This window comes from Podarcis melisellensis, assembly GCF_964234715.1.
Source record: "Podarcis melisellensis genome assembly, chromosome: Z".
Classification (NCBI taxonomy): Eukaryota; Metazoa; Chordata; class Lepidosauria; order Squamata; family Lacertidae; genus Podarcis; species Podarcis melisellensis.
Genome location: NC_138547.1, coordinates 19238618 through 19382796, shown reverse-complemented (window position 1 = coordinate 19382796; position 144179 = coordinate 19238618). Strand labels below are relative to the sequence as shown.

The following is a 144179-nucleotide window of genomic DNA, read 5'->3' as shown; positions in this document are numbered from 1 at the left end:
ATAGATGATAGATAGATAGATGATAGATAGATAGATAGATTGATAGATGATAGATGATAGATAGATAGATAGATAGATAGATATAGATAGATAGATAGATAGATAGATAGATAGATAGATAGATAGATAGATAGATGATAGATAGATAGATGATAGATGATAGATAGATAGATAGATGATAGATAGATAGATAGATAGATAGATAGATAGATAGATAGATAGATAGATAGATAGATAGATAGATATAGATAGATGATAGATAGATAGGAGAGAGAGAGAGAGAGAGAGAGAGAGAGAGAGAGAGAGAGATGATAGATATAGATTCAATACATTCTCTCCAAAGTAACATTCAACTTTTCTACTTTATATAAACCAGTATTTTCTTCAGTCCTCAACACCAGATATCACAAGCTCACTTTCTTTTTCATATGATTTCCAATCATTAATAGATATCAGCAATGATCTTCTATAATTAAACAAGTCAGCTTCAACATATCAACCAAGTCCAGTAATTTCAGCAACCATTCCTCAATAGTAAGTATTGATAAATATTTTCATATTTCTGCATATAAAAGTCTCATTATTGTAATCATATATTGAAATAATCTTCTTTAATACTTTTCTAAAAATATATCCATTAGTCCTAAAAGGACTAAGTTCTGGCTTCAATTGAATGTTAACCTTTAAAATATTCTGTATCCATATGTTTGTATCCAATATTTCTTTTTTACATGTCCACCACACATGATAAAATGTCCCTCCAAATTTTTCACACTTCCAAGGAACGCTTAGAAACATTTATACATTCTAAATAATTCTGCAGGAGTTAAATACCAGTGATGCATCATTTATAATAAGACCATAGCACAGCATAAGTATTAACCCTTTAGTACAATATGATCCCACTGTTATACAGTAGTACCTCGGGTTAAGTACTTAATTCGTTCTGGAGGTCCGTTCTTAACCTGAAACTGTTCCTAACCCGAAGCACCACTTTAGCTAATGGGGCCTCCCGCTGCTGCCGTGCTGCCGGAGCACGATTTCTGTTCTCATCCTGAAGCAAAGTTCTTAACCTGAAGCACTATTTCTGGGTGTGTGGAGTCTGTAACCTGAAGCATATGTAACGTGAAGCGTATGTAACCTGAGGTACCACTGTATCTGTATGTTAAAACCAAACCAAACTCCTCATTAAAACATGCATTCTTCAACTTGTTCTTCTTGCATTTCAGATTTCAACAAATGTTTGTTCATTTTCACTATTATTGTTATTACATATCATCATCATTGCCGTTATATCCCACCTTTAATGTCAAGAACTCAAGATGGCATATACAGCTTTCTCTCTCACTCAGTTTTTTCCTTCACAACACGCCTGCAAGAGAGGTCAGCTTTGAGATGGCACCACCAGATATGACTGCAGGGAGCTGGACTAGATGGCCCTTGGAGTCCCTTCCAGCTCTACAATTCTATGGTTTATTATATTTTGTCAGTATTGAAGTTGTTTCTTTATTCCCCTGTCACCTTTATTATAAGAAGGAAATGCAATCATAAGAAAAAACGAAAGGAAAAAACCCGAGGAGGCAGAATTGGAGGAGTTTCTCTGACTGACACAGAACATCTGTCTGTTGGGGCCTTGCAATTGCCTCTCTGCAGTGACCCTTTTGGAATTCTGCTCATCCTGGACTCGGGACTCAAGATGCTTGGAAAGCTGGGCTCAGGGGACCCCCTTGCTGCTGTGGGATGCCACTCACCTCCCCACACCTGCTTGCGTTCCAGAGAGCTGCTTTGGGTGACGGAGCGGCTCCTTTCATCCCAGAGACCAGGCCAGCCTCACAGCTTTGCATGCGAGAGACCCAAGGTCAACCCCGCAGGGGCATGGCCACCTGGTTCCCATTAGAAGGCCCCCTTTCACCAGGAGGGGGTGACGTCGCACACCTCGCTGCCCAACCCCATTCCCATTAGCGCTGCGGAAAGGAAAAATATTCAACATAGCTCAGTGACCTTTTTCCGGCAGACTATTTTCCAGATGAGAAAGCCAGCTGTTTAGGAATGCAGAACACATGGGGTTGGTCAACTACAGATCCCACAATCCCTAGTTCCCACCCCTCCTTGATACCTTTTCCTCCATTTCAGGCCTACAAAATACTCTCCAGGAGCCCAATACCCCTCTGCCTCTCCCAATCAAGCAGGAGGTGCCCTTTGAGATGCCCTGAGCAGTGGCAGAGGAAGGGGGATGCGGTCCGCCCCGAGTGTCATCACTGGGGGGGGGTGACAAATTGAGTTTAAAAAAAAATGGGCTTACAAAACTTTTTAGGAGTGATGTGGTGGCTTAGGCGCCTGCAGGTTCCGCACTGCCTGAAATAGCAATGTGGGACTTACGTCTGCCTACTGCCTCTCCCTCAGCTGCCCTACAGCTGAGGGGAAGGCATCGGAGAGGCTCCAAGCGTCAGAGAAACTCGCCTGCCCCCATGGGTGTGGATCGGCCCGCTCCCAGCTGCAGGACACCCCCCCCCCGCACCAGGCACCCAAGCGGCTAGCTAGCCCGCTGGCCCTGTGTTTACACTGCAGTACAGTGGACGCTCAGGTTGCGAACGTGATCCGTGCGGGATGCACGTTCGCAACCCGCAGCGTCCGCAACCTGCAGCAGTGTGTCTGCACACATGCAAGTTGCGATTCGGCGCTACTGCGCATGCACGACCGCCGAAACCCAGAAGTAACCCGTTCCGGTACTTCCGGGTTTCGGCGGTCCGCAACCCAAAAAAACGCAACCTGAAGCGTCTGTAACCTGAGGTATGACTGTATTTTGCTTCACTCATTGAGTCATAGAATAGTAGAGTTGGAAGGGCCCCCCCAAGGGTCATTTAGTCCAATTCCTTACAATGCAGGAATCTGAGCTAAAAAAAAAGCCCCGAGTGGTAGCCATGCAACTTCTGCTTAAAAAGCACTAAGGAAGGAGAGTCCACTGCCTTCCAGTGGAGTGTGTTCCACTGCCAAACAGTTCTTACTCACAGAAGGTTTGTTCAACATCTTTATAAACAACTTAGGAATCGAGGAGATGCTCATCAAATTTGCAGACAACACCAATTTAGGAGGGGTAGCTAATACCGCAAATGACAGAATGATAATTCAAGATTACTTTAACAGATTGAAGAACTGGCCCAGAGCTAACAAAATGAATAACTAGCTGCACAAATATGACATGCAGGGAGATGGGGGACACCTGGCATGCCAGTAGTAAATGTGAAAAGGATTGAAAGGGTCTTTGTAGTCCCAGTGGCAAAGCTGTATGCTCCAGTACCGGGGGTGGAGAGCGTGGCTGGTGCGCGTCCTGGGGAGCATGGCGCGCACCCCATGGGTGTGGCACTGCCTGCAGGGGCGGGGCACCTGGCGCAGTGGGGAGGTGCATGGCGCGTGTCCGGGGGGCGCAATGGTACCCCCCTTCCCGATGGTGCACTCCCCTCGCCCATCTTCCTCTGCCAGTGCATAGACCCCCTAGCTTAGTAGACTGCTTTAGTACATCACAAGCTTCACATGAGTCAACAGTGCGATGCAGCAGCAAAAAACCCTAATGCTATTCTAGGATTCATCAACAGAAGTCTAGTCTAGGGAAGTAATGGTACTGCTTTATTAGGGCATGTCAAATTTTTCAAATTTAAATTCCAAAAATTAGGGGTGGTTGACAGGTTGGAAAATGACTTGAGAATTCAAAATAAAGTATATCTTGGCTAAATTAATATAATTTGGTTTTGCTTGGTAAATAACTACATAAAAAATATTTACTTTTTTCTGTGTACTGATCAAATGTATGGGCTTGGGTATCAGATCACAGAAGCTATAAGGACAGGAAAACTTCCCATGGATCTGGCCCTTCTTGAAATTGGTCCAGGGAGTCATTCAAGGTACTGTAGTTAACAATAGCAAGGAGGTATATTGGATGTGGGTTTCAAAACATGGCCTTGGAGGCAAACTCTCCATAACTTAAGACTGAATGAGGAAAATATCATTTGTGTGTACTACCCCTGCTGGTTCAACATCAAAGTAAAACGCTCTTGGGTGGAAGGTCCACGCCACATCTTGTTTCACCTGCAGCGAGGCTGCAAAAGAAGGTTATAGTGGATGCTCAGCATGGTATGCAGTCAGGAAGACTTGAGGGGGGGATATGACGTCACTCTGGGAGAATGGTTATTTTTTATCAGAATTTGATATGAATATTCAGTAAAGGTTTTTCAAAAAAAGCATTTCTACCTCCTCCTGCACGCTGTAACACACCTGGTGGTTCCATTGTCCCCTTCACTTAGCATTCTCTCTCTCTCTCCTTTGATTTCCTTCAGCACCACATTTCCAGCCTGAGGATCCCAACTTATTGTCCCTGCTTCCCCTCATGAGTCAGAGCAAAATCCCACTCAGGGCCCAAGCCCAGGCTTGGCCAAACTTGGCCCGCCAGCTGTTTTGGGACTACAACTCCCATCATCCCTAGCTAACAGGGCCAGTGGTCAGGGATGATGGGAATTGTAGTCCAAAAAAAGCTGGTGAGCCAAGTTTGGCCATGCCTGGCCCAAAGAATGAACAGCTACTCTGGACAGTCCAATCATGCTCAGAACAAGGATTCAGGAGGGGGGGGTCTTACTTATATAATGTTAGAAGTATAGAGTTGGAAGGGACCCCAAGTGTCATCTAGTCCAACCACCTGCAATGCAGATTCATTGAATCCTGTCAGAGATTATTTAGCTGTGATCCCCCCCCCCATCTTGGGGGGTTCCTTCTAACTCTACAATTCTATGTTTGTGTGGCATTTTCACTGATATTTGCATTTGTAGGCGCACTTTCCTCCAAGACAACCATTTATTATTATTTTTGCACTCTTATTCTGGTTCAGTCCTGCAGGCATTCAAGGTTATCCCCATTTTCTGGCTGAGCTCCAGTTTGGAATTCTATCTGCTCAAATCCCTTGCAATTCCCCCCCCCCCACCCGACATGGGTGTCTCCTTCACTTCCTGCCTCTGTCTCCCTGCCTGCGGTGGCTGTGTATGCTTTGGAGGACAAATTATTTTCCAAGTGAGGATCAGGCAAGCTGGGCATTTGCACAGTCCCCGCCAACATCTCCAACATGCACACATTTTTCTTTTTGGAGAGGGAAGGATCGCACAGATCCAGAGCCCGTGTGGCTTTTCTGCATGAAATGCAATATTATCTTTGCAATGAGATTAAGCAAGTGTTGCCCTGGGCCACCTCAAAGGAATATCTGCAGCCACTGCCTCCCATTACTCCTTCTGTGACTTGGGGGCTTGCTTTGCTGTGTTGCACAATTAAGATTTCATTTCCCCCAAAATATTATTATGATTATTATCTTTATAGCTGACATTTTCCCCAGACTAGGACTCAAGGCAGCTTACAGATAAAAATACAAAAAAGAGAATCAATAAAAGAGAACTAAACCCTAAAAGGGTTAAAACAATATTTTTTTAAAAAAAATCTATTAAAAATACAGATAATAAAAAAAATCACAGCACATGCACTTTCTTTAACAGAGGTCATTTCCTATAAGTTTGTTGGAGCAGGAAGGTCTTCACCTGCCGGTGGAAAGACATGAAGGAGGGAGCCAGCTTGGCTTCTCTAGGGAGGAAGTCCCTAAGCTGTCTGAGAGAAGCCACCACCAAGAAGGCCCTGCACCCGCATCAAGCATGCCTGTGAGGGTGGTGTGACTGAGAGAAGGGCCTCCCCTGAAGATCTCAGAGCCCAGCAGGTTCGTATGAGGCAATATGGTCTTGAAGGGGGAGGACCTCAAGGCAGCTTACAAAAATGATAAAGCAATAGAATTATCAATAGGATGTTTTAACAACAATTTAATACTTTTGGGACAAGAGACGAAAACAGATTAGAACTTACATCAACTTTCTAAACATCTGGGTAGGCTTGGCTAAACAATAATGCTTTTAGAAGGCACTGAAAAGACTACAGCAACAACACCTTTCTGACGTCAAAAGGCAGGGAGTTCCAAAGTGCGGGTACTGCTGCACTGAAAGATTGAGTTCTTGTGAATGCAGAATGGGGATTATGTGGCACCTCTAACAATACCAGTTCCACCAATCACTGCACTCAAGTGGACACATATGGGGTAAGGTGATCTCGTAGGTACACTGGTCCCAAGTTGTTAAGGGCTTTATAGGCTAATAGTGATGTCCCCTTGAGGGACGCGGGTGGCACTGTGGATTAAATCAAAGAGCCTAGGACTTGCCGATCAGAAGGTCGGCGGTTCGAATCCCCACGACGGGGTGAGCTCCCATTGCTTGGTCCCTGCTCCTGCCAACCTAGCAGTTTGAAAGCATGTCAAAGTGCAAGTAGATAAATAGGCTAATAGTGATGTCCCCTTGAGGGACGCGGGTGGCACTGTGGGTTAAATCAATGAGCCTAGGACTTGCCGATCAGAAAGTCGGCGGTTCGAATCCCCACGACAGGGTGAGCTCCCATTGCTTGGTCCCTGCTCCTGCCAACCTAGCAGTTTGAAAGCATGTCAAAGTGCAAGTAGATAAATAGGTACCACTCCGGCGGGGAGGTAAATGGTGTTTCCGTGCGCTGCCCTGGTTCACCAGAAGCGGCTTAGTTATGCTGGCCACATGACCCGGAAGCTGTACGCCGGCTCCCTCGGCCAATAAAGGGAGATGAGCGCTGCAACCCCAGAGTCGTCCGCGACTGGACCTAATGGTCGGGGGTCCCTTTACCTTTAATGTCCCCTTGAACCTGCTTCAGTAGCAAATGGGCAACCAGTGCAGATCTCTGAGCATAGGGGTTATACACCGACAAGGCCTCACTCCTGTAAGCAATCATGATGCAGCATTCTGCATTGACTTCAGCTTTTAGACCCAGCGCAAGGGGAGCCCCACATAAAGTGTGTTGCAGGAATCCAGCCTTGAAGTCACCAACACATACGAAGCATATATATCTAGAAAATGTGGAAACCAGCAGAGCAGGGAAACCAGCAAGAACTTCCTAAGATTTTGGGCCATTTGCCTTTTCCTGAGGCTAAATGCATGCACTCCAACTGTTATTTTTACTGATTTATTGACAACCCAGTGGAGAGAAGGGGTCCCCTCGGATAGTAGCTGTTATGAACCTACAGGACGTTTCCTTAGCGGACTAAAACACTCCAAAGGAAAGTCAGTTCCACCCCACCCCCACCCCCGTCCCAGCTACCTGACTGAAGAAAAACACATTTTCCAGAGCACTTGATCAATGCCACATTGCTTAGAATTAATTTTCCTTCATTGCGTAGAGGCATTTACTAGCGATAATCCCAGCTGAGCCCACTAGGATTGCCTTGATATGATATGATTAATAATAAATAATGTAAATCAGTTAGGTTCATAAAGCTGGGCAGGAATAAGTTCCTGCATTGCCACGTGATTCTTTCAAACCATCAGCCATTGGCTTGACTCAGGAGATGCTTCCATAACCTCCAAAATTTCTCCGATGAAAATAGGGATGTCCTATTCAATTATTATATATAAAACATAAAAACCTTCCCTATACAGGGCTGCCTTCAGATGGCTCAGGGGTCAGATACCTCCATACCCTCCAAAATTTCTTCCTGAAAATGGGATCAAATCAGAAACTGGAACGGCTTTTGTAAATCCAGGACTGTCCCTGGAAAATAGGGACATTTAAAGGGTCTGTGCTTCTGATTTTCTTCGCTTGCTGGGTCAGGCAAAAGGCACACCTAGTCCAGCATTCTTTTCTCACAGTGGCCAATCAGATGCCCCAAAGGGAAACACACAAGCAGAATTTGAACACAGGAACACCTCACTCCTTCTGCAGTGAAGGCCTGGCACCAGCTTTCAATCCAGTAGAGCAGTCTGGCTGGCGAATGGAGCTCCAGGCAGCAAAGGCCTCATATAAGATTTCCCTGAATGCACCATTGCACATTTATTTGTCTTTTAAAAAATATAATAGGAGGTTAAACAGTTTCCATACCAGCTTCCAAAAAAGGTTTGCGCTAGCCTCAATGGAGTGTCGCACTGGAGCAGCTCATCCAGAAACTAAAGAGCCCATAAATCTCCTGTTACATCGGCACACATGCAGCAGAGTCCCAATCTCAGCACTTCGAGTAAAAGCCTCTTGTAAATCTCTGCATGCGTGGAAACTGCGGAGGGGAGGAGGGGACCCCCCGAAACAGCACCAGCCAAAAAGAATCACTTTCTCCCATCTAAATAGATCATGGGATCTTGGAAAAGAGGCACGTCATATACCTCACACTTGCCACCAATTTCAGCAGTTATTTCATAGTGGTGTGATACTTGTAACCCATCTAGGAAGTGGAGCACACAGTCATAGAATGGTAGAATTGGGCATCATTTAGCCCACCTGCTGCAATGCAGAAATTTCAGCTCAGAAATCCCTGACAGATGGACATCCACCTCAGTTTTTAAAACTCCAATGAATCATAGAATTGTTGAGTTGGAAGGGACCACCAAGTTTCATCCAGTCAATGCATTTCTCCCTGAAGAAGGGAGAAAACAGAGCCAGCAATTTTACTGGGTCCAGAGAGCCTGTTGGTGCATTTGGGACAGAGGAAGAGAAGGGTGCCCAAATGGGTGTTTGTTATCTTTTCCCCCACAGGAAAACAAATGGACCAGGGGATGCAAAATTCTCAGCCCCTCTCCCATCTGTTTCCCCATCCCAGTGGTTACCATGCAAAACTAATCAGTAAGGCCTGTGTGTGATTTTGGAATTTTGATTAGAGAAATCTCCCTTACAATAATAATCACTCCAAGGCCTGGCTAAATAACAGAGGCTCCAGGTCTGTTGCCTTGATGAAGTACCATGAAGTACCCACTCGCCTCTTCATCAATCATCTGCCTTTGTCCCTATTGTGGTTCTCCTCTTCTCCCTCTCCTCTTCTTCCTCTTCCTCTCCTCCTCCATCTCTTCCTCTTCTTCCTCCTCCAGCTTCTCCTTCTCCTCCTCTTCTTCCTTCTCATTCCCAGCCTAGTGCCTCATCCTGCAATGATGTTTCTCCCGCTCCCCCTCTCGTGTTCCTTCTGTTTTCTTTCCCACTCTCCAAAGCTCTGGTGGAATCTCATAGAGCACAGCCATGGTAGCTAATAGCCATCAATAACCCTTTCCTCCTCCATGAATTTGTCCAATCCTCTTTTAAAGTCATGCACCTTGGTGGCCTTCACTGCCTCCTGTGGAAGTCAGTTCCATAGTTTAATTCTGTGCTGTGTTAAGGAATGCTTTCTTTTATCGATCCAGAATCTACCAATATTCATCTTCATTGGATATCTATGAGTTATAGTGTTATGAGGGAGGGAGAAAGCTATCCCTATTCCCTTTCCCAACACCATGCCTGATTTTATAAACTTTGATTGCCATCGGCCTTACTTACTTTTTCTGTAATCTAAAAAGTTCCAAACATTGCAACCTTTCTTCATAGGGGAGTTGCTCCATCCTGTCAATCATTTGAGACAACTACCTGGACCCACTGGGAGGACAGCAGATCTATCTGCTGCTGCCTCTGCCATCCCCTCCTTCTCCACCACTGCCTCCTCTCATCCAAATGCAGATTTTCACTCCCCACTCATCTCTAACTAGCAGAGGGGGCACCATTGTGTCATTCTCCTGAGGAACCAAAATGTCTTGGGCTCACCTTGGTTTCATCCTTTTCTGAACCTTCTACAATTTCTTTTTGGAGGCGAGGTGACCAAAACTGTATACAATACTCGAAATGCGGTTGCACTATAGTTTTGTAGAACAGTATTACAAAACTGGCTGTTTTATTTCCAAATTTGTTCCTAATAATCCCCACCAAGAAGTTGGCTCCTGCACACAGGTTCGTCAGGGTGTAGGATTAGAGCCACGTCTTCTCTCCAAAAATGTGCTCTATTTTATATGTGAGGGTTTGCTTTCCAGGATGGATAAAAGAAAGTCCTTCGTGTGAGGCAGAATTAAATTATGGAACTGGCTCCCACAGGAGGCAGTGATGGTCGGTCACTAAGGGGGTTTAAAAGAGGAGGAGACATATTCCTGGAGAAGGCTGCCGATGGCTACTAGCCATGATGGCTCTGCTCTGCTTCCACAGTCAGAGGCAGCAATGCTTCTGAATACTGGTTGCTGGAAACCATAGGTTCAGATCCTGTGATCAGATCCTGCTTGTGGGTTTCCCACAGAGAACTGGATGGCCACTGTGAGAAGAGGATGCTGAACTGCATGGGCCATTGGCCTGATCCAGAATACTCTTCTTACGTTCAGTCTGAAGGGGCATCAGGCTAGGAATGCATATTCTGCTTAGCCCCCCTCCCCAGCTGTTTTTTGGTTTTTTGTTTTGTTTTTGGAGAGAGAAATCTCCCTCTGGAGCACCAAGTCTTCTTCAGGAAGACTCCCTCTGGAGAACCAAACAGGAAGCAGCCTAGGTCAATCTGGACATCACACACATGTTGCAGTGGCCATGTGCTTCTTGGCAGCCAGCTGACCATGTCTGATTGCTGGGTGGTGAACGGCATGTGACTGACTAGAGGAAAAGGGCTATATCTCTTGAGCAGGGAGGGGATCACATGTTTGCTGTTCAGTGACAGCATTGTCAAGAATCTCGATCATATGACCACCGATATTCAAAACAGGTTCTGAAGACCTTGCCACAATTCACGCCAAAGCAAAGAGGTAGTACAAGAGGGCTGTGAGAGAGATGGAAGCACATCAGCTGCTGGCCACATGGAAGCGCAACTAGTGATGTGAGGTGAGAATATTCTCCTGAGAATCTTCTCGAGAATGAGAATATTTTCGAGAACATTCTCTGCTAGAAAATTCTCCGGAGAATGTTCTCCACAAACTGTAAATGCTAATGTAAGAACCAGTTTTACAACCCACATTTAAAAAATCTAGTAAATAATAAGTCAAGCTGTGATATTGCCGGCATAAGTAATGAATAATGATTTTTTTTTATCCAGTTACATTACTGGGCATTGTGTCATTCACCATTGGCAGTTCTGAAATGTGAGCTACAGAAAACATTTTTTTTTTTTAGTTTTAAAAATGCTACTCATTTAATTTGATGAACATTTGAATTCGTATGTATTTCAACTATGTGTAATAGCCTTTTTTCTATTTTGGTATGACCTTATTCTTAGCAATTCTATACCCTTGGCCATATAGTGTGATTTAAAGGACTAGAAGATCACTTTGAAAATGTGATGCCTTTGAGCCCCCTTACAAAGCAAGAAGAGAAACAGCTGAAAGAGGCAGTTAAGAAAAGAAAAGAAATGGCATTGCAGCCAATTCACTTTGCTGCAAATATCCTTGATCCCAAGTATAATGGCATTCATTTATCACAAGATGAACAAATTCAAGGTACTGAGTTCATTGATCTCAAAATATCAGCAAGTGCACCAAACGGTGCCCAAGATATTTTGGCAGAGCTGGCAGCACACCTTGCTAAGGGAGATTGTTTTTAGCAGGTCATATGTATTGAAGTGGGGACGCGGGTGGTACTGTGGGTTAAACCACAGAGCCTAGGACTTGCCGATCAGAAGGTCGGCGGGTCGAATCCCCACGACGGGGTGCGCTCCCGTTGCTCAGTCCCTTCTTCTGCCAACCTAGCAGTTCAAAAGCACGTCAAAGTGCAAGTAGATAAATAAGTACTGCTCCGGCGGGAAGGTAAACGGCGTTTCTGTGTGCTGCTCTGGCTCTTCAGAAGCGGCTTAGTCATGCTGGCCACATGACCCGGAAGCTGTACGCTGGCTCCCTCGGCCAATAAAGTGAGATGAGCGCCACAACCCCAGAGTGTCAGTCACGACTGGACCTAATGGTCAGGGGTCCCTTTACCTTTACCTTTATGTATTGAAGTCGGTTGCAAAAGTGGATGCAGTGACTTGATGGAAGGGAACATGCTTTGGTTCAAATCTTAGCGGAGTGGCTGTGGACATTTTAAATATGCTACCAACGACAGTTGCAACAGAACATAGCTTCAGTACTTACGGACTTATTCCTTCAGCAAAAAGGAATAGGCTTACTGTAGACAGAGCAGGAAGGCTTACATATGTAGCTCATAACTTAAAACCCCTAGAAGAGAAGAAAACGCAGCTTCTAACAAGCTCATTGAATTTTACACAACCATCAAGTTCGTTCTATGATCTCGCAGATGATCAGTGTGGAACTGAAAGCTCTGTTAACAGTGGAGATGAAGATGGTGACTTAACCTCTTAAGATGTTTGAGGAGTCAATATAAATTTATAAACATTTGAGACTTGTTACTTAAAGCCTACTTTTTAAAAGAATTTATTTCTTGTGACAATTTAATTTAAATTGTTATAATTTAAATATGTTGTGTGTTGCCTTACTTGTCTAAGCAGATAGTAATTTGCATTTCTGATGTTATGTAACTTGTCATTACTGATTATTTGTGCTTTATTTTCTGGAAATAATAGCATTTATTTTAAACTTTATATTGATTTTATTAGTGTTGCACTGAAAATACTGTACCATGTAGATATGCTTATTAAAGAACGTACTCATGTAGCAGACCTGAGGTTTTTTATATATATTCCTTCAAAAGCACGTCAAAGTGCAAGTAGATAAATAGGTACCACTCCAGTGGGAAGCTAAACGGCATTTCCGTGCGCTGCTCTGGTTTGCCAGAAGTGGCTTAGTCATGCTGGCCACATGACCCGGAAGCTGTACGCCGGCTCCTCAGCCAATAAAGTGAGATGAGTGCCACAACCCCAGAGTCATCCGCAACTGGACCTATTGGTCAGGGGTCCCTTTACCTTTACTTTAAAAGCTACATTTCATACACACAGAACATAATTAGAAATCAAAGTCGATGGTAAATATATGGTTAAAGGCAGGCTTAGTGATTAACGTGAGTCATTCACGTTGAATTTTCAGTTTTCAGTTTGGTGCAAAAAGAATCAAAGAATGTGAATTCACTGCATTGCCCCATTGAATAAAAGTATCTGTACAGTTTTTGGTTGCCATCTGAACAAGTTTACCCTTGAATAAACATGTATATTAACTAATTATATCATCTTCAATGCATTAAAATTATATCATTTTCAATACATTAAAATGAATATTCTCCCATTTTAAATGAAAATTCTCTAATATTCTCATTAATCGAGAAGATTACATCACTAAGTGCAGCTATGGAACTCACTCCTATAGGGGGAAGCAGTGGCGACCAACTCAGATGGCTTTAAAAGTAAAAGGTAAAGGGACCCCTGACCATTAGGTCCCGTCATGACCGACTCTGGGGTTGTGGCGCTCATCTCGCTTTATTGGCCAAGGTAGCCGGCGTACAGCTTCCGGGTCATGTGGCCAGCATGAGTAAGCCGCATCTGGCGAACCAGAGCAGCGCACGGAAACGCCGTTTAGCTTCCCACTGGAGTAGCACCTATTTATCTACTTGCACTTTGACGTGCTTTCGAACTGCTAGGTTGGCAGGAGCAGGGACGGAGCAACGGGAGGTCATACCGTCGCGGAGATTCGAACGGCCAACTTTCTGATCGGCAAGTCCTAGGCTCTGTGGTTTAACCCACAGCACCACCCACGTCCCTTTCAGCTTTAAAAGAGGATTGGACAAATTCATGGAGGGCAAGACTACTGATGCCTAGCAGCCATGATGGCTATTCTCTGCCTCCATGGTCACTGACTGTAAGGCTTCTGAATGCTAGTTGGTGGAAACCACAGGAGGGGAGAGTGTTGTTGTATGTACTCGGATCCTGCTTTGGGGGTTCTCTTTGGAGCATCTGGCTGGCCGCTGAGAGGAGGAGGATGCATTAGACGGACCATTAGCCTGATCCAGCAGATCTGGCCTTCCGTTATCAGTCCTTATTTTTAAAACCACAATGAAGATGACAGCAACAACTTCAGGACTAATTCCCTAGTGCTTTTAAGATGGGACTCTTAAAGGAAAGCGATACACTTCTCTATCTAATGTGGCATGGCCTTATTCCCACAAAGGCACGAGGCAACCCTGCATGAGGAGAGCAAACAAGACACACACACACATTTTATATCTGATGGCAGCAGAAAAATATGTATTAGTTTTTCAGATGTTGAAAGGGAATTGCATCCAGATGGGTCCAGGGTCAGATGTGGTGACACCGGCTTCCTATTCCATGGTGAGCAAATGCAGAGGGATCCCTGGGCTTTTTCTTTCTTGCTTGCTTTAAAAGGAAAAAAAAAGCATTCACAGTTTGGGGTTTTCTTTTTATGAGCTGTTTGTTTCAACCATCTCTTTGCTCATGACATTGGCGCTGTTGCCCCCTTTCTTGACCCCCTCCCCCCAAAATGCATACACACTCCACCCCTGTGGCCAATTTAGCTTTAGGGAAACCTTTCCTTTACTTCTTAAACCTCCAAATCTGATGCAGAAGACACATGAGATGATTTACTCTTTTCTTAAGCCTTCCTTGGGTTCTCCTAGCCTCAATGGCCATGCGTTCTCCTGTTATGTTCTTATGTAGTCTTGCCATCACACCCTGAAAGAAGACTCATGACACAACTTTGGATGAAGCTTATATTTATCAAAATATCACAGGGATCTGCAAAAAAAAAACAAAAAAAACCCGATGACCTGATTAACCAAAATATCATGATAGTGACATAACAGAAGTTTAGAAAGTGATGCACGGCACAGAGAAAGTTGACTGAGACAATTTTCCCCCTTTTTTATAACACTGGAACTGGTGGATATCCAGTTTGAAGCTGAATGCTAGAAGATTTGGGACTGAACAAAGAAATCCTTATTCATGCAGTGCATAGTTAAACTGCGGAACTCCCTTTCCTAGGAGGCAGTGATGGTCACCAAGCTGGATGGCTTTGCAAGAAGATTGGACAAATTCATAAGGGAGGCTATTGATAGCTACCAGCCACAATGGCTGTGCTCTTCTGCTTCCACGATCAGAGGAAACAAAGCTTCTGAATCGCAGTTCCTGGAAACAACAGGAGGGGAGACATGCTTTTATGTTCAGGTCCTGCTTATGGGTTTCCCATTTGGACATCTGGTTGGCCATTGTGGGAAGAGGATGCTGGTTTAGATAGGTCCTTGGCCTGGTCCAGTAGGCTCTTCTTATGTTCTTAGTCTGGGTAGGGCAGCTTACTAATTTGGAAGGGTGAAATCTGTCCATATTGGGCATGTTTGCAGGCATTGCCTGTGGTATCAGAGGAAAGGATTAGAAGCAATCTTCCCTCCTGGGCCTGAACATCTTGGGTATCTGGTAATAACAAGTGAGATCTAAATGGAACCCAAGCCAGGAATCTGGTGGCTGCATTTTCGACCAGTTGAAGCACCCAACCAGCTGGAGCCAAGGAAAGGATTATCAGTTCTTGATCCAAAATGATTCTGTATCCAATCAAAAGAGGTTGTCCCAAAGGGTTTGGGATTAGGCCTTCCTCTAATTCATCCCTGCAAATTAATATTGTATCTCAAGGACAAGCAGCTTACTGAAAATAATCAAAATTTGAGCTGCTGCTTCATTTTCTTTCTTTCTTGTTTTCATTCCCCCTTCTAGTTTTTCTTTTGCGCCAAACTCTGCCAGGCCTCCTTAAGCCTCTCTACAACCATGAAGGCTAGCCACCTGCTTTGTAAGTAGCAGATACCAAGATTTCACATTTGCTCAGCACTCCAGATTGTGGAAACCACAAGACACCATAACTAGTGACTTGAGTGAATGGAAACAAGGAAATAGAAGCCATTGCTTGGATTCTATACTTTTTACAGGCAGTGAACATTTTGTGCACATCCAATTGACACGTGACCACCAACATGCATGGTGATTTTGGCCCCGGAAGGGGGCAGAACAGGGCAGGGGCAGAATGGGCTTAAGCACAACCGCTGACACACACAATGGCCCTGCATATGTTGCTGAACTCTATCCTGCAACCCTGATGCCAGATACTCAAGACAATTCACTCTATCTGTGTTAACCAGAAGAGGCAAAATTGTGATTTACAAAAGAAACACAATTTGAAATGGCAAAATAAAAGGGGGTTGTGGTTGTTGCCTTCTTCCCTTTGCTGATTCTCTGCCACAATGGCTATGCTCTGCCTCCACAGCTGTGGTTCATCTAGTCCAGGGGGTAGGACTAGATGACACCATGGGATCCCTTCCAGCTCTACAATTTGATGGTTCTCTGAATGCTCCCTGTCTGGGGTGAGAGATACAGAAAGGAAAATGATATCACAGGTGTGAAAGGCCTCTTTCTTTTACGCAATCAGTTAATTGATTTAATTTCCTATTGAATGATACCCTAAAACCATCTTTTTTTTACCCAGAGACAAAAGCAGCTTTCACACCTGGGAAAACCTTGAACCTTCTGAGCATGGCCCCAGAACTGGGAAAGGCCCAAGGATAATTGTTCACCGGCTGCCAAACATCAAGAGGTTAGCCTTTTCCAAACAGCAATTTTGCAATTAAACATCCACCAATAATGTCTCTTCCATTATTCCTAGGAAGCGTGAGACTCTACAAGGCAGGAGTGCTGAGGTCTCTTTCGATGCTGCAGTTGCAAAAAGGAGGGTTTGGCAATGGTAAAATCACAGTTCTTAAGTCTCTTAGCCAGTCTCCCAGTAATTTTCTTTCTGGAGCATCTCAGCTTTATTAACTTTTATTTTATTTTCAAGTATGCAGATGAATGCAGAGATCAGCTTGCAAGCACACATCTGGGCAACAATGCAGAAATCCCAGAAGCCCGACTAAGAAAGTCAGGATTAGGGTCTTCATTAAATTATAGAATCTTACCATTGGAAGGTACCGCCTGGGGTCATCTGGCCTGACCCCTCTGTAATGCAGGAATCGAAGCTAAAGAATCCCTGTCATACGACTGTCCAAACTCTACTTAAAAACCTCATGTCAAAGAATAATGGAATTATACAATTGGAAGTACCCCCAAGGATCATCTAGTCCGATCCCCTGCAAGGTAGGAATTATAGAGAAAGAATCCCTGACAGATGGACATCCAACATCTGTTTTAAAACCTCCACTGAATCCTAGAATTTCAGAATTGTAGGGTTGGAAGGGAACCCGAGGGTCATCTAGTCCAACCCCCTGCAATGCACTGCTTTCTTTGACTTAGTACCTTCCAAGTACTGGCCACGCCAGTTGGGACTGATGAGTACTTCATGATAGACTGGCAGGTACTTTTGGCTGGCACCTGGTTAATAGCCCGATTCATATTTTATATTTCTGACAACTTGGCTGATTGGCCAGGCTAAAACAAATACAAGAGACTCTTCCCTGTGCAGGGGTAGGACTAGATTACCCTTGGGGGTCCCTTCCCACCCTAAAATTCTATGATCCTTTAAAAATGCTTTCAGATCCATTTACCTTTGGCTGGCAGCCTGGACAAGAGGCTGTCTACTCCTCTTCCCATAACCATGTGTTTATTTAATAAGGCTTAGAATATTAATTTAGCCAAAATGAAGGATAACTACCAGTAGTCTGAATGCAGAGGCTGGAAGAAATATGCCCAAGTTAGAGTTACCAAACTCTTACCCTGCTTGCAATCCATTTTCAAATTCTGGGGCCAGATGAGCAAGTTCAACAGTTGCAGATCTCAGACAGAGATGGCTGTGGAAGGTGCAGTGCACAGAATGATTTCTGCCACTCCCCAGAAGAAGAAAACACATGTGGTGGGGGTAAGTGACTCCCCACTGAGGGGCACAGAGGCAGCAGTGTGCGGAGGTAACAGGATGTCCCAGAAGGTGTGCTGTCTTCCAGGTGGAAAGATTCGTGATGTGACAGAAAAGTTGGCAAGACTTATAAAGCTCACTGACCGAAACTCCTTCCTTCTGATTCATTTCAGTATACAAGATACTGCCAGACACAGCCTTCAACATATAGCCTGGGACAGTGGGACTCTGGGTGGGAAGCTGAAGTGTCTTGGGGCACAGGTGGTTTTTTTCATCACTCCTTCCTATTGAAGGCCATGGCCCAAGAAGAGAGGGGAAATCATTGGAAATAAACCACTGGCTGTGCATGTGGTGCCACCAAGAAGGGTTGGGCCTCTTGGACCATGGTCTCTGCTTCCTGGAGGAAGGAATTGAGATGGGTTGCATCTTACAGTAGATGGCAAGAATGTGTTTGCTAAGAGTCTCGCAAACCTGATCAGAAGAGCTTTAAACTAAATCCTGAGGGGGAGGGATATAACACTACAGAAGACAATAGAACATGTAGTATTGGAGATAATAGCTTCAATGATGCACAGGAAAATGAGATGGTGCTCCAGAAACCTACTGAAGAGCAGAGAACAACAAGAAGGAAGCAGCTGGAGGGAATGATTTGTGGTTTCAGTTGTTTCTATACTAATGCACAGAGTGTGGCAAATAAGCAAGATGAATTGCTCTTAATATAGCATGGCAAATATGACCTAAGAAGGCGTTGTTGAAACTTGGTGGACTGGATTCATGACATGGAATGTAAGAATTGAGGAATATAACCTGGAGGCCAAACAGGAAGGGGGGAGAAGGAGGATAATATGTAAAGGATGTGTGCACTTGTAAAGAGATCCACGACTTAGAATCATAGAATCAAACAACATTTAGTCCAACTTCTGCAATACAGGAGTCCCATGGAAGGCAGATTAAGAGAATAATAATAATAATAATAATAATAATAATAATAATAATAATAATAATAATTTTTTATTTATACCCCGCCCTCCCCAGCTAAGGCCAGGCTCAGAACGGCTTACAAGGAATAATAAAAACAAATTGAATGATTACAACTTAAAAACAAAATTAAAATACAACATTAAAATATTACAACATTAAAATAAAATGTAGCCTCAATGCAGGAGGAGAAGGAAAGAAAAAAAGAAAGAGAGGGAGGGAATCAAATTGGCTCCAAGCCAAAGGCCAGGCGGAACAACTCTGTCTTACAGGCCCTGCGGAAAGAAATCAGATCCTGCAGGGCCCTGGTCTCATGAAGCAGAGCGTTCCACCAGGCCGGAGCCAAAGTTGAAAAGGCCCTGGCTCTGGTTGAAGCCAATCTAACTTCCTTAGGGCCCGGGACCACTAGGGTGTTGCTATTTATGGACCTTGAGGCTCTCCATGGAGCATACCGGGAGAGGCGGTCTCATAGGTACGAGGGTCCTAGGCCGTGAAGGGCTTTAAAGGTCAAAAGCAGCACCTTAAATCTGACCCTGTACTCTACTGGGAGCCAGTGCCATTTGAAAAGCACTGGGTGAATATGCTCCTGTAGCAGAGACCCCGTGAGGAGCCTCACTGCAGCATTCTGCACCCGCTGGAGTTTCTGGGACAGCTTCAAGGGCAGCCCCGCGTAGAGCGAATTACAGTAGTCAAGCCTGGAGATGACCATCACATGGATCACTGTGGCCAGGTCGGGGCGGGAAAGGTAAGGGACCAACTGCTTGATGCGGCGAAGGTGGAAAAATGTCGCCTTGGCTGTTGCTGTAACTTGCACCTCCATGGAAAGGGAGGCATCAAGGATTACACCCAAACTCTTAACGGAAGACAATGGCACTAATTCGGCCCCCGCAAGAGAAGGGAGTTGGTCCTTCATCCCCATGCCATCCCGACACAGCCAGAGGACCTCTGTCTTCGAAGGATTTAGTTTCAATCGGCTCCCACGAAACTATCCAGCCACAGCTTCCAAGCATCTGGTCAGTGTGTCCGGGGCTGAGTCAGTGTGGCCATCCATCAGCAGATAGAGCATACTGGTGAAAGCCCAGCCCAAAGCTCTGGATAATCTGGGCAAGGGGGCGCATAAAAATGTTAAAAAGCATCGGGGAGAGAATTGCACCCTGCAGCACCCCACACACCAAGGAATGGCGCAACAACATTTCCCTCCCTAGTGCCACCCTCTGTCCCCGACCAGAGATAAAAGAGCACAGCCAGTTACGGGCTATGCCCTGTATCCCCACGCCTGTGAGGCAGTGGTCCAGAAGATCATGATTGACCATGTCAAAGGCGCTGACAAATCTAAAAGGATCAGCAGTCCTGACCCGCCTCGATCCAGTTGCTATGGAGATCATCTGTTAGGGCAACCAGAGCCATCTCGGTCCCAAAACCAGGACGGAAACCGGACTGAAATGGATCTAAAGCCGATGTTTCCTCCAGAAACCTACCAAGCTGTTCAGCAACCACTCTCTCATTTACCTTACCCAGGTATGGAAGATTTGAAACTGGGCAGTAATTGGATAGGTCTAAGGGATCTAATGAAGTTTTCTTTAAGAGTGGACACACTACTGCTTCCTTCAGTTCCCCTGGGTATGTCCCCGTGTCAAGGGACAAATTGATAATTTCAACCAGGGGGGTCCGCGCAACATCTGGACACTCCCTAATCAGCCAAGATGGGCACGGATCAAGGAGGTGGTGGGCCTACCAACTTGGAGGAATCTATCCACATCAGCAGGGAGTATCCGATCAAAATGGTCCAACACTGGACCTGAAGTCAGTCGAGGGGCCTCCAGTTCAGTAACTGTATCTAAATTGGCAGGGAGGTCACGGCGGAGCAACAGGACTTTCTCCGCAAAAAAAGCTTGTGAATGCCTCACAGCTGTGGGTCAAATTTGTGCTTAAATTTGGTTGTCCTCCTAGGACGTTATTGACCTACCGTAATTATTCTAAAATGTTGTGCCGGGCGAGAGCTAGCGGATGCAATGGAAGCTGCAAAGTAAGATTTCTTAGCAGCTTTCAAAGCCATCTCATAAGCTTTCATAAGCTTCATATAAGATGTTCTTGAGGCTCCGTCACGAGTCCGTCGCCATACTCGCTCTAGCCATCTGAGATCCTGCTTCATTTTCCGGAGCTCCTCAGTAAACCAGGAAGGAAGGAAGGAAGGAAGAGAGGGAGGATGAACCAAACAAGTGCCTACTTAATCAGTCCAGTGGCCCATCTCGTCCAGCATCCTGTTCCCACAGTCACCAACCAGGCTCTGAAATTCCTTCCTTCCTTCCTTCCTTCCTTCCTTCCTTCCTTCCTTCCTTCCTTCCTTCCTTCCTTCCTTCCTTCCTTCCTCTCATCTTGGACAACTCTCTCCTCTATGCATTTGTCTAATCCACTATTAAAGCCATCTAAACTGGAAAAGGAGGAGGAGGAAGAAACAGGAGGAGGTGATGGAGCTTCTCAACTCCCTCCAGCTGCAACACCAAATCTCACAGGGGTGAGGCTGCCCCATAGACAGACCCATAAAAAGGCAATTAGAGAAATTGGACAGATTTATATGCACCCCCACTCCACCCGGTCGCTCCAAGGTCACTAACCTGTTGGTTTTATTTGCCTTTAAATGCTCTGAGCAATCAGTGGTTGGTATGAATAATGAATACAGAGGATTGCTCAGAAATGGGGTTGGGGTGGATTGTAACATTTTGTTGAGAGGAGGGTCCTGATGGATCAGGCCAACGGCCAATCTCATCCAGCAGCCTATTCTCACAGGGCCTTCCATGTTTCTTTCTATCTCATCCTTCCCTTTCCATTCTTTCACTGCACTTTTGCCTCCTCCTTTTCCCTGCTTCCCACTCTTCTCTTCTAGCTCTCACTTTCTCCAAGTTTTTCTAGCCACCCATTTTAGCTGTGACTTCTGCATTGCAGGGGGTTGAGTTAGATCGCCCCTGGGGTTACCTTCCAGTTTTAAAAATTGTATGATTCATTTGAGGTTTCTAAGCAGAGCTTGGATGGCCACCTGCCAAGGATTCTTTAGCTGTGATTCCTGCCTTGCAGGGGGCTGGGCTAGATGACTCTTGGGGCTCCCTTCCAACTTGACAATTCTGTGATTCTATGAGAGTCAGCTGGCCTCTGTCAGGGCATGGCTGGGCCACCTCCGTAGCTGTGCAGCTCCATGAAGCACAATGAGAGTTTCAAAATGCAGACTCCCCCTAATGGAATCAGCACCGCAGAAACAGCTAATGTGAGGATAATGCATTCCCAGCATTCCTGTGGCTACACAGATTCTTTCCATCCTTTCATCCTCCTGCATTGTCTTCTCTTGGCAGTCATCTGGGAAACAAGTAAATTCTGGGCGTAATTAGACTTAATAATCCAGTGGTTTTCTTTCTGCCCATCATTCACTGGTGAGGGGAGATACATAGATGATAGATAGATGGTAGGTAGGTAGGTACGTAGATGATGATAGATCAATCGATCAGTAGATAGATGATAGATGATAGATGATAGATGATAGATAGATAGATGATAGATAGATAGATAGATAGATAGATAGATAGATAGATAGATAGATAGATAGATAGATATAGATAGATATAGGTAGATGATAGATAGATTAGATAGATATAGATAGATCATGTATTTGTGGGGGTGGGGAGGAGAAGGAAATATTGTTTTCTCCCATCTTTTGCTGAGCCCAGCCCAGCCCATTAGATTTCAATTTGCTTTTCATGGTTGCTAGCCGTAATGTACATTTTCTGCCTCCACAGTCAGGAGGCAGCAATGCTTCTGAATACCAGTTGCTGGAAACTTCAGGAATTGATAGTTGCTCTTATGCTTGAATCCTATTTGTAGGTTCCACATAATGTCCATCTGGTCAGCCACTGTAAGAACAGGATGCCGTACTCTGCAGGCAAATGAGCCCTCCTGTGGTTTCCGGCAACTGGTGTTCAGAATCATGATGCCTCCAGCTGTAGTTATCGACAACCCTTTCCATGAATATGTCTAATCTTCTTTTAAAGCCATCCAAATCCATGGCCAGCACTGTCTCCTGTGGGAGTAAGTTCCACAGGTTAACTGTGCACTGCACATTTACTCCTCCAGCAATACACCTAAAAATCTTCTTAAAAACCTTCAGTGAAGGAGTCTACCACCTTCTGAGCTAGTCTGCTACACTGCTGAACATCTCAGAAAATCCTCTGGAGCAGCAGAAATCAGCCCCTCAGATATTTTAAGGTGGGTATTTCCCACACACACTCTCAGTCTTCTCTTCTGCAGGCTAAGTACAAATGAGATAATTTATACACAAAGTACTCTATCTTCCATTTGACAGCCCTTTAGATATCTGAAGACAGCCATCATATGTCCTCTCTAATATTTCGTTGCATCTTATATTTGTTGCATCTGATTATTCCTGCCTAAAGGGACCAATTGGAACCAATGTAAAGTTCTGCATTTAGGCAGGAATAATCAGCTGAACAATGATAAGGCAGAGGACACCTGGCTTGCCAATTGTACTTGTGAAAAAGATCTAGTGGTCTTAGTGGACCACAAGCTTAACAGGAGTCAACAGGGTGATGCAGCAGCAAAAAAAGGTAAGGCTATCCTAGCTGCATCGATGGAAGTCTAGTGTTTAAATCAAGAGAAGTCATAGTCTGGCTCTATTCTGCTTTGGTCAGAGGCCACCTGGAATACTCTGTCCAGTTCTGGGTGCCACAATTTAAGAAGAGTATTAGCAACCTGGAACCTGTGCAGTGGAGGACGACCAGGATGATCAAGGGTCCAGAAACCAAGCCTTATGGGGAACCTCAGAGGCATGATTCTTACATTGAAAGGGATTGGACTAGATGACCCTTGGGATCCCTTCCAACTTGACAGTTGTGTGATTATATCATTCAATGTAGTGCCAGTTGCTCAGGGAATCTGTTCTCCAGAAGCCTTCACTCAACGCTTTTGGCAAGTCTTTGTCCCATTACATTTGAAACATTAAAGAACATTGCTGTTTGGAATTGAGTTTGGCAGGCAAGCTCCTCTGGGAGGGATCAGATTGATTTCCTAAGTGAAATGAATTTTGGGGAGGGGATTCAGTCTTGTTCAACACACTAATTGCCTGGTAATGTGATTAAATAATCAGTACTTAGGATGATGCTAAGAGCTTGTTTTGGGTGTTGCCTCTGGTGGCCCTTAATATGTGGGGGGGCATCTGTGGGCAGCACAGGGATGGATAAGAGCTGTTCAAAAGTGGAATAGATTCCCTTGGAAAGTGGTGGACTCTCCTTCATCCCTACATATTAAATCTCTGCTTCTTAAATTCAGTTATGATCCCTGCATTGCAGGGGGTTCAACTAGATGACCCTCAAGGGTCTCTTCCAACTCAACAATTCTATTATTCCATACCCATTGGGAACCAAAGCTGGATTCACCCCAACACAATTGCATCAGGTCAAGAGAGAGAGAGAGAGAGAGAGAGAGAGAGAGAGAGAGAGAGAGAGAGAGAGAGAGAGAGAGACAGTGACCCCAATAAGATGCACAGTGCAGGAATTATTAGAGCAGGAAATTGCAAGTGATTTAGAAATAATATTCGGGGCAGGGTTTGTTGTGGAACCTTCAACTTAATAATTCAGAACTCTGCAGCATTGGAAAGTGAAGTGACACAGGTGAGGAGACAGCACTTTGGGGTTCACTGCCTTGAGCTTTCAAGCCCTTCTCATCCTTCCTGGAATGATTTCCAGCACAGCAGAACTTTGGGTGGACTTAAGAACATAAAATGTGAACACAAGAGCCTAACCCAAGCCTGTTGCATCAGACCCATGGCCCATCTAGTCCGGCCTCCTGTTCTCACAGGGGGCAAACAAACAAAGACCACTCTGCCCTCCTGTGATTCCTAACGATTGGTATTCAGAAGAATTTCTGCTTCTGATCATAGAGACGATCATTGCCATTATGGCTAGTAGCCCTCAGTAGCCCTCTCCTCCATGAAGCTTCACAGAGGCATCTCTGTCTTGTCTGCACCTGGGCAGTCCTCTGGTGACAAACATTGCCAGCCACGCTTAAGGCTCCATGGGATTCCCTTCTGCTGATTCCCTCTCCCCAAAAAGCCCAGCTGGTAGTCAAGGGTACAGTGTGTCTCACACTGGAGATTCTATATGGCTGTTGCAGCTGGTCATTGTTAAGAAACGTTCCCCCCTTCTCCTTTTCCATAACATTATTTTGTCAGGCAGGAGTAATACAGGTTCACCACAGGTTCAAAGGGAACTAAACAGGAGCCAGCAGCCATTTTCGCGCCAGGGCCCCTACTCCTGGTTTAGGACGTCTGGGCTGCTTCCTGCTTATTTATCTATCTGTTTCTTTATAGAATTATTTGCATACCACTGTATCATGACAATATATATCACAGAGAGGCAGAGCAACAGAAAGTCACAAAACCATACAGTAAAATCATAAAAAATTAAAAAGAAATTAAAAGAAATAGGATTAACAACAAACATATGCAGGCCATTGTGGGAGGGTGTCTTCTTAATTGCCTGCACAGGCCTCATGGAATAGCAAACCTTTCAGCAGACATTTAGAAGAAGACACTCACAAATAGTTGAACTAGGTGGACCCCGTCCGACTCTTCAGTTCTATGAATCACTGGAGGTTTTCAGCTGGAGGTTGTTTGGCTGCCTGTCAGGGATTCTTGAGCTGCAATTTCAGCGGTTGGATCTTGGAGAACCCTTCCGACTCTACTATTGCTTGGTGGCTGGCCTCTTCCAACAGGAGCACAGAAAAGACAATATGCAACAGTCACACAGAGAGACAGACATTCAGGAGTTGCCCCCACCTCACCCCGTCAAGGTTTCCAACCTGGGCCACACCCTGGCAGAGATAAAGTACTGTGAAAGAAATTTCGCCTGTAGGCCAAAGCCTCAGCATACCATCATCAGCCTGATCCAGCAAAAGAGGAGTGTCCAAACCAAGAAGGGGAATTTCTTGGTGGAAAAACCCAGCAGAGTTTGCTGGAGGGCAACCTGTCCCATTTCTGTCAAATTCCATATAAGGTATGAGGATACACCATGCAAGGCAGACTTCCAAGGCTTATATTGCTCTACAGCCATAGAATTGTAGGGTTGGAAGGGATGCTGAGGATCATGTAGACCAAACCCTGAAATGCAGCGATCACAGGAAAAAAACTTGGTAACTACAGTGGTACCTCGGGTTAAGTACTTAATTCATTCCAGAGGTCCGTTCTTAACCTGAAACTGTTCTTAACCTGAAACACCACTTTAGCTAATAGGGCCTCCTGCTGCTGATTTCTGTTCTCATCCTGCTGCTGATTTCTGTTCTGCCGCCGGAGCCTGATTTCTGTTCTCATCCTGAAGCAAAGTTCTTAACCTGAAGCACTATTTCTGGGTTAGCGGAGTCTATAACCTGAAGCGTATGTAACCTGAAGCGTATGTAACCCGAGGTACCACTGTATGTGACCATTTAGCATCCTGGTCTCCCTCCTCTGCACAAGTTCAACTTAATCAACTTGCCAATATCTGCTCCTCTCTCCCAATTAACCTCCATCTCCAGGGTTTGCCCTGTGACAGCACCTGGGGCCACCTCCAGGTCTCCAGTTTCAGCCCTGAAATCTCAGGATCTGGGATGTTCCTGCCCTGGCAATGTTGGCTCTGAATAAATGTTGGAATTGGCTCTGTTGAATTTTGGCACATTTCTCTCCCCCTCCAGCCCCCTACATGGGTGTTGTGTGATTCTTGCAGTGAGCAGCATTTTGTGAACAGAGCTGATCTATTTCCATCCGATGAGCTCATTGCTGGGCTGGAATTTGCCCCCAGGGGATGTTCTACTCACACGCTGATGTCACTGAGCCAAATCCCCCCCAAAAAACAACTCAAGAGGGTCTTCCCTCCCTGGAGCTGTCAGTAAATATCTGTCAAACAGAAGCAACACTGGACGTTTGCAGCGAGGAGGGAACTCTGGAACCCGAGACACTGTTTTCAATCAAAGCCTGCTTCAAAGACTCACCACAACCTCCCTGGATAAAATAAGAACCCAGCTGCCTGCAACAGTTTTAAATCCATCACTGAGAGATTAAATTCTAAAGGGATTTGAGCTTTTCAATATACACAGCCCAGCCTTAAGTACCTCTTCAGTTTCTGCATTTAGGAAGTGGGGAGGGTGGGAGTGGGATGGAGAGAAGGCTCAGAAAAGGCCTGACAAACTCTTCATATGATCTCAACCTTATTCTGGTGATAGTCATATAACTTGCAGAGTCATATAATTGCAGAGCTGGAACGGACTCCAATTGCAGCTAAAGAATCCTTGGCAGATGGCCATCCAACCTCTGCTTAGAAACCTCCAAGGAAGGAGTGTCCACCACCTTCTGAGGGAGTCTGTTCTGTGGGATAGTGCAGTCAAATATAACTAGCAAGCATAAGACTAGTTAATACATGAAGGGGTTAAGATCATAGAATTGTGCTCCTAGACTCTGCTAGGTCACACAACTCACCTGGAAGAAATTTATGTTTCCTCATTTGTTCATTCTCCTTTCACCAAGCAAACTGACCATGCCTAAGATTGCTCCCTACAAGTTAAGACTGCTTGTGTGGAACTAGTTCACTATCTTTGGTGTCTCAAGATTTCTGCCTGTGTTTACTTGCGCTGCATGGATAAATGCATGAACCTGACTTTTGAAACTTTGCAAGTAAAGAATTTTTAAACTTACTAAGGTGTGTGGTAGAAATGAGGAAGCTCTGGTAGTGACTCAGAGTGGGATATTTAAAAGGTTTAACAGCCTATATTCCCATGCTACACAGCTGCTCGCTTTTGTGACTTTAAAACTCTGATGCGAGCTCTCTCTGGCTGGAGACTTTGAATCTAGGGATCCAGTCTTTTATAAATCCCCCCATGCAGGTGATTTATATATTTCCTCCCATAAGTTCCACTGTCAAGCAGCTCATGCTGTCAGGAAGTTCTTCCTAATTTTTAGTTGGAATCTACTTTCATGTAACTTTAATCCATTGGTTCAGGTCCTCCCTTTTGGAGCAGCAGAAAACAATCTCACTCCATGTTTCCTGTGTCAGCCCTTCACCTATTTGAAGATGGCTCTCATGTCACCTCTCAGTCTCCTCTTCTCCAAGCTAAACATCCCCAACTCCCTCAACCATTCTCACAAAGCTTTGTTTATTCAGACCCTTTATCTTCTCTGGGATCCTCATGACATGTCAACCTTAGGTTTTTAGATGCTTTTGAAAGGCACAAAAAATGAAGACTCCTAAAGGCAAAACTTTGTATGTGTGTGAGTGTGGGGGTGTGCAATTGCTTTAGAGGCAGGCAGGGTAGGTCATCTTCCTCTTCCTCTTCCAACTCTCTACCTGAATCCTTTTCTCCATCCATTCCTTCACCAGGTGGATTTTGAGGGGCCCCTTCCCAAGTGCCAAAATGCAAACCTGTCAACCACGGGGGGGGGGGGGGCTTTCCCCACCAACAAAGCTGCCAGTGAGGGTCACTGACCTTGGCCCTGTCTTTCAGTTGCCATTCCAGAGGAGAAACAAGGTCACTGTTTCTTCACAGCAAAGTAAGGCAAAGAGAAGCGCAGGGGGAATTTTATTTATTCATATATTTTTTAAAAAATAATAATAATTTTATGTGAGTTATGTGATCCTTTTACATGTTTTTGTTAATGCATTGTAGTATTTTATGTATTGCGACCAGCTGTTCTTTTTATTGATTATAGTTCAGTAATGATTTTCTGTAGTTGTTGAGAGTGAACGTCTGCTTAATTATTATTTGCTGATATTCTGAGAATTAAATTTATCATATGACTCTGAGGCATAATAAATAAATAAATCTTATTTAAACAAGCCTGCCCAGATGTTCAGAAAGTCTGCATGAGTTTTAATTTGTTTTAGTCTATTCTATTGTGGTGTTGAATATCTGTATGTTTCAAATTGTGGTTGTAATTCTTTTTAGTGATTTTATTGTTTTATCTTTTTTGTAATCCGCTTTCAGTTTTTTTGTCTACAACCACAAAGTGTATAAATTTCATGAACTAAATTATTGAATATTACTGGTACTTTATTTGTTACAAGTTTATTTTAAATTTATATTTTTATTTTGGGTTCTTTTGCATTGGATCGGATTGTTATGGGGTGTGTGGTCATATAGAATAATAGATCCGTAGAGTTGGAAGGGACCGTGAGGGTCATCTAGTCCAGCCCTTGCAATGCAGGATTCTTGCTTAACGTGGAGCTCAAACCCACGACTCTACAATTAAGGGTCTCATGTTTTATGGCATGGGTAGGCATTGGATCCGGCCCAATGGCCTTCTCAATCCAGCTCGCGAATGGTCTGGGAATCAGTGTGTTTTTACATGAGTAGAATGTGTGCTTTTATTTAAAATGCATCTCTGGGTTATTTGCGAGGCATAGCAATTCATTCATTCCTGCCCCCCAAAAATAGTCAGGCCCCCCACAAGGGCCGAGGGACAATGGACCAGCCCCCTGCTGAAAAAGCTTGCTGATCCCTGATCTATGGACTGAGCTATCTTCGTTGCGTCTTTTGTTGTTTCTTCAGCTCATAAGCTGCATTGTGCATAGTGATGTATAAAGGTAGTAGACAAACTTAAAGTGATTAAAATAATAATGATGATGATGATGATGATGATGATGAAGGCTGGCTTCTGGAAAGTTGCTGAGTGAAGCGTAGAATGCAAAATTCATGCAGCAGCAGGCACATGACAAAGACCAGGAAAGGGAGCTTTCTTTCACCTTCCTTCCTGACCCATTCCTGCTCCTGGATGACCCAGAGAGACCACCCGCTCTTCAGGAGTGGAGTTGCCAGTCACACCTGCCAGCTTTTGAAAATCTGAAACAGCAAAATCAAAGCATGCAAAAAATAAAGTCAGTTGAAGCTGTCCATGCTCTGAAGAGGGATCTGCAGGCAAATGTTTTCAAGCACATTAATTTTGGTTCCTTCATTGCAGGGGCTTGGGCTACATGACTCTTGTGATCTTTTCCAACTCTACAATTCTATTATTCAGTGGAAGTTTTTAAACAGAGGTCTTATGGCCTCTGGTGACCAGGGGCTGATGGGACCAGGGCTGGTGGGAGTTGTAGTCTAATACATCTGGAGAGCACCAGATTGGGGGATACTTTCTAGCTCCACCTTCAAGCTCAGACTGGAGCATTCTGAGCTGTGGAATCCACCTCCTTCTGGAATCCAGCAAGGTGGGTTTTTGAGGGGTCGTTCACACCTCATTAAGGAGGTGTGAAGTGTTGGGATTAATCCTCAATTACCCCTGAACACATGTGTTCACACTTCCATGGAGACCCTGGGGTTTTGGAGTAGGCTGCGGTAAGCCACAAGAGGAAAAAAGACCTTCAAAGCAGGAGCAGACCGTAGTGCATGCTTCCTCAACCTCGGCCCTCCAGTTGTTTTTGGCCTACAACTCCCATGATCCCTAGCTAGCAGGACCAGTGGTCAGGGATGATGGGAATTGTAGTCTCAAAACAAGTGATTGCCAAAGAAGAAGAAGACTCTGTCCAGCTCTGGGTACCACAATTTAGGAATGATATTGACCAGCTGAAACATGTGCAGGTGACCAAGATGATCCAGGTTCTGGAAACCAAGCTGGATGAGAAATGGTTGAGGGAGTTGGGTATGTTTAGCCTGGAGAAGAGGAGACTGAGAGATAACAAGAAAGCCATCTTCAAATATTTGAAGGGCTGTCCCAGGGAAGGTGGAGCCAGAGGGGAGGACCCAAACCAATGGATCTGAATGAGAGAGAAAAGAGATTCTGACTAAGCATTAGGAATAGCTTCCTAAAGGCAAGAGTTCTTCAGCAGTGGAACAGACCCTTTGAAGGTGGCAGATTCTCCTTCATTGGAGACTTTTAAGCAGAGGTTGGATGACCTACCATCAGGGATTCTTGAGCTGTGATTCCAGCATTGCATGGGGTTGGGCTACATGATGCGTAGGCTTCCAACTCTATCATTCTGAGGCCTGCAGCCTGGTTCTGAACTGGTGAATCACCAGGCAGATCACAGAGGACTTATGATCCAAGTTAAGAGCTTGGGCTCTGTGCTGAAGGGAGATAATTGTAGAGTTGGAAGGGACTCTAGGCGTCATCTAGTCCAACCTGCTACAATGCAGCAATCTCAACTAAAGGCCACCTCCTTTATTGGGAAACTCAGGCGGTGGGTCCTGCTAGCCCTGCAATAGCAAATGTCTTCTTGACAAACAGGAGTGAAGAGGAGGGCTGTCAACCAAGCTGGCTCTGGGCAGATGCAGCCACCTTCCTCTTCTGCTCCAGGAGGCAATTCTGATCTTCCAATCTCCGCTGGCAGCTGCTCACCTTTTCTCTGGTTCCTGTGAGTGATTTCAGCCACACACAAAGAAAAAAGGTCAGGCATATATTTTTAGCTATGCTGCCTCCGAGGCTGAGAGATGAAAATCTTGCCCGCTCATCTCATCAGTTGCATGTTGCTGAACCTTGCGAGTTTCAGAGCGGAATTTGCTTGTGTGGACCAGCCACCCAACAGATGCCAGGAATGCTGGCAGGAGGCAGGGATGGCCACCAACTTGGATGGCTTTAAAAGAGGATTGGACAAATTTAAACTTGCTCAGCGCGTCCGTTTGGCACAGCTCATAAGGACTTCCATGTGTCAGGAGACCGCCTGGGCCTCTCCCAGCGCCCCTAATCCAAGCCTTTTTGCAAGTCGGAGCGGTCTGAATGAAATCTCATACAATGCCAGGGGGTTATGTTTACAGGCAGTGATTGAAGAGCCAGCCTGGATCCTGCGAGGCTGCACACAATGGCCTCTTTGTCCCACTCGAGCCAATGGACCTTGGAACAAGCATTCAGAAGAGAGTGTGAGCCTTTGTGCGAGCTGCTGAGGGGGGAAGCTTCTCTCCCAGCCCCCAGGATAGAATCATAGCATCGTAGAAATAGAAGGTACCACAAGGTTCATCTAGTCCAACCCTCTGCAAAGCAGGAATCACAGCAAACGAATCCCTAACAGATGGCCATCCAACCTCTGTTTAAAACCTCCACATTCCTTGATCATAGAATCATAGAATTGTAGTATTGCAAGGGATTCCAAAGATCATCCAGTGCAACCCACTGCAGTGCAGGAATTACAACTAAAGCATCTATGACAGATGACCATCTGACTTCTCCTTAAAACCCTCCAAGAAAGCAGAGCCCAGGGCATGCCCGATGCCTCTGCAGCCAGTAAAAGCTTTCCCCATTGTGTCTCCCCCGGTGGGCATGGAGACGGTTGCCCAAAGACAAGGGCTAAATCATAGAATTGTAGTGTCAGAAGGGACCCCCAAGGGCCATCTATTCCAGTCCGCTGCATTGCAAGAATCACAGCTAAAGAATCCCTGACAGATGGCTAGCCAAGCTCAGCAGGGAGTAGGGAAACCCAGTGCTGCTTGTGGTATCATGTGCACTCTGAGCCACAATTGTGTTTGGCGAAAAATGGCAGCACAGAGGATGCCTCACAATTGTCAGGGTCTTCTGTGCAGTGCAATCCCCAGTAGGAGATACAAAGGCTGTATTGCCATCTTTCATGGATTGTTTAGTTGTGATTTCTCATTGCAGAAGGTTGGATTAGATGACCCTTGGGGTCCTTTCCCAACACTACAGTTCTCTGGTTCTATAATTCCAAGCCCCATATTTGGAATGCAGCAATCGAAAGCTAGAACTGGCTCAACAAAAAGAGATAAAGCAGAAATGGGAGGCAGAATAGAATTACATCATCTGTCCCCGTCCCCACCCTGGGAGGCTGTGGTGCAAAAAGACACTTCAAAAAGTCCAACACCCTCCTACCTGAGAGCCAGTGTGGTGTAATGGTTAGAGCATCTGTCTTGGACCTGAGAAGGACCAGTGTTCAAATTCCCACTCAGCCATTAAGTCCCTGCTTCTCAGCCTAGCCTATGCCACAGAGTTTTTTATTAGAGATTAAATGAAGAGGTGGGGAGCCATGTAAACCACCATGAGCTCTTGGAGAAAAGGCTGGGATATAAATTAAATAAATAAAATGTATTAATTGCTTAGTGAAGGAATGGTGACATTTAGAATTAAAAGACTATTGTAATTCGAAGGATAAGGCTTAATGTTTGAATGGCACAGATATTTTTGGCATGATAAAAAGGTAAAGGGACCCCTGACCGTTAGGTCCACTCTGGGGTTGCTGCGCTCATCTCACTTTACTGGCCGAGGGAGCCAGCGTACAGCTTCCAGGTCATGTAGCCAGCATGACTAAGCTGCTTCTAGTGAACCAGAGCAGTGCACGGAAACACCGTTTACTTTCCCGCCGGAGCGGTACCTATTTATCTACTTGCACTTTGATGTGCTTTCGAATTGCTAGGTTGGCAGGAGCTGGGACAGAGCAACGGGAGCTCACCCCGTTGCAGAGATTCGAACCATCAACCTTCTGATCGGCAAGCCCTAGGCTCTGTGGTTTAACCCACAGCGCCACCCATGTCCTTATGATAAAGTCAATGTAAATTATGTAAATGTGGATGTTAAGAACCACTTTATTAAATGTGTTAAATTAATAATCTGGAATAGATATAAACTTAGGTGATGCACCAAGACACCAATATAGCTTTCACTGCAAGAAGCTTTCTGTAGAAAAGAGCTGATGGGTAAAGAGAAATGGTTAACTTATCAAGAGTTATTAGAGTGGAACCAAGGATATTGCAAAATTAAAACAAGGGAACAATTAACAGTGGGACGTTATAACTTCCAATGGTTTTTTCAGTTACAATTAGCAGAGAGATTTAAGTTGGATAAAGAGACTTGGGGTATGGAACAAAGTAAGATGGATTTTGTGATACAATTGTGTAATAATGATGAACATGTTAAATTAAAAATGTATAAACTGTTGCTGTAAATAGAAATGGAAAAGGAACAAGTTAAATAATGCATGATTAAATGGACAAAAAATGTTAATAATACATAGATGAAATGGTGGGAAAACATGTGGACAAAGGGGTTAAAATACACACTACGTTATGATTTAAAAGAGAATTTTTATAAAATGATGTACCTTTGGTATCTAACTCCCGATAAGTTATTTAAAATGCATAAAAATGTTCCAAATGTTTGTTGGAAGTGTCAAGTACACAAAGGGGCATTTTATCATGCTTGGTGGATGTGTACAAAGCTAAAAAATATTGGCTACAAATACATACATTGATACAAATGATTTTGAAGGTAAGTGTTCAACTGAAATCAGAACTGTTCCTGCTGGGACTACTGGATATAGAACTAGAAAAAGAGTATAGAAGATTATTTCAATAGATGATCACAAGGGTGAGATTGTTCTATACATAAAGTCAGAAGGACTTATTGTTGTGTAGTTTAAATGATGGATATTTATATTTTAGTAGTTTGTGCGACTTGGTTTCTATACCTTGTGAATGAGACTATTTTGGCACTGAATGAAATATAAATAGATTAATCATGTGATAATCAAAAGACATTTCCAGAAACAAATGACAGATATGAGCTGCAATTCCTGCCTTGCCAGAGGTTTCTCCTAGATTACACATTCGGCCCCTTCCAAGTCTATGATTCTATTATTCATTGGAGGTTTTTATACCAAACTTGGATGGCCATCTGTCAGGGATTGTTTAGCCACAATTCCTGCATTACAGATATTTGGTCTAGATGACACTTTGGAGTCCCTTTCAATCCTACAATTCTAGGACTTTAAGGAAGCAGCTAGTTATGAGGGGCATAAAATACCTTGATATCTACTTGGAGACAAGCACTCTTAAAATGTGTCATCGCCAATGATCTCCCAATAACCTCAAACCTGCCCTGAACCCAGACTGAAATAGGTAAAGAAACTCCATTTCCTCCAAGCAGATCTGTAGCTGAAGTCACTACCCTAATCAAACACTTACCCCCACCCTTCAAATGGGGTATTTGTGACGAGACAGTTGTTTTCAATTACCTGAAGGTTTAGAGAGGACTTCTTTAAAAACAAAAAGCCATCTGGATCAGGCCAATGGCCAATGACCGACCAGATGCCACAATGGGAAACTAGCCAGCCGAATTCTAGCACAATAGCTCCTGTGGTTTCCAGCAACTGGTATTCAGTAAGTTATTGCTACCTCCAACCATGGAGGCAGAACATGGCCACTGTGGCTAGCAGCCATTAACAACCTTCTCTCAACAGCCATCTCCTCCATGAATTTCATAGAACTATAATGTTGGAAGGGACCTCAAGGTTCATCTAGTCCAACCCATTTGTGCAATCCTCTTTTAAAGCCATCCAAGTCAGTGGCCATCACTGCCTCCTGTTGGAGAGAGTTCCACGGTTGAACTAAGAAGGACTTTCTTTTACCTGCCCTGAATCTTCCAACATTCAGCTTTCTTGGATGTCCCCAAGTTCTAGTATTATGAGAGAGGAACGGATAAATTTCTCCATTGGCTTTCTCCATGCCATTTATCATTTTATAAACTTCTATCATGTTGTCTCTTACTCACCTTTTCTCTGAACTAAAAAGTCCCAAATGCTGCATCATTTTGATTGCCCTTTTCCAACTCTACAATATGAATATGTTTGTGGAGCCAAATTATAAATTAAATTTCAATCTATTTTTGTTGTATCTGCTGGGATCTCTTAAGGAGCTTTTAGACAGAAGCTTTTGGCTTTCTGTTGTAATCTTCTTGCAATAAGATAAGGCCAGAGAATGGAGCTGAGTCTTCAGGAGGAGTTCTTAAATGACCAGGGAAAACTCTTGACCTCACTGCTTTTCCAAGCACCCACCCACCACAACAGAAGGGTCCAACCAAGGAGACCTTTTCTGTTTCTAGGTCCTGGGATTCCTTTTTCTCCCCTTGTATTTTATAGAATTGTAGAGTTGGTCCCCTAGGGTCAACTTGCCCAACTCCTTGCAACACAGGAACCACAGCTGAAGAGCTCAAAAGCCTCTAACAAATGAGAGTCCACCACTTCATTGTCAGGAATTATTTAGAAGTGATTCCTGTGTTACAGAAGCTTGGAGTACATTATCCTTGGGGTCCCTTTCAACTCTGCAACTCCATGATTCCCTTATTCTAAGACTAGAGTGATGGGCTCTGCTCACCATATTCCAGTCATAATCTGCTTAAAGTGCTGCCTTACTTCACAAGGTTTCACTACTGGGAAAAGTTGAGCCCAAACCCATCTTCATTATTAGTTATCTTATTTTATCCCGTCTTTCCTAAAATCTCATCCTTTGATGCTTTACTGTGGAGTTTAAAAAGTTATATGTGATTAGTTGCATAGGCATAGCCAGGATTTTTGTTAGGGGAGGGCAGGACTTGGTTAGGGGGGCCAGAACAAAAGTGATGGATCAGTTAGTTTTTTTCTATTGTTTTACTTTATCTAGTGAGGGCAACTGCCCTTCTGCTCCCCCCTTGGCTATGCCTATGATTAGTTGTGATTCCAGTTGGTTGGACAAAATGACCTGTGGGGCTATCTTCAATTCTACAATTCTTGCACACATCAGAAGCCGAATGCTGGAAGGTTTGGGACAAATAAAAGAAATTACACAGTGCATGGTTCAACTGCGGAACTTGCTGCCACAGGAGGCTGTGATAGCCACCAACTTGGACAGCTATAAAAGAGGACTGGACAAATTCATGGAGGAGGAGAGGGCTATTGATGACTACTAACCACAATGGTTATACTTTGCCTTGCACAGTTGGAGACAACAATGCTTTGGCATGTGAGTTGCTGGAGACCACAGGAAAGGGGACTGCTCTTGTGCTCAAATCCTACTTGATGGTTTCCTATAATAGGCATCTGGTTGGCCACTGTGGGAACAGGATGTTTGGCCTGATCCAGCATGGCTCTTCTTAAGTTCTTATGTTCTGGGTCCTTATCTTGATTCAAAATTACACCTAAACACAGACCTTCCAAGTGTTCCTATTTTCCAGGGATGTCCCCGATTTAGAGAAGCCGTCCCAGTTTCTGATTTGATCCCAGAATGTCCCACTTTTCCTTAGGATGTCCCTATTTTCAATGTTGGAGGGTATGGAGTTATGTGACCCCCCAAGCCATCTGAAGGCAATCCTCCATAGGGAAGATTTTTTTAAAGTTTAATGTTTCATTATGTTTCTATATATATTGGAATAGGTCCCTATTTTCATCAGAGAAATGTTGTAAGGTATGTAAACAGCATCAAAATTTTCTGTCCCCAGCTTGGGAACTCTTAGAATTTGGCAACAATATCTCAAAAGACAGCCAATTTGACAGAGAACAGACAGATGGAAAGGCAGACAAACCACTTTCCAAAATATGGAAATAAATCTCAGGATGCAGCAGTTGTGCCACTTGTTTTGGACCTCCTATGGGGTTCCCTTGTGGGTGCTGACTTGAGCACAGCAGAAAACCCTGTTCCGCAGGCCATTTTTGGGTCCCCCAAGGCTACTCTGCTTCTAACCTTTCTGCAAAGCAGCATTTCACCTCTGCCATGCTCCATTACTCTCAGCTTCTTGCTCAAGCCCTGCAAATGCATGCGTTGATCACAGAGCAATTGGGAAGGGCGCCTGGCTCGCCCAAGCTGCTACAAGCCAAAACTTGCTGTGTTCTAGTGTGTATCTCTCCCTGCTTGTCCTATTTGCCGCATCACTAATTCTCAAGTGAAAGAGCTCTGTGGCATCGTTGCCCAATGCTATTGGCAGCCTTCAAAACCAACAATAGACTCTGTGTGGAGGTTTGGAGGCAGCTGACAGATTAAAGGGACATAGCACTGTGATGTAAGAACATAAGATGAGCCTGCTGGATCATAGAATCCCAAAATTTTAGGGTTGGAAGGATCTTGAGGGTCATCTAGTCCAAACCTCTGCAATAGAAAGCATTGCAAGCAGTAAATGCATTAAAATTATCGGGCCAATAGCCTATTGAGCCAAACAGCATGTTCTCACAATGGCCAACCAGATGCCCCAAAGTAGGGTGGCATGGGCATAGTCAAGAAGTGGCAGGGAGGCAGCTGCCCACGCAAATTAAGTAAATAAATAAAAATACTTACCTAGCTGAGTACCTAGCTGGCTACACCCATGTAGGGTGGTCCAACTGTTTAAACCAAGTGGGCCGCAAGAGTACTTTGACACAGAATCCATGAGCTGTACACTGCCTTGTCATGCGGGGTGGGGAGCAAGGGCAGAATTTGATTCCCCACCCCCATCCTCACTCTGCCTTCCCAAAGTTGGCTAAGTGAGGTGATGGGCTTTGGGAAGAAGGTGTGAGGCTCTGGCAGGGTCCCAAAACCTCCTCCATCCTCCCTGAAGCTGGGAAATTGCTAACTAGGTTTTACCAGCCTTTGGGAAGGCAGTGTGAGGGCTGTGGATGGGGGGGTGGGGGGGCGTTGCCAAGAACCACTGACAAAGGCCTTGAGGCCATGCAATGGGCCACCCTGCTGTAACGGACAGTAGAGCCAGGCTAGATAATCTGTGGTAAATTGTAGAAATTAGTGTAATTGATGTACTGTGAGGTGGGTGCACTATATTTAATTGGGGGTAGCTGACTGAGTGGATCTGCCACAATATTAATTGGCAGTGAAAAGAGGTGGGTCCACTACACCTGCCCCAGAGGGAAACCTTCTAGCAGTATTCAATGGCATCTCAAGTGCAGTACCATTTTACAATCCCATGGTGGGGCAGGGGCTTTTAACTTATTCTTTATGTACTGCTAAACCAGTTTTGAGTCATATATATATATATATATATATATATATATATATATATATATATGCAGGTTTTGGTGTCCTCGGGTGTCTTCCCGTGTAAAAGTTGGGGTGTCTAGGCGACGTTTCGACGAGGTCTCACTCGTCATCTTCAGGCTGGTGCTTTCGGCTTCTTGTTACTGGAACAGAGCAGGATCTCAGTGTTTGAGTTCCTATAAATACTGTTGAGGGGGTGTGGTGTATAGCCTCCAATGTTCTGGGCAGAGAGGAAGTTCCCAGGCTAGTGTGCCTTTTCTTCTTTTGTTCCTTAATTACTTGAGGGATATCTTGAGTGATTTCTTGAGTGATATCCTGAGTACCACTTAGGTGGGTCATTAGGTGTGGATTAGTTGCTAAAGTCTTTGTGTCTTGACCTCTTGAACTTTGTGAAGAGTTTTTCTGAGAAGATGGCTGTACTGCACTTAGTTGTGCTCTGGCTTGGCTTCGTGTATAGGGGCGAGCTGTGGTTTTGTGGCCTGTGTCAGCCAGATCTGTGTAGGGATTGCAGGGGGGTGCAGCATCCGGAGGTGCCACCATGGTTTGGCTACTGGATGGTGTCTGTAATTTATCTGTGGAGAGGGTCTGGGTTTGGGTCTGGTGTGGTTGATTGGTGATGGCGTTCTGTGTGCCTCTGGATCTGGTGTCAGTTTTTGTGGGGAGGGCTAATTTCCAGATGTCTGGCAAGCGGGATGTGTCGTCACGCTTGTTCATGTTGTGAGGGTGTTTCTCTATCTCGATGGCTTCCATGATTATTCTCTTGTGGTGATGTTCCATGTTAAAGAGCAATTTGGAATCTGCAAAATTAATTTCGTGTCCTGTTTCTTTCATGTGTTGGAAAAGAGAGGAAGTTTTTTCTTCTTTTTTGACGGCATTCTTGTGTTCTGCGATACGTGCATTTATTCGTCTGTTTGTTTGTCCAATGTACGTGGCTGGGCAGATTTTGCAGGGTATTTCATAGACCCCTTGGTTTTCCAACTGGATTTTATCCTTGGGGTTTCTGAGGATACACGAAGCCAAGCCAGAGCACAACTAAGTGCAGTACAGCCATCTTCTCAGAAAAACTCTTCACAAAGTTCAAGAGGTCAAGACACAAAGACTTTAGCAACTAATCCACACCTAATGACCCACCTAAGTGGTACTCAGGATATCACTCAAGAAATCACTCAAGATATCCCTCAAGTAATTAAGGAACAAAAGAAGAAAAGGCACACTAGCCTGGGAACTTCCTCTCTGCCCAGAACATTGGAGGCTATACACCACACCCCCTCAACAGTATTTATAGGAACTCAAACACTGAGATCCTGCTCTGTTCCAGTAACAAGAAGCCGAAAGCACCAGCCTGAAGATGACGAGTGAGACCTCGTCGAAACGTCGCCTAGACACCCCAACTTTTACACGGGAAGACACCCGAGGACACCAAAACCTGCATTCCTGTACCCGTGAAAATCTACGAAAGCAAATATATATATATATATATATATATATATATATATATATGGTTCACTGCTGTAGCATCATAATGCTATCCTATTTTTTAAAAAAGAAACTTTCCTAATCATTGCAATTAACTACATTGCAAAAATGGCAATGACCCAAGATATATTTAAAATATATTAATTACCATTACCGTGTAATGGTACAACTGTGTAATAGCACTGTTATATAAAAATTAACAACATGTTAATTTTCTATTATTATTCCTCTCATTAAAAATATGTAGCTGGGAAAGCATTTTAGCAATGATTAAAATACTGATTTTTTTTTAAAAAAAACCAAAGGTCTTAAAATAGCACTGATCTCAAGCATTTGGGTGAACATAAGATCATAAGGAGAGAGCCAGCTAGCTGGATCAGGTTAGTGGCCCATGGAGTCCAGCATCCTGTTCGCACAGTGGCCAGCCAGATACCGCTTATGGGAAACCCACAAGCAAGACCTAAAGAGCTCTCTCCCCTTGTGTGTCTTCCAGCAAATGGTATTCGGAAGCAATCCTCTTTTAAAGCCATCTGAGTTGGTGGACATCACTGCCTCCTGTGGGCATGAGTTCCACAGTTTAACTTTCTTTTATCGATTCCAAATCTTCCCTTGTTCACCTTTACTGGATGTCCATGAGTTGTAGTGTTAGGAGAGAGGAAGAAAGGCTTTTCTTCTCCATGTCATGCATAATGTTACGGATCTAAGGTAATAGAACTTAAACCACAGGTTAAACCAGGAAATCACCTGGGAGAAGGGCCATCCAGGTGTAATTACCGGACAATGGCCAGTCATTGACCCTCCGTCTGAGCTCTGAGCAGAGTTGGAAGGGGGAGATTTCAGGAGGCATGATGTCACACAGGAAAAAATGTGTCCATTTGAAAAACAGAAGTCTGGATAAGGGGAGCAAGCTGTCAGATGGGGAGCAATTACTTGGAGCAAGGGTTATTGGGAAGAAGACAGGAAGTGGGCGGAAGTGATGACTGAAGAATTGATGCTTTTGAATTATGGTGCTGGAGGAGACTCTTGAGAGTCCCATGGACTGCAAGAAGATCAAACCTATCCATTCTTAAGGAAATCAGCCCTGAGTGCTCACTGGAAGGACAGATCCTGAAGCTGAGGCTCCACCTCATGAGAAGAGAAGACTCCCTGGAAAAGACCCTGATGTTGGGAAAGATGGAGGGCACAAGGAGAAGGGGACGACAGAGGACAAGATGGTTGGACAGTGTTCTCGAAGCTACCAGCATAAGTGAGTTTGCCCAAACTGTGGGAGGCAGTAGAAGACAGGAGTGCCTGGCGTGCTCTGGTCCATGGAGTCATGAAGAGTCGGACACGACTAAATGACTAAACAACAACAACATGAAGGCCAGAACCATCATGGCAGGCTGGGAATGAGGCATGAAGAAGGCATGCAGGATTCTTCGGACTCCACTGCTGTGGGGAACAAGCCCCTCTAGAGATACAATGCTCTGAACTCTCTCCAAAGTAGACCCAGGTGTAAATATGCATGCAAGTTACAACAATAACAAACCATATTTCTTAAAGATACTAATCTCTGCTGAGCCTTGATTTCCCAATGGAAACACAACCCTTGGTGAGCTCTGGAACCCCCTTGGAATATTGCTACTGCTCAGCAGATATTAGGAGTGGTGCACGAAACTCTGCAGCAATAATTTTATATGCTTCTACCATGTTGCCTCTAACTCACCTTTTCCCTAAGCTAAAAAGTCCCAAACACTGCAACCGTTCTTCATAGGGGAGTCGCTCCATCCCCTTTGCTTGCATATGCCCAGTGCAGAATCAGCTAGCATATGCCTGGAAAGTTGCCAGCTTCCCCATCACCCGAGCAGGGCTTGCTCCTTGGAGCGGAGTCGCGCTCTGACACATGGCTCCCAGCTGCCACGGCTGGATGCCACGTGGGCTTGGAGAGCTTGTGCATGAAACAGAGCCAGCCAGGGATGAGCCAAGCCTGGGAGCAACACAAAGAGCTGGCTTGTTTACTTCCGTTCGGTGTTTAACAAGCAGGATCTGGTGCAGCGCCTTGTTTACAAAGGATCTTGGCTCTCAGGTGGCGGCAGAGGCGTCTGACGCTTTCTTGCATTTCCTCGCAGCTGCTGTCATGGAAGCCTAGGGTTGGAAGGGACCCCTGGCCCTGGGGGGGTCATCTAGTCCAACCCCCTGCAATGCAGGGCACAGCTAAAAGATTCCTGACAGATGGCCATCCAAACTCCATTGGAAAGCTCTAATGAATCATAGAATTGTGGAGCTGGAAGGGATCCCAAAGGACATCTAGTCCAACCTCCTGCAATGTAGGAATCGCAGTTAAAGAATATCTGACAGATGGCAATCCAATCTCTTTTTCTTTGGGGTGGGAAGCTCACCCTTTACAACCACACCTCTTCTGCTTGTAGAAGCAGAGCAGATGGTTTGTTTCCCCAACTTATTAAGGGCTAATTATCCCTTTGTTGGTTTTAGGGGAGGATACCAGTGATATTTGTGAATCAAAGCTCACCCCCCCCCCTTTTCACCCCACCTGAGATCCATTTCCCCTTGACCCTCAAGCTGGATGACACACTTCCAGGGGGAAATTTGCTCACAGAGGAAGACAGTGCGGGCTTTGTTTGGACTGCCTTTTTGAACAGAGGATCACTTTTCTCATCAAAAGGTCCAAGTCCGCTACCAAATATCCAAGTTAAGCAAAGGCCACCCAGCCTGGAGGATCATTTGAATCCAAGGGAGGAGGAGATCAAGCTCCATCTCAGTCCAGCCTCCACACACTCTATGCCTTCTAAGATTTAGGACAGATAAAAGGAATGACTTCTTCAACACAGCGCATAATTAAACTGTGGAACTCACTCCCACAGGAGGCAGTGATGGTCACCAACGTGGATGGCTTTAAAAAAGGGCTGGACAAATTCATGGAGGAGCAGAGAGCAATCAATGGTTACTAGCCATGATGTCTATGCTCTGCCTTAAAGGCCAGAGGCAGCAATGCTTCTGAATACCACTTGCTGGAAGCCACAGGATAGGAGAGCTGCTCTGTTTTGCAGGTGCTGCTTGAGGGTTTCCCATCTGGTTGGCCTCTGAGAGAAGAGAATGAGGGACCAGGTGGGCTTTTGGTCTGATCCAACAGGGCTCTTCTGATGCTCCTGTGGAACCTCCAGGTTCAGATACACTCTATCTAGAATAATCAAATCATAGAATTGTAGAGTTGGAAGGTACTCCAAGGGTCATCTAGTCCAACTCTGTGCAATTCAGGAATCACAACGAAAGCATTCATGACAGATAGTCATCAAGCCTCTGTTCAAAAACCTCCAATGAAGGGAGTCCGTTCCACTGTCAAACAGCTCTTAGCACCAGAAAGTTCTTCCTGATGTTAGTTGGAATCTCCTTTCTTGTAACTTGAAGCCATTGGTTCGGGTACTACCCTCCAGAGCAGGAGAAAACAAGCTTGCTCCCTCTTCCATGTGACAGCCCTTCAGGTATTTGAAGATGACTCTCATGTTACGTCTTAGTTTCCAGGCTAAACATGCCCAACTCCTTCCACTGTTCCTCCTAAGGCTTGGTTTCCAGACCTTTAATCATCTTGGTTGCCCTCCTCTGCACACGTTCTAGCATGTCAATTTCCTTCTTAATTTGTGGTGCCCAGAACTGGACCCAGTATTCCAGGTGTGATCTCACCAAGGCAGAATAGAGTGTTACTATTACTTCCCTTGATCTGGATGCTAACTTCTGTTGATGCAGCTTAGAATAGCATTAGCCTTTTTCATGCTGCAACACACTGTTGACTCATGTTCAGCTTATGGTCTGCTAAGACCCCTAGATCCTTTTCATATGTACTATTGGCAAGCCAGGTGTCCCCCATCTTTTGTGTGTGTGTGTGTGCAGCTGGTTATTCCTGCCTAAGTGCAGAACCTGACTTTTGTCCCTATTGAAATTTATTTTTTAAGCAGACGTTTGGTGGCCATTTGTCATGGATGCTTCAGTTGACATTCCAGCATTGCAAGGAGTTGAACTAGATGACCCTCAGGGTCTTACCAACTCTACAATTCTATGATCTTATGGTTTGCTTGGAGGGACCTCTTGCCTGAGGTTCAGTTCACAGGGTGACACTCCAAGAATCAGAACCTGGTCTTAGCTGTGATTCCTGCACTGAAGAGGGCTGGACTAGAGGACACTTGAGGGTCCGTCCAACTCTACCATTCTATTATTCTTTACTGGACCTTGGGGCAGGGTCCATCTGCAATCTCCTTCCCCACAGTGAAGCACTCATGGGCCTTCAAGAGGTTCTTTGGACTAGCGTCTGAAATACTTTCTCTACTCAGGAGGACACCTGCAAAACCTGACCCCAGTAGGAGACCCCTCCACAATCCTGTTTCCTTTGGAATCAACCAACGTCTCTCTTCTTTGCTGGCTCCAGAACATCGCAGAGACCTGGGAGTCCTAACGACAGTCAATTCTGCAGCAAGAACATGGCACTCAGCTCACTGCTGGGGGAAGTGGATGGGGCAATTACACCAGCCTGCAAGAATTGGGGGTGGAGGTGAAATTCTAGATGCCTGCACTACATCCCACCAGAGTCTGAACAGAGCTGAGTTCCACAGCGGAGCAGAGAAACACAGTCCAAATAACTTCCAGCAGGATCAAATGGGTGAGTGGTGAGGTGCATTAGCCCTTTTGCCCAATTCATCAAGATGGGACAATCTGAACTTAATTAAGTGGAGGATAATCCTGCACCAGGAGCCCCCTAGTGCAGCAATGTAATAGGCAAGAGAGGTCATATCCACACCAGACATTCAGGCACTTGAAGAGTCACAGTTTCCCTTCCAGAAACCCCTGAGAACTGTAAGAACATAAGAAGAGCCTGCTGGACTGAGCCAATGGTCTACCTAGTCTAGCATTTTGTCCTCACAGTGGCAAACCAGGTGCCTCTTGTGGGAAACTAGCAAGCAGGATTTGAGCACAACAGCGGCTCTCCCCTCCAGCAGTTTCCAGCAGCACCTGAGCGAACTACAGTTCCCAGGATTCATCTGGGGGTGGGGGTGACCAAAGTGATTGGGAGCGACTCCCCTATGAGGAAAAGTTGCAGCACTTACTTTAGAGAAAAGGCAACTAGAAGTGACACAATAGAAGTTTATTGAATTACACATGACTCAGAGAAAGTGGATAGAGGTAAGTGTTTCTCCCTCTCTCCTAACACAACCAATGAAGCGGAATGTGGGAAGATTAAAAACAATTAAAAGGACTTCTTGGTGAAGCTGTGGAACACGCTTCCACAGAAGGCAAAGATGACCATCTACCTGAATGGCTTTATAAGAGGATGAGAGAAATTCATGGAGGTGGAGAGGGCTATTGAAGGCCAAGGTGGCTATGCTCTGTCTCCATAGCTGGAGGCAGCAATCCTTATGCTTACCAGTTGCTGGAAACCACAGGGGGGGAGAATGGCTCTTGGATCCTGCTATGAGTTTCCCATTGAGGCATCTGGCCATTGTGAGAACAGGATGTTGGACTAGATCAGGGGTCTGCAACCTTTAAGACAAAAAGAGCCACTTGGACCCGTTTTTGAAGAAGAAAAAACTGGGAGCCGCAAAACTCGTCATTATAAAAATAACTTTTTTGTCATTTTTTTATTATTTCTTTGTTTGACCCCTCAGAATTACTCCTCCTCATAGAAATAAACGGTAAATTAACAAGTTACCTTTTTGTGTGTGTGTTCTTCACTCCCCTTCAAAACAGTGACCAGTGTACATGCCCCCTTTCAATGTAGCAGGCGGGCGGGAAGATGACGTCGGGAAGGTGCGTGACTAACGCACGCACTGCCCCCATGCGACGTCACAGCCAGTACAGCGCCCGCCACAGTGGGGAGTGTCGGGGCGCACAATGCGCCTCCTCCCCTTGCTAGTATCCACCCCGGAGCCGCGGCAAAGGTGTAAAAGAGCCACATGCGGCTCCGGAGCCGCGGGTTGCAGACCCCTGGACTAGATGGTCCATTGGCATGATCAAGCAGGCCATTCTTACGTTCTTATGACTGGCCTGGAGGGCCTTACTTACTTATTTATTTTCACTTATAGCCCAGCTTTTTTTCTGCAAAGAACTCAAGGCAGTGCACATACGGTAGGTTCTCCCCCTTCTCATCCAGTCCCTGCAACAACCCTGCAAGGGTAGCTTAGACTGAGAGGCAGGGACTGTAACCTAGCGTCACCCAGTCAACTTCATTGAGTGTGGATTTGAAACCTGGTCTCCCAGCCTCACAAGAACCCTATGAGGTAGGTCAGGCCAAAAGACAGCGACTAGCCCTCAACATCACACCCAGTGAGCTCCACAGCAGAATGGGGGTCTCTGCCCTGCTCTCTCACAGGTCCTAGTCCTGACACTCTATGCACTATGCCACACTGGCTTCTCCCAGGTTCTTCCACACATGAACATCCCAGTGCAGCTTTGCAGGGTTGGCGGTCAGGTCAGGTCTTGCATGTTGCAAATGCACTTTACACCCCAGCCCTTACATTATGCTGGAGGAGAAAGGAGACTGGCCATCCTCATCCTTACTGCAACATCTGGCTCGGGGAAATTTATCAGCAGGGAATTGCATCATTTTAATCTTTAAAGCATCTCCCTCCTCCCCTGCTAAAACCTTTTCCCCCCTGCAGAATTGCTCAAGGAAAGGAGGCAGGTTTTTTGGGGGTGGGTGGAATTACTCCCCTCCCCAAATGCAGAGGCGGTAAAGGATCTCTTTACTGGCAAGCAATGGGGGGCTGGGAAGGGGCTCCCCAAATGCCATTGAGTGCTGAGACAGAAGAGGGGGGGCCTGAACATTCATGTCAACGAGAGATTAGTGGGGGGAGCATTTTAGGTCTCTTGCCAGCGGCCAGGTTGCCATGGTGACCTGCTCAACCTTTCAACATCAAAGGTTTGCCTGTCAGTTTCCTGCCATTGAAGTGGGAGATGGGAGTCCCCCCTTTTTCCTCTTCTGCAAGCCCTCCTGTGGGGCAGGAGCGGTGTGTGGTGAAGAGCAAAGGAACCCCTCCTCCTTGAGCAGAAGGCAGACTGGCCTGGCACGAAGCCAGCCTCTACCCCCACCTTGAAACTGGCGGCCACTGACTTCTGGAAGCCCACAAAGGACCCTCACCTGCCAAGCTGGGGTGTTTGGGGGTGGGGGAATGGAAGAAAAAGAGCTAGCCCTGGGAATTGGGGGCAGGCTTTGTCCCTGTGACAGATGTCAGGATTTCCACTCAACTCAGCTTTCCACACCAACACAGGCCACCCCCCCACCCCAAGGAACCATTTTTTTTTGCTCCTTTCAACCCTTTCTCTCCTCTTCTTCCTCCTGCTAAAGACTCAGGTTCATCTCGTGGGAATTGAGGGGGGAATGATGCTACTTGCCAGAAGAGAAGTAATGGGGCCCCACTTGGACGCTTGCAGCCAGCAAGAGAGAACAGCTGATCTGTCCTTAGAAGCACAGATTCCACTATTGGTTTCCCTGATTGCAGGGTGGGGGGTGGCATGTCTGCACGAGGGAATGGCCACATTTTACACATAAGAGACATTCCAGCATTGCAGGGGGTTGGACTAGATGCCTCTCAGGGTACCTTCCCTTCTATCATTCCATGACATACAGATATAAGAAGAGGTTGATGGGCACATGTAGCCCAGCATTCTGTCCTCACACTGGTCAAATGCCCCAGAGCACCTAGGAAGCTAGGTAGGCTACCTCTTTGCCTGGAGCATCATAAGAGCCCTGCTGGGTCAGGCCAATGTGCCATCTAGTCCAGAATCCTGTTCTCACAGTGGACAACCATATGCCCATGGTGGGAAACTTGCAGGCAGGATTCAAGCATAAGAGCCCTCTTCCCTCTTGCGTTTCCAGCAACTGGGATTCAGAAAATTGCTGCCTTCAACAGTGAAGGCAGAAAATGGTCATCATGCCTAAAGGTAAAGGTAAAGGGGACCTTTGACCATTAGGTCCAGTCGTGACTGACTCTGAGGTTGCAACACTCATCTCGCTTTATTGGTCAAGGGAGCCAGCGTACAGCTTCCGGGTCATGTGGCCAGCATGACTAAGCCGCTTCTGGTGAACCAGAGCAGCACACAGAAACACCGTTTACCTTCCCACCGGAGCGGTACCTATTTATCTACTTGCACTTTGATGTGCTTTCTAACTGCTAGGTTGGCAGGAGCAGGGACCAAGCAATGGGAGCTCACCCCGTCACGGGGATTCAAAACGCCAATCTTCTGATCGGCAAGTCCTAGGCTCTGTGGTTTAACCCACAGCGCCACCCGTGTCCCGGCCATCATGCCTAGCAGTTGCAAATAACCCCTTTCCCCCTCTAATGTGTCTTTCTCCCTGGTCACCATTTTGTATCTCTGCACTCATTGTGGGGTGAAAATGGGAGCAGCACTCATTGTGGGGGCTCGTTGTGGGGTGAAAATGGGAGCAGCCACAAAAATGAAATAATGAAATATTTTTGCAAAAATATATATATTCTATGTGGGCCTTTTCCTCTTTTTCTTTTCCTGGAGGAAGGAGGGAAAGAAACATCTCTAAAATTCTAGAGAGTTTTCCAGAGGAAAGGACTTTCATGGAAGGACTTTGCCTGGCTGGTGCACAGTGGACATTATTGAATCATGGAATTGTAGACTTGGAAGGGACCCCTGGGGTCATCTGAAAAAATGCTCCGCAATGCGGGAATCACAGCTAAAGCAATCATGACAGATGGCCACCTGACCTCTGCTTAAAAGCCTCAAACAAAGGAGAGTCCACCACTTTCCAAGGGAGTCTGTTCCACCATTAAACAGCTCTTCCTCGCAGGAAGTTCTTCCTTTCTTGTCATTTGAACCCATTGGTTTGGCCCTCCCATCTGGAGCAGCAGAAAGCAAGATTCTCCCATGTGACTCAGGTATATGAAGATGGCTCTCATGTTACCTCCAAACTCCCACAGCCGTCCCTCATAAGGCTTGGTTTTCAGACCGTCATCTTGAATCACCCTCCAGCTGATCAGCTGGGGCACCCATAACTGGACACAGTACTCCAGGTGGGATCTGACAAAGGCAGAATAGTATGGCACTAATGCTTCCCTTGATTTGGGCACAATACTTCTCTTGATGTGGTCTAGAATTGCATTGACTTTTTTTTGCTACTGCTGCTGCATCATACTGTTAACTCATGTGAAGCTTGTAGTCTAACTAAGACCCCAGGATCCTTTTTGTATCTGCTGTTGACAAGCCAGGTGTCCTCCATCTCACATTCCTGCAGCTGGTTCTCCCTGCTTAAGTGGAGAACCTGACATTTGTCCCTGTCGAAAGCAGCCTTGGCAGACCTAAGGAATATGTGAAGGCAAGTATGATTTTTGTCTAGTTATATTGATATTTTTGCAACCCCATTTTTCTTTCTTTTCAGCTCATTTCCTTTTATGAAGTAGAGGAGACACTAGATATTAATATTATCTATACTGCATCTGCTGTCCATCAATATGTGCTTCACCATTTCTCCCGCATTGTGTTTGTTTTATCGTTTTCTAAACTATGTGCAAAATTGATAAGAGAGTATTTTTTTTAAGAAGTTTTGTTAGTTTTGGCCCAGTTCTCCAATCTGTTAAGGTCATCTTGAATCCCAAATCTGTTTTCTGAGGCATTACGTAGTTACCCCTCTCAGTTTGGTGTCACCTGCAAATTGGTTGAGCATCCCCTCAATTCCTTCACCCTAGTAATTTATAAAGATGTTGAACAACAATGGGCCCAGGACAGAACCTTGTGGCACCCCTCTTGTCCCTTTCACCCCCAGGACGATGAGGAAAACCATTAGTTTGGGTTCAGTCAGCCAACCAGGTATAAACCCACCTAACAGTTACCTCATCTGGCCCACGTTTCTGACACACAGCAGGAACCTGCTTTACACGAAACGAATGTGGCATCGTATATTCCCTCAAATCCTTTCCACCAAGATTGCATGTGACAGAAAACTCAGCCTTTCTTCACATCTTGCGTGGTGACTGCCATATTAATTTTGCATGCAAGAGCAAGCAGAGGCATGGGGGCTCTTCTCTGGATTGGTGTCACCAGAGACAGAGATGGATCTGGAGTGGAAGCGCAGCGTATGCTGAAGGAGGAGCAGAGGGCTGTTTACATTGCACAAACATCCCACTATGAGACAAAGAACGGTCTGTAAAATTGCACATCTAAAAATATGGGTTTTTTAAAATATATTATTAGAATCATAAAATTAAAGAGCTGAAAGGGACCTGAAGGCTTATCTAGTGCAACCCCCTGAAATGCAGGAGTGTTACATGTAGTCACATCATTTTTTCTCAAGCCATAAGGGAGCAGCAAATCGAAAAATTCATAACATAAGAAGTTCCCTGCTCAATTAGGTCAATGGCCAATCTAGTCTGGAGTCATGTTTTCACAGTGGCCAACCAGATGTCTCTGGGAAACCCACAAAGAAGACCTGAGCACAAAAGCCCTGTCCCCTCTTGCAGTTTCCAGCAACTGAGATTAAGCATTGGTGCCTCCAACTATAAAGGCAGAGCATAGCCATCATGGCTAGTTGCCCTCAATAGTCCTCTTCTCCATACATTTGTCTAATCTTTTTTGGAAGCCATCCATGTTTGTGGCCCTCACTGCCTCCTGCAGAAGGAAGTTCCATAGTTATCGATGCACTGGGTGAATGACTTTATCTGTCCTGAATCTTCCAGCATTCAGGTTCCTGGGATGTCCATGAATTCCAGCACTAGGAGAAAGGAAGTAAAGCTTTCCCTATTCCCCTTCTCCAGGCTATGTGTATTTTTAGGATTTTTTATGATCCCCCTATTCGACATCTTTTTCTAACCTAAAAAAGTCCCAAACACTGCAGCCTCTCTTCACAGGGCAGTTGCTTCACCCTCTGTATCATTTTGGTTGCCCTTTTCTGAACCTTTCCCCCCCCCCAACTCTGCATCATCCTCTAGATGCTGAGGCAACCCAAACTGTACTGAGTTTTCTAAATGTGGCTACACCATAGATTTCTATAATGGGGAGTCACTTTGCCCCCTTGATCATTTTAGCAGGCTTTTCCTATCACCACTGCACCTTGCTTTATCGTCTTTCTGCTCAAAGACGCATGGAGAGGCACAATTAAAATACGAGAGACAAATGATCCTTTAGGGATCTTAAAGTGAATGCAAAGGACCACAAGAAACTCACAAAGTGCCCTATGGATGTTAATTGTTGCTGTTCCCAAACCCCACTAATGCAGAGTACTGCCAGTTAGGCTACAAATTATTTCCCAGGCCCAATTCAAAGTTCTGGTTTTGACCCTTAAAGCCTAATGCAGCTCAGGACCCCAATATCTTGAGGGCCATCTCTCCGTCTTCTCTGGCCTCTCTAAATCTGCAGGGGTGGCAGCTGATGTGTCTTGCCTTGGTAATGGACTGGATGAGAGCCAACAAACTGAAGCTCAATCCAGATAATACAAAGGCACTGTTAGGGGGTGGTTTCCTAGAATGGATGGGTGGGAGGTTGCCTCCTCTTGGTGGGGTTACACTTCCTCTGAAGGAGTGGGTACATAGTTTGGGGATACTTCTGGATCCACTGCTGTCGCTTGAAGCTCAGGGTGGCCTCAGTGGTGCAGAGTGCCTTCCGTCAGCTTCAGCTGGTGGCCTATATGAATAGGAAGAGGCTAACTGTCTGGTAACCTCTACTACAACATGTTATACATGGAGCTGCCTCTGAATATAGTTCAAAAACTTCAGCGGGTGCAGAATTTGGCGGCCAGGTTGCTCACTATACAATGCCAATTCTGGCCTGACTGCACTGGCTGCCAATCAGTTTCCAGGACCAATTCCAAGTGCTGATTTTGACCTTAAATGGCTCAGGACCGCAATACACCAAGAACTGCATCTCCCCATATGAGACCCAGACTCTGTGATCATCATCTTGAGGCCCTTCTTCATGTGCCTCTTCTGCAAGACCTGGAGGAAGGCAACATGAGAAGGGGCTTTTTTGCAGTGGCTCCCTGACTGTGGAATGCTCTCTGGGGAAGCTCACCTGGCACCTCCATTACTTATCTTTAGGTTACAGACAAAAACATTCCTTTTTCATGATGCCTTTGTGTGTATGGGATGCTTTAATATTAAGCCCCCCCCCCTTAAAAATGTTGATTCTAAAATATATATGTGCTTGGATTTTGGTTGCTATGACCCAAAAAAAGGGTGACTAATCATAGAATCATATAGTAGGAAAGCACGCTAAGTGCTCATTTAGTCCAACCCCTTGCAAAGCAGAATTCACAGCTAAAGAATAATAGAATTGTGAGTCTAATCTTCAACAGGTCATCTATTCCAACCCTGGCCATGCAGATACGACAGCTAAATTTATTATTTATTCCTTGACCCGGTTTCTAAAGGAGAACAACAACAACAAAAGACACAGAAGACCACCAAATTCCATAGGAAAAAATATTTTATTAAACAATATATCAGGCTCCATCATGGCACCAGGGAATCAAAATCCCGTTATTACTGATTTTACCAGTGACAATGATGTTATGATAACTGGGTGAGAACAGTGTGTGTGTGTGTTTGTGTGCATTGAATGAATGTCTACGAAGTGACAAGAATGTCAAGGAAAAATTAAAAAGATGTAACTGTTCCATTAAGTTTGATGACACCCATAGGGCCCCCAGCATTCCCTGAGCCCCTGGCACAGAAATATGACAATGCTGGAAGCCAGGATGGGATCAACCAGTGGCAGCCTAAGTTGCTGCATTCTATGCCCCCCACCCCACCCCCAGCATAAAAACCCAGGGGGGAAAACCCTTCTGTGAGGGAGGGGTATTAAACTAAAGCTTCAAGTTCCCCTACCGCCTGCCCGCCCGCCCCCAGTGAAAACATAGTGAGGGAAATCACAAAAAAGGGAAACGGTTTTTTAAACCTGCGTCCCACGGGGGTGGGGGGCTGGCTGGATGTTGCAAAATTAGGGTGGTAGAGTTGGCAGGGGTGGGCCACCCACCTGGACCACCCAGGCGAGGAGACTCACATCCAAGGGAAGGAAAAAACGGAAGGTAGCATTTATCACAGAACTGCAGGGTTGGATGGGTCCCAGAGGGCAATCTGGCCCAACCCCCTGCAATGTGGGAATCACAGCTGAAAGTGGCATGGGATGAGGTGGCTCACAAAGGATGTATGTGGATGGGTGCAAGGCATGGCACTCTCTCTTGAGAGGCTGTGTGTACTAACACAGTAGATACTCAACCCCCCTATGAGATGGGCTGGTTCGCGTCTCTGAAAGGTCAAAGATGCTGGGCTTGGAAGTGTGTGTGATGCTGTGTGTAGATGGCTAAGCTTTCAGCACATGTTAACACACACTCCTCTCTCAGCCTCATTGGCACAGGAGTCCCACCTCCCAGGGCTGGCGTGAATGAAGGGGGTTCTGCAGTCCCAGGCGGGCATGGCTGGTGATATGCTTTGCTTAACATGCGGCCAGGGAATTGGGGGGGAGAGAGACTAGCTGGATGCAAAAACTGCTGATTCAGGGAGAAGAGGAGACACTGTACTTAAGAACAGACCTTGGCTATCAATTACCAGGATTCAGGAGCCTTGCCGCTTCACAGTGCTCATTCGCACAGGAGCGGAATAAGGCTGTGGCCGTGGCTTCTGCTCTCCCAAGTCTGACCTGGCAGGGAATGTGACCAGGACACAAAGCCGTAGGTTGGAATTAGAGAACTGTAGGAAGGGACTCCAAGGTTCATCTATTCCAGCTCCCTGACCACTAGAGATTGTACAGAGCCAATTTATTTCTGAAGGGCAAGCAGGGAACCTAACAATTTCAGGGGGAAATGACCAGCATCCTAAAGGAATTTCAGCTCCAGGGAAGGCTGTAAATATTTATGAAATGCCATTCCAGCCCCATCCAAACTGGCCACCCACTTCTGCAGGGGGGGGGGGGAGAGGACTGTGACAGATGCAGGACTCCAAAATGAATCTGAAACAACCATTTTCAAGCAGAGGTTTTGTTTGCCAACCCAGAGATTGCCAAATGGTCAGTGCCCATCCTGTGTCTCCTCTCCTCTCACACAGGATTGTAGAATTTGAAAGGACCCCAAGGGTCACCTAGTCCAATCCCCTGCAACACCATCTGATGATGCCCTTTTTTTCCGACTGGGACTGTTTTTTCCACTGTGGATTCCCCGCCTGGCTTTTGGGAGGGTAGCACACAGGCAATGACACCCCATGTTTGATGGATGAACCCTGCTAAGCCGGACTGCAGCATGACAAAATGTTTTACACCCGTTCTTGTGTGTTATTTTTTTTTTAGGTTCTTATTTGTTTTGTTTTGTTTTTCTAAGAAAAAGCAACCAGAAAATAATCCAGAGTTTATACAAAACATCTTTACATTATATTTTTTTTCCAAAAAAAGACTAGATATTTACACAAAATAAAACCTCAAAAATACAGAAAGAAATGTTCTTCTGAAGGGGCGGGGTGGGGAGAACAACAACAAAGAAACTGTTTTAGGACCCATTAAGTCAGACACACACAAAAATATCTGATCCTCCTCCTCTCCCCCATTCCCCTTTTTTTTTGGCTGCCCACAACTGAATGAGTTTGTTCCCTTTTGGACGAGGACCAAAACTAACCTTGGCGTTGGAACCTCCTGCAATTGATTACACACAAACCAATGGCGACAAGTGATGTCAGGAAAGATCTTACTGATTATGGTGGCAAGGATCACGGACAGGAGGAGGGCAAAATTCCCTGCAAAGTCAGTTTTATGGAGGGGAACTGCCTCCCATGTTGTGGTGGACACGTACATGTGTTTGACGTATTTCCCTCCCTATGCAAAGATGAAGAACATGCAATTTCCACGGTTTTCTTACAGGAAATCAAGTTTCTCAACGTAGCACATTCAAAGAGAGTGATTTCAGTTCCGTTCAGCCTGCCATTTCATACCTTCCTGTTTCTTGTTTGCCTCCCCCCACAGGATCTGCTATCTAAGAAATGTATCTATAACCCCCCCCCCTTAAAAAAAATAGCAAAAGAAAAACCCTGGCCCCCTTTTTAAAATGTCGTTTTGAGTCTGACACAAACTCTCCCTGACTTGGAAAACAGTGTGATGACATGGTAAAGCCAGCCTGGATTTGGTAGTCCTTGATTTCCAAAAATCGCTGAACGGACCCTGGGACCCCGCCTGACCTGCCAGTTAAATCAAGAAAATGGACAGATGTATTTTTCCAAGGCAGTATGATTCGAGAAACCAATTTGTGCTGCAGGGAAGGTAAGAAGCAAAATGCAAACCACAAAACCTTAGGCTGAAACCAGCATCATCCCTTCCAATCTAGACCTGGGGTTGGCATTTCCTGCAGATATATCTACCACCCATGGATGGCCCACGGCATTTTGCCGCTTGAGGCAAAACAGGAAACAGTTGTCCCTCATGCCATCTCCTCCACTGCTTCTGGAGGCGGTTTGGAGAAGCCCCAGTGAGTGGAAGATGAAAAAGGAAGGAGAGAAGCAGGGGTGGCAGCAGCAGAGACGATGGTGGAGGTGGGAGAGAAGCAGAGGAGATGGGTGGGAGTGGGCCAAATCTGCTGTCCCTTCCCAGCCTGCCACCTGAGACGAGTGCCTCACTATGCCTCATGAGTGTACCAGCCCTGCTACCACCCACATTCTAAGACAGAGAGTTCTCTCCACCCAAACCAACACACACTGCTTTGAACAGCCTCGAAGGACCCTACATTTGTGGCACCAAGAAAGGGATCGTTTGTATTAGGAGGAATGGAGAGATTTTCAAAAAGGAAGGAAGGGGGGAAAGCTTCAATTCTTTTTTTAAATAAAAAATAATAATAGCAATAACAACAACAACAACAATAATAAAAGAGACTGTTGGTTATTTGTGGAGTCCTGAGAAACCTGCCTCCTTGGCTGATCTCCACGGAGCATGCCTGAAAAAGTGCAAGGTTTACCTAAAGCCCTTACGGGATTTCCCACCCACCAACAGCTTCCGGATCCTGCATAGAGATGGGGGGAGAGTCAGTGCATTGGGGGTGGGGGCAGTGGAGGTGGGGTGAAAGGCAGGAAGAAGCCAAACTGCATTGGACATGAAGAAGGTGCAGCTGAAGTAGCCCAACTGGGGAGACCTCAAGAGATGGGTGTGTTTGGGTGTGGGTGTGTGATATGTGCACCTGCTCAATTCTTCCCAAGTCCATCAAGCCTCAGATTATTGCCTTGAGCAGGAGTTTGTATCAAAAGGGAAAGCAGGGAGGGTTTAAGGGCATAGCATGCTGGCAGCTGTAACGGGGGTGGAGGGCGCCCTGCTGCGGTGTCTCCAGCTCCCTTAAAAGGCCCTCCGAGACCACCTGGCCTAGTCAGTTTGAAAGCAAAAACTACCTATGAAGTGGAGAAATAAGGCTTTGATGCAAGCAGGGAGGGCAGGAAGCTACAGCCTCAGGGAGGCATGGGTGCTGGGCCCATAGGTGTGATGGAGGGACGATGTTTGTGTGTCTCTCTCTCCCAGAGTAGTGGGGGCAAACCAGGCTTGGGCCTGGGGGTGGGGGGGTGTTCCTCCTCCCCTACACAAAGTAAGGCCTCTGGCATGACAAATTCAACTGAACAAATTGAGGGCAAATGGCTCTCATTTGGTGGGGGGGGGGAATGCCCCCAAACCTTTAGAACATCACAGCCCAGTTGTGGATCAGGCAGATTAGGTGTGTTAGTGATCAAGTGGAATGCAGGGCTCACCACCCATGGAAAATGTGCTAACCCATCTGGAGACATGGGACATGGGGACAAGTTGGTGGGGAGGTGTCTGTCGCCAGGCGACAAAAGGAAAAGGTTGGAGCAGGGTCTTTGATTGGCGCTTCTGCCCTGATCTGAGCACCCAGCTGGGAATGCTGGTGTGATCAGAGGACGAGCTGAGCCCCGCTTCTAGTGCACAGCAACAGGGGCCAGGATTCCCAGAATGCCAGCCGACCATCAAGATTTGTTCCCTCTCTTCCGCACGTGAGGCAAGCTGCAGGACAGGCAAGATTCCCCACCCCAACTGCCCTAGGGGTTGTGGAAGCCACGGCTGTGGTTCCTTCCACTGGGGATGCGCCTCAAAGTCAAGAAGTCTGACTGCAATGGGCTTCAGCTAGAACAGCCATGTTAAGTTGGGCTCTGTCCTATTGCAATAGTATCTCATAAACTCAGGGCCCCTAACTGGATCTGATGAAGCTTGCTGTAATGCTCTTGGTTCTGTGTTTTATTTAAAAGCTGTTCCCTCACTTGGGTAATGAACTGGTGGTGGAGAAGAAAATTCTTACCACGCCCTGGGCAAATAAGAACCTCAGTGCTCTTGCTAAATGGGCTAGCGGGCGACATCAGTGATGGGCTCTCTCCCTTCCATACCATACGGAGTTTGTCTGAGGGATGACGTGGTCCAAAAGTCTGTCTTTTCCGACAGAATTTTTTTTGGGGGGGAGGTGTTGCTGGGTTTAGATACAGACCTCTTGTGAGAACGGATAAGGTGACGGCTTTCTCTCTCTCTCTCTCTCCCAGCCCCCTCTTGGCCTCAGACAACTGGCTTTTGTCACTCAAAACCATTTGAGACTGAATCGCCCCTCCAGCCTCAAAGTTCGTCAACTCCTCTGAGCTCACTGCTTGCTGGACACACCACGCCAGCAATGTTGGGATGCCTGAGAGAAGCGCTTTTGCACACCTCAAGGCAGCTTCTGCAGAACAGAAAATGATTATCTGCACAGGCCTGCACATGCATCCCTTTGTTCTCACAAAATCCCGCAAAACTTAAAGCAGACTGCATCATGTGGCATTTTAATTGGTGCCAAGAACCAGGAAGCAATGTGGTCTTCAGTGCCGGAGCCCCCTGCCTCTGAAAAAAAAAAGGTGGTTAACAGTCCCTATCTGTACAACTTCCGAGAGAGATTAAGGGCTCATCCACATTTTTGCTTGACACCGTATTTTGATCATATCATGGACCGATTCATTCCCTCAGGTCTAAGAGCTTTTCTCGCCGTTCTGCTGCTGTACCTTGTGAAAATCCGGTCTTACCCAGTGAATCAGATCTTATCAGATATGTGGAAAATCTGAAGAGGGATTTTGCTTACCTGAGCTTCAGATCAGCGGGTGAGATTGGATTTTCGCAAGGCACAGTTGTGGAACAGCAAGGAAAGCGCATAGACACAGAGGAATTAATCGGGAAAAGACGCATTCCAAATAAGGGCCAAGCAAAAGTGTGGACGAGCTCTAAGAAGCAGGATGAGGACACTAGAAAGGGTAAAACAGAGGGCTTGATTCCTAATGCCTAGGGTCACTGGGTTAGAGAGCAGGTGCAGGCCTCACTGTACAGTGGTACCTCGGGTTACAGACACTTCAGGTTACAGACTCCTCTAACCCAGAAATAGTACCTCGGGTTAAGAACTTTGCTTCAGGATGAGAACAGAAATCGTGCTCCGGCTGCACGGCAGCAGCTGGAGGCCCCATTAGCTAAAGCGGTGCTTCTAGTTAAGAACAGTTTCAGGTTAAGAACGGACCTCCGGAACGAATTAAGTATGTAACCAGAGGTACCACTGTTTTGGTTTTTCGTCCATGGAAAACGGAAGTGCTGAACATTGTGATTCTGCTTTCCTTGCAGCAGCAAAACACGCCTTGTAAGCCAGTGGTTCAGTTCTCCCTGAACGGACCCTGCAGAGGAGGAAGGTGGCAGCCCATGTCTCGGACAAGATACAAGGCAGCATCCCAAACGACCCTCCCCAACACCCATTATACACATGATCAAAACTTTGACCCTATTGCCTAACAAGCCTGGAGGTGAGGGATCTTTTTCTGTTTTCTAAACTAAAAATAAAGAAGACAGACCCAAACTGGAGAGAGACGGGGAGAGAGAGAGAGCTGCCCCGAACGTCCAAGAGCAGAAGCTCAAAATGGCAAAGAGGGTCAATGGAGGAGAGGGGAGGATGCCGGTCTCCAGGGCCCTGGTGCAGCTCCCGTCTGGGGGAGTTATGTGTGTAGCAAATAGTTAAAAGAAGCTTGGGAGGCTGGTGGCAGCGACTCTGAGTTCCAACATTCTGCGACTTCAAAAGGAAGTTACAAAAAAATTAATGTCGCGGGAGAAAGTCAGGACCAGACACCTCCCCTCGCTTCGCAGGTTCTCCATCTTTGCCACACCGGCAAACAGCTCCCTTTCCAAACTTATCCTGGAGACCAGGTTTAAGGACAGCTGACCTGGCGTGAACAAACACACACACATTTACACCCCGCCCTGAGAACACCTGAAATCATAAAAGCTTGGAGTAGTGGAATCGAAAACAAAAAGGGAAAGAGTAAGTGACGGCGACGGCAACAGCAACAGCAACGTTCCCTGGACATGTCCGAAGAGCAAGGGAAAAGGCACAAAGCCCAAGCACGGACAGCAGTACGTGCTGGGGGGGAGGGTGGCGGCGAAGACCTCGGCACTCCCGAGGCAGGAGGGTCTGCTGGCGAGGTCCTTCTTCCTCCTCCTCCTCCTCAACTACAAAATCTCCGAACTACAAAACTAAATTACTGGAGAAGAGGGAGAAGGGCGTGAGGGACAAGGGTGCTCTGCGCTTCACCGTGGCAGCGGGTGGACCGCCTCCTGCCCTCTGCCGTGCAGTGCAGTCGCAAGCACGTTTCGGGCAAGAGGGGTTCCTGGCAGAGGCTGCCCTGCCCTCCTGAGCCCCAGTTTCTAGAAAGCATTTCCAAGGCTGCTGCTCCCTCAAACCTTGTAGTAAATGTTTGCTGGGCTCTGCGGAGGCATTTCCTGGACGATGTAGACGGGGTGCCCGTAGTCCCCGCTCACTTTCTCGTAGTGAGGGCAGTAGTTGTTCTCTGTAGTCCGCAAGGGGATGATGATGTCGCTGGGCTCCGAGCCGCCGCTGCCGCCACACTTGGGGCTGGCCAGGGTGCTGAGCGACAAGGCCTGCGCCCGCTGCTGCGTATGCTTCCGGTGGCGCTTGCGCAGCTTGATCAGCAGGACCACGAGGAAGATGATGATGAGGATGAAGATCACGCAACCCGCCCCGATGGCGGCGAAGACAGCCACCTTGGAGCTGAAGAAGCCGTTTCCAGGGCTCTGGCCATCCTGGCCGTCCTGATTGACGTGGTCTGCGGGTGCGAGGGGAGGAAAGAAAAAGATGGGGGGAAATAAACTTTGGTGAATTGGCTCTGGGCTTGGAAAAGGTTTCTAGAACAGCAATCAACCTAAATCTACTAACCAAACAAAATTTACCTTAGCGATCTTTAAAAGAAGCTGGATTTATTTTGAACTGAATTCATGGTTTTATTATAAAGTAGCATGGAAAAATGCAAGCTCTGATACCCTTAACAAAGTTTTGTTAAACACAATGGGGGAGGATATGTGGCTTTTTGACATGGGAAGGGTTTGTGTGCCAACATCTCATTCCAGTATCTTTTTAAAGGGCTGAATTGATCCATCAGTTACATTAAGCAATGTAGAGTGCAATTTAAAAACTAATCCTCTACTACCTAATTGTTGGAGGGGATGTAATAAACTCAGTACAGGCATCCCCTCCCCACTAATCTGCATCCTATTATGTTTCAAAACCTCCAATTAATCATGGAATTGTAGAACTGCAGAGTCAGAAGGGACCCCACAGGTCATCTAGACAAACCCCCTGCAATGCAGGAATCACAGCTAAAGGATCACAGGATTGTGTGTTGGCAGTAGGCCACAGTCAAAGGGGCTGCAAATTTGCTGTTCTGGATTCGATTTGGGATCTTGCAATTTTGACGAGCTCATGTTTTTTTGTTTTTCTTTTAAAGGAAAGGAAGTTACTAGTTGTCATGATTGTGTGCGTGTCATTATATTACAGTTTGTCACCAAAACTATTATGTATTACCCATCCTTGTTTCTCAAGAAGAAAAGGAAAACGAATGAAAGAAAAATAAAATAAAATGGCATGGGGGTGGGGAAGGATCATATAAAATTCTATAGTGCTGTGAATGAAGTAAAAGGAAACTTAATCGTCATTTACATTGTCATTTTTTTAATGTTCATGAGAACTAGTATCTTCTTTTCCTTTAAGAAAGACCCCCTGCCTGACCACTTTCCTCTTCGTTTCCTGCCATCCAGCACCAAGCCCCTCTTGCTTTGGATCTCACACCACGGCACACCCTCTTGACCAAGCTACTGGTTTCCTGGTTGCCGCTTTGCACAAATATTAAGGCAAGGAAGGCAGTAAGAACGCTCTAAATAGGAAGGAACTAATCCAGAAAGCATATAGAATTGAAATGAAACTGAGGGAGGTAGAGATCCAGGGACCGATGGAAGATCCTGACTGCAACAGGGACCAAGAGGTGAACTTCCTGGCACACGTCACTTTCCTGGGTGCCTTGGCAATGATTTATAATGAAGCTTTGTGTTCGTAAAAGTGGGTCCCAGTGGTGTCATGGTTTTACGTCCAATAAAATTTAAGTTTTGTAAAGTTATTTTTAAAAGATGAAGAAGACCCCTTCCTGAAACCATGGAGAATCACTGCTGCCAATCCATGTAGACAAGATGGAGCTGGATGGATCAAGACTGTGACTCTATACCAAGGCAGTTTCCTATGTTCCTATTTAAATCGGGCCTCTATTCATGAGGACTGGAGCCTTATTTTTAAAAGAAGGGTCATGGTGAAAGCAGCTATCTCTATTCCTATGGGGAAGTAGCTCAGTGGGGACAGAGCACTTGCTTTGCCTGCAGAAGGTCCCAGGTTCAATCCCCAATTGGCATCTCCAAATAGGGCTGGGAGAGAGACCAATTCCTGAAAACCTGGAGAGGAGTTGCTGCCAGTCAGTGTAGACAAAGCAGAGTGAGATGGACCAAGGGTCTGACACTGCAGAAAGTAGCATCCTATGCTCTTTTACAACAGGAAATACAGTTATTTTGTGAACAGACAACGTACATACAAATGACTCTGTGGACTAACACTGAAATGCTGCTTTGGAAACTAGAGGCAGGCAGACCCAAACTGACCACGCTGAAGATCTTAGTGGGCAAAACCTGTATTTTCATACTTGCAAGGGGCTGGGTGTTTCCAGGAATGAGTACTTTTGTTTCACGGAAACACTGCACCATGGGGTGCATAGTCTGAAATATCTCCCTGCATCATGGGATTTATAGTCTCAAACATTTCCCTGCATTGTGGGGTTCATGGTCTGATTCCTATGCTCCTGCTCTGTACCTGGCTTCCCAGGGTCCTCCACAGGTGGGAGCCGGTTGCGTGGGCTCTGTGTGGCAATTTTGACTGTATTGTCAGAGTCCTTGCTGGGCCGGCTGGTCGTCAGCTGCTCGGGCATCACAGCATTCGGATCTAGGTACAAAGACAGAAAAAATCGGGATGATAAAACTGGGCCCAGAAAGAGAACATAATCTCTCTTGCTGTGCACCTGACCTTTTGGGAGGTGAGTACCAGGTCGGATTATTTTATCAGCAGAGGAGCATGCAAGGTTAGAGCATGCAAGGTTAGGTTGCTGCTGGGTGTCATAGATCAGGGAAGTCAAGCAGGCAATATAGATCAGGGAAGTCAAGCAGGTGACATGCACTTAAGAGGTGGAAGGAATCCATACAACACTAAAGGACAGGAGTCTGACTTTGAGTTTGACCTGCCACTCTAAAATCACATGATTCTATGGCCTCTGTGCTTCTAGTTCTCATGATTGCATACTCAATAGCTTAGAGGGCTGTGCAATGTCTATGAAGGTCTCAAAAGTCCCACAAAGCAACGGGGACTGATTCATTTGGTCTGAATTCTGGGGTCTTAGTGTGCGTGCCATGCCTCATACGCAGATGGCTATATTCCCTTCCCTACTTGATATATCAAAGTCTCACTGAACTACCAACTTTCATTTCAACCTGTTGAAAAATAAAAATAAAGTTTCAACGATTGATCCTTGGAAGTCTGTGTGTACCCATGAAGCTGAATCATAGAGTTGGAAGGGACCCCAAGGGCCATCCAGCCCAACTCCCTGCAATGCAGGAATTGCAGCAAAAAAATTCCTAACAGGTGGTCATCCGACCTCTGCTTAAATACCAACAATGAAGGAGAGTTCACAATTCTGGCAATGAAATTAGGTTTTGATGCAAGCCCAAATATCCTGAGCCACAGTGCTCTCAAGCCCATGGACTTCCCAGTTGGTGGGACCCTCTCTTCTGAAGGAGGCAGGGTTTCCAGACAAGGGGGTGGGGAACAGAGGTGGTGGAGGCAGCACTGGGAAAAGTCTGGTGTCTAGCGGCAGATCTGATTGCATGCGGTTTCCACTTGGCAGGTCATCTGGTTCCTCTGCCCTCTTTTCTTTTTTGAGGAGCAAGACAATTTCTCTGCTATTTCAGAAACTGCTGCGGTCTCGCCTCCCTGCCTCCTCAGTGTCCCCTGAGCCTGAGCAAAGGGAGTGTCAGAGAAACAGGAATCTGTTTTTTTGGCTCCTGCAACTGCGGCTGATATTCTAAACAATGAAAGAACACAAGAAGAGCTTGCTGGATCAGGCCAAGGGGTGGGGGTGGGGGGCATCTAATGCAGAATCCACTTCTCACAGCAGCCAGGCCCATTATGGGAACCCTGAAAGCAAGATATGAGCACCCTTCCCTCCTGTGGTTTCCATAGCAGCATAGTAATGTAAGAAGAGCCCATCTAGTCTGGCATCTTGTTCTCACACTGGCTGCCCAAAAGCCTAGTATGTGAATCCCACAGGAGGGATCCGAGCACAAGAGCATTCCCACTCCTGCGGTTTCCAGGAACTTATATTCAGAAGCATTGCTGCCTCCAACAGCGGAGGCGGGGGAAAGCCATCGTGGCAAGCAGCCATTGCTAGCCCTTCCCCCCATGGATTAGAGCCATCCAAGGAGGTGGGCATCACCGCCTCCTGTGGGATGGAGTTCCCTGGTTTAACTATGTGCTGTGTGGAAAAGTACATGCATGTCCCCCTATCCGCCTGCTTGTTAGCCGCAAACATAAACGCCCAAATATCGCTCTATACACACAGCAGATTCAGATATTTGAACAGCCAGACCTTTGCCCACTTCCTTACTTCCTTGCTTCTTAGTTGGCAGAAGCCATTTTCAGGCAGAACCCACAAGGAGGGAGGGAGGACGCAAGATCGGGTGAATCAGGGAGCAGGAGAGCGAAGGCAAATCGTTTCTTTCCCCTTTCTCTCTCTTTTGCTGGTTGGCTGCAGCCATTTTAGAAGTCTTCAGTCAAATACTCTGAGCCTCCTCTTAAGCCAGTAAATAAATGCAGCCGGTGAAGAAGAAGAAGAAAGCACAGGGTTGGGGGAAGTGGGGGGCAGCGGCTGCCTCGTCCTCCTCACCTGCCTGCTCAGAGTGGAAGACTGAATCTGTTCCAGATTCCAAAGTCCGGAGGGAGGAAAGCCTTCAGCTGCTGGTGGGGGCCCTGTTGCTTTGCCTTTTACACATAACTGCCCTTCAATTGCTGCTAGTTTACTGTGTGGCTTTAGCTGTAATCTCCCTCACTCTTGTGAGGTATTCCTCAGATTTCCCAGAGGGCAGGTATGTGCAATACAAACAGAACAATTAACGAGATGAGGTCTTCCTTACGACACCTTGGACACATGCATTAAGGCAGAAGCTCCCACTGACTCCTCAGTATTCTTATTAATATTGTTATTTGCATTCCTAATTGGCTGCTTACATTTGAGCAGGGTGAGTGGGTTTACAAGCATGCATTGTTTTTGGAAGGAAGGAGCCCTTCTTCCCAGTAACTTCCTCGATCAAAGTTGTGCCTTCAGAAGGAGAGGAGAAACCAGCAGAGCTACCACCACAGAAGCCCCAGGAGTGCAGATTCCCTTCCTTGGAGCTGGCTGTGGAGGCACCCTGCAAAGATGCTGCAGGATAGAGCAGCCCGAAGACTGCCCTCTTCCCTAGTCCACAAGAAAAGGTCTTGCATGCATGTTAAACCACCCTGTTTTATAGAATCGCAGAGTTGGAAGGGATCCCCAAGGGTCATCTAGTCCAACCCCCTGCAATGCAAGAATCAGGTGCCCACAGCCAGCCCCGAGGACTGATTCTTGACCAAGTTCCCAAACCGCAGGAGAAATCGCATGCAAAGGCTTGGCAACTCACCCTGGCCCACTTTCATTATGATCTTCATGGAGCGTGTCTGGCAGACCCCGCCTTCCCGGTTCTCCAAACCCTCCAGAGACCCATTGGATGTAGCTGCAAAGCAAGAGGAGATTAAGTAAGGGTTAAGGTGATGCTACACACCCCACCCACCCATATTATTACTAAGTCAAATTTGTTCGTTTGTTTACTTCAGAATTTATACACAGCTTGCTTGCTTTAAAAAACTCTCAAAGGGGTTTACAAACCCATAATAACACCATCAGGGGAAAGAACCTTAAAAGTGGCTCTTGTAATTCTTTCAAAACATAAACTCAACAGTAAACTGAAAACAGAATTAAAAACATCTACATTCTACAAAATTAAGTCGCCTTGCCTAAACAAAAAATGTTCCAAAGTGTATAGGTTCTACCATACTAAAAGAACAAATTATCACAGGCGCTGAATGGGCATTATGTGACAGCTGTAACGGTGCCAGTTTCGCCGACTGAAGTGGTCAAGTAAGTGGGACATGGTGATCTCACAGGTAAACTGGTCCTCAGTTCTTAAGGACTTTATATATTAATAGTAACGCCTTGAACTCAGCCAACATAGAGTACATAACTGGAAATGATCAGCCATGCGTTAGAGAAATTGCACATCACTGACTCATTCATCCACAAATGGTGGTGTTAAAAGTGGCAATGCCCCAAAGTCTTATCACATGCCTTATCACAAAACAAAATATCCCTTTGGATGCCAAAATAGCACCTCTATATTGTACTACTCAGAAACGTCTCAACAATTTCCCCATAAGGATCTCATTGCTCCTCTGATCGACTGCTGCACAGCTTACTATTTCATGGTATTGAACAACAGAATTGTATAGTTGGAAGGGACCCCAAGGGTCATCGACTCCAACCCCCTGCAATGCAGGAACCAAATGAAAATGCAGACCTGTTTACAATCAATCAACACACCTGCAACGCAGGAAAACATGGTTATGGGCCTCTGAGAACAGAACTGGTGGAATGATACCTTATCTTAACAACTGAAAAGTAATTAAATAGGCATTTGGTGCTTCTGCAGCAGGTGGGGTGGTTGAAAACGGATTGTTGCTTCTTGCATAAATATGGGAAAATAATAATTTAAAAATTGGAGGGGGGAGATGGTGCAAAAGAAGGAGAGATCTCAGGTATTGATCTCTTGCAGGTGGCACCAATGGAGGCACTGCATGGGGCACAGAGACACTCACAGGTGTGGTGTGCAAAGGGAGAGAAGGTATGGCTGGCAGCAGTGGCACTAGCGCTCCAGGGATTTCAAATGGTACACCCAAGTATCATCTAGTCCAACCCCCTGTAATGAAGGAACCACAGCTAAAAATCCCTGACAGGTGGCCACCCAACATCTGCTTAGAAACCTCCAGTTTCATAAAAATTGTTTTCTTAAAAAAAAGAAAGAAAAACCCACAGGTAAAACACAGAAAATGAAAAACATGTAAAATATAACAGTTCAAAAGTAACTAAAGCACAACAGAATTGAAAAGATCAGTTTATTGAAATAACGTTAGTAAAAACGGCAAAGCACTATTAAAATGCCCTTTCCTTAAAAAGCACTCAGTTCCCACAAACCCAGAAGAAGGGCTTTGCCTGCTAGTGGAAGGATAGCCAGGAGGGAGCCAGCCTGGCTTCTCTAAGGAGGGAGGTCCTAAGTTGCGAGAGAGCAGCCACTAAGAAGGCCCTGTCCCACATCCTCACCAATCATGCCTGTGAGAGGGGTAGGTCTGAGAGAAAAGCCACCTCCAAAAATCTCAATGCCCAGGCAGATTCATGAGATACCCTGCTTTCCAGATATAGGTCTTAACTATCCCTTTGAATTGTGGCTGGGAGCAGACTGGTAGCCATTGGAACGGTTGCAGCAAAGGAGCTCCTATAATCAGCCCCAGGCAGTTTCTAAGCACTTTTCAAAGGCAGTACCACATAGAATGTGTCACAGTAGTCCTGACGGAATGCAATTAAAGCTTGGGCCAATTCAGATATCTCCAGTTAACTAGGGCACTGAAGCAGATGGAGTGTCAGGCACTTGGGGTGGGGTGGAAATCTAGGTTCAAATCAGAATCTTGTTGGGATACCTTAAGGTGTAGGAAAGTGATTAAAAAAACAACAAACAAAGCCCTGCAAATACATTACAGGCGGCAGCCATTTTTGCACGTGTGACATCCACTGACGCATACATCGCTTTCGGTCCTGGAAGGGGGCGGAACTGGGTTACGCGAGACCACTGATGCACGCAACGACCTGGAACGCAACCCCCGCAAAACACACAAACACAACCCCAACTCATGCTTGCATTCACAATCAACAGCATACACACATCCATCTCAATTTGCACATGCAGGTCAATATATATGCCATCCAAAAATGAATCCCAATGGTGTCTAAGTTCGTTCAAATGCAGCAAGAATACAAGAGAGAGGTTTTCTTTAAAAAAGCGGGTGGGTGGGGAAGCAACCGACCTCTCGGTCAGCTTCCAGTATTCAGGCTCCAGCAAATGCATCCCAGACACAGAACTAAGGGTGGGACTGTGCAGAGAGGAGAAGGAGCAGGAGGAGGAAAGGGCCAGTAGAGGCATACAATTGGAATGGAACCTCCAAGGGCAATCTGGTCCAACCCCCTGAATCGCTGGAATCATGGCTAAGGATTCCTGGCAGACGTGCATCCAATCTCTCTTTTGAAAATAAAATTGAGTCCTGCTCATGGGCTTCCCAGTGGGGCCTCTAGGTGGCCAATGTGAGAACAGGATGCTGGACTAGGTGGGCCTCCTTTGGCCTGATCCAGCAATGCTCCTCTCCATGGTCTTTTGGTGCTGATTTCCCACTAATGCAGGGGGTTGGACTTGATGACTCTTACCTTCCAATCCCACCATTCTATAACTCTAAGAAGAACTCCACTATATTTTAGCAGAAACTGACCTGTAGCTTTCTGTGGAACAACCTCGACCATTGTATTATGGTGCCCAAAGTTTAACTTGCACGCAGTCACTGCTAACTCTGACATCTTTTGTGAATGTAAACCCACCAGTTTTCCAAAGTGGCTGTAATTGCAGAACAGAGGGCAGCTCAACTCTCTGTCACCCCTCTCCCCTCTCCCCTCCACAATCACCAGTCCAGACCGGAGCAACCCAGATGGAATCTCTCACTCTTGATAGGCTGGACGAAGCCACCATCCACAGACCGCAGACCTCCTGGTTCGGGGAGGCAGAACTAAAACCACAATGCCAGTGCGGTCGACAAAGGCTCCTTCTCTGATTACAAGCTCATCTGCTCAATGCCCAGGGAGGGAGAGGCAGAGAAACAGGGTCACAGAGAACTGGAGAAATGGAGTGGTTCCACCGATATGGACTCCTTCTAAAAGATTTCCCAGACAGAAGGCAGATCTCGACCAAAGATCTGAATGGTAAGCAGGACTCCCTAGCTGGGAGCAACAGAGAGATCAGCTGCTGTTTTGCTCAAAGCAACGAAGTACATAGGATCTTGCTGAATCAGGCCACTAACCCACCTAGTCCAGCATGCTGCTCTCACAATGGCCAAACACACCAAGAACCTAGGAATCAAGATAGGCTGCCTCTGGACCTGGAGGTTCCATAAGAACATCAGAAGGGTTCAGCTGCTGGATCAAGCCAGTGACCCATATGCTCCACCCTCCTGTTCCCACAGAGGCCAACCAAATACCTTAATGGGAAATCCAAAAGCAGGATTTAAGCACAAGAGCACTCTCCCCACCCCCAAAACCTAGGTCTCCAGCAATTGCTAACCAGAAGCATTGCTGCCTCCAACGATGGAGGGAGAACATAGCCATCATGGCTATAGCCACCAGTAGCCCTCTCCCCCATAAATGTGTCCATTCCTCTTTTATACCCATCACTGCCCCCTGTGGAAGCAACTTCCAAAGGTTAACTATGTGCTGGGCCAAGAAGGACTTCCCTTTTATCTGTCCTAAACCTTCCAACATTCAGCTTCATTGGATGTCCACAAAGTTCTAGTGTTATGAGGGGGCCAAGGAAAAAAAATTCTCCATGCCATCCATAAGCTTATAAACTTCTATAATGTTGCCTCTTATTTGCTTTTCTCCAAAATGATCATTTGGGTTGCCCTTTTCTAAACCCTTTCCAACTCCACTATTTCCTTTTTGATGTGAGGTCCCGGAGCCCCATTTGCAACCTGAGCAGAACGCAACCTGCGTCTGCGCGTACACGGGTCGCGACTCACCGCTTCTGTGCATGCGTATGATGTCATTTTGAGTGTCTGCGCATGCATGAGCAGCGAAACCTGGAAGCAACCTTTTCCGGTACTTCCGGGTTGCCGTGGGACGCAACCTGAAAAGATTTAACCTGAAACAAACGTAGCAAGAGGTACGACTGTATTCAGAATAGTGGTCTGCATGCTCCACCCACTAAGGAAGGTAACAACACAATAAAACTCAGGACAGTAGCAGTTATTTGCACATGTATCCCAAAAATGAATGTGTGAAAAAATAAATATATACACTCATCTAATCTTGCAGCAAAAAAAAAAAAAGGATAGACAGCAAAGAATGTTGCATTGAAATTACATTTATATTTTATTTATAATTGTATCTGTATTTTTATATAACTTCTATTTAGCTGTGATTCTTGCATTGGAGGGGGTTGGACTAGATGGCCCTTGGGGGTCCCCTTCCAACTCTACAATTCTACGCTTCTATGACCTCAGAAGGTGGTGGACTCTCCTTCCTTGGATGTTTTTAAACAGGTTAGATGGCCATCCATTGGGGATTCTTTGGTTGCAATTCTGACACCGCACATGGTTGGACTACGTGACCTGGGGGGGGGGGGGTCCCTTCCAACAATTCTATAATTCTAAATCTAACAGCAACAACATAAGCAATTGTTTTATAAGGTCATTTGGGTGGAAAACAGTAGCTGGGGGAGATGGGACAGTGAATTTCTACCATAATTGGCTCACTGCTAGAGCTTCACAGTTTAGCTTTTTTGCTGGACGCTTTTCCTGGTGGCAGAAAAAGGCAGCTCTTCTTGCTAGACACTTCTGTTAGAGAACGCACTTTTAAATTAGAGGTTGAGATAAAGGACAAAGGCTCCCGAAGGCAGGTAGGGCATTCTTCTTCTCTTTTTTTTTTAAGGCTACAGCGCAAGGCATGAAATGAATTCTAGCCAAATCACATGGGTCACTTCTCTTCACTTTCCCTGCTTGGAAGCACCGGGGTGATAATTCTTCTAGACACGGAAAGCGCACAGGGCAGAGGCAGAAACAGGAGGGAGTGCGCTGGGCCACACAAAGCATGGACATCAGCATTGTTGATGCCTGAACTCGCAGAGCTGGAAAAGGTTCGGAAAAGGGCAACCGAGATGATAGAGAGGACGGAACAATGCCCATGTGGGGGGAAGGTTGCAGCATGTGAAGAAAAACTACAGCGTATGGGGCTTTTCAGTTTAGAGAAAAGGTGCTGGAGAGGCGACATGACAGAAGCTTATACAATGATGACCAGCCTGGAGAAAGTGGAGGGAGAGAAGCCCGCCCACCCGCATGCAGCCGCTTCCTAAAACTGTAACTCATGGACATCCAATGAAGCTGAATGTCGGAAGATTCAGGACAGAGAAAAGAAATCACTTATTCGTGCATAAACTATGGAAGTTGCTCCCGTAAGAGGCAGTGGTGGCCACCAAGCCGGATGTCTTGAATAGAGGATTAGACAAATTCATGGAGGAGGGGAGGGCTATCAATGGCTCCTAGCCACAGTTGCTAGGCTCTGCCTACATGGTCAGAGGCAACAATGCTTCTGAACACGGGTTGCTGGAAACTGCAGGAAGGGAGAGGGTCTCTTGGGCTCAGATCCTGCTTGTGGGTTTTCCATTGGGGCATCTGGCTGGCCCCCGTGAGAAGAGAGTTCTGGACAAGATAGGCCATTGGACTGATCCAGCAGACACTCCTTATGTTCTCACAAAGAAACCTGCTAAGTAAGCATCATGCTATCATCCACAGAAGCACTTTTGCCTCCCGAGAACTACATTAACGAGTAAGAACATATTACCTGTTTTATTTTATTGCATATGTATGTAGCCCTCCAGGGACGCGGGTGGCGCTGTGGGTTAAACCACAGACCCTAGGACTTGCCGATCAGAAGGTCGGCAGTTCGAATCTCCGTGACGGAGTGAGCTCCCGTTGCTTGGTCTCTGCTCCTGCCAACCTAGCAGTTCGAAAGCACGAAGTGCAAGTAGATAAATAGGTACTGCTCTGGCGGGAAGGTAAACGGCATTTCTGTGCGCTACTCTGGTTCGCCAGAAGCAGCTTAGTCATGCTGGCCACATGACCCGGAAGCTGTACGCCAGCTCCCTTGGCCAATAAAGCGAGATGAGCGCCACAACCCCAGAGTCGGTCACGACTGCACCTAATGGTCAGGGGTCCCTTTGCCTTTTATGTAGCCCTCCTTTTTTCCTCCAAGGAGCTCAAGGTGGTGCACATGTTTCTCTTCCTCCTTTCATCCACACAACAATCCTGAGAGGCAGCTTAGGCCAAGAGGCAGAGACTTGCCCCCAAGGTCGCACTACTCAGTGAGCTTCGTGGCCGAGTGGGGATTGGAACCCTGGTCTCTCCCAGGTTCAAGCCAGACACTCTAAGCACTACACCACTTGGGTACCACATAAGCACATCAGAAAAGCCTGAATGGCCCATCTAGTCCAACACCCTGTTCTCACAGTGGCCAACCAGATGCCCCAATGGAAAACCTACAAGCAGGATCCGAGCATAAGAGCCTAACTCCTTTTCTATGGTTTCCATAAAAATGCAAGAGGTTGGATGGCCATCTGTCTGGATTATTAACTGTGATTCCTGCATTGCATGAGGTTGGCCTAAGTGACACTTGGGTCCCTTCCAACTCTACAGTGGTGCCATTCTATGAGTGCATCAGTGCAGACTTGCACAGTCCCTCCTCCCCACACACTCAGTGAAACTAAAACTTTGGGGTGGGGTTTGCGTGTGTTATTTCCATCTTTCAAAGCAAAATGTGATCTGGGCAGGTTGGAAGATTTGGAACGTAGAACGCTTGGCGAAAGATAAAATGTAAGGGGGCTCTTAAACAGTAAGCTTTGGACAAAATTAAGCATTCTGAGCTGCCTCCCAGGTTCCCTTTAGCAGGTCTCTGTTATGATTTGGGCTCCAGCGCACCATTAACGTGCCGTGGCTGCAGCAAAATCCAAGCTGCTGGCCTTTTTATGGGGCTAAATGACTCTTGCAGCTGTGCAAGCTGTCTGGGTACTTTTAAAGGCGCAGGTAGAGCAGAGGCAAAACTCCACACATCTTTCCCTTTCCTTTGCATTCAGATCAAACCCAACAAAATCATTAAGTAAATCATATGAAATTTTTTCTGAGTTTAGGTCCTACAAGAAATCTGTACCAAAACAGCTGGGGAGAAAGGTATTTCAGACAGGAAATTCCTTTGGGCTCCCGGACCCAAGAAAATAAGAAGAGATTGCTGGATCAAGCCAATGGCCCATCCAACCTGTTCTCACAATGGCCAAATGGCCCAAGGAATCTAGGTAGACTGCCACTGGACCTGGAAGATCCATAAAAAGAAAGGAAGAGCCTGCTGGATCAGGCCAATGGTCCATCAAGTCCAGCATCCTCTTCTCACAGTGGCCAACTAGATGCCCCAGCGGGAACTCCACAAGCAGGATGCGAACACTAGAAATCATGGCATCTAATGAAGCCGAATATTGGAAGATTCAGGACAGATAAAAGGAAGTCCTTCTGAGTTAATGTATGGAACTCACTTCCACAGGAGGCAGTGATGGCTACAAACCAAGAGGATTGGGCAAATTCATGGAGGAGAATCACACTATCAATGGCTACTAGCCAGGATGGCTATGCTCTGCCTCCAAAGCCAGAGAGAAAATAAATGTTTCTGAATATCAGTTGCTGTAAACCACAGGAGGGGAGAGGGCTCTTGTGCTCAAATCCTGCTTGTGGGTTTCCTCTTGATGCATCTGGCTGGCCACTGTGAGGACAGGGTGCTGGACCAGATAAGCCATTAGCCTGATCCAGAGGGCTCTTCCTTTAAGCAGTGTCTTCTGCTTTGCCCATTTTAAAGCGTGTTCAACAATTCATTTCCTGGGCTAGATTCAGACATTTGATAGTTTAAATGCCATGCTGACCGTTTTCATAGAACATCAGCCTGCAAGCTATTTAATTAAATATAAATACACTACATTTCCTCACCAGTTGGACTTCAAACACCCTGATGGGCACTGACATTTGCATCTGCCTTCAGGAGCCTTCATCCTTTATCTCATCCAACTGAATATTTAAGGGGTGCGTGCAAGCAAATACTTTTTCTTGGTGATTTAGCAAATTTTTCATTTCCATGTTCTGCATCAGTTCCAATTGCGTTTCTACATTCTGCAAGGCACCCTGGGAATTTTACCAAAAGGCATGGGATGAATCCCTTAAAACACACACTCACAGAACAGTAGAGTTGGAAGGGACTCCAAGGGTCATCTAGACAATGCAGGAATCACAATTAATTGCAAATGTGTAAAATAATTTTCAACATTAGAATTGCAACATTGCAGTCCATTTTGAAAGGACCGCGGCCTCTCAGCTTAGGAACCAGAGATGCTCAAAATGCATTTCGGCACAGACAGATTATTTCTTAGGCAGAAATAATCAGATGAACAACTATATGATGGGGGACACCTCCCTTGACAGCAGCACAGGTGGAAAGGATCTGGTGGTCTTAGCAGAGACTACAAGCTTCACATGAGTCAACAGTGTGATGCAGCAGCAAAAATGGCTCATGCAATCCTAGGCTTGATCAACAAAAGTTTAGTGTCCATATGAAGGGAACGAATAGCAACCTATTCTGCCTTGGCCACACACCACCTGGAGTCCTATGTACAGTTCTGGGCACCCCGCTTTAAGGAGGATACTGACAAGCTGTGCAGAGGAGGGCAGCCAAGAGTTGGAAAGGACCCCAAGAGTCATCTAGCCCAACCCCCTGCAATGCAGAAATCACATCTCATGAATACCTGACAGGTGGCCGGCCATCTGACGTCTGCTTAAAATCCTCTAAGGAGGAGAGTCCATGACCTCCTGAGCTTGTGTGTTCCGCTATTGAACAGCTCTTACCCTCAAAAAGTTCTTCCTAGTATTTAGTCAGAATCTCCTTTCTTGCAATTTGAATCCATTGGTTTTGGTCCTCCCCTTTAGAGCAGAAGAAAACAAGTTTGCTCCACCTTCCACATGACAGCCCTTCAGATATCTGAAGACAGAGACCTTTAAAAAGAAGAAGGGGGCAACTTTCCAAACTCTTAAAATCCTGCAGTTTGCTTTTATCTTACTTTGTGGTATCTGAATGCTTATTTGTTTTCCGGTAATTTTCACTTCTGGAAAGCTATGCCGGGAACCTCTTGAAGGGGGAGGGGATCCAAAATAAACTAAAAACCGGGGCGAGAGGGAGTGCTTTTCCTCAAAAACCTTGGTATCTCGCAAAGCAAAGCCTTCGCAGAAGTTCAAGGTGGTGTCAGCCAGAACATCTCGTTGCAGGGTGCATTGTTTGGGGCCATGTTCAGAAGGGCAGGGAACTGGGAAAGAATAACAGAACTGAAGCGTGGGAAGGGATCTCCAAGGGTCCTCTAGTTGAACCCCTCCACACACAATGCAGGAATCCCAGCTCAAAAATCCTGACAGATGGCCATCCGACCTCTATTTAGAAACCTCCAAGGAAGGAAAGAGCACCACCTTCCCGGCAGGCTTAAGCTTCGTGGTTCCCTTTCAGGAACTGACCACCGGACAGACGTCCAAATCAAGCATCCTCTCACACTTGATCGTCTTGGCTCCGTCGAACCACTTGGCCCGTGCGCTCACTGCAACTTGCCAGGACCTTTGCATTTCTTTTCAAGGAAGCAAATTAAAAAGAAAAATCCTCTCCCTTGCCTCCTTGCCTAACACCTTGGAGAAAAGAAGCCTTTTAATGAAAGCCGTTTAGCATTCAGAAGCTTGATGTTTCGGGGACTCCAAGAGGATGGGGAGAAAATGTCACATGAGGCTTTTGCAGGCCTTGCCGGTTGTTTGGAAATCCAAGCTCCAAGCAATGAAAGAAGAAGGAAGAGGAAGATGCGCCCTCAAACACGAGAACATAAAAAGGGCCTGCTGGATGAGGCCAACTAGTCTAGAAAACTGTTCCCACAGTGGCCAGATACCCCTAAGAGCCTCGAAATCTAGATAGACTGCCCCTGGGACTGGAGGTTCTGGAAGAACACAAGGAAGAACTTGTCTGCTGGATCAGGCCAATAGCCCATCTAGTCCAACATCCCGTTCTCAGTCCCCAAAGAGACGCTCCAAAGGTAGACCAACAAGCAGGACATGAGCACAACAGCTCTCTCCCCTCCTGTGGCTTCCAGCCACTAGGACTCAGAAGCATTGTGGTTGATAGCCCTCCCCTCCTCCATGAATTTGCCTAATCCTCTTTTAAAGCCATCTATCCTGGTGGACATCACTGCCTCCTGAGGTTAGGAATTCCAGAGTTTAACTCTGTGCTGCAGTGAGAAGGGACATTCCTCTATCTGTCCAGAATCTTTCCATATTCAGCTTCATGGGATGTCCACCAGTTCTAGTCTAATGGGAGATGTTTGATAGTGGAACGCACTCCCTCAAGATGCAGTGGGCTCTCCTTCATTGGAGGCTTTTAAGCAGAGGTTGGATGGCCATCTGCCAGGGCTTGTTGATTCCTGCATTGCAGGCGGCTGGACTAGATGGCCCTTGGTGATCCCTTTCAACTCTACAATATTCTATGATTCTATGAGAGAGGAGCATTTTATAAACTTCCATGCATAATTTTATAAACATCTATTGTGTCCCCTCTTCCTCACCTTTTCTTTAAGTTAAAAAGTCCAAAAAACTGCAAGATTTCTTCATATGTCGCAACGGTTTTTTTATTTGCACTACAACCTGTTTTCAAATGCTGCAACTATTCTTCATAGGAGAGTCTCTCCATCCCCTTGATAGTTTTTGGTTGCCCTCTTCTGAACCTTTTCCAACTCCACAATATCCTTTTTGACGTTCTCGGCAGGAGAAGAGGGGTAACAGCTGTGCCCGGGGTGTTTGGCAGCAGGTGAGAGAATGATGAGCCCCAGGAAACTGCCATGGTCCAGAAAATGCAGCAGATTCTCCACCTGGGTTTTGGAAACCAGGGGCGGGGGGCACAGCGGAAGAGAACAGCCCCCGCCCACCCTCCTTTTAAGCTTCCTCTGGGCTTAAATCCTGCCAGTAATAGAAAAGGCAAGGGGAGAGGAGCTTACATCTCTCGAGGTTTCAGGGGAAGACAAAAACGTGGGTGGTCCAGACTTGCTTTTTACGGCGATCTCTGGAAGTTGGCAGCAGAGAGGTCTTGGGACTCGCGGGGGATCCGAGATCAGACGAAGATCTTTGGCCCACCCAGAGGCTGAGGATCAGTGCTCAGTGGATGCAAGGAGGAGAAGTCAAGGAAGATTAAGGTCAGGCATGAGACAGGACGAGAGACAAAGGAACACAGGAAGCAGCCTTATATTGAGTACTTGGTCTATCTTGCTCAGCACTGTCTATGCTTTCTGGCAGCAATGGCCCTCCAGGTTTTCAGTTAAGGGGTCTCTCTCCCGGCCCTATCTGCAGATGCCACTGGGGATTGAACTTGCAAGGCAGATGCTCTACCACTGAACTGTGACCCTTCTGCTAGGAATAAAGTAAGATTCCAGTCCTCAAAGTTCTCAATAACAGGTTCAGCTGACTAGGAACATAGAAAGCTCCCTTATACTGGGTCAGACCCTTGCTTCTCTTGTCTACACTGACTGGCAGCAATAGCTTGCCAGGGATTCAGGCAGAAGTCTATTATAGCCCTACCTGGAGATGCCATTGGGAAAGGGATTTTTCTGCCTTCAAGATCGATGCTCTACCACTAAGCTATGGGGGCCTTTGTTGGGCAAGCACTGCCATGGAGGATCCACTCACCCTGCTTCCCTTTTGCAGGACTGCTTAAACTCTTGGGTTGCCCTTAGAGGAAAGAATATACAGGCATTCCCCCACTTAACGCGCATTCTACTTGCACACGACTGCTTTTACAAGGGTCGCCGCAAAGTAAGTAAAGAATTTGAATGAAACGGCATGCTTTCCCTTGCTCAGGTCAGCTGCCTGGAAGTCGCTCTTGGCCACTCGCTTGCTGCGATGGCACTGAATGGAGGGAAGGCATGCTGGGCAGAGGCCTCAAGAAACTTCCAGGCAGCAACCCCAGCTGCCCAAATAAGTCTCTCTCCTCCCCCACACATGCTCTCTATTAAAGGGGGGGGGATCCCCACTTTATGCAATTTCAGTGATGCACGCAGAGGCCCAGAACATAACCCCCATGTAAGCAGGGGACACCTGTATACAAAAGTATACAGGGCCTTCAAAACAGCAGCTCAGCTTAACGGATTTCACCCGATAAACACCACAACGCAGGGTGAGATTTCAGCCTACAAACGCCATGATGCAGGGTTCCTGCAAAGCAAAAGGCCTGGAAATTCCTGGAAATGTCCAGCCCCTCGCAGTTGTAAAGAAACAAGTTATGAAAAGACAGGTTTTCTCCAGTAAGATTTGGAGCATTACAGATTTTGGCCTGGCTGCCGTCAGCTCCCAAAACAGCATTTCTGCTGTTCTGGGTGTACATTATATGTTAAGTAGTTTTTGCTACCTTTAAGATAGCAAAGGAAGATATGAAGTTTCCTCGTACTAAGTCAGACCATTGGTCCATTTAGTTCAGTACTGTCTACACTGACTGGCAGCGATGGTGCTCCAGGGTTTCAGGCAGGGGTCTCCCTCCCAGCCACAACTGGAGATGCCAACAGGGACTGAAGATGGGAGTTTCTGCTTGCAAGGCAGGTGCTATAGCTCTACAGAAAGTGTTCAGGGGTTCCGTTCAAACTTCCGACTCCTTTCCATCTCCTAAGCCCCTCGCTGTCCATTGCCTCCACTTAGCCCTGCAGAAGGCAGGAACCGCTGGCTCCATATTTGTTCCAGATTTCTACTGGTCTTGAATAGAAAGCCTGACATTACACAAGTTAAGCTAAAGAGATTGAGCTACTCCTGCAAGCAGGATTTGAGAACAAGAGCCCCTCCCTTCCTGCGGTTTCCAGCAACTGATAATCAGAAGACTTACTGCCACCAACCATAGAAGCAGAGCAGAGCCATTGTGGCTGGTAGCCATCAATAGCCCCCTCTTCCATTAATCTATCCAATCCCCTTTTAAAACAATCCAAGTTGGTGGCTATCCCTGCCTCCTGCAGCAGCGAGTCCCATAGGTTAACGAAGGAGGACTTTCTTTTGTCTGTCCTAAGTCTTCCGACAATCAGCCTCACCGGAAGTCCACAAATTCTGGAGTCACAAGAAAAGGAGAACAGCTTTTCTCTGCCCGCCTTCCTCAGGCTATGCATGATTTCTTAAACCTTTATTGTGCCGCCTCTTCTTCGCTTTTCCCCTGCGCTAAAAGGTCCCAAATGCTGCAACCTTTCATCTTGGGGGAGTCATCTGATTGTTTGAGGGTGCCCTTTTCTGATCTTGCTGCAACTCTTGATATGGTGAAGACTGGAGAGGAGGCATTTGACAGGGATCCAAAAGGCCAGCTTCCCAACCTTTCACATCAGACCCTTCACCTTTCACTGCTCCCCCTCTGCCTGAGGATCCACCTGCCCTTTGCGAGGAAGTGACCTACTCACAGCAGAAAGGGCATCGTTCTACTTGGAGCAGACAGACAGAGACAACAGGCCACCAATCACCCACAGGTGTGGGGAGAAGAGATACAACAGCTGACAATAGAGAATCCTCAGCAATGAATATCTGAACGTAAGTGCTGGATCAGGCCAATGGCCCACACAGTCCAGCATTCTGTCCTAAACAGCCAGATGCTCCAATGGGAAACCAGCAAGCAGGATCTGAGCAGGAGAGGCAATGCTCTCCCCTCCTGTGGCTTCCAGCAACTTGCGGTATTCAAAAGCCATGCTGCCTCCATCTCAACAGCCCTCTCCTCCACAGATTTCTCAAATCCTCTTTCAAAGCCATCCAAATTGGTGGCCATCCCTGCCTCCTGTGGGTGGGAGTTCCAGAGATTAACTAAGCTCTGAGTAAATAATGGATTTCTTTTTAGGTGTCCTAAATCCTCCAAACAGTCAAATCCTGGGATGTGGGGCCCAAAATGAAAGGGGAGGTGATGCCCTGCTTGCCTCCACGGAAGCTGTTCTGATTGTTCTACCCACAAACCTCTATGGCCATTAAGTCCCACATCCTCCCCCCCCCCCCATCGCAATCAGGCTCATCACATTGAGCCCCCTGTTGCTGCTCTCCACCCCAAACAAGTATCCCAATAGGCTTCACCCCAGAATGTAGGTGAAACTGACAGGCCCGCTTTTCATTTTCACGACCGCCAGAAAGTGTTATGTTGTTAATGCAATCTTGTTATATTTACACTGCTGAAATGTTGTTCGTTTACAATGTGTTATATATTTGCTACTGTGTTGTTTTCCCATGGTGCTATTATGAAATTGCATTTGCAATGTTTGATTCTGAGATGCGTTCCTGTTTTTCTCTGCTGCTTTGAAAAGCAGCAAACAAAGAAATCTGGAAGATTCAAGAAGTCCTAACACAGCACATAGTTAACCTGTGGTACTCCCTCACGCAGGAGGCAGTGATGGCCACCAACTTGCTTGGCTCTAAAAGAGGACTGAACGAATTCACAGAGGAGAGGGCTGCTGATGACTAACTAGAAACAATAGCAATGTTCTGTCTCCGCAATCAGAGGCTACGATGCTTCAGTGCCAGATGCTGGGAGCTGCAGGAGGGGAGAGTGTTATTGTGCTCGAATCCTGCCTGGAAATTTCCTATAGGCATCTGGATGGGCCACTGTGAGAAGAGGATACCACTGACTGCCCTCTCCCCCATGTCTAATCTTCTTTCAAAGCCATCCACATTGGTGGCTATTGGGTCTTCCTAGGGGAGCAAGTTCCACAAATTAAATATGCGCTGTGCTAAGAAGTCCTTCCTCCTGTCTGTCCTGAATCTCCCAACACACCGCCTCAGTGAACGTCCATGAGTTCTAGCATTTGAGGGGGAGAGGGGGCTTTTTCTCTCTCCACTTTCTCTAGGCCATGCATGATTTCATAAACTTCTATTGTGCTGCCTCTTCCACACCTTTCCTCCAAACTAAAAGTGAGCGAGCAGCAGGCTGTGTCTTTGCTCCCGCCTAAGATGCTCTCAAGTCCCCAGGCTGGCTTCCTCGCTAGGAGGGAAATCCCAGATCTAACAAGTCCTTGTTCCTCCCATATAAAGGAGCCCTTGAGAGAGATGTTGCACGCTGGGACTCTTTGCTCTTGAGAAGCAATGGCAGCTGTGGGGAAGCCGGCAAGCAGAAGTGGGGGTGGGGCGGGGGCGGGGGCGGGTAAGACTCTCTCCGGAAAAGCATCCCTCGGCCATATAACTGAAGCAGGTGGCGGGGGCTGAACGGCACGGCAGCTGTGCAAACCCCAAGGAGCAACACAAGGCTCGGGTCTGTTCTAGACCTCACGACAGCCTGGGATGGCTCAACGCAGCAGACTTTTTGGTTTGGAGCAGAGGCAGCACGATAGAGATATTGTGTCTGGTTCTGGAGGAGGATAATGACCGGCTGGAAGGTGTGCAAGAGGAAGGCAGCCAAGAGGATGAAGGACCTGGAAACTAAGCCTTTCAAGGAACGGTGGGAGTTCTATCATGACACCTTTTCTCTAAACTACAAAGTCCCAAATTTTGCAACTGTTCTCAATCAAACACATATTCAATTTACCCCTGCTAAATATGTGGAGACATTTCACCAAAAGGAAATGACATGGACTCCCCTATGAGGAACAGTTGCAGCGTTTGGGGCTTTTCGGTTTGGAGAAAAGACAATAGAAGAGACGCGATAGACGTTTATAAATGGATGCAAAGCATGGAGGAAGGGGATAGAGAAATATTTTGCTCCCTCTTTTCTAACACTGGAACTCATGGACATCCCATGAAGCTTGTGTTGGAACATTCAGGACAGATAAAAGAAAGTCCTTCTTCACACAGTGCAGTTAAACTATGGCACTCACCCCCCGCCCCCTGGAAGCAGTGATGGCCACCAACTTGGATGGCTTTAAAAGACTGGGCAAATTCACGGAGGGAGAGAGGGCCATTGATGGCCACCAGCCATGAGAGAGTCTCAGCTCTGCTGCCAGAGGCAGCAATCATCCTAATAACAGTTGCTGGGAACCACAGGAGGGGAAAGGGCTCTTGTGCTCAAACCCTTCCTGAAGGTTTCATAGAGTCACAGAATTGTAGAGATGGAAGGGATCCTGTGGGTCATCTAGTCCAACCCACTGAAATGCAAAAATCTCAACTAAAGCATCCATTGAGGCATCTGGTTAGCCACTGAAAGAAGAGGATGGCCTCTTTTGGCCTTGTCCAACAGGGCTGTTCTTATGTTCTTATGGAAGAAAAGCCAGCATTCAGTCTTCTAGCCCAATGGGCTTTAACTGGTCCAGACCAAAAACATGCCTCAGACCCACAGCCTGCAACACGAAATCCACTTTTACATTGTGACTTTTGATTAATACTAACAATGCACACTGGTCGTGCCAAAACTGTGACAGACGGAGCAGCACCCCTTAGCGTACAGAACACAAAGAAATGATATGGTGCTTTTTTATGCTGAATCTGAGCGGAAAGGCTGAGAGGCCATTGAAAGTCAGTGATTTTTGCATTCTAGGTGGTCTTGATAGCTAAAGACCAGCCCCATTCAACCTGTGCATGAGGTGCGGGGGGGGGGGGGACAAGAGGGACCTTTCAGGGACCCAGCCCAGAGACTCACTCTGGACCCTGCCTGCAAGCATGGGACATAAACACACATTTCAGCTTGTGAATAGGGGTGGTGTTACATCTGATTTAGGATTAGGACTGGGATTAGGTTTGGGGCTGGGACAGGTTTAAGGCCAGAGCTGGGGCTTACCAGGATTTTGGGAACAGAATGTTTTTAAAGAAAGGGCTAGTGCTGTGATATTTTTATTGTAACAATACGTGTGTGTTTTAAAAAATATTGGATAGATAGACAGACAAGAGATACAGGCACGCACGCGCACACACGCACACACACACACACCATTATGCGCATTCCACTCAAGTGCAACTGCATTTACATGCGTCACTGCGAAATAAATAAATGATTTGAACCAGGAAATGGTGCCGAAAGAGCAGGAGAGAGCAGGGGAGCAGGGAAAACAGCTTGCACGGCCGCTCCAAGTGTCCCACTGCCGGCCCCCCCCGCTCACTCACTCTCTTTGGCCTTCTTCTTCCCGGCTATCAGGGTTCTCTTGCAGGGGGGGCATGCTCCATGCCTTCACAAGCCCCTCCCTCCCTTGCTCGTATCAATTGTGTTCCTTGGGCAGGGTTCGAAAGTCCCTCCGCCCTCCCTTGCCCTCTCTCTCGCCGCCCCACAAGAAGGGCAGCAACATTATTTCTTGAGGGTGGGGGAGAAACTAGATGAAAAGAAACCCGTCTCCAGCAACTTCCGAGACTAACAGGGAAATCACTGAGAGGCCCCGTAGCAGCGCTGGGCACCTGCAGCCACTCAGCTACAAACCCCCAGATCCAGTTTCTGATCATCAGAAGCAGGCAAGGGCACATTGCAACCCAGGTGAAGGCGAATGGGATGGACAGTTATCAGCTGAAAGAGTGCTGCTTCCCAGCGTCTCTCAAAAGCAACCCTCCCCACGTTACACAAATTTCCCATATACGCGCGGAGTCCCTGAATGTAACCCCCGCGTAAGTGGGGGGACGCCTGTATATAAAAAAATTACACTAATGTTTGATTGCTTTTTTAATGGTTCCTTTCCCCCTCTCTGTTTCTAGCTATTTCTCTTTTAGCTATAAAGCCACCTTGAGTCCCTGTCAGTGGGAAAAGGCGGGATATAAATATGAATATACTAATGAAAAGTAGTCGGGCAAAATAAGACCAGAGGGCAAACAGTGCAGCCGGGGAGACTCACAGGTGATGAAGTAGTCCTGGTGTCTCTTGAACTCCAGGCCCATGTAGTTGGGGCTGAACTCCTGGAACTTGATGGTGAAGCGGATCTCCTGGTCAGGCCGGTTGCAGGTCACCAACACATTGGGGTCCATGATGGTGCTGCAGGCGTCTGCCTGGCCGCGCTTCACCAGGTACAGCTTGTAATACTCATAGGGCCTGGAGGACTCAGCCTTCGGGCAGATAATGTCCAGCTTGTCCCCAATTTCTGGGTAGATGATCAGTCCCTTTCCAGACACAAACCTGAGAAAGGAGAAGGAAAGATATTAGAGCAATGATGGTTATGATGGTTACAACCCAACCTCCTACAATACGGAAATCACAATTGTTGTTGTTGTTATCCCACTTTTCGCCTTAAGGTCCCAGGGCAGGTAACATCATTAAAACAAAACATTAAAATCAGTTTTTATAAAAATCCAAAATGTTGCGGGGGGGGGAACATTTCTGACATTTTAAAAACTGCTTCTAATGTTGTGCTCACATGTACATATCTGGGTATAGATAACCTAATTGTCATAGGGGCTACAATAAACTTGGTGCAGATGATCATTTATGGTGGACTTGCTCAGTCAGTACAGCATGAGATTCTTAATTTCGGGGCTGTCGGTTTGAGCCCCAAGTTGGGCAAGATTTCTGCACCGCAGCAAGTTGAACTATGACGATCCTCATGGTTCCAACTCTACTATTCTATGATATGATTCCATGGCAAGAGTTATCGAGGGATGAAGGCAAGGAGAAGGAAGAAGTGAACATCAACTTAGGCTCTCAAAGGGTGTGACTCACCACACTGGTGTGGCGGGAGAGGATGACAAGTGTGGAGGGGAAAATTCAAGGGCAATCAAATAAACATTTGAACATTTCAGTGTAGTAGTATAGTATGAACACACACACACACAACCCAGAAACAGTATGAAAGATCAGAAGAGAGGAAGGCTTCTTTGTGTTGAAGAGGAGATGAGAATTTGTCTGCGTCAAATTAGACCTAATATAAATGAGATTACCTGGCAAATGCAAGTTCACACCTCTCATGGAGTTTGTAGATGTACTTAAGGTACATATGGAAGAGGCTCATTTATAATTACATTTTGGGAATGATTCATGTTCTTATGTCGCCACATTGTTTTATGCTTTCTGCATATCCTATGATCATATTATAAAGTAATCCTGTTCTATGGTATAATCAAGAACTGCTAGGAGCTGTTTCTTTTTTGCTGTCCAATGCATTTCTTATCAATAAAAAATTGGGTGTGGCACAAGCAAATTTTTATTCTGAAAGTGTGACCCAGAGGGAAAAAAAGTTTGGAGAACACAGACTTAGGCTAACGACCATAATCTGCTCCTGGTGAAAGATAACTCAGGAACAGATGTGAAGGCAAAATTATCCTGACTGCTGCAGGGCAGAAACAGGGGGCTCCAGGAGGGTGGGGGGAATAGTGGTGTGGGCCCAGACTGCTGGCTGCATCCTCCCAGTCAGGCTGCGAGGCATTGCCTCTTTCCTAAAGCAGGGGGGATGGGGGAGAAAGGGAGAGGAGGGGGAGAGAAAACACTTTCCACAAATGCACAACAAGGATGCAGAACTTAAGAATGGCTGAATGTAAGAATAGCCTTCTGGATCATGCCATTGGTCCATCTAGTCCAGTTCTCACAGGGGCCAAATGCCCCTAAAATCTTAGGAACTGAGATAGACTGCCTCTGCAGCTGGAGGTTCCATAGGAGCTTGAGAAGAGTCCTGCTGGATTAGGCCAAAGGGGAACCATCCAGTCCAGCATTCTCTTTTCAAGGTGGCTCACGAGATGCTCATTATGGGAAACCAGAAAGCAGGGTCTGAGTAAAAAAGCTCTCTCCCCACATCAGTTTCCAGAAACTGGACTTCAGAATCATTTCTATAAGGTAAATATTTATTATCTGTTTGGAGCTGGGCTGTGTTTGTATTTCTGCTCCTCTAGCCTGTGATTCAGAATATGTTCAGAATGTCTAGAAGGGGGTGTAGGAATCCTATAATAGTAGAGTTGGAAGGGACCCCCAGAGTTATCTAGCCCAACCCCCTGTAGTGCAGGAATCACAGCCAATTGCAGAGAGGGCAAGAGAAAATAAGGTCTAAGTATGCTATGTTGCAGGTAACTATGATATGGAGCCCGTAACACTGCCCAGAGCTTTTAAAAGGAAGTTGTTCAGAGTCTCCCCTCCTCACTGCCTTCCGACAAACCCCACCCATGTACAAAGGTCCCCTTCCATGCCTTTTGGCAGCCTGGTGACTCACCCACGAAACCACCCCACAGATCATGGGACTGAGGCCCGTTTCTCAGAAGCAGCTGATAAGGTGCGTAAGCGTTCTGCCCCAGCTCACAAGACTGAACACTCCTCCGTCCAAAGAAATGAAAGAAAGAAAAACCCAGCAGTGGGAAAGATGGGAAGCAGGAGCCTCTTTCCATCAGCTTTGCTGAAATCCCAGCTCTATCAGCCGCTGAATAGTTTAGAAATCAAGGCCAGAATTTTTATTTTTCCTCTTCCCTCCTCCTCCCTTTTTCTTGCGTGTGGTTAAAAAAAAAAAGACTGTAAGCCTGCGTGGGCAGGGACTGTCTCATTTTCACTGACTGCATGTAAGATGAATAGCAGGGTGCAAATGCTCTGAATAAACAGATTAAAAATGCTTTGTTAACCCATGCATGTAGATGAAACACACTGGATATTCAAAAAAAACTCAATCTAGAATGCCAAATGCAGGGGTTGCAACACTCACATCCACAAAAATTAAGACAAATTTAAAGTAATTGTGGAGAGTTATACTCTGCAGGGATTATATTACACAAATCCACAGCCCCACCCCTTGACCCAAACCCGTGGGGCTGGAACACAAGGAAGGAGAGGATTCTTTGCCCACCCACCCAAGGGTGGGTCCTATAAAGGATTTTTTAGCTGGGATTCCTGCATCGCATCAGGTTGGACTAGATGAGCCTTAAGGTTGCTTCCAACACTACAGTATTTGTCTTCTGACTTTATGCATCACAATCCTGCGTGATTAACACCAGGGTTCTGTCCTGGGCCCAATGTGTGCACAACCTGAAAGGAGGAATTGAGAGCAACCAAGATGAAAAAGGGTCTGGAAACCAAGCCTTAAGAAGAGGAACAGTTGAGAGAGCTGGCGATGATCAGCCTGGAGAAGAGGAGACTGAGAGATGGAATTACAGCCATCTTCAAATATATGAATGGCTGCCCCATGGAAGATGGAGCAAGCTTGTTTTCTGCTGCTCTGGGAGGATCTGAACCAACAGATTCAAATGACAAGACGGGAGATTCTGGCCAAATACTAGGAAGAACCTCCTAAGGGTAAGAGCTTTCTGACAGTGGAACAGACTCTCATAAGAGGTGGTGGGCTCTCCTTCCTTGGAGGTTTTTAAGCAGAGGTTGTATGGGCCACCTGCCAGGGATGCTTTAACAGAGATTCCAGCATTGCAGATGCTTGGACGAGATGACCCTTGGGTTCCCTTCCAACTCTACAATTCTATGTTTCTGTGTCCCAAAATCTTTGCTCCAGGTGATAAAACTCTGGCAGAAATGAAGGGAATGTAGACTGACTTAAACTAACTGGGAAAAGTCCACTCAGGCTTCCGGACATCAAATCCCACCCCCTTCAACGCAGGAATCCCAGCTAAAATATCTTGGAAAGACAGCCCTTAACCTTTGCTTAAAATTCTCCAAAGGAGGAAGGTGTGCCTCCTTCTTCAAAGGTTGTCTGTTCCAAAGTCCAATGGATCTTACTGGGTCAACATATTCATCAAGCTGCCTACTAGCAAAATTCCCCTATATGCTTGTGTCCCCTCTCTCCCCTCTCCAAAAAAAAGGTGTGGAGTGGGGCTCCTTGCTATTGCTTTTGGCCAGTGCTTGTGCTCAAGACCAAGAGCCCTCCTTTCTCCAAAGACTCCTTTGTGCTCAAACTTGGGGGGCAGGGGACAGATATGGAAGCCTCTTTCACCTTGGAAGGAGGTTTCAGGTGCCAGGTGAGGATTTTCTAAGTTGTTCTTAGAGGTGTTTTCTGGTGGTTAAAGTGAAAGTGCCCCTTCTGAGACCACTGAGTTGAGTAAACAAAGAAAGCTCTGTTGGCCAAGGGGCCTTGGGGGGCAGGAAGCAGACACTCTTGCAGAGAATAGGGGGGAGCGTTAAGGGCAATGGAGAGCCTGAAGCTCACCACGGGCAACCCAACCAAGTGGATAATAGAATAATCCCTGCATTGCATGGGGCTGGACTAGATGACCATCAGGTTCCCTTCCAACCCTATGTTTCTATGATTCTATAAAAGCACAGAAATTCACAGATTATTTAGCTGTGGTTCTTGCATTGGAGAGAATTGGACTAGATGGCCCTTTGGGGTCCCTGCCAACTCTATGACTCCTCTGCTTGAAGATCTATATCTTAAGGCAATGGTTTTCCATAGTGGGTCCATGCAACCCGGGGTGCCAAAAAAGCGTGACTTGTGCAGTTTTGGGCACCGTGCAATCACAGGGGATGTGGGAGCGCAGCCCAAAAGTTGTGCATCTCAATTTTTACACTTGCATTTGTTGGAGGGTATGGTGGCACCATTCACATAAAAACTACCACAGAGATAACAGCATTTTAAAAAGTAGGGGGTCCATAGCTTGGCTTTTGAAAAACAGAGGGCCTACTGCCCTAAAGATAGCAAATGGGGCCCAACAGCTAATGGCTTATGACCATCAGCTTCTCATGGGGGCTCAGGATGAAATTTCTGAAGAGCGCTGAGCAATTCAGCTTTAATCCCCACTCACTCCACACAGTGGTTTACGGATTCCCAGAAGGGACTTAAGCGGAATTCGATCTCACAGCCTAAGTGCTGCATCTGGCTTGATAATCTGGGGACTCCCAAGGATATACGTTAACAGATTGCGCTGGGACAATCCTGTCTCCATTAACAGAATCACAGGATTGTAGAGATGGAAGTGACCCCAAGGGTCATCAAGTCCAACCCCCTGCAACGCAGGAATCTCAGCTAAATCATGCATGACAGATGGTCATCCAACGTCTGCTTTAAAACCTCCAAGGAAGGAGAGCCCACCACCTCCCGAGGGAGTCTGTTCCACTGACAAACAGCTCGTGCTGTCAGAAAGGTCTTCCTGGTGTTTAGTCAGAATCTCCTTTCTCATAACTTGATGCCATTGGCTTGGGTCCTACCCTCTGGAGCAGGAGAAAACAAGCTTGCTCCATCTTCCATGTGAAATCCCTTTGGATAAGTGAAGATGGCTATCATATCTCCTTTCTTTCTCCTCTTTTCCAGGTTAAGCGTGCGCAACTCCTTAAATCATTCCTTATAAGGCTTGGTTTCCAGACACTTCCAGAAACTTCCAGCTTGTCAATATCCTTCTTAAATTGTGACACCCAGAACTGGACCCAGGACTCCTGGTGGGGGTCTGACCAATGCAGATTAGAGCCGTACTTGGGACACAGGTGGCGCTGTGGGTTAAACTACAGAGCCTAGAACTTGCCGATCAGAAGGTAAGCGGTTCAACGGGGTGAGCTCCCGTTGCTCGGTCCCTGCTCCTGCTAACCTAGCAGTTTGAAAGCACGTCAAAGTGCAAGTAGATAAATAGGTACCACTCTGGCGGGAAGGTAAACGGCATTTCCGTGCGCTGCTTTGGTTTGCCAGAAGCAGCTTTGTCATGCTGGCCACATGACCCAGAAGCTGTACGCCGGCTCCCTCGGCCAATAAAGCGAGATGAGCGCTGCAGCCCCAGAGTCAGCCACGACTGGACCTAATGGTCAAGGGTCCATTTACCTTTACTATGACCTTGATCAGGACACAAGACTTCTGTCAATACAGCCTAGAATAGCATTAGCTTTCCCCCTTCCCCCAGCTGCATCTCACTGTTGACTTGTGTTCAGCTTGTGGCCTATTAAAACCCCAAGATTATTTTCACATGTCCTACTGGCAAGCCAGGTGTCCCACATCTTATATATTTGTGCAACTGGTTCTTCCTGCCTAAGTGCAGAATCTTACATTTGTCCCAACCGAAATTCGTTTTGTTCATTTTGCCCCATTTCATATGTTCTTATGGATCCTCCAGGCCATAGGCTCTCTCTCTGTTCCTAGGTTGCTTGGAGCATTTCACCACTGTGAAAACCAGATTCTGGGCTTGATGGGCCATTGGTCTATTCCAGCAGCCTCTTCTTACATTCTTATGAAACTGGAGAGCAGCTGCTCTTAAAAGCATCCTATTTCTATAGAATTATTCCAATGCTTCTGCCTGTCCTTGGGTCCAGGATGCTGGGTTTGGGAACCACCAGAATGAATCAGAACAGCAACACTGTTTAATTTTTTGACTTCCTCTTCAGGCAGCTTGCTGGCTCCAAGTTCAGGATCTACCTAAAAAAAACCTTCTTATCCCCCCAACCTTCTTCCTCATCTGAGTCACAAACAACAATGGCATTAAAAAAAATTTTGGAATTGCTACCTCACCCGCTGATTTTCCATCTTCCTCCACCGACTCAACATTAATCCTCAGTCTTGCTTATTTTAGGGTGCTAAACCTCCCACAAAAGCAACCACAATCACCCAGCAGGTGACCATGTGTTTGTAATCAGCTCATGAATATTCACTGGCCTATTAGCATAACTGTACGTCTTGGGAATATATTTCCTAATGGGAATGAGTTTTATAAAGGGCGGGGCGGGGGGAGATGTTGAATCAAGCTCATCCAACAGGAAATAATGTCTCCAGAGGCAGCCTCATATTTTATACGGCACTGTAAAGAGCTTCTCTCAGCATTTCATCAGCACCTGATTTGAACACAAAGAGCTGAAAGGCTTCTCCCATCCATTCTCCTGCATTGCAAAAAAGGGTTAAATCACAGCAGCAAATGCCTTCTGAACTAAAGGCTTCAACACATTATTTCTGAGAGATGGCCCTTGTGGTTCCTTCCAACCATACAATCATAGGACTGTCTTCCCCCATTTGAACCAACCTAGATTCTGCATTTATCATCTGAGGTCCGTCTCTGTGTGCCTCCTCTGGGAGAGGTTTGGAGAATGGCAACACAAGAACAGGCCTTTCCTGTGGTGACTCCCCATTTGTGGGATGCTCTCCCCAACGAGGCTTGTCTGGCACCTTCACGACATATCTTTAGACACCAGGCAAAAACATTCCTCTTCTCCAAGGTTTTTGGCTATAGCCTTTAGAATGCAATGGGAAGGGAGAACTTTTGTTTGTTACTATGGTATGTATTTTTATACAGCTCCGTGATCTTCAGATGAAGGGAGGTTTGGAAAGAAAGAAAGAAAGAAAGAAAGAAAGAAAGAAAGAAAGAAAGAAAGAAAGAAAGAAAGAAAGAAAGAAAGAAAGAAAGAAAGACAGGCTTTGGAAGGTAGAGGATTCTCCTTCCTTGGAAGCTTTTCAACAGAGCTCAAATGCCTGTCTCTCAGGGATTCTTGAGCTGTGATTTGTGTACTGCAGAGGGTTGGACTGGAAGACCCTTGGGGGTCCCAATCTACAGTGCTATGATTCATTTGAGGTTTTTAAACAGAGGCTGGGTGACCATCTGTCCGGGATCCTTTAGCTGTGCTCCCTGCATTGCACGGGGCTGGATTATATGGCCCACGGGGACAATTCCAATTCTCCAGTTTTAGGTGAAATGCTTCTAGGTGTGGCAAGACACAGACACCCTGCTCACAAACCCAGCCCTCCAACCCCAATGCTCCAATTGTCTGGGGAGCAAGGGTGGTGGTTAAATACTCCTCTATTAATAAAGTCCAGGGAGCTAAGGAGAGGCTATGGGGCTGCCTTTGTCCCCTGCTGCCCTCTCTACTCGACCTGGACCCCTGGACCCCTCAGAGACACACTTTGAGGCCATTCTTCCCCCTCCATGTTTTTTCACTTTTAACGAGGCTCAGAAACAAAAGGGGCCCACCTCCACGTCCTCCCTAAATGGATTTACAAGATGCATCAATGGGGCAGAAAAGAGGTTCCCTTGGCAACCCCTAAGCTCCCCCCTACACCCAAACGCAGCTCCCCTCCTCTTCTCAGCCCCAAACACAGAGATGTTTGGAAATCTGGGAGGAGGAAAATCCCTCGGTGGTTAAGGAAAACCTGATGCTTTGGTTAACCCCAGAACCGCCCTCCCCCCAATAAGCAGCTGCCATTTTGTTACTTGATTAAACCAACAATGCTCTCCATCCCCAATCACATTGGGGTCCCCTTTGTGCACTTGAAAGGCACCTCATTTAAAAGGAAAAAAATAGGCATTGGGGGTGCCAGGACCGTCCTCGCCTCTGCCCTCCCCCTGGATGCCCAAGCAAGAAAATTCTGGGAAAGAAAGAAAGAAAGAAAGAAAGAAAGAGCATGAAGACCTCCATAAGAGCTTCAGTAAGAGGGATAACAGCAGTGGAGGTGGACGCACAAGAAGCTGCAGCAACATATAGCACTGATTCCTGCATTGGAGGGGGTTGGACTAGAAGACCCTTGGGGGTCCCTTCCAGTTCTAAAATTCCATGATACACAGAAAGTACCCAAGTGGAACACCCATGTGGAACAAGGGTTTGGAATTAGGGCCCTATGGAACAGAAGATTTCGAAGGGGTGATTGTACCCTTCACATAACTCGAGGGCCGTCAGATGGAAGAGGGGAAAGACTAACTATCTCGGCAAGGGTAGGAAGACCAAGGACCCAGGAGAGAAAGGGGCAGATCACGTTATTGGAGAAAAAAAATGACAAAAGGGATGCAGCTGGGTTCTCACAAAGATAAAATGAGGAATGGAACCTGGGAGAGACCAGGGTTCAAATCCCCCCTCAGCCATGAAGCTAACCGGGAGTTCTATTTCCAGGGTGGTGGCAAATCTTGTTTCTGGGCTTTGCATTGTTTTGCAGACACCACCAACCACTTCAGTAAAATTCGCACATTCAGAGAGGCAACCACACTGCAGATGACATAGATATAACATAGACACATGCAAACACGCCCTTCCTAAGCAAATCCAGGCAGTTCCTGATGTCATTCCAGAACACACACTCAGTAAAAAAAATTAAAATTAAGCCTTAAGGGCTTTCTTCTGCAAAGGACCGGGGCTGAGACGCAGAGCGAGAGAGGATTCCCAGGCCAGGATCACACCCTCACGCCACAAGCCAGTCAAAGCATCTGGGTAGCACAGAACCTCACTGGGGACTAGGACCAGGGAGGAGAGACCAGCAGCTGCTTCAATAAGACCTGTTCCTCTGGATCTTTGTGTAAGGCAAGGACATAAAAAGAGACCTCTAGATCAAGCCAGCTGCCCATGTAATCCAGAATCCTCTTCTCACAGTGGCCAAATGCCACAGCAACTTACATATCTGGGTAGACTGCTTCTGGGCCTGGAGGTTCCATAGCAGCACCAGAAGAGAGCTACTGGATCAGACCAAAGGGGCCCTTTAATGCAGAAATCACAACTAAAGAATCCCTGACAGATCACCTTCCAATATCTGTTTTTTCAGAAGGAAAAAAAAACCACCAATGAAGGAGAGATGAAGGTTGAAAATATTCCAAGAAACTTCACAAGATTATCTTCCAAGAGGCTGTTTTTGACCTGAAAGCAACTCTGCTTTGAAAATGATGCACTGAATTTAAGAAACGTTAAAAAAAAATTATGACATAGTAGAGCCAAGCATTGGAGACCTCTGAATGTGGATTAGAAATTTTACTCCCTGGCAGGTTGCCGTCCAACCTCTGTTTGAAAACCTCCAATCGTATCACAGAATTGTAGAGCTTCATTCAGTTGCACACAGTGGCAGCATTAAGGGCAGGTGCTTCCGTCTTCCCATGGGCCTCTTAGAGCTGTGTGGGTGTCCTGGGTGTGGGGAAGGGTTTGGGTTTGACGAGGCAGCACTTTGAACTTTGCAAACAGGGTGTGAGCACGCAACGCATATATTACTGCAAGGGTTTGGCAACAGCATGCACAAGTCTTCAAAGTGCTGAAGGGCCATTTGATGGAGGACTGGAAACAGGTTTAAAAATAAAGCAGTGTGAACTTGATTGGCTGTGTGTCTCCTTTTCCAGACAAGCGTTGAGTAAGCCGCCTGAAGCTGGATCAAGACCAAGAGAGGACCAGTGCAGGCTTGCAAGCTCACACTCCCTTGGGGCTGGTTCCGACAAAGATCTGTACTCAGCCTTAGCAGAGCCTAAGTTGGAATGCTGTCCTCCCCAACGGAGTCAAAGAACAAGGGGGGAAAGCTGGAAAGAACAGCAGTATACTTGACTGGAGGTTTGGAGAAAGTGATGGTGTATGTGCACATTACTGAATATTACTGAAAAAGAGCCTGTTGGATCAGGCCAACGGCCCACCTCATCCGGCATCCTCTTATCACAGTGGCTGAATACATGTGGGGAAGCTGCAAGCAAAATTTGAGCCCAACAGCAACACTTTCTCCTCCTGTCACTTCCAGCAACTGATATTCAGAAGAATTGCTGCCTCCAACAGTGGAAGCAGAACTAGTAGCCATTTCATAGCCCTATTCTCCATGAATTTGTCCAATGGTCTTTTGAAGCCATCCAAGTTGCTAGCCATCACTTCCTCCTGTGGGAGTGAGTTCCACAGTTTAACTATGTGCTGCATAAAGAAGGACTTCCTTTTATCCATCTTGAATCTTCTAACGTTCAGCTGCAATGGATGTCCATGAGTTCTAGTGCTATGAGAGAGGGACACTAGACTTCTGTGGCTACAGCCTAGAATAGATTAGCCTTCTTTGCTGCTGCATCACACTGTTGACTCATGTGAAGCTTGTGGTCTCCTAAGACCCTGAGATCGTTTCTGCATGTCTTGCTGTCAAGCTGAGAATCCCCCATCCTACATTTGTGTATCTGGTTTCTTCTGCCTACTTGTGGAATCCTCCCTCGGTGCTTGTTTTTTTCCTTTACATCCCAGTCTGGAGAGGGGACTCTCCCTTCTTTAGCAAGTTCTCATCTGCATCCAGACTCATGAGTAAAGGGGAAAGAGCAGCCTGGAACTGGTCCCACAACCGCCCAGTATCAGTGAAAGTGCTTACTCCAACGTAAGCTCAACAACACATCGGACACCCAGACATAAATAACCATCACTCTAAGTGCCTTGTGTAAGAGTGAGATCATTCCGAGGATTTTTAAAGCACCTGAAATGTGCTTCCAGACTGGATTGCTGCAATGCACTCTATGTGGAGCTGCCCTTGAAGACGACTCAGGAACTTCAGTGGGTTTGAGGTCAACAGTCAACATTATTTTCTCACTGCATCAGCTGCAGGAGAAATGCTGAGAGCAGAGACGCCCTTTGTACATCGCCTTCATAGACCTGATGAAGGCCTTTGACCTTGTCAGCCAAAACGGGTTCTTGACACTACTCAACAAGATAGGCTTCCACAAAAACATGTGCCGCACCGTCCAATATGATGGCCCATCTTCATCCACCTTCCCTGCAAAGAGTGGTGTGGAACAGGGCCATGTTCTTGGCCCAACCCTCTGCGGCATATTCTTCTACCTGTTGCTCTCATATGCCTTCAGCTTGACAGAAGACAGTTTGTACATCTATTCATAGAGATTTGTTCAACCTGGCACATCTCTGCATCAAGACGAAAGTATGGCTGGTCCTTTTCTGAGAAATGTTTACAGATGAAGCAGCCTTGACAGCACACTCCAATGAAGCTCTATGGAGGCTTGTCAACCATTTTAACTAAGCCTACAGAAAGTTTGGCTTTACCGTCAACCTGACAAAGACCAACATCGTCGTCAGCACTTCGTCAGCACTTCATGCATCAGCATTGACCACATGCTTGAGATGATAAATGATTTTGTGCTTCTGGGCTCCACCATAATCAGCAGCCACTCCATTGATGCTTACCTGGGCAATAGTACGGTATGGCAGCTCTGGCAATGGCTCACCTCTCCAAAAGGGTATCGGAGAATATGATGCTAATGACCAATACCTAGATGAAGGTCTACCAAGCTTGTGTCTAGAGCATGCTGCTTTATGGAAGTGAGTGGTGGGCAACCATCAGGAGCGATGCCTCAACACCATCCCCAAGATTTGGGGTATCGCATAGCAGGACAGGGTTTCAAACAAAGATGTGCTCTCCCAAGCCCACAACCCCAGCATGTTTACACTCCCGTCTCAGTAACGTCTATGCTGGCTTGGTCATGTCCAAATGGAAGATGTTCTATGGGGAGCTAGCTTCAAGCACCAGGTCCATTGGCAGATCACCTCTGTGTTACATACATGTCTGAAAGCGAAATATGAAGGCTGGCAACATCAACCCCACCATTTGGGAATCCCTTACAGACAACCACAGTGCCTGGAGACAGACAGGTTGTGTATCTGCAGCAGTGACCAAAGGAGGAATGACCACTGGGAGGAGCACAGACAGAAGAAACTCCATGGTGCATCTCTAATGGTGAAACCAGATGCCTTCATCTGCCCCAGCTGCAACAAAACATCTCTCTCCATTATCAGCCTCTAAATTTGTCTTGAATCCTAAATACCTGAAAGTATTCCCTAAAGTACCTCTCAGATGCTGAGATTGGCAGAGCTAGTCTTGGTATCCCTCCACTTTGGGTGGCAGGGCTGGCCAGGGGCCTTCTCTGTGGCGGCCCCTGAGCTGTGGAACAACTTTCCCAGAGAGATGCATCAGGCACCATCATTGTACAGCTTTTGGAGAAAGATGAAGAGGCACATCTTTACCCTGGTCTTTAAAGATCCTAAGAAGAGCTGCTGGATCAGGCTAAAAGGGGCCCATTTAGTCCAGCACCCTGTTCTCACAGCAGCCAACCAGATGCACATTATGTGAAACACACAAGAAACACCTGAGTGTAAAAGCAACTGCCCCCTCCTGTGGTTTCCAGCAACTGGCATTCAGAAGCATCGCCGCCTCCAGGCCTGGAGGCAGAGCATAGCCACTCTGGCTAGTAGCCATTGACACCCGAGATGTGTGTTTTCTGAACCCACCCAATTCTTGTGAACATAATGCGGTTTAACAGCTTTTAATTCTGTATTAAAAATTCTTGCAACCCACCCTGGGGCCCTGCTGGCGAAGCGTAGGTTAATAATTCAACAGCAACAGCAACAATTGACGGAGATCCACTTGAATCCCAAGGTTCCTGGCATGCCGTCAAACACACTTTTTCTTAGACCTCCAAGCTGTGCAGTTGCTCTTTAACAACTTCTGGCCAGCAGCCCCACTACTTCTCCCTTCCTCCCCAAGTGAAATTCCAGACCGCAATCCGCCTCCCAAATAAAGACTGGGTCCCTTTCCAGCACCTACCAGGCTAATTTCCTGGCCCAGCTACCAAGGGCTAATGACCACCATTGTCCACTCCGGATCCCCAGATTCCATTTGTTCAGTCCTCGGCCTCCAAATAACCCAGCAGTTAATTATTTTCCGGCCCCAAACAAAGAGCTTCGCCTCCTGAAACTGGTCCAAAGTCTTTAGCAGCACCTCAGAAGAAGGTGGCATGCTCTCCTTTGTTGGAGGCTTTTAAATAGACTTTGGATGGCCACCTGTCAGGGATTCCTGAGATGTGATTCCTGCACTGAAAGAGGTTGGACTGGGTGACCATTGGGTCCCTTCCAACTCTGCAATTCTCGGATTCTATGATTAATTGTAGGTTATTCAACAGAGGTTGGATGGCCATCTGTCAGGGATTCTTCAGCTGTGACTCCTGCATTGCAGAGGACTAGACTTAATGGGGGGGCGCTTCCCAACCATACAATCCTATAACAGGAGTATGACCTCTCCATTCCACCTTTCTCAGGTAATTCCCTCCCCCTCCTGATCTCCCCCCCCCCAAAGGAGCTGGCTGCACAACGACCCTGCATGGAGTACAGCCCAATTAAGACTGGAGCCGGCTTCCCACCCCACCCCATCCTGACTTTCCTCCCAACGGGAAAGTGGGGGAGAAGTGGAGAGTGTTCGTCTGGCTCACCCCCTACCACATCCAGCAACCCCCTCACACACAAAAATATAAAATGGGCATGTCAATGTGATTATCTCCATCAATGGGTCCCCCATGCTGAGAATGAGGTAACAGGCAATTCAAAAGAGAGGCCTTTGTTAAGAGGTTTTGTGGGGTGTGGGGTTTAATGGGGGGGAGAACAAAAGAGGCTGATGAGAACTGACGGAAGCCTGAACAAAAACCGCTTGAACAAAACCCGTAAGGCAGCTGAATGCCGACATGGGGCGATAATTGGAAAAGTGAGACAATGAGGCGCTGGGCCTGGTTTTAAAGTCCCAGCCTGCCCAAGGAGGTGGTGGGGGTGGGGATGGGAGAAAAGACCCCAGGGCTCTGTTGAGATCGACAAGGAGGGAGGGAGCCCCCTACCCAAATACACAAAAGACTGGATTACTGCAAAGAGCTCTATGTGGGGCTTCCCTTCAGGATGCTGCAGGGTGATTGCTGACAGGAGTGAGGCCTTGTCAACATATGACACCTGTGCTCCAGAGATCTGCACTACTTGACCACTGGCTACCAGGCCAAGTTCAAGGTGCTACTGTTAGTTTATAAAGCCCTTAACAACTTGGGACCAGTTTACACCTGTGCGATTGCCTGATCCCATATGTCCCCCCTCAACTGCTTCAACCAGTGGAACTGGTGACGGTACAGGTGCTACGTAATCCTCACTCTGCTTCTGTAAAGACTTGATCCTTTAGTGCAGTGGCTCCTATACTTTGGAACTCCCTGCCTATTCATATCAGGTAGGTTGCACTCTTTTCAGTGCATGCAAAAACACTCCTGTTTATGGACAAGCCTGCTTGTCTTTGCTTACAAAGTTTACAAGTAAGCCTTGCTTACAAAGTTGATGCATGTTGTAAGCTGTTCTCAGTCTATTGTTACTTTAACTTAATGAGAATTAAATTATTGTTGTTGATTTGTCTTATTGATAATTCTATTGTTTTATAGTTTTCTGTAAGCCACTTTGAAGTGTTTCTTCTTCTTCTTTTAATTATGCAGTGCATAATTTTATGAAATAAATAAATAAATAAACAACATTTCTCCCCTGCAAATGGGAACTTGCTGAAGAAAGGAGATTCCCTACTCCAGACTGGGAAGGAAAGGAAAAAGCAAGCAGAGAGAAGGATTTTTGCACCTGGGCAGGAATAAATCAAATGCACAAATATAAGATGTGGGGCCACCTGGCTTGATGGAAGGACATGTGGAAAAGATTCAGGGGCCCTATTAGGTCACAAGGTCAATGTGATTCAACAGTGTGTTGTATCAGCAAAAAAAAAAAAGGCTAGTGCAATTCTAGGCTGTATCATCAGAAGTTCACTGTCCAGATTAAAGGCAATAAAGTCCAACAGAAGTAGTAGTAGTAGTAGTAGAAGAAGAAGAAGAAGAAGAAGAAGAAGAAGAAGAAGAAGAAGAAGAAGAAGAAGAAGAAGAAGAAGAAAAATCTGATGATTCCAAAATCTGGCTACTACTGTCCCAAAGGAATTGACAGTATGCTCATCAAATTTTCAGGGGACACCAATCTGGGAGGGGTAACCAATACTGCAGAAGATAGAATGAGGACTCAAGATGACCTTAACAGTTAATAACAATAACTCTCCTTCATTGGAAGCTTTGAAACAGAGGTTGGGTGGCCACCTGTCAGAGAGATTCATGAGCTGTGATCCCTGCATTGTAGGGGGCTTCTCTAGATGACTGTTGGAACTCCCTCCCAACTCTACAATTCCATGACTCTATATTCTATAAGGGAAACCAGAAGTCCTCTTCTCTCTCCACCCTAAACTGCATCCAAAGCACAAAGCTTCGCAAGCTCCCTGGTTATGCTTTCAGAAAGCACAAAGGAGAATGTGCTTTACGCACACGCACACATGTTCTGGCTCTTCTTGCAGGCTCCCCGCCAGAGAAAACCTTTCCCCGTCCCACCACCCAAAATTCCAAATGAGCATAGATTCCTTTGCAAAGCAGCAGGGCTCCAAACACCAGTTAAATGATCTGACAGAAGGGGATCAGGTTCCTCTGTTTGCATTTGGCTTATGAAGGCCTATGGAGGCCCTTCTCCAATGATTTTCGGGAGGGGGGGGAAGGGAAGGTTAGATGGGAAGGTGGCTCGACCCAGCATGATTCCCACTCCTTACTTGACCCCCAAGAGAAAGCCAAAGAGGAAGGCAGCACACACACACACACACACACACACACACACACACACACATCCAGCTTCCAAAGCAAAGAATTTCTTTGGCATCTAATGTCAGCATTGGCAGCTGAGCGCCTGGTTTGGAAGATGGGGTGAGTCTCGGCAGCAAAAGTAGTCAGGGAACTTGATTAGGAGTATTGTAAGAACATAGAATCGTACAGTAGGAACTGACCCAGTAGGAACTGGCCAGTGGCTCATCTGGTCCAGCATCCCGTTCTCACAGTGGCCAAATACCCCAAGCGACCTCGGAATCTATGGGACTGGAGATTCCACCACAGCAGGTGTTGGCAACCTAAGGCCCATGGGCCACAAGTGGCCATGGGGGTCGTTTAATCGACCCCCGAGCCACCCGTTCAGCGAGTCCCCGCGCCAATCACATCTGCGCATGTGCAGATGCCAAAAACCGCGGGTGCATGCACCATCCGGCCCACGGAGGGATCTCCACTGGAGTGAACCGGCCTAGGCAAGGTAAACCTTGCCGACCCCTGAACTACAGCATCGTAAGAGACCTGCAGAACAGGGCATCCTATTTTCACCATGGCCAAGCAGGAATTGAGCAGAAAAGCACTCTCCCCTCCTGTGGTTTCCAACAATTAGCATTGCTGCCTCCGAGCTAAGATGTCCAACATAGTCCTCTCCTTCCTCATCCAATCCCTACAACCCTGCAAGGTAGCTTAGGTTGGGAGGCAGTGACTTGCCCCAAGTTCATACCTAGTAAGCTTCATGTCCAACTGGGGATTTGAACCCTGATCTCCAATGTCCGACCTAATCCAAAACTCTGACCACTACACCACACTCTCTCTCATTTTACCTCTTGTTGTATGTTATTTTAAACTACTTTTAATGCTGCACTGCCATGAAACATTTAATGTAGCAGGGTGACAAAATTCACTGGAGTCATTTACAAAAAAAAAAAAAAATCCAACAGCCAGCTGCAGGGGGGGGGAGAGTAGTGTTAGAAACTCAATATATTTAAGCTAATTGCCAAACGGCACCTTAAATCTATGTGTTGCAGCTGCCAGAATGAGATGTCTTGATGCCATTTTTCCCCTGGTGAAATTTGTTTTTGTTCATTTCATTTCTGTGCCACTATAAAGAAAAAATCTCAAAGTGGTTTATAACACATTAAAACACCAAATCAAACCATTTAGAATATTTCAAGGTAAATATTGCAGTTCCTTCTTTAAATGTCATTTTACTTTCTCTATATTGATTTACCTAGTTAATTTATAGAGCTGCCCCATAGCAGAAATACCCTAGGGAGTCACTGTGGTGTAGCGGTTAGTGTGTTAGACTAGGACCTGGGAGATCGGGGTTCAAATCCCCAGTCATGAAGCTCACTGGGTGACTTTGGAGTGAGTCAGTCACAGCCTTTTACCCTACCTCAGAGGGTCATTGTGGGGATTAACCTGGGGTGGGGTGGGGTGGGGAGGGGTGGGGTTGAACCCTTTACTTCTTGGAGAAAATGGTGGGGTATAAATGCAATAAACAAGCTCTTCTGCTTACTTGCTTAAGAAAGCTGGAGGGGAAAGGCTAGATGGAGATGTCAGTCACCAATCCGGCATCCAGAGATCTCCATGCGGTCGCAATTGAACCCACACCAGTAGCAAAATGCACCTGGTGCCTGGCTAACTACAAACACTGGGGAGGAGATCCAAGTGTGTGCACCCCACCCCAAAAAATCTCATTGCAATTCAACAGGTGGGATAAAGCGGCAGGATGAACAACTCCCTCTCTAAGAGCAGACCATAATACCCCTTTTTGTCCCCTCCCTGAAGTAGCTTATGGCTTCTGATTTGGGAAAGGAGGGAGAAGAGAAGGGAAGGAGTGCAGAATTCAGATAGGAGAAATGAGATTTATTCCAACACAGGGGAGAGTGGTTTGTGTGTTTTTTTTGGCATGCCAAAGAGTCCTCTCCAGTTCTGAGGCCTCTCAGAGCCTCAATGGGAAAATGGGGCAGAAACCTTTTTTTGCTTCTGCATCACACTGCCGACGAAAGTTAGGTTTGCATTCCATAAAGACCCCCTAAATCATCTCCATCTCCCTCCAGTGTTAGAAATTTCCCAAGTGCCAGGTGCATTTTGCAACTGGCATGGGTCCAACTGTGACCTCATGGAGATCTCTGGGTGCCAGGATGGTGACTGACACCTGCATTTTGCAGGCCCCTCCAATTTTCTTAACCAGGTAAGCAGAAGAGGTTATTTATTGTATTCCTCTCCCACCTCTTTCTCCAAGGAGTACATGGTTCAAGCCTCTCCCTACAAAGACCCTGTGAGGTAGGTTAGGAAGTTGGAAGTGGCCCAAGGTCACCCAGTGAGCTTCATGACTGAGTGGGAACTTGAACCCTGAACTCCAAGGTTCTGGTCCAAAATCAAATCACTACACTACACTGGCTTCCTGGAGTACTTCTGCTATGTGGCAACTATATAAATTAAGTAGTTAATAAATAAGGGAAAACAAATTGTCACTTACAGAAGGATCTCAAATATGCTCCTTGAAGCTTGAATTTCTTTTATTCTGAATCATTTTGTTTGATGTTTTAATGTGTTGCAAGCTGCTCTGAGATTTATTTTAAAGTATATAAAGTGATATATAAATGAAAGAAGAATTTTCACCCATGGGGAAATGGTGCCCAGACATTCCATTGTAGTGACCATAACTTAGGCTTAAGGTGGCATTTGGTGATTAGTTTATGTACCTGAGTTTCTAACACTGTCTCCTTCCTCTAACCACCTTGCAGCTTGTCAATATCCTTCTAAGGAGAAGTAGGGTGTCCACCTGTCAGAGATTCTTTAGCTGTAAATTCTGCAATGAAGAGGGTTGGACTAGATGACCCTTGGTGTCCCTCCACAATTCTATGGTTCTTAAACTGGAGTGACCAGAACTGAACACAGGACTCTTTATGGACTTGGAGGTTAAAGCCACCCAAAGTGCAGGTTCACAAGAAGCCAGGAAATCTGGTTCTGGGTTTGGCACACATCTCAGGTGCATGGAAACCTTAGCAACAGTGAAGTGACACATCGCAAGTGGCAGGTTCTTACCAGAGAGGACTACAAACATTCAGATTTCCTAGCTGCTCTTCCCTCTGTCTCCCCAAGCAAGTGTTGGGAACTCTGGAGGAGGCCAAAAACCTCCTTGTTTGTTTTGGCAGAGACAGGCAGGAGACACACAAGCTGCTGATCTAGTCACCATTTTGGCCTTCCCAGAACACCTATAAATTCATACTGAGCTCCCTCAGAAAACAAGGGTCACCCGTCTTCCTGGAGGGTGGCCAGGCATCCCCAATTGCAAAAAAACCCCAAAAAAACCTTTCTCCTGCAGCAGAAAAGGGCTTGATTCCTCAAGGATACACTGAACTGGCAAGGAAAAAATACAGCCTTTTTCACTTAGCAAAGATTATTCGTACAATCAAAATTTTTGGCGATGCACCCGTGGCTTCAGATTTCAGCCTCCTGTACGTCTTTTGTTTCACTCACTGCGATTTGTGATCATGTAACAGTATCATAGGGTCCTGCATGTGGAAGGGACCCCAAGGATCATCTAATCCAACCCCCTACCTTGCAGGTATCACAGCTACAGCAACATGACCACATGGTAGCACTGAGCAATTGCAAATCATATCTGGGTGTGCCATCAACCCCTCCCAGCCATTTGGCTTGATCTTTGGGCAGTCCTGTTCGGTTACCAGGTTCCATTCATTGCTTGTTTCATTCATTCACTGGGGGTTCCTGGATTGACATCACTCCATATGGAAAGGATTTGTGGGTCTTCTGGTAGACCAAAAAACTTAACATGAGTCAACAATGTGATGCAGCAGCAAAGAGGATGGAGGAGAGGGCTATTGATGGCTGCTGTCCATGATGACTGTGCTCAGCCTCCACTGTCGGAGGCAGCAATGCTTCAAAGTACCAGTTGCTGGAGGCCACAGGAGGGGGAAAGGGCTCTTCATTTGGGTCCTGCTTGTGGGCGTCGCACAAGGATAAGTGTGAGATCAGGATGCTAGACTAGATGGCCCAGTGACCTGATCCAGGAAGACTTGCCTTATGTTAGCTGTGATTCCTGCATGGCAGGGAGTTGATCTGGATGACCCATGGGATCTCCTTCCAGCTCTCCAATTCTTGTTACTTACAGCAATTGTGCCCCACTCTTCAGCCAAGAAGGCTCCCAGGGGACTTTACATGCCATCAAAGCAGGCTTACAATCAAAAAGACACACAAGGGAAGAGAAGAGAAAAATCAAAGTTCTGCATATGTGATCCAACCAAGGGGCTGCCCATTCAGCTATAGGGAATTTCTTTCTCTCCCCCCCCCCCTTTTAGTGACCAGCAACAGATTTTAAAACTGACTCTCACAGTACAAAATAAAACAAGCAAGTTTTCCTATAACCTCTGTAAGGCAACAGTTGCTGCACCTGCAACCATTCAAAAGCTCAATAAATCCAGCCATAAATACAGATTAAAGGACAGTCAAAGGGAAAAACAGCAAATGGCTTTGAAGGCTCGTGAAATGGACTGTCCAGATAGTGAATCCCTCTCCCCATCTGCAATGCTGAACCCTGATGGCCACCTGTCAGGGATTCTTGAGCTGTGATTCCTGCACTGCAGGACTTTAGGCCACATGACCCTTGGGGAATCCCTTCTGACTCTACAATTCTAGAATTCTATGGAGGCGCTGATTAATCGTGTGCCTCAATATAAGTGTAAGAAATAAAAACATGCAATAAATTTAAAAAGCACTTTGTTTCAGGGCGTTATTGCAGACTATTCTGCTTCCCCGTGTAGCCGAATTTAAGGAAGGAAGCAGGGGGGAAACCTCAGGTCACATTTCTGTTCTGCATTCTCTTGAGGCAAACACAAACAGGGTTGTTTTTCTTTTTGTGAAATCCTCATATCTGGGCAAGCACCTTTTAAGCCAGTGTGTTATAGTGGTTAAAGCATTGGACTAGGACCTGGGAAAGACCAGGGTTTAAATCCCCACTCAGCCATGAAGCTCACTTGGGTGACTGACCTTAGGGGCCAAATCACTGTCCTTCTCTGCCGAACCTCCCTCAAGGAGCTGTTGTAGGGAGAGAACTACGTATGCCACCATGAGCTCCTTGGGAGGAAAAAAGGTGGGATATAATTGCAATGCAAAGAGTCCGTCCACATGAGTTACAGACAGTGGTCCTCAAATCAATGCTATTAAATATACTGGGCACTTGGTCTCTTGCCCATTTTCCCCATCTAGTCCGGCATCCTGTTCTTACAGTAGCCAAAACCTCTAGGAATCTAGATATTAGCAACTGGTATTTGGAAGTGTTTACTGCCTCTGCCCATGGAGGCAGAGAATAGCTATCCTGGCTAGAAGCCAACAATAGCCCTCTCCCCACGAAATTGCCTAATCCTTTTTAAAAGCCCTACAAATTGGTGGTCACCCCTGCCTCCTGTGGGAGAGAGTTCCAAAGTTTAGTTTGAAGTGCTTCCTGGGCTGGATACAACCAGAGATAGTGAGTGGGAGAGAGGGAAGGGAGGGGGAAAGAGAAAGTGGGAGACAAAGAGAAAGAGGAAGAAAGGAGGGAGAAAGAGAAAGAGAGAAAAGAGGTTTCCCAAAATGTCCGCCACCACACAGAAAACAACTTTGCATGTCAACAAACCCAGCCTTCTGTCGCAGCCGTGAACTGGGAGGATTTTCTCCATGGCAACCATTTCCCAGGAGAGGCCTTGTGAAGTGGAGGCCGTGACCATTCTGAGCCTGCCGTTTGCAAAACCTGATCCCCAGCGAGCAAGAGGCTCCTTCCGGTCCTTGCAGGCGCCGCTGCTGGCCCTTAGCTAAGATCCTTACATTCCCTTTAAAATCAGCTCCTTCAAGACTGGAATACCTCTGCTTACGTATCCCTCTGGATACGTAAACTTCAGGTTGCGAATGCGGCAAACCCATAAGTGTATACTTCCAGGTTTCGCCATGCGCGCATGCGCAGAAGCGCTCAATTGTGCCGCATGCGTACATGCGCAGAAGGGCACCTCCGGTTACGGACTTTTTGGGATGCAGCCGGACCTCCGGAACAGATCCAGATTGTAACCGGAGGTACCACTGTACTGCAATGGGCTCTCAGTGGGGTTTTTGTTGTGCTGGATCCAGAAGCTGCAGCCAGAGCAGGATTCTGCAGCCCAGTTGCTGCAAGGCCTTGTGGTATATATAATCCCTATACAGTACTCAAAAGATCTGCACTGGTTCTCCATTTGCTACTAGGGTGAGCTCAAGTAGTACAGGTGGCGACCATTATGCATGGGGGTTTTGTTTCCGACCCCAGTGCGCATCAGTGGAAGACACATAAACAGCACACCCACCCACCAAATTTTCGGTCCACTTCCTTGTCAGCAGCAACAAGTGTGTGATTGCATATCAATTGGACATGCATAAAATGGTCGCTGCCTATATACAAAGCCCTTAATAATTTAGGACCGATTTACCTGTGAGATTGCCTTACCCCACAGGAGCCCACACAACTGCTGCAGTCCTTTACAGGTACCACATAATCCCCATTCTGCATTTGTAAGAACTCAACTCTTTTATAGTACTGCCACCTACACTGTGGGACTCCCTGCCTGTTGATGCCTTCACTACACCATTTACTGTTTCTATTGTTGTTGCCCATGTTTCTAATGGATCTTTCTCAATATCATTTTAATTTCTATTAGTGTGCAATTACATTTTAATGTAATTTCCTGCATTTTGAGCTTCTTCTATTTTATCTTGAATCCCGGACTGGTATTAATAGTAATAATAGTAATGGTAATAATAAATCAATAATTTAGTGTGGAAGCAGCCAAACTTTGGAACTCCCTGCCTATTGATATCAGGCAGGCACCTTCGCTGTACACTTTTCAACGCCTGCTAAAAACATTTTTTATTTAAAACAAACCTTACCCTGTTACCTGGAATGCTGATGTGGGGTTTTTTAGTTTAATTGAATGTTTCAACCATTTTTACCAATCATCCTATTGATTTTTAGTCTTTTTGCAAACCGCTTTGAGGCTTTCTACAATCAAGCGGGGCTTAAATTTTATGGAAAGGAATACATTTAATTGGCAATCACGACGATGAGAGCTATTATTGGCTCCGACTGCATCTGCTCAGTTTCTTTCAGCGGGAGAGGTCTCTAACCTGCCTCTACCTCTGTGGGGTCTATTTTTAAACCTCAGACGTCCTTTCTACCTGAGTGGGTTCAGCAGATCTCCAGGGAACAGGAAAATGGGATTGCTGAGCTTGTAAAAGACAAAGACAAGACTCGCCCTCAGAGAGACAGCAGAAATTAGAGGTTAACACAGTTCTCTCCTAACCAACCCAAACCAAAAGCATTTGGAGAGGTTCCAAACAGTTCCAAGCAAATACAGATATCCATGTGCAAATACTTACAGTGTTAAAACAAGAAGGATATTGATAAGCTACAAAGTGTGCAGAGGAGGGCAACCATGACGATCAAGGGTCTGGGAGCCAAGACTATGAGGAATGGTTTATCTGTGGGTTCTGCATTGTAGGGGGTTGGACTATTAGATGACTCTTGTGGCCCCATCCAATTCTATAACTCCATGAATGAGACAGTTGGGCATGTTTATTCTGGGGAAGAGTTGGCAGAGAGGGGATATGAGAGCCACCTTCAAATATCTGAAGGGCTGTCACACAGAATATGGAGCCAATTTAGAGAACTTTTTTATGCCTTCCCAATGCTTAACATGGATCATCACAAATCTATTGCAAAAAAAAAACCCAAACAGAACAAAGACATTTCTTTTAAATGTTTATATTTTTATATGCACTTTCTGGCTAACTGTTTTCTTTTCCTGTTCCATGTTTCATTTGTATAATAAGCAGGGCATAGTTGCTTGGAGTGGGGGCTTGTACATCAATACAAATCCCACGTAAGGGTTTTTAGCTGGTCTGCACTTGTTGGGGAGCCTGGGGGCAGGGGAATTCACCTGGGCCCAAACCCACTCTTGGGTTTGGTGCGAATGACCCTCCCCTGGGATCTGTGGCTCCTCAAGGAACAGGCTGCTTGCTGATGCATTGAGCTGAGACAGCCTCCTCCTGCTTCAATGTAGTTTCCAATTTTTATTCCTCATTCTACAATAAGTGACTCATTGGCCATGTGCAACGCTCAAAGCGAATTCCAGGCTTGTACTGGCACGAAACATTCATTAAGCAAATCAGAGAGTTGCAGATTCAGCATAAGCAATGTGGGGATAAATTTCTAAGTGGAGATACCCAGGTCAGAATGACCCACAGGGACCTCCAAGCCCAAATGGAGCGAAGGAGTCCCAGACCAGAGAACTGGGCTACAGCTCATCCAATTACCATATTTTTCTGTGTATAAAGTAGGTTTCTTTTTACAAAAAAAATAGGTTTAAAATTGGGGCTCGTCTTATACACGGGTAGTGCTGAGGGGGTGTTTTCTTAATTTGGAGTACCCAAAAATAGGGGGCAACTTATACATGGGGGCAACTTATATACAGAAAAATACGGTAATTTCAATAGGGGCAAATGTCAGGTTCTGCACTTAGGAAGGAATAATCAGATGCCGAAATATGGGGGGGGCACCCAGCTTTATAGCAGGACATGTGAAAAGGAAGATGAGGTCTTGGGGGACCACAGGCTTAAAATGAGTCAACAGCAAAAAAAGGCTCATGCAATTACAGGCTGCATTAACTGAACTCAAGTGTCCTGATCAAGAAAAATCACAGCACTACTATATATATACTGCTTTAATCAGACCCCACTGGGAGTGCTGTTTCTGGGCACTACAAAATTCTAAGTATTGTAGAATTGTAGACTTGGAAGGGCCCTAAGGGTCATCTAGTCCAACCCCCTGCAATGCAGGAATCTCAATTAAAGCATCCTTGACAGATGGCCACCCAACCTCTGCTTTAAATCCTCCATGGAAGAGGACTCCCAACGGAGTCCATTCCACTGTCAAGCGGCTCTTACTGTCAGAAAGTTCTCCCTGATGTACAGTTGGAATTTCCCTTCTTGTAATTAGGAATCCATGGGTTCAAGTTACAAGGAGGATATTGAAGAAGCACACTGGCAAGGTTGATCGTGTGCAGCAGAAGGCAACCAAGATGATCAAGGATCTGGAAACCAAGACTTAGGCGGTTAAGCTGTGATTCCTGCATTGCAAAGCATTGGACTAAGATGATTCTCAGGGTCCCTTCCAGTTTGTTTTCTGATGCTCCAGGGTAGAAGACCCAAACCAATGGATTCAAGTTAAAATAAAGGAGATTCAGACTAAACAAGAAGAACTTTATTGATGGTAAAATCATTCTGAAAATGGTGTGTTAAGGATATTCAGAATTATCGAGTATTCAGAAGCATTCCTGCCTCCAACTGTGGAGGCAGAGTATAGCCACTGTGGCCAATAGAAATTAATAACCCTCTCCCCCATGAAGTCTAATCCTGCTTTAAAGCCATCCAAGTCTGAGGCTGTCATGTGCTCCTGCAGAAGTGAGTTCCACAGTTTAACTAAGAAGTCTTTCCTTCTAACTCTCCCGAATCTCCCAACATTCAGTTTTGCTGGATGTCCACTTTCTATCGGCCACGGATAATTTCATAAGCCTCTATCATATTTGCCTCTTACTCATAGGCCCTCTAAATTAAAAAGTCCCAAACAATGCAACCTTTCTTCATGCACTGCAACTCTTCTTTTTTGGAAGTTTTTAAGCAGAGGTTGGTTGGGTGGCTGTCTGTCACAGGGGAGTCATTCCATCCCCTTGACAGTTTTGGTTGCCCTTTCCTGAAACTTTTCCAAATATCCTTCTTGAGGTGACGTGACCAAATATTCCAAACACACCAAATATTTGTATAATGCATTGCGATACTGGAAGCTTTATTTTCAATTCCTTCCCTAATGACCCCTAGCACCAGGGAGTTTGCGCCCATCAAATAAAGGGGACCCAGAGTTGCCCTATTATCTCCAGGTTTGGGGGAGGGAGGGCAGCAGCACCTGGAGTGGGAGGAGGAAGGAAGAGGGAGCAGGCTTCATCCAATCACATTTGCCTCATAGACAAAGAAACGAGGTCACACAAGCTCGGAGCCTCTGAAAAGGAAAGGGAGTTCATTACTTGTCAAGCCCTTTTCAATGGGGTGGAATGTGGGAGGGCCCCCTTTTCAAGGGCCAATCCATCACCCAGAGCTGGGGGGCAGGGAGGTGAGAGAGAGGAGGCCCTTTGCAGACAACACACCACCCTGCCAGCCTTGACAGCTGGGATGCTCAGAGTGCAGATACAGATCCAGGCTCGCAGGGCAAAACATATTCTGGTGGGCCTCGAGGGAGAATGGCCCAAACCATGTAAATCAGGGTGGTCCGACGTACAGCTTTCCGCAACATTTGATGCCCCCCCCTCCCTCCTTCAAGCTGCCTCCCCAAAGCCTGGTAAGTGGGGCAGGCTCTGGGCTTTGGAAAGGAGGTGGGAGGGTGTCAAATTCTGGCCACTCTCCAGCACCACCATGGTGAAACAAGGCAGTGTGCGGCCCGCAGGTTCCATGATGAAGTAATCTTGTGCCCTAGTTATTACGAAAACGTGGACCACCCTAACGTAGAATGTAGAACTGTAGAGTTGGAAGGTAACCTGCAATGGTCATCTAAGTCCACTCCCCTGCAATGCAGGAATATCAGCTAAAGCATCCATGACAGGTAGCCATCCAGCCTCTGCTTAAGAACTTCCAGCGAAGGAAGGTGCACCACCTTCCAAAGGAGCCTGTTCCACTGCCCAATGGCTATTGCCCTCAGAAGGTTCTGCCTAACGCTTCGTTGTTTGCAGTTGGTTGGACTAGATGACCCTTGGGGGTCCTTTCCAACCCTAAAATTCTTTTGATTCTGTGCAACAATTCTAGAGTGTTTCTTTGCAGGGGGTTTAAAGCTCTTAAAGCAGAAATACGATCCCACTGGGTGGGAAAAAATAATTGCTGGAATGAGGAAGGCTTCAGAAATTGAGAGGGGAGAATGAGCAATGTGTTCAGCAGACTAAGCAATCCAGCAGGACCCTGTTAAAGTGGGAAATGATCTGCAATAATTATTCCCGTCGTCTCTCTGGAACCAAAGTCCTGCTCAGAGAGAAAGAGTCTGAAGGCAGGAATGGATCAGGGACGCTCTACAGGTCTAGAGGGGCTGGAGGGGATCCCGGAAGGTATATGGGGATGCCAGCAGCAGGCTCCCAGCAAAGAGAGGGGCCACAGCCGGCTGGCAACCCCTTGTGGAAAAACAGTTCAAATTCCAACATGCCAGTATTCAGGTAGGGGCTGGAAGGCAGGTGGAGATGCCCTCTGATTTAGAGTCTGCTGGATCAGACCAAAGGGCTATCTCGGCTAGCGCCTTCATCTCACAGCGCCTAACCAGACAGGTGCCCTTAATGGGAAACCCACAAGCAGGATTTGAGCACAGCAGCGCTCTCCCCTCCTGGGGTTTCCAACAATACGCTGTCTCCATCTTTGGAGGCAGAGCACAGCCATTGTGGCTATTGATAGCCCTCTCTTCCTCCATGAATTTGTCTAATCCTCTTTTAAAGCCATCCAAGCCGGTGGCCGTCACTGCCCTGCTGCAGGAGCGTAACTAAGGAAGAATTTCTTTTATCCGTCCTGAATCTGCCAACATTCAGTTTCGCTAGATGTCCACGAGTTCTGGCATCATGAGAGAAATAAAACATTTCTCTCTCCAACTTTCTCCAGGCCATGAATAATTTTATAAACTGCCGCCATATTGCCACTTCCCTGCTTTTCTTCTGAACCGAAAAGTCCCAAACGCTGCAATCTTTCTTCATCAGGGCATCACTCCAACCCCTTGATCATCTCAGCTGCCCTTTTCTGAACCTTCTCCAACTCTGCAATGCAGTTGCGAATTCCTATGTTGCAGGGGGTTGAACTAGATGAGCCTTGGGTTCCCCTCAAACTCCACAATTCTATGATCCTTTTTGAGGTGAGTTGCCCAGTACTGTGCACAGTAACTCACAGATCAGATTAGGGGTTTCTGAACTTTCTCTCCCCGCCCCCCATCACAGCTGGGTAGGAAATCTATAACTGGTTTTATCCTGGACTTCGCCTCCAAGATCATTTCACTGACACTCACCCTAAGTGCGTCTGCCTACTTTGAAGTATTTGGCAACAGTTAGGCAGAGATACAACCTTTATTGCATTTCCTATGAATCACTGTAACTGCATATATATTTTTCGTAACAAAAGTAATTTTATGCTTTTTACCCTTTGCGGGGGGGTTTCTTCCATTTTTAATTGGGTGAGCTTTCTTTCAAGTTACTGGTTCAGTCTCCCATTTCTTCCTTCCAGATATATTTTACTGGCAGACAAAAAAAGGACTCTGAAAGCAGGAGTTGCGGGGGGGGGGGGGGGCAGATGCAGATTCATTTCAATAGCCCAGACACAATAGCCTACGACCCTGTAGAGAGTCGTTAGGATTACAGATAGCCAATATCATACAATTTCAGCACTTTAGCTCAGAGAAGAGCTGAGAGGTGATATCATCATCATCATCATCATCTATTTCTTTATCCCCCTTTTTCCTGAAAGGAACTCAAGGCGGCTTACAAATAAAATAAGAATAGCTAAAAACACAGGGAAGGAGAAGCAATAATTTAAAAACACTTAAACATTAATATAATTAAAATGACATATATAATTTGGAATAAACGGTATTGCATCTAATATAGATAAAATAAAGCTCTATTAAAAACAAATAATCACAATAAAAGCACCACAGCACCAGGCGTTTCACTAAAGCAGCCAGTCCCCAAGCAGGCTGTTGAAACAAGGTTTTCACCTGCTGGGAGAAGGATAGCAAGGAGGGAGTCAGTCTGGCTTCTCTGGGGAGGGAGTTCCTAAGTTGTCTGAGAGGAGCCACCAGCGAGAAGGCCCTTTCCTGCAACGCCACCAAGTTGAGGGTGGTGAGACTGAGAGAAGGGCCTCCTCCAAAGATCACAAAGCCCAGGCAGATTCATATGCAGGAATACAGTCTTCCAGATAGCCTGGACATAAACTGTAGATATAAGCCACCTGAAGATGGAACAAGCTTGTTTTCTGAAGCATCGGACGGGAGGACCCAGATTCAAAAACAAGGAGATTCCAACTGAACATTAGGAAAAAAAATTCTGAAGGTAAGAACCTTTCCACAGAGGAACACAGTCCCTTGGAAAATATTGGACTATCCCTCATTGGAGATTTTTAAACAGAGGTCAGCTGATCATCTATCAGGGATTCCTTTAGCTGTGATTGCTGAATTGCAGGGGTTTGGACAATTCTAAGATTCTTTTTAGGAAAAGAGAAACCAGCCTCCAGGATCACACTTTCCCCCTAACACTTTTAGCTGCTTGCACATTTTCAGGAGCATAAGCAAATTATGGGGACTTCTGAGTTAAGGGCAGCTTTTCAGTGCTGCCTCGCTGACAAGTCAGGCATCTGTGTGCCTTTCGGTGGCCTCTGGTCAAGCTATTTCTGCAGGGCAAAGTCTTGGCCTGGGGGAGGCCAAGACAAGCTTGTAAAAAAGAGCTTACTGGGTCAGGCCAGCGGCCCACCTACTCCAGTGTCCTGTTCTCACAGTGGCCAAACAGATGCCCCTCGTGCAAAACCCGCAAACAGGATTTGAGCACAAGAGTCACTCTCTGCTCTTGTGGCTTTCAGGAGCATTTGCTGCCTCCAACAGTGCAGGCGGAATACGTAGATATCCTGGCTAGTAGCCACCAATAACACTGTGCTCTCCTCCTTGAATTTGTCCAATCCTCTTTTAAAGCCACCCAAGTTGGTAGCCTTCATTGTCTCCCGTGGGAGCAAGTGTCGTCATTTAACTACGTACTAAGTGAAGAAATCCTTCATTTTATCTTCCAACATTCATCTTCATGGGATGCCAATGTATTCTGGTGTTCTGTGAGAGGGAGAAGAACTTTCCCCTACCCACTTTCTCAATGTCAGGCATGTCACCACCTACTTGCCTTTTCTCTAGGCTACAAAAATTCCAAGTGCGGCAATGTTTCTTCACGGGAGAGTTGCTCCGTCCCCTTGATAATTTTGGTTGCCCTTTTCCAACCATGCACTATCCTTTTTCAAGTGAGGCAACCAGAACCGTACAGCACAGTATATTGCAAGTGTGGTTGGCACCAAGAGATTTATCTAATGGAATTAGGTTACCAGTAGTTTTATTTTCAATTCCTTTCCTGGTGTACAGCCATCAAGCTCCCTTAACTGGGAGGCAAACCTTGCTCCGAAAAGAAAGAAAGAAAGAAAGAAAGAAAGAAAGAAAGAAAGAAAGAAAGAAAGAAAGAAAGAAAGAAAGAAAGAAAGAAAGAAAGAAAGAAAGATTGTCTGGGCATACACAGAGTGAGCAGGCCTGAAATGGACTCCCTGCTTCCCTCTCACGGGAGACCAAGTTCATGTTGGTGGCAAAACTAAACAAAGGAATCGCACTCCTCACAAAAGTAAAGCTGAGTTTGCAGGCAGGCCTGCAGGCAATTGCACACTCTTTCTTTTAATTAGCACGCACATTTGCAAACTGCCCTCCTGTTCCAAGTGAAGACCAATCGCTCCCACTCCTGCATCTCCACACACACACATACTTGCCCTGTCTCAGCCATTTCAGGGGCTGCTTGCTTAAGAGACCATGTTTTTAATCAAAGGGAAGGGAGAGCGCACCAAGCAGTTCCCTCGCAGCCCTGCCTCTTTGGGGCCCAGGCAGAGACAGCAGTTTTGCAGAGCAAGAAAGAAGAATGCAAATGTTCAGAAGGGCTTGCAAAGGCAGGACAGGACCCGGCTGGAGCAGAGAGCATCAGAAGAGCTCTGCTGGATCAGGCCAATGGCCCATCTAGTCCAGCATCCTGTTCCCAGAGTGGCTGACCAGATGCCCATTATGGGTTTGAGTGCAAGAACAAAAGAAGGTGATTTCTTAATAAAAATATATGGAACTCTATCTCTTCCTGCCATTACATGCCTCACTTTCTCAGCCTCCTTTCCTACAGATATTAAACAGAGAAACATAAGAAGAGCCTGCTGGATCAGGCCAGCCAGTTGCCCTAATGGAAAACCCCCAAACAAGATTGGAGCGCAAGAACTCTCTCCCCTCCTGTGGTCTTCAGCAACTGAGATTCAGAAGCATGGCTGTTTCCAGCTGTGGAGGCAGAGCATGGCCATTATCCTGGCTAGTAGCCATCAAGAGCCCTCTCCTCAAGGAATTTCTCTCATCTTCTCTTAAAGGCATCCAAGTTGGCGGCCATCACTGCTTACTGTGGGAGTGAGTTCCATAGTTTATGTGTGAATAAGTACTCTTCCATCCCTTTTCCTCACCTTTTATCTAAACCCAAAAGTCCCAAACTCTAAAACCTTTCTTCACAGGGGAGCTGCTCCATCCAACAGAGGTTGGATAGCCACCTGCCAGGGGTTGGGCTAGATGACCCTTGGGATCCCTTCCAACTGTACTATACGCAACTATGATTAAGGAGCACCTTGCAGGGAATGGGAGGCTCTTAATTCTGCATCAACACAAGGGGGAAGGGGCTTACTGACATAAGGGAGGGCTCTCTCTGGTCCTCATCATCTATAAAAAGCCAAGCTGGGAAGCTTCCCATCTCTGGTTGCCCATTGAGATATCGTGCACTGACAGCATTCAGCTGCGCAAGGTTGTGCCCATTACTGTCAATAGACCTTTGTCAAGGGCCTCTGGCAAACGGGGGAGAGCAAATCTGACCTCAGTCCTGAGGGGGCTCAGTTGTCCACCCTCAGGCTACTGGCCGGCAGGAGGTGCGGGATGTTCAGCAACGACAAACAGGGGAGGAAGAAGCAGGTTGTAGAACTTTAGAGTTGGAAGGCAGCCTAAGAGACATCTGGCCCAACTAGTAAAAAATAAAATATTATTTCTTAAAAAAAAATCTGGCCCAACTACTGCAAGCTAGGAATCACAGCTCAATAATTCCTTCACAGGTAGCCATCCGGCCTCCAAGGAATGGCAACCCACCAGCTTCTGAGGGAGTCCATTCCACTGTATATCAGCCCTCCATGATTGCTCAAGAACTTCGGATGGAAGCAAAAATCCATCCAGCCCACAATATTCTACTTTCCACAGCAGACAGGAGGAAGAAGGAAATAAGGAAGAATTCTACCCCCAACCACTTGCCAGCTTCCAAGCCCATGGCATTTAGAGGTAGAATTTTCCTGCACATGGAAGGTACGCTGTGGCTACTCAACTAGCTTGCAATACAATTGGGAAGTGGGGAGAATGGGAAGGGGATCCAAGGGCCATCTAGTCCAATCCCTGTTTCCCCGCCTCGCCACCCAAAAAATTCAGGAATCATGGCCAAGTTTATTTTGGCTTGCCTGGCACCACCATTACTCATCTTTAGGTGCCAGGCAAAAAATTCCTTTTTTTGCCACGCCTTGGCTTTTAATCATCTATCGCCTTTTTGCGTGGGTGGGATGTTTTAACATAGGGGTTTTTTTTAAGGAAAAGACACACCTTTCTTTCTTTCTTTCTTTCTCTCTCTCTCTCTCACACACACACACACAAAATGCTGGTTATCATGTATGTATGGGGGGGTTGGGTTGTTGTTGTTTTTGCTTAAAATATTGAAAATCACTTTGAGTTGCCCTTACACCAGGCTGCCTCAGTGGGAGAGATGGGGAGAAGGCTCATTCCATCATTTCTGTCAAAAATGCAGACCCATCAGCCCCTGAACTGTGGCAGCTGCCCACTGCAGCAACAACAGTTTAGAAACTGCTGTCTGAGTTCTTATATTTTTGGTCCCTCCTCGTCCCGTTTTCCTTGTGTGCTGTGTTTGTTTGTTTGTAAGATTCTTAGCCTCCATGGGCAGAGAATGTCTCATTTCCATTTTTCACTGAAGCTGCTCTGGGAGCCTTTTTAGCTGACAGGAAGGGATGAAAATGCTCCGAATAAATGAAATGAAAATGAAACGTAATGTAATGTAATAATATAATAATGGTTTCCCCAGGCTGCAACACCTCAACCTGGAGGCAGAAACTTTAAGGACCTGCCATCTCTTGTCTCCCTGATATGGGGAAAGGTCGGGTGGCCACCTGTTGAGGATTCTTTAGCTGTGATTCCTTCACTGTAGGGGGTTGGGCTGGATGACCCTCAGGGTCCCCTCCACCCCTAAAATTCTGGTTCTATGCTGACAAGGCCTCACTTCTTTCAATAATCGCACCACAGCATTACGGATTCAGCACAAGGGAAGCCCATATAGAGGGATATAGGGGGAGCAGCCAATCCTGCGATCCCACCCACCCCTCTGCCTGCAACCTGACAATGGTATGGCCCAGGTACACCTGATGTCTCAGGTGAAACAACACCTATTGCCTTCCCTTTTCCCAATCCCAGGCCCGGGAGCCCTTGGCTCCTGTCCAGCTCCTCCTCCACCAGCCTCTTTTCTAAAGTGGAACAAGGCCGACATGAAGCCCTGCACTCCTCTCAGCACCTGAGGAAATGAGAGGCCGTCGTGGCTGTTGGATGAGGGAGGCATCCTGGTCTCATAGAGGCCAACCAGATGCACCAGGGTGAAAGCAGCAAGGTAGCTACTCTCCCGCTGTGCGGTTTCCAGCAACTGCCATTCAGAAGCATCAGGCCTTGTAAGCACACAATGAGATCCCATGTAGCCAAGCATCCTGTTCTCTCAGTGGTAGACCTTATGCCGTCTGCTGGGAAGCCTGCAAGGAGGATTCGAGTACAAATGAACTCCCCCTCCCGAGGTTTCCATAAGAACACAGGATGAGGCTGACTGGATCAGGCCAAGGGGCCCATCCGAAACAATATCCTGTTCTCACATTGGCCAAACAGATTTTCTCTATGCTGCCCCTAATTGAATACACTAGGTTTACTGACTAAAATGGCGAGAAGGAACTTTGAATTTTTGTGAATAGTGAGGCCAGTCAGGTGGGGAACAATCCCTGCGTGAAACCAGGTAATAGGACCCGAGCACAAGAGTCCTCTCTCCTGTGGTTTCCAGCAACTGGGGTTCAGAAGCATTGCTGCCTCCGGAGGCAGAGCATAGCCATTGTGGCTAGAAGCCATCAATAACCCTCTCCTCCTCCACGAATCTGCCCAATCCTCTTTCAAAGCTATCCCATTTTGTGGCCATCACTGCCTCCTGTGGCAGTGAGTTCCATAGTTCCCCTTGATCATTTCAGTTGCCCTTTTCTGAACCAGCCTGAAACCTACTCTTTGTTTGGAGTCTTTACTTCTAAGAAGGGACATATGGAAGCCCATGTGGATCAACATTTACCCGATGAAAACAGTGAAGGGCTTTTGAGGAAGATCCTTAGGAAAGGAGCTGAAAACAAAAATGCCACACCATATTTTTTTATTTAAAAAAAACCTATGGTCTGTCCTCATTTGGAACATCCTGTGCACAGTTCTGCTCACCTCAAAACCGCAAAGATGAAAAAGGTTCAGAAAATCAAACGAGCAAGGGGATGGAGGATCTCCCCTTTGAGGAAAGATTGGTGTGATTGGGGCTTTACAGTTTGGAGAAAAGGTGAGTAAAAGGTAACATGACAGATGTTTCAAAATTTTTGCAGGGCATGGAGAAAGTGGAGAGGGAGAAGTTTTCCTCCCTGTCTAACACTAGAATTCGTGGGCAATTCGGTGAAGCTGAATGTTGGAAGATTCGAGGCAGATGAAAGAAAGTCCTTTTTCACTCAGTGCAAACCACAGAACGTGCTCCCCCAGGAGACAGCGATGGCCACCAACTGGGATGGTTTTAAAAGACGAATGCACAAATTCATGGAGGAGAAGACTATCAACGGCTACTAGCCAGAATGGCTATGCTCTGCCTCCAGTTGGAGGCACCTTCTGGGTATCAGCTGGTGGAAACTGCAGGAGGAAAGAGGACTCTTGTTGCTCGGGTCCTGCTTGCTGGTTTTCTGCAAGAGACATCTGATTGGCCATTGTGTGGACAGGGTGCTGGAATGGAAGGATGGAACCTTATCCAGCAGGTTCTTCAGACGTCCTTATGACTTCTCCACAAAATTTCACCCCTTGGCTCCGAGATGTTACCCCGTTACCCCGGATCGAGCAACCCCGGACGTCTGGCATTGCAGAAAAAAGGATGACTGAAATCACCCAAGCAAGGCCATTGTTCTCCTTTCCCCGGAAAGATATTTGCTACGCAGACTTCCCCCTTCAGGCACGAGGGGATAAAATTAAAACCAGACCAGCGTCTGTCTGTCTGTCTGTCTGACACACTCACAGACACGCGCATATATACAGGGACTTTTCCTGGAAGGAAAATTCCAACAGACGATCAAGAATCAATAGCGAATTTGAAACGCAGAACGAATCGTAAGCATTTCACGAATTATTCAAGACATCTTTGCCCTGCAACTACAAAGAAATAAATGTTTAAATATTATGAAAAGGTAGAGAACTCCGATTCCATTATCTCTACCAAAATACAAAACAAATGATTGCCTCCTTACCTAGAAGCAATGCTAGATGTCCCCTTCCAACTCTACAATTCTATAAAATTGAAGATTTTAAACAGGTAGTAAAATCTGGTAAAGCGGTGTTTGTTCCTTCCTTCAGATATTTAACTCAAGAATGTTAGCCAAAGGGATGTTTTAAGAAAAGCTAAAAGTTTCCCCACAATCCTGGCTTGGGTGGCATTCAGATAGTTATAAACTACTGTTTTAGAGTAGCAGAAGTTATGTCGGAGCAAGGAAAAGAAAACCGGAGGCAGGAGTAGTGCACAGAAATTTGAAACGATTTCATTTTTTAAAATGATTTTTATTACAGTTTTCACAATACAATAAAATACTATTTGGAACACACAGAATCAAAAAGACAAGAAAGAGGATAGAGAAAGGGAACAAGACAGGAACAAGAATGGAAAAGAAGAAAAGAACAGAGAGATAAGAAACATTAAAGATAAAGGAAGAAAACTTCTGGTTTTCCGTCTGCTGGTTACAATAGAAATAGATTATTTAAGGTGTTAGTATCCATCTTTTCTACATTCTGTTAAATCATATGAAATTTTGAACCATTTCAAGTCATTTTCTCAACACCGCAAAGTGCGACACCATTTCTACCAGGTTGGAAAACTCCACACTTCTTGTTTTTCTTTTTAAAGGATATAGGCAATTTGTTCTGAAAACAAATATTAAATCACAGCACTTGTGGAGGCCAGTTAGGTGGGGGCAGAGAAGGCAGAACCACCATTATGTGCTCCAGAGAATCTCCTGAAATGAAGCACAGAATCAAAGGGTTGGAAGGGACCCCCCCCCCCGAGGGTAATCTAGTCCAACCCTGGCAATTGCACAAATTGCACAGCTAAAGAATCTCCTACAGGCGACCATCCAAACTCCGCTTAAAAACTGCCAATAAAAGCAAGTTAGTGCAAGGTTTTTTGGAATTTGATTTTGACAGAAGTGATCAATATTACTAAAGAAGCTGCTATTTCTTGTCCAGAATGAATGCTACTGATTATTTTCGATGATACCAGTATCAACAGAACAGCTTTTATATATGATCTTGGCAGCTCAAACGGTCATTACAATTCTATGGAAAGCAGCCCATAATCTTAACACTGGACGCTTAGTAGCTAGCGCTTGCTCTGTAATAGAGCTATAGTGGAGAAAAATGCACATAATTTGATATTTCAACAAGGGCTAGAACCTCCAGGCTTTTTTTGTGTATGATTTGGCATTTCTATATGACATATACAACAGAAGCATCATTTCCTGAACAACCCTTGTCACAAGCCTGGCAAAACTGGAATAATCAAATAAAGGGGATATTCTTTAACTGGACATTGTTATTTTCACCCAAGTGCAAATTCTATGCCTATTTTATAGCTTCACTTTTTGTCTGTCAATCTTTACCTGTTGTTATAACTGTTCTCTGTTTTATAGAATAAAACGGAAAGCTTTACAATAAACAAACCTCCATAGAATTATAGAATTGCAGAGTTCGAAGGGACCCCCAAGGGTCATCTAACCCAACCCCCCATGTTTTCATGACAGTCTTCTCAAGTCATCTGGGAAGGGGGGTGGAATCCAAACTCCAGGCTTATCCACACTTCCTTTCCCCCATGCTTTCCATGCATAGTCCACACTTTAATGCTTTTTGTTTTCTCCAGAGCTCTCGCTGTGAAAACCCGCTCTTTGAAAGCTCAATCAGAGCAAACAGCAATCCACAGAAAACCCAAATTGCTGTTTGTTCCAATTCAGCTTCAAACAGTGGGTTTTCACAGAGGAAGCTCCAGAACAAACAAACAAAAAGAGTGGGGGGAAGGAGAGAGACTGAGCTTTACAGCGCAGTAAGTGTGGAAAAGCTGGTCTTTAAAACGTAAGCAGTTTGCTTGCTTTTAATACACACACTTCCTCAGTTGAAGTCTCTGACCGTATTATTTTGCTGGGAACTTAACAAGATCTCCAGCCACACAGAAGGGTAGGATGTTCCCCTGTGCAAGGTATTCTCTGCCTTGCCGACCTGCCCTGCAAGACAACCACGGACTGCTCCTGCCACATCCTCCAGCCACCCCAAATCCAAAAGTGGGAAAGCATGGTGAATGCAACGTGCCACTGATTACAGTTCCAGCACCTCACCTCTAAAAGTATACTGCAGAATTGGGAAAGGTTCGGAGAAGGGGAAACCGAAATGACCGTAGGGATGCAGCGGCTCCCCTACGAAGAGAAGTTGCAGAATTCGGGATTTTATAAGCGTAGAGGGAAAAAGGCGACATGACTGAAATTTAAAGAATTATGCCTGGCTAGAGGAAAGTTTTCCTTCCTCGGTCCTAACACTGTAGCTCATGGGCATCCAACAAAACTGAATGCTGAAAAATTCAGCAGACGAAAAAGAAAGTGCTTCTTTTAAGTACGGTACATAGTTAAACTATGGGACAGGAGGCAGTGATGGCCACCAACCTAAATGATCATGGCAAAAAGTTCTCCATCTGTTGGGAGACCCTAAATGTAGGCTTGCTTTGAGAACCAGATCTCGCAACTCTGGGACTTCATATTAACTGGACAAACTGACAACCCAACGTCCCGAGAGAGTTGAACAGCCTAGAAAACCCCGACTTTTCAATCAACCTGGTCTTGTTTTATTACATATGCAATATCGACAGAACACAGAATCCTAGAATTGCATCGGAAGGGGTTCAAGGGCAATCTAGTCCAATAGCATTCAAAAGTCGCAGGCTTCTAAATACATTTACCAAACTATACCTTTGTTTTTAAAAAGGACTTAAAATCAAATGCAATTAAATAGGCACTTGGTGCTCCAGGTTGGGGGGGCACATTGTTGAATATTGATGGAAGTTTATAAAATTATGCGTGATCTGAAGAAAGTGCAAATAACACCTGGAACTCATGGATGCCCAGTGAAGCTGAATGCAGGAAGATTCAGGATAGATGAAAGAAAGAACGTCTTAGTTAAATTGTGGGACTCGCTTGGCAGGAGGCCAAGATGGTTTTGAAAAAAGGGTGAGACAAATTCATACAGGAGGACACAGCTATCAATGGCTACTAGCCACGATGGCTAAGCTGTGCCTCCATGGTCAGGGGGCAGCGACAATTCTGAATCCCAGTTGCTGGAAACCACAGGAGGGGAGAGTTGCTCCTGTGTTCGAATTCTGCTTGCAAGCTTCTCATAATGGAAATCTGGCGAGCGACACTGATAACAGCAAGCTCTTCTTATACTCTTATGTTGTATGAATAAGTAAAGAAAGTAAAATATTTGGCAGAGAAGGTCTCCTATCACAGAGACACCTTCTAGCTGTTATTTGGCATGCTATCCCTTTTTTATTTGGAAGCGATGACCAATCATCCCACAAAGGGTCTCGAAACTTCAAGACCCACATTGGTCCAGTTGTACAGTGGTACCTCGGGTTACAGACGCTTCAGGTTACAGACTCCGCTAACCCAGAAATAGTACCTCGGGTTAAGAACTTTGCTTCAGGATGAGAACAGAAATCGTGTGGCGGTGGCGCAGCGGCAGGTCCTATTAGCTAAAGTGGTACCTCACATTAAGAACAGTTTCAGGTTAAGAATGGACCTCCAGAACAAATTAAGTTCTTAACCCGAGGTACCACTGAATATACAGATGCACACCTACCCCAAAGAAAAGAAACCCTCCACTCCCCAAAAGAGACACACACCCCCCCCCACGAGAAAGCGTGAAGATTTCAGGCTCTTCCAGAATCCTGCTCACGAATTCCTTAAAAACTGATCTGCTGGATCACTTGGGGGGGGGTCTTCAATTTCATCAAAAAGTTTCCTCTTTTCAGGGATATCTAAATATGTCTTCCAACAAACTGATGCAGAATAATTCTTTTTGTCGCGCTCAGAGAAAAGTAGCAGTTAATAAATTTAATACATGCTCATGATGATTTTGAAGGCTGGAGAAAAGGGGTCCTTTCCCAACTATGTGACTTGAAAAGAATATGACCCCCCCCCACACACACCTCTCCTTCCCTCCACCTTCCGGGCTTTATTCCCTGACGGACAAAGTGAGGGTGCCCTCCAGAGGGTTAGTTCACCCTTGATTTTTTCCCCCACCCTAAAAGAGATAAACAGACTTATAAGATAAAGGATAGCCGCTCCCAAAACATCCTGATGAAATCAGTCTCCAAACGTCTCTGGATAATTAGCACTCCAACCGGGAATCTAAACATCTCTCAGAGGACTTTTTTTTTTTTACTCTCGCAGTTGAGAGGACTGTTTGGAAAGAAACATCTGCCATTGTTAACATTTCTTTTGCACAAACCAAGTACAGAGGCAGGCCTGGAATTGCACTGCAATTATTTTAATAAAAAGGAAAAATGTGAGGTCCCAACAGTGGACTTACAGGAACCCAGAAACAATGTTATTTATTTATTTAATACGGCTACATTATCAAAGCTATTGACAACAATATAAAGATAAGCAACAGCGCAGCTTTTTTAAGCGCTCCCAAGTTGCTGGGCCAACCCCCCCCCCACTTAACTTCCATTAGCGTGGGTGCAAAAAGATGCACTTCCGATCATTATCACTTAGTTTTTAATTTTTTGTACGTCTTGCATTGTTATTGGTAATTTTTCTTAGTGATCATTTTAGGAAACCACTTTGCTTTTTGGAAATCAAGCCGCCTGACCACATATATTATTATTTACATTATTAGATTTAATGTGGCAGCACCTACACTTCGGAACTCCCTGCCTATCCTCCGCTGTCCTGTTTTCGGTGCCTGTCGAAAACATTACTGTATAGACAAGCCTCTCAAGATGTTTAGAAAGTTGATGGGAATTTTAATCTGTTTTATTGTTATTTCAACTTTTCATCAGTCTTAAACTATTGTCCTCCTTTTTACTCAGAGATCATTTTGATATCTTTTTTGTAAGCCATTTTGAGGATTTTTATTTCTTTTACAATCGAGCAGTGTGTAATTTTTATGAAATAAATAAAAAATAAATATCACATGGAGGGAGGACCCACACACTTTTCTCTACATCCAAGGATGCTTCTTGCCACTATTAAAGTATTTTTTTCATTATGCTGCCATGTGCAGGGCACTCCATGGAACATTGTATTATGGGGACAGACAAGTCTCTGCCCCAGGGAGGTTCCAATTTGCATTTTGATGAGGGAGAAGTGGAAGGGCTGAATCCAAAACCTGTCCTCCTTGCCCAGCACAAGCTAGTACAATAGGTATCTCAGGTTAAAATTAATGGGGAAAAGGAGAACCGGGAAGACTGGAAACCAGGCACTTAGTGAGACTTTCTGCAAAGTCAAACTCAGGAAACCCCACAGCCCAGTAAAGAGAAGTGGGTGATGCTTTGTGTCTGCAAACGCCTGGCAAACATTTCTGCAGCTGGGTCTGACAGACAGAGGCCTGCCAAGGCGGCATGCAGAAGGCCTGCTGGACAAATCAACACTATGCTGGCACCAATGTTTACCATCTATTCCTGGGTGTCTCAGTGGTTTTTCCAGGGCACAGCTTCGACTCACTAAAAACTCAAAGTCTGGGTTTTGGGGTTCAGCTACTCTCGACAAGCCAAGTTTAGAGGTAGCCCCACAAACCACAGAGGGGCAGGGGATAAACCTGACCCCGGGGGTCGCTTGGTGCCAGACGAGGAGAGGAAGAAATATTCCATTTGCAGTGGGTCAATTTCCATTATCAGAGTGGGTCAATTTTGGGCGCCCTATTCAACAGCATTCACCAGGAACAACTACCTTCCCAGCCACACCCAAGAGTGGGCGCCAGCATCCAGTTTGGGTGCAACCTGAGATGACACTCCCCCCAGGTGAAGTGCTCAGGTCCCAAACAGAAGCCAAGGAAGGAAGCAGGTCCCTTACGAAAACCCTCAAACACCTTAAGAGTGTGGCACTTAGGCCCCCCACCTTTAACTCAGCTCTCTGCCCCATTCCAACTCAGCTCCCTGCACGCACACATACGCCAAGCCAAAATCCACTTTCCTGCAACAAAAGAACCCGTCACCCAATTTGACCCCTGCATCACAGGGGGGTTGGACTGAGTGACCCTTGGGGGTACCATTCAACTCAAGAAGCCTAGTTTTAAAGCGGAGAGGAATGGGTGAAGAAGGGGTTCCCTGAGTGTAGCATTTAACAGGGGTGAAAGTTAGACAAGTCCTTGGAGGGGAAAGAATTAATCCGTCGCCTATTAAGAGAAAGAAACTCCCGACTGGCAGAGAAAAAAATAGATGGAAAAGAGGAGGCGCCCCCCCCCCCAACACACACCAGGAGACTCCTTTGTCTTCCACAATCTGGACAGTGCTGCCTTGATATTTCCTGTTTGCTCATTACGCGATTGAAAATCAATTAAAAATACATTTTTAAAGAACACACAGGCAATTCGGACTCACTTGGTTTTCTATTTCAGCAACAAAGAAGTGCCATTCTCCCCCAAAGACAATAAATGAAAATTGGGGAGAGGGTTAAAAAATTAAGAGAGAAATGCAACCACCCACTCAGGTGCCCTTTCTCCTCCCCGGGGAAAAAACCCGAAACCGGACTCGGGACACGCCGGCGCCTTTCAGACGAGCGGGAGCGCCCGCTTCGCCCTCCGAGGCCGGTCAAGGACGAAGGAACAACGCGGGGAGGGGAGAAGGGGACTCCAGCGCCCGCCCTGTCTATCCCAGCCCCGGCAGAAGGGATTCCTGGACAGAAGAGCCCGGCGGAGCCGCTCCCGAGTTGGGACTGAAGATGCAGCCGGTGCTCCCCGCTCCGGCCTCGGCCGGCAGCCTCCCCAGCCCGCCCTCCGTCCCCGTCGAGGCTGCACGTACTTTGGGTTGGCGGCGCTCCAGGCGACGGGCTCGAGGCTCTTGGCCAGCAGTGGCGGCGCCAGGCGGCACAGGGCGAGCAGCAGTCCCAGCAGCAGCCGACGGCAGAGGAGGCGGCGGCCGTCGTGGGTCCCCTCCGGGCGGCCCATCCTCCTCCTCCGCCGCCTCCGCCGCCGGCTTTCCGGCGCCTGCGCTTCCGACTCCCCCTGTTAAATCCACACCACGAGCGAAAAGTAAATCCCCGATCCTCCACGGCGCCTCCTGCGGCGGCTTCAGGCAGCTCCTATAGCCGGCTGCGATCCCTCTTCCTCCGGCCAGGCTAAGCAATCCCTCCCGGGCTGCTCCTCCTGCTCGCTGCGCTCCAACGCCGCACACTCTCCGGCCGCCAAACCCCGACTGGCGCGCCGCGCACCCCTTGCCGCGCTCTACACCCGCGAGCAGGCGGTCATCGAGGACAGCCCCCGTGCGTCGGCCAATGGCGACGCGGCGGAGAACGGGTCCTGCCGTGAGTGACGGCTGCTGGAGAAGGCGGGAGGAGCCGGAGGCCACGCCCAGCTCGGGGAGGCGCGGCCGCGGCAGGCGCTCCCGGGGACCGATCCCGCGCCTGCTGTTGATGCTACCGCTTCTGCCGCGACGGCGCTGACTCGCGCGCTGCACGGGCCGGCTCACGAGGAGACCTATTCCTACTCCGAGTCCTGACAGCTGCTGCTGCTGCTCTCACAGGAGCTTGACTAGCGAGGGATAACGGGAAGGGAGGCAGCCGAGCTTTAACATCATTATTACTGTTAATAATTTATTAGTGGTATTGTGTCATTGGGATTAATATAATAATACTAATTAATTTTGATATCGTTTTATTATAGATTTTATTATTGGTGTCAATATATTGTTATTTATTAAGCAATAATTGTGTCTATACTAAGCATTTGTGAATATATTAATATTGATAAAATGTTTAAAAGATTTCGTATAGTATTGATGTATTGTTAATTTATTTACTGCCCACCCTTCACTGTCATGGTCCCAGTTGTAAAGGTACCAATGCCCGTACGGGCCAGTCGTGTCCGACTCTAGGGTTGTGCGCCCATCTCACTTAAGAGGCCGGGGGCCAGCGCTGTCCGGAGACACTTCCAGGTCACGTGGCCAGCGTGACGAAGCTGCTCTGGCGAGCCAGCACCAGCGCAGCACACGGAAACGCTGTTTACCTTCCCACTATAAAGTGGTACCTATTTATCTACTTGCACTTAGGGGTGCTTTCGAACTGCTAGGTGGGCAGGAGCTGGGACCGAAAGACGGGAGCTCACCCCGCCATGGGGATTCGAACCGCTGACCATGCGATCGGCAAGTCCTAGGCTCTGTGGTTTTACCCACAGCGCCACCTGAGTCCCTTGGTCCCAGAGGAGACTGCAGCATTAAAACACAATATTTTTTTTAAAAAAAAAACAACAACTTCCAACCATAAAGGAGGAAACATTTCCTCGGCTTCCCTCACACTTGCCCTGCAAGGTAGGCATGGCGGCGGCACCAAGGTGCTTCGACAGATGTAGCAGCCTGCCAGGCCAGAGTGGAGACTTTCCTGCTTTAGGGAAGGAGGGGGCTCGTACTCCTGCTTCTTTCTTTTCCCCTCCCTTGAGTAGCCTTTGCTACCTGGGGGCTCTCCAAGGCATCAGAGGTAGGGGGCGCAGGCCCAGGCCCACCTGAAGATGGTGCTGTGGGGGGGGGGAGAGATTGAGCTCAGGGCCTCCTGAAAAAGGTGGTCTGTCTGTCTGCCTCTTCCAAATGGGCCTAGAGTCATAGAATGGTACGGTTGGGAGGGACCCCCACAGGTGTCACGTAACCCATCCCTCTGCAATGCAGGAATCACAGCTCAGCTGGTTCCTTTCAGGAAGCTTTCCTGAAGAGACAAGAAGCCTGCTCTGCTCCCACCTGGCTAGAACGCACTGCCTCCACTTTATTCATAATCACATTTTTGGGGGTGAGCTGGGGTTTTCTCAATGGGTGCAGGAGCTAAGTCCCAGTTCAGATGCAGCCCTCTGCCCACCTGGCCAGGTCTCTTGGTACAACATGTCCCTCCCTCCTCTACATTCCCACCACCCCTTGGATGTCCCAAGTTTGCCAGTCCAGATCACACAGCATAGAATCATAAACTTGTCAGCTTGGGAGGGACCCACAAGGGTCATCTGATACAACCCCTTCAATGCAGGAATCACAACTAAAGACTCCCTGACAGGTGTCCACCCAACCAAATGACCTGACCTGTAGTCTACAGAGGCCTCTGCTTGGACAAAACCTGAGCTGCCTTTTTTCTCTTTGCAAGGAGACTCCCAATGAGGGGGAAAGCCTGAAAAAAAATCCTTTCCATGCCTGGAACAACCTGGATTATACATACACAGTACTGATCAAATTCAGTGGTGAAATGGGGGGGGGGCTGTTCCAGACCCACATTCCCTTAAATTTTGTATTTTGCCTCTTTCCAAGCAAGCTTGCTTGTTTATTGCATTTCCATCCTGCCTTCATTTAGCACCTTTATAATAGCACCTCTTTACTCTGGTTTTTTTACATTTGAGGTTTGTATTCTTATTTATTTTATTTTATTGCATTTATTTTGCGCTATTTCTGTGAAAGGGTGTATGTGGTCTTTTCCCTCCTCATTCAATCCCCACAACAATCCTGTGAGGTAGGAGAGGCTAAGAGTGAGTATCTGGCCCAAGGTCGCCCAGTGAGCTTCATTGCCAAGTGACAATTTGAACCCCGGTCTCTCCCAGGTCCTAGTCCGACACTCTAACCACTGCACCACACTGTTGTCCTACAGAATGGCTTCTCCCCTGCAGAACTACACTACTCTGAAGCCCTGAATTGTGTTTTTCTTCAGTGAATAACTTTTTTGAGGGCAATTTTAACATGTAAAAGTGAAAATTTTCAGTGCCTTGTGGCTTACATTTGTATCAGGGATGTCCCATTTAAAGGGGCTCTAGAAATTCATTCCCCCCCAAAAAAATTATTTTTAGTGGGATTATCCAAAGGGAAGCCAATGGCACTCCTCAAAAATGAACCAATACCTCCCTCTCGTGGCCAGGAACAGCCACTACTGGCTTCACTCCTTCTCCCCCTTCAGGTGAGTCATTCATAAAAACCGTGGAAAGAATCAAAATATAAAACAAAAATACTTGTCAAATTACCTTCTTGCTGTCTATTGATTGCTCCAAAGAATATAGGGGAAATCATGACATGAAAAGCTTGCCTGGTACACTCATTTTTTGAAAGAAAAAACAAAGGCAGCCACTTTTTTCTTCTTTTGTTTGTTTGTATCTATTTCTTGTAATGGTAAAAAGATACAAGTTTGTAACATCTTATAAAAACTACAGTTTAAAAGCGCCAGGGTAATACACACCCTGCCCCAATTCCCTCCCATATAGCAAAATAAGTGAATTATTTAATACCTTAGAAAAAGAATATTGTCATATGTCTCTTCCGCAAACTTCTTGAAAAATTAGTGATAAGCAACATCTAAAAATTGGTTGACAATGTTTCTTGATGTAGAATCATAGAATTGTTGAAAGGCACCCCAAGAACCATCTAGCCCATGCAGGAATCTATGTAATACAGACTTTTTTATTCTTGGTGCTGTTTGTGTCTGTGATGATTTCAGGTATAGGTTTATGTTTCTGTATATCTTTTAAGTTGTGTGCATCACACCTCTTGCTCTCTCATTTCTTGTGATGGTACCCTCCACTGTCTGCATCTCATCACAAATATCCAGATAACCTGCTTTACCATTTATTCTGGTGAATGCAAAGTCCCATGCTAGCCTTGTACTTAGTAAATCAATAGTAAGTAAGTAAATAAGTAATCGTAAGTAAATAGTAAGCAAATAAATAGCAATGCTTCCTTAATATTTACTTCCTTACTATTTATTTACTTCCTTACTATTTATTTATTTACTTGCTTACTTACCGGTACTTACTATTGACTTACGATTACTTATTTACTTACTTATTTACTAGTAAGTTAATAGTATGCAAACAATAAATAAGAAAAATAACTAAATAATACATAACCAAATAATTAAATAACAGTCGAAGGGGATGTGTCCCTTTGCTGCCAGGAGTTGAGAAGTCTTCCACCCTGGGATGGAGGTGATAAAATGGATGAAAAGCTGATTGGGTAATTCTATATATATATATCCCTCATTTGGATAAGAGTAAAATCGCCAGATTCTGTGACCTCAGAAGAGCCTCCTGGAACAGGGCAATGGCCCATCTCGTCCAGCATCTTGATCTCACAGGGGTCAACCAGATGCTCCAGGGGGAAACACACAAGCAGGATCTGAGCATAAGAGCCCTCTCCCATCCAGTGGCTTCCAGCAACTGGTGTTGAGATGCATGGCTGCCTGGCTCCCAGAGGAGGCCATGTCTACTCCTCAATATCAAGCAGGTGCCTTACCTGTACTCTTTTTGGTGCAGGCTAAAAACATTCCCAGATGCTTAGGAAGTTGAAGCAATTTTAACCTGTTTTAGTATTTTAACTTTTGTATGTTTTAAAGTAGGGTTGTGGATCTTTCTGGATTTTATTTGTCTTATCTTTTGTAACCTGCTCTGAGGGTTGTTGTTGTTCTTGTTGCAATCAAGGAGCATATAACAAATAAACAAACAAGGATGGAGCAAGTTTATTTTCTCCTGCTCCGGGGGCTAGGACTCAAACCAATGGATTCAAGTTACAAGAAGGGAGATTCCAACTAAATATTGGGAAGAATTGGCAGTAAAATCTATCTGAGAGTAAGACATACATCTTTGGAAAGTGGTGGGCTTTCCTTCCTTGGAGGTTTTGAAACAGAGGCCAGATAGACACCTGTCAGGGGTTCTTCAGCTGTGATGCCTGGATTTCAGGGGTTGTGCTGGATTTCAGGGGTTGTGCTAGGGAGGTCCTTCCAACTCCACAATACTTTGATTCTATCTTTTTGTGCACACAGCCTAGGAGGACTCAAAGGCACCTCGCTGGCCCCCCATCCATCCATTAGCCAATCTGTCCATCCGCCCCCCCCCCCCCCACTCTGGGATCCTCAGTACAGAGACTGGCTCAGAGCGACCCAGACAGGCCCAGCCTTGCCAACGTCAAACATTTCGGGAAGCAAGTCATAAAACCCAGCCAGGCTTCACAACAAGTTCAAACAGACCAGGCAAGGTCTGGCCACCTCATAAACATCCAAGATAAAAAAGGGGGAGTGGGAAACACCTAAGTTCCTTCAATGCTGGTCTGATCTTCTCCCTCCCCAATAAACATCTGTGGGGGCTGCATTTGCAGAAACCTCATATGCTCTAGGATTCCCACAACCCTGTCACGGGGCCGATATGTAGCAGCTGAGTCTGGAGGACCAGAGAAGGCAGCAGGATTATGTAATGCCCCCCCCATAGTAGTCATAGAATCCTAAAATTGTAGGGTTGAGAGGTAGCCCCAAGGGCTAACAGGCCAACACCCTGCAATGAAGAAATCACAGCGAATGAATCTCTGGTGAATGGCCATCCAACCTTAGCTTAAAAACCTGCAATGAATCATAGAATCACAGAATTGTAGGGTTGGAAGGAACCTCAAAGGTCCCCCAGTCCAGCCTTTTCCAATGCAGGAATCACCACCCACCTCTGTAGTGCTGCAGCATTTTGGCCAAGCAGGATCAGGGCTATCCAGGGTTTAGGAAAGGAAGGTTCTCAGTGAGGGGAGGCCTGGCCTGAAAGCTCCACCATGGCCCCTTTGGGATCTACGGCATCTCTGTATAACAATATGAAAACATAAGAAGAGCCCTGCTGGATCAGGTCCAATGGCCCATCAAGACCAGTACAGTGGTACCTCAGGTTACATACGCTTCAGGTTACCAACCCAGAAATAGTACCTCGGGTTAAGAACTTTGCTTCAGAATGAGAACAGAAATCGCGTGGTGGCAGCGGGAGGCCCCATTAGCTAAAGTGGTACCTCAGGTTAAGAACAGTTTCAGGTTAAGAACGGACCTCCAGAACGAATTAAGTTCTTAACCAGAAGTACCACTGTATCCAGTTCTCACAGTGGCCAGCCAAAGAGAAACCCACTATCAGGAACTGAGCAAAAAAAGCACTCTTCCCTCCTGTGGTACTCTAACCGCTATGTCCTGCCAGTTGCCCCAGTGGGAAATTGAGGGTTCTAGCACAAGAGCAACACACACACCCCTTTGCAGTTTCTGATATTCTTGCTGTCACAAGAATGTAATAATAACATGAGGATCAGGTGGATCAGGCCAAGGGCCCATCTACCCCAACATCCTGATTATAGATTCATGGGATTGATAGATTCATAGAATTGTAGAGCAGGAAGGGACCACAAGGGACGTCTAGTCCAATATTCTGTAAGGCAGGAAGGTGGGACTCAAACCCCCAAACCCTGAGATTAAGAGTCATGCTCTATCGATGGAGCTATCCCAGTCTTTCTCACAGGGGCCAACCAGATACCCCAGTGGGAAACCGGCAAGCAGGATCCGGCAAGCACAATAAAAGCTCTCCCTACCTGTGGCTTCCAGCAACTGGTACTCCAAAGCATTGCTGCCTCCAACCATGGAGGCCGAGCATAGCCATGTGCTGTGTTACTTTACATGCTCAATTGTTTTTTCTTTCTTTCTTTCACACTGTGATTTGCTGGGATATTTGGCTAGTCTTGTTCTTCATTAATATATATATATATATATATATACATACACTTTCTGGTTGCGAAGAGAGACCACAGGCTGCCTTGCTTGGCCAGTCACTCCCATGCAAGACAGAGTTCTCTTTTGTTCTTTTTTCCTGGGCAGGTCCCAACACCCGTAATGATAAGGTTGGGGCAGGCGAAGGAACAACAGAGGCAGAACTGGCAGCAGACCCAGATCCAGGCAGGAAGCTGGAAGGGGAAAGACTCCCCTCCTAAAGGATACGGAAGAGTTGGGGATAAAAGAACCAGCTCAGAAAAGGGCAAAGAGAAAGTTCAGGAGGCTGGAGCAATTTTCCATACAAGGAAGCATGTGAAGAAAGGCTGCAGCGTTTGAGACGTTTGACTTTAGAGAAAAGGTGGGTGGGAGGGGCCATGATAGAAGCTTATGAAATGAGAAAGGGGTCAGTTTTCCTCCCTCTTTCCCAACAGAAAATACTTCTTCCCACATCGCATAGTTACCGTATTTTTCGCTCTATAAGACGTACCTGACCATAAGACGCACCTATTTTTTAGAGGGGGAATGCAAGAAAAAAAAAATTCTTTAAAGAGAGCACTGAGCAGAGCCTGTATGCATCCCAGGCTCTGCTCAGCATTCCCTTTCGCAAGCCACGTGGAGCGTGTGTGCGGTGCTTGTGGGCTTTTCCCCGAGGAGGGAGGAGGGCAGCCCATCACTGACGGGCTGCCCTTCTCCCTCCTCAGGGAAAAGCCCCCAAGAGCCACACACACGCTCCGTGCAGCTCTTTAAAGGGAGTGCGGCTCTTGGGGGCTTTTACGGGAGGTGGGGGAAGGGACTGAGGGGCTAAGCCAGAAGCCAGAACAGCAAAAGGGAGCACTGTGCAGCAATCTCTTTTGTTGTTCTGGCTTCTGGGATAGCAGCACAACCTGCATTCGTTCCATAAAATGCACACACATTTCCCCTTACTTTTTAGAAAGGAAAAAGTGCATCTTATAGAGCAAAAAATACAATAATCTATGGAATTCCCTTCCACAGGAGGCAGTGGTGGCCACCAACTTTAAAAGAGGATTGGACCAATTCATGGACCCAGACCTCATGGAGGAGGAGAAGGCTATTGCTTGCTACTAGCCAGGATGGATCTTGTCTGCCTCCATGGTCTGAATACCAGTTGCTGGAAACATACTCTCCAGCATTCCTCAGGTGAAAATAAGGACATTTCTCACTCTCCCAACAACTGTCCCTCCTCGACCCCCATTTTTTTGCCTCCCCTCACCCTGATAGAGCATTTTGCATCAGAAGAAGGGCGACAACACCAACGGGAAACAACACATACGAGAGAGAATTCCACGAGCACAGAGCCACCTTTAGACCGACCCAGAGGTATTGTGGTCCTGAGCCATTTAAGGCTTTATAGGTCAAAACCAACACTTGAAACTAATTGGCACCCAGTGCAGTCATGCCAGAATCAGTGTAATATGTTCAAACCATCTTGCCCCGGTGAGCAACCTGGCACCAGCTAATTTAGAAAAAGAAAAAGAAAAGAAAACACTCTAATTGAAAATGACACACAAGTTCCCCCCTCCCACCCACATGTCTTTGGGTCCTGAGCCAAACGGGAGCACATCAGAAGAAGATTTAACCTGATATGAACCCTCTAGGCTGACAGTCAAAGGGACGCCCAGGCAGTTTCCCCTCCAACCTCTTCTGACAGAGCATAATTGGCAACGCAGGAGTCACAGCTAAAGAATTCCTGACAGGTTTTCCTTTCATGTGGCAGCCCTTCAGATATCTGAAGATCGCTATCATGTCACCTCTCAGTCTCCTCTTCTCCAGGCTAAACATCCCCGACTACCTCAACTGTTCATTTGGTGAGTATGGGCGCGGTCCTCCATTCTAGTAAGGTCAAATTGAATCCCAATTCTGTCTTCAGGCTCATTAGCTCCCCCTCCCAGTTTGGTGCCATCTGCAGATTTGTTGAGCATCCCCCTCAGTTCCTTCAACCAAGTCATTTATAGAGATGTTGAACAACATTGTGCCAGGATAGAACCCTGCAGCTTAGGAAACAACATAAGAAGAACCTTGCTGGATCAGACCAGTGCCCCATGTAATCCAACATCTTGTTCTCACAGTGGCCAAGCAGATGCCCCAAAGGGAAACCCATGATCAGGATTGGTGCACAAAAGCATTTTCCAGCTGCTGGTGTTCAGAAGCATTCACTGCTTCCAACCGTGAAGGCAGAGCTTGGCTGTCTAGCCATCAACAGCCCTCTCCTCCATCAATTTTCCTTTCTGGATGATCCTATACTCAGTCATGGGCATGGCCAGGATTTTGTTTTTGGGGGGAGGCTTTATGATGGGGGGGGCAGAACCAAGTTATCTGTGATGCAATTGGTCAGTTAGTTAAGTGTTTTTATTTATTTACTTGATTTACACCCCCTGGCTACGCCCATGTGCTCAGTCCTAACAGATTGCGTGAATGGAGGGAGTCAGGTGCGTGCATGCAACTGCTGCATACAGAAACTCATGGGGGGGTGTCTCTCCCAGCAAGCAACCTGCCATGCCAAGCCCTCCCCTCCGGGCCCAGGGACTGCCACTCCAGGTGCCTGGGAACAGGATCCAAGCCTGGGAGCTGGAAACGCTTCAAAGCTGCCTGTAGGGTGGAGCAAGGAGGGGGGACCCTCCTGGCGACCGCAGGCAGGAAGACAGGAATGTTGTGGGGTGTTGCTGTGAGAAAGGGTGTCGGCATCAGGAGGGGCCTGTCACTCAGGGAACAAAGAGCGGAGGCTTCCTTTCCAACTCCCAGGCCTGTGGTAAAAAGGGCAGCGGCAGCCCTGGGAGAGGTGGGGCTCTCAGAACATAGGAGCCCTACTGGATCAGGCCAAGGGCCCATCCAATCCAGCACCCTGTTCTCACATGGCTTTGAGAACCTAGGAATTGAGATAGACTTCCTCTGGGCCTGGAGGTTCCACAAGAACGTCAAAAGAGCTTGCTCCCCACCCTCTGTGCTTTTAAGATTCCCCAACAAAAGTCCTTCCACCTTAAGGATTGTTTGTGGAGCTGGCCACCCTTCTGGGGACTTTTCCTGTGAACAATTCCCCGTCGTGTCCCATCCACTGCTCAGCGGGGCTTGGGATGTCACTTGACAATTGCTTGCAAAAGAGAGAGAGAGAGGAGGAGCTGTGTGTCACAGCAGCAGACCTTCTGAAGCAGTGCCTCAGCCAGAAGAAACTTTCTTCATGGTCTGGGCCAGGAATGAGCAGGTGGTGTCTAGGCAGGCATGTGAGGAAGGTCATCATCTCGTCTTCCTTATAATTGCACTGAGGAGCTGGATGTGCGCAGCAAACCAACTCTCTTCTCACTCATCTTTGTTGATGCATGAGCACCAGGATGGGCATGTCTCTGGAGGTTGGATATTGTCCCCATTTACATCTGAGGAATGTTGGAGAGTATGCAAATGGCACTGGTTAAATGGCACTGGTTAATTTTTAAAGAAAGAAATAAATCATGCTGTCAAAACTTAGCCAAGTAGTCTATAAACAAGGCTGGTTTACTGGGTCAAACAGGACATGGCTGGCTGCTTTGGCTATTGGATCTTTTCTTTCTCCTCCCAGCCTCTCACCCTGGGAGACCAACTTTTCCCTGCTCCCCACCAGGATCCCTCCATCAATCATATCATCATCATCATCATCATCAGTTTATTGTTTGTATAATGCCCATCTGACTGAGTTGCCCTAGCCACTCTGGGTGGCTCCCGACAGAATATTAAAAACACAATAAAACATCAAAGGCTTCCCTAAACAGAGCTGCCTTCAGATGTCTTCTAAAAGTCAGACAGATGTTTATTTCCTTGACATCTGACAGGAGGGCATTCCACAGGATGGGCACCACTACTAAGAAGGCCTGCTGCCTGGTTCCCTGTAACTTTACCTCTCACAATGAGGGAACCGCCAGAAGGCCCTCGGAGCTGGATCACAGTGTCCAGGCTGAATGATGGAGGTATACAGGGCCAAGGCTGTTTGGGGCTTTAAAGGTCAGCACCAACACTTTGAATTGCACTCAGAAATGTACAAACAGCTAGTGTACATCCTTTAGGACCAGTGTTACACGCAGTGGCGTAGCGTGGGGGGTGCAGGGGGGGCTGGCCGCACCGGGCGCAACATCTGGGGGTTAGGGGGCGCAAATCCACGGGTTAGGGGGCGCAAATTACTTGCCTTGCCCCGGGTGCTGACAACCCACGCTATGCCACTGGTTACATGGTCCTGGTGGCTGCTCTCAGTCACCAGCCCAACAGTGTACAATCTCTGGAACCTCATAAAGCAAAAGAATAAAATGAAGAGGAGAGAAAAAGAAAAAAGAAGAAGAGAAAGAGAAAGAAACAGGCAGAAGAAAGGAAAGAAAGATGTGTCCATAAGACCACCCAGCAAGCAGGAGTTTAATTTGGCAGGTCTGTCCCCAAAATGCTTGCCTCACCCCAGACCTCCTTGTCCACCTGGGAGGCTTCTTGGCGCAGCCACCTCCTCAGCTGTGCAAACAGAAGACTGTGTCTTCAGGCTTCCAGCCTGCAAGATGGGACACTTGTTTTACCAATTCTCTGTCACCAACGGCCTACCTGCTAAGAGCAGAAGAATGTAAAAAGAGCCCAGCTGGATCAGGGCAAGGACATCCCGTTGGCTAACCAGGTGCCTTATAGAGAATCCAGCAAGCAGGACCCAAGCACAAGAGCCTTTTGCCTTCTGACGGTTCCCAGCAATTGGTATTCAGCAATGTTGCTGCCTGCAACCAGGGAGGCAGAGCATAATCATCATTTATTGATGGTCCTCTTGTCCTCCCATCACTGCCTCCTGCGGCAGTGAGTTCTACAGTTTAACTGTGAGCTGTGTGAAGAAGTACTTCATTTTATCTGTCCTGATTCTTCCAACATTCAGTTTAATTGGATGCCCACCAGGTCTAGTGTTAGAAGGGACCCATCTCAGTGTCCTGCCTGGAGGGTTGGTGTTTTCCATGGAATCCCAAGAGTGGCCTTGCACAGTGCTGGTGCCCTAGAGGTGGGATGCTCTCCCTCCGTATGTTTGACTAGAGCTACACAGGTGGCCTTTGACATCAGCATAAAACATGATGCTATAGAATGAAGGGGGACTCTCCCCTAAACCCTAGAAGTTAATAAATGGTAAGTTTTCGATTATTTTGATTATTTGAAGGGAAAACAACAGGCCAAGCCAGGGCCTCACCTGGAACAGAGGTGTTAAAAGGCGTTGATGGCCTATCAAAGCAGATTCTTGGGCCTGGGCAGACAGAGGTTGCCCTGGTGATGGTGTATGTTTTTGAGGCGACAGGAAAAGAGAGTCTTTGGGGCAAGGTGTGCTGGGAAGAAGAAGGGACAAAAGAAAGACTGGGATCCATCTTGGGCAGGCTGGCTGAAGGCTGGCTGGGAAGGACGCTTTGGACTTCAGGGCTGCGCTGCTGTGGGGAACAAGCTCTGCGTGAGATGACCATGCCATAAGATCTGGACGCCCTCCATGCAGACTGAAGGTGTGACTAGGTGAATAAACCATATTTCTCAAAGTTATGGCAGTCTCTGTTGTGTCTCAATTCTCCAAAGGAAACAGAGACCCTGGGTGAGTGCCTGGAACCTCCTGGAATCTTGCTACCACTCTGCAGAGACTGGAGGTGGCACCCAACTTCTGTAGTACTATTTATTTTTCCAAGCTCTTAAGCACTTTATTGGGTATTGAGATTATCTCTAACTTCTGGCATTAGTATACTGATATGCATTGTCATTCTTGACCTGGGGTCAAGAATGACAGAGGGCAGGATCAACATTTCCTTAACAAATAAGGCAGGGGATTGGAGGAAATTGGACACAGAGCTGGGGAGTGCTAACCCCTTCCCCGACCTCCTTATCCTCCCTGAACCCCCCAGGCTGAACAATGATTGCATAGATGATTTGGGGGGGGGATAGCAAAGTAGGGTTCTCCACAATAAATGAAAATGTGGGTGTGAGTGAAGTTTGCAGTCAGGTCCTGCTCATTGGTTTCTGGTTGAGGCATCTAGTGGACAACTGAGAGAACAGGATGCTGAGCAAGATTCTGACCCAGCAAGAATCTTATTAGTTTATTGTTTCTTCATGTACCTGTCTGGAAAGGGGAATGACCGAGTCAAGGAGCACTAGGTGCTGTTCTGCTTGGGGTCAAGGCCCTGGGGAATCCTAACAGAGAGGCTGGATTTAAAATAATCAAGAGATAAGGTGACCTCTGACCTCATATGCAAACTCACCAAGGTCCTACCAACCCAGGTACTGATAACCTAGAGAAGATGCCATCATTGCAGTCTGGGCAAGAATGCAGAGAATCAGAATCTAAAGTAAAGCTGCAGCATTGCCTCTTCCCTTAGAAACCTACTGGGGAGCAGTTTTGGGTGGAGTCATTTTTTAAAATAAAAAAATACAACTAATAAAAAATGACTCCACCCAAAACTGCTCCCCAGTAGGTTTCTAAGGGAAGAGGCAACGCTGCAGCTTTAGTTTAGATTCTGATTCTCTGCATTCTTGCCCAGAATTTATTAATTTGAGACATAGTTTAGAAAAAAAAGAAACAATAGGGAAGAAATGGTGAATCACATTTTGGTGGACAGATGATATAAAGAATAATAGAATCATAGACTGGTAGAGCTGGGAGGAACCCCAAGTCCTAACTTATACAGTGCAGGAAAATATAAAAAGTAAAAATGACTGGTGTATCTTCACAAAAGGAATGCAACGACAGCAAATGAGCTGAAAGAAAGGAAAGAAACTGGGGTGCATGCAAAATGTCACCATAACTCTGCAAAAATTGTACTGTTTTCACACATTGCATATATCTGCCAAGACTCGCATCCAGAAGTGTTAATTTTGATTTGATTTGATTTTGATTTGTGTTCTGCATTTCCAACAGCAAATGTTGAGCTCAATACAGCTCACAGCAATCCTGATAACACTGAAGGAGGGAACACATATGTTGTGTCTCTGCCACAATATAAAACACAATGATAGGTAAATGCAGCAAAGAATGTTAGAATAATTAATGCAACTCAGTCTAGTCATGACTCAGTTCAATGCTGAACCGATGATCCAAGTTGCAAGGAAGGAGGTTCTGACTAAACATTAGGAACAACTTCCTGAGCCATTCAGCTGGAAGGTGGCAGACTCAGTTTTCTTTTCTTTGAAACAGAAGTCCGATGACCATCATCTGTCAGGGATTATTTTGCTGTGATTCCTGCATTGCAGGGGGTTGAGCTAGATGATCCTTGGGGGACCCTTCCGACTCTATGATTCTATAAAATACCTAGAGGGCTGCTACAGGGAAGTTGAGCGAGCTTGTTTTCTGTTGCTCCAGAGGGGAGGGCATGAACCAATAGACTGAAAAGACAAGAAAGGAGATTCCCACTAAACATTAGGAAGAGCTTTCTGACAGTGGAAGGGACTCCCTTGGAAGGTGGTCATTTTGGTTGCCCTTTTGTGAACCCTTTCCAACTCTGCAACCTCTTTTTTTCAGGTGAGGTGAGCAGAACTGCACGCAGTATATTCCAAATGCAGCCATGCCATAGATTTCTATAACTGTGTGATGATATTGGCAGATTTATTCTAAATCCCTTTCCTAACAACACCTTCTGCATCCAGCCAGCGTTCTTGCAAGGCAGTGATGCCGGTGTGAAGGAGACAAGCTAGTTGTGATTCCTGAATCTAGTTGTGATCCTTGTATTGCAAGGGGTTAGGCTAGATGATCCCTGGTGTCCCTCCCAGCTCTGCAATTCTTTAAGGCCCAGTTTGGTGCCTTCCTGGCTGTGACTGCAGGATTTTTGTGTGTGCGTCTCATTGTTGTTTCTCCGAGAGTGGGGAGGGCCTTCCTGTAAATCTTCTCCCGTGGCCCATCCTGCCTAATTTATGCTCTCCATGGGGCCCTTTGCACTCTTTCATCCTTCCTCCTTAATACAAACCAGAAATTTTCTTTGGCTCAGAAAATCCTGCTGCATTTCCTCCCACTGGTTCTCCCTTCCCCACCCTCGTTCCCATTTTTTTTTTCTTTGCAGGGTGCGATAAGGACAAGATTTATATGGCAGAGGAAGGAGGCAGCGGGCAGGGGGTTAAAGACCCACATTTTTTTGAGATGCAGGTCAGGGAGGGGGATCTTTGAAGATAAATTTAACTGCCTCTTATCTTTTTGCTGGGGAGGCATCAGGAAAAGGTTCACAGTGAGGGAAGGGAAAGGAGATGTGAGACAGGCTGCGAAAGTGGGGACTGTTTTTGATAGAATCAGAGAACTGTAGGTAAGGAAGGGACCCGGAAGGATCATGTAGCCCTGTCCCCTAGTCTGTGCCAGTTTGGGGTTCATTATAACAGCATAGACCAGGCTTAATAGCCCATGCACAGGTTAATAACTCTTCCAATGGATTCAGATGGCAAGAAAGGAGATTCTGACTAAACATCTGGAAGAGTTTTCTGATGGTAAGAGCTGTTCAACAGTGGAACAGACAGTCGCAGACTCTCCTGCATTGGAAGTTTTTGAACAGAGGTTGGATGGTCATCTGTCAGTGATTCTTTAGCTGTGATTCCTGCATTGAAGGTGGTTGGGCTAGATGACCCTTGAGGATCCCTTCCAAGTCTTCAATTCTCTGATTCCACGATTCCACTCTGCTGTGGCCTCAGGCTAAATAAACACAACACTCAAGGCTTGTAAGGAGTTGGGGAATTTGAAACCTAATACCAGATAAAATGTGGGAGAGGGGCGCATGGAAGCATTTCTGACAATTCTCCAGTGTTTAATTGTCGGGGGGGCGGGTAGGATGGTGTTACCACAGGTGCTAGAGGCAGATGCCCATGACCTTACTCTTTTCCAAATACAGTGGTACCTCGGGTTACAGACGCTTCAGGTTACAGACTCTGCTAACCCAGAAATAGTACCTCGGGTTAAGAACTTTGCTTCAGGATGAGAACAGAAATCGTGCTCTGGCAGTGCTGCAGCAGCGGGAGGCCCCATTAGCTAAATTGGTGCTTCAGGTTAAGAACAGTTTCAGGTTAAGAACGGACCTCGAGAACGAATTAAGTTCTTAACCCAAGGTACCATTGTAATTCTACAGCCGGAAGGAACCCTGAGGGTCATCTAGTCCAACCCCCTGCGATGCAGGAACCACAGCTAAAGAATCCCTGACAGGTAGCCACCCGACCTCTGTTTAATTATCTTCAGTGGCGGCCAGGTTCTGACTTGATGGACAAACATCCCCCAAACCTTGGGAAACTCAGAGGTTGCATCCTGCATCACTGCAAAGGTCATTTCCCTCAGAGGTTTGAGGTTCAATCCCCTGACCTCTGTTTCAGCAGATATTAGTGATCTGCTCATGTGTTTCCTTTGTGCTGACAAAGACAGCGACCTTTTTTTCTTTTTTGGAAGTCTGCCCCCCCCCTCGACAAACTCCTAACAATATTCAATTAACATTCATTTTGGACAGCAAATAATAGTTTATATCGCAATTGTCTTCACCCAAAAGGAAAGCATTGTCCAACCTGGTCATCACAGAATAAACAATGCCAGGATGGAGCTGCAGCCTCAGATAGGAAAAGAGGTGGTAAAGGAACAGCTAGCTACTTTAAATGGATTAAAATCTGATGAGGGCCTGAGGAGCTGCACCCAAGGGTATTAAAGGAGCTTGCAGATGTAATCTCAGAGCCTCTGTATATAATCTTCGAGAATTCTTGGAGAACAGATGAGGTCCCTGCAGACTGGAGGCAGGCAAATGTTGTCCCCATCTTCAAAAGGGGGTGGGACAAGAAGACTCAAGTAACAACCAATTGGTGAGCTTGACATTTACCGTATTTTTCGCTCTATAAGACGCACCAGACCACAAGACGCACCTAGTTTTTGGAGGAGGAAAACAAGAAAAAAAATATTCTGAATCTCAGAAGCCAGAACAGCAAGAGGGATCACTGTGCAGTGAAAGCAGCAATCCCTCTTGCTGTTCTGGCTTCTGGGATAGCTGCGCAGCCTGCATTTGCTCCATAAGACGCACACACATTTCCCCTTGCTTTTTAGGAGGGAAAAGGTGAGTCTTATAGAGCAAAAAATATGGTATACAGTCAATCTTTGAGTATTTAGAAAAGGATGCTGTGATTACTAAGACCCAACATGGGTTTCTCAAAAACAAGTCATTCCTGGTGAATCTCATTTCTTTTTCTGATAGAGTTACTAACTTGCTATGGACATAGTGTAACTTGATTTCAGTAAGGCTTTTGACAAAGTCTCCCATGATATTTTTTCCAGAGAAGCTGAATATGGTAACTGTTGGGTGAATTTGTAGCAAGTTGACAGACCAAACCTAAAGAAGGCTCACTATTGGTTCCTCGTTATCTTGGGGGAAAGGGAACAAGTGTGGTGCTGCAGGGTGTTGTTCTGGCCTGTAGTTGTTCAACATCTTTATGAACAACTTGGATGAATGAATTGAGGGGATAATAATAATAATTGAGGGGAATGGATATGTGTGTGTATGTGTAGATATAGAAATAGATATAGATATAGATATAGATATAGATATAATTTTTATTGGTTTTACATATAATCACATTACGGAACACCATACCCTCTTGTTTTATCTCTTTGGCTTGACTGAGCCTAACGATTTCCCGCCCTCCCATCTGATAGTTTACAAAATTAAACTTTACATCTTTACATTTCTCTTCGTTTCCTATCCTTGTTATATCATTACCTAGAATATTATATTACTCAACCTGAATACGTAGCAATTTCACCTTACAGATCTTCAGATAACCCTGCTAATGATGTTAATTGCTTACAGTTGTCTTTCAAATATAATATAAATTTGTTCCAGTCCTTTTGGAATGTTTAATCTTGTTGGTTCCAGATTCTTCCCGTAGGTGTCGCCAGTTCTGCAAAGTCCATCATTTTCATCTGCCACTCTTCTTTTGTTGGTAACTCCTGTTGTTTCCATCTTTGGGCTAACAAAATTTTTGCTGCAGTTGTTGCATATAAGAACAATTTTTTATCTTGCCTCGGTATCTCTCTACCCAGTATACCTAATAAAAACGCTTCTGGTTTTTTAACAAAGTTGTTTTTAAACATTTTCTTTAACTCATTATGTATCATTTCCCAGAAAGCTTTTACCTCTTTACATGTCCACCACATATGGTAAAGAGTACCTTCCTTTTCCTTACATTTCCAACACCCATTTTTTGTTCTATACATTTTGGCCAGTTTAACTGGTGTTAAATACCACCTATACATCATTTTCATAACATTTTCTTTAAGTGTACTGCATGCTGTGAAGTTAAAACCTTCATTCCATAACCTCTCCTAATCTTCTAACTGTATTTTACTTGGTCCAGTTCTGGGCAGCACAATTTAAGAAGGATATTGACAAGCTGAAGCATGTGCAGAGGAGGGTGACCAAGATGATTAAGGGTGTGGAAATGGAGTCTGACTGAGGGAGTTGTGTATGTTTAGGCTGCTGAAGAGGAGACTAAAAGATGCAATGGCCACCTTCAAATATCCGAAGGAAGGGCTGTCACATGGAAAACAGAGCAAGCTTGTTTTCACCTGCTCTGGAGGATAGGACCTTAACCAAGGGATTCAAGTTGCAAGTAGATTCTGACTAAACACCAGGAAGACCTTTCTAATGGCAAGAGCTGTTTGACAGTAGAATTGACGCCCTTTTAAGGTAGCGGAATTTCCTTCCTTTGAGGTTTTTAAGCAGAGGTTGGATGGCCATCTGTCCTGGATGTGTTAGTTTTTATTCCTGCATCGCAGGGGGTTGGACTAGATGACCCTCAGGGTCCTTCCAACTCTACAATTTTATGCTTCTATAATATTTATCATTTCTATCAAATCTTGCAGCAACTTAAATTCCCTCCATCCATGATAATACATTCCAAGTTTATCGCAGCCCCTCCAACAATTAGCTGATATGGGGGGGGGGCGGGGATTACATTGACAAAGGAATGTAATGATATCTGCGTAGTAATTCCAAGGAGTTTTTCCAAAGAAAACTGGAAAGAGATTTTAAGATTTCAAAATTTTATTCCAATTCTAGGGAATATTTCGTTTGCCAGTATCAAGTTCCCATGTCTTTTTAAGGGGTTCCGCGGTCAAAGCAGCTCATGTTTTTTCAACTAAATTTACG

At 46.3% G+C, this 144179-nt stretch overlaps 1 protein-coding gene, 1 long non-coding RNA gene and 1 pseudogene across 3 annotated transcripts; 1 reads left to right on the top strand and 2 right to left on the bottom strand.

Moving 5' to 3' along the window:
• Window positions 1-14606: 14606 nt before the first annotated feature.
• On the bottom strand, window positions 14607-25484 carry LOC309362336. The gene is made up of 3 exons (XR_014164923.1): window positions 25198-25484; window positions 16416-16489; window positions 14607-14923 (listed from the first exon to the last, which is right to left on the bottom strand). It is a non-coding gene; the product is annotated as an uncharacterized lncRNA (long non-coding RNA).
• Window positions 25485-58586: 33102 nt separating this feature from the next.
• Window positions 58587-125767, bottom strand: EFNB1 (ephrin B1). Its single transcript, XM_081897926.1, has 5 exons — window positions 125358-125767; window positions 82932-83209; window positions 64866-64958; window positions 61972-62100; window positions 58587-59890 (listed from the first exon to the last, which is right to left on the bottom strand). Exons 1-5 carry the CDS (start codon window positions 125501-125503, stop codon window positions 59502-59504), a joined length of 1035 nt encoding a protein of 344 aa, XP_081754052.1. The 5' UTR covers window positions 125504-125767; the 3' UTR covers window positions 58587-59501.
• Window positions 60590-61962, top strand: LOC309362355 (protein S100-A6 pseudogene; annotated as a pseudogene). Its single transcript has 2 exons — window positions 60590-60617; window positions 60807-61962. The product of its transcript is annotated as a protein S100-A6 pseudogene (transcript).
• Window positions 125768-144179: the final 18412 nt, after the last annotated feature.

Excerpts from the sequence above, each read along its gene's own strand:
- EFNB1 (XM_081897926.1), bottom strand. The coding sequence starts at position 125,503 with ATGGGCCGCCCGGAGGGGACCCACGACGGCCGCCGCCTCCTCTGCCGT. Across the intron at positions 83,210-125,357 it reads TGGAGCGCCGCCAACCCAAA|GTTTGTGTCTGGAAAGGGAC; the intron begins GTACGTGCAGCC and ends CTCCTTTCTCAG. Across the intron at positions 59,891-61,971 it reads GGAGGACCCTGGGAAGCCAG|ACCACGTCAATCAGGACGGC; the intron begins GTACAGAGCAGG and ends TCGCACCCGCAG.